At 43.9% G+C, this 131751-nt stretch overlaps 1 protein-coding gene and 1 long non-coding RNA gene across 3 annotated transcripts; one reads left to right on the forward strand and one right to left on the reverse strand.

The window, feature by feature from the left end:
• Window positions 1–40879: 40879 nt before the first annotated feature.
• On the reverse strand, window positions 40880–78444 carry RAD23B (RAD23 homolog B, nucleotide excision repair protein). Of its 2 annotated transcripts, none has more exons than XM_048291232.1 (10): window positions 78258–78444; window positions 64305–64386; window positions 61790–61869; window positions 59324–59571; window positions 56199–56254; window positions 52241–52368; window positions 47700–47823; window positions 46311–46438; window positions 45723–45899; window positions 40880–43889 (listed from the first exon to the last, which is right to left on the reverse strand). In XM_048291232.1, exons 1-10 carry the CDS (start codon window positions 78321–78323, stop codon window positions 43776–43778), a joined length of 1203 nt encoding a protein of 400 aa, XP_048147189.1. In that variant the 5' UTR covers window positions 78324–78444; the 3' UTR covers window positions 40880–43775. The 2 variants fall into 2 exon arrangements, with proteins under 2 accessions (XP_048147189.1, XP_048147190.1); XM_048291233.1 differs by lacking the exon at window positions 78258–78444 and adding an exon at window positions 76469–76495.
• A 512-nt stretch (window positions 78445–78956) lies between these two features.
• Window positions 78957–97815, forward strand: LOC125319382. Its single transcript, XR_007200698.1, has 3 exons — window positions 78957–79055; window positions 79424–79596; window positions 96917–97815. It is a non-coding gene; the product is annotated as an uncharacterized LOC125319382 (long non-coding RNA).
• Window positions 97816–131751: the final 33936 nt, after the last annotated feature.

The following is a 131751-nucleotide window of genomic DNA, read 5'->3' on the forward strand; positions in this document are numbered from 1 at the left end:
TCTTAAGGAGGTCTCCAGGGGAAATGCTGACACGACCAGTGCTCTGGTAAGTAGAGCTGGAAATGGCACATTGTGTTTGCCACCTGTTTCGTTGTGTCTGGCATCCTGGAGTTGCACTTAGGTGCAGGATTGCCCATGGATGCAGTGAAACAACACATGTATCAAAAAGCGTATCTCGTAAAAACATATGTAAAACACTGAGCAGTCTTGTAAGTATGTCTTGAAAAACAACATTTGTTTGGCGTTGCTAAAGCTGTACTCATGCACCACTTTGCTGGGGCATCTAAAGTCAGGGTTTGAGGTTATTAGGGCTGGCCTCTCTGACGTGGGGTGAGCACCTCCAGAGCTGCCCCAGAGCACTATTTCAGCTACTGAAAGCAAAAGCTCTTGCAGCACAGAGTTACCTCTGCAGTCAAACTGCAGCCGTCCTTAATCCTGCTCACCCCTAGCCCAAATCGCTCTGGAGCGCGCTTAGCACGTATAGATGGAGCTGTTTAAAACAAGATGGCACATGCCTGCCTGCCTGCCGAGTGCCAAGTATTCAAAAGTGGCATCAGAGTAAAAATCTTCTCAGAGCCGCAACTGCTGTGCACTTGTCTGCTGCACACCGCGGCTTGGGAGCCTGGGTTTGACTGTGACCCAGCACAAGTGGCTCCAGCCACCCCCTGTCACATGGAGGGGGCCTTGCAAGAGAGTCTTCTTTTCCCCCACAGTGGTTACCAGATCCTGCCACAGCTGAACTCGACTGCGAATCTCACAAGGATTTATATTAAGCTGATATGAATCAGTGAATTTCATTCTCCTTCTGTTTAATAAGGGAAGATCAGAGACTGCTGTGGTTAATCACCCCGAGTGCTAACGGTTCAACAGAATTAGTTTACACAGGTTTCCTATGAGAGTGTGCTGGATCTTGGAGCTAGCCTGCTTTCACTGGAGTCCCTGGCAAGCACTTTTAACGGCATTTGAGTGCAAGAATTTCCAAATTAACCTGTGTCTGTCCCAGGCTTTCCTCCCCTGAGTGTGATTGAGTTGCGTGCTCTAAGGCAGCAGGAGAATAGGAATGGTTTGCAAGTTGGGGACAGACAGACCAGTGATTACGCCGCAGGACTCTGGCAGGGATCTGGATGTGGCAGAGGAGCTGGTAGGAGGAAGTAAACCCAAGGTATGGTGAGCAAAACTGATATGGAGAGAAAGAGGAACACCACCACCGGGGCCACCACGGGTTGACTCAGGCCTGCCAGGAGAGCTCCCCAGATTAAATAGCTGTGTTTAGGCTCAGTGGATGTATCTCTGGAGACCGAGGAGAAGAGTGTGTGCTTAAAAGAGGGGAAGGCCCATCATTCACCGAAATTTAATTGAGGTCACACTGGCTTGGAGCCACAGGGTAACACACCCACATTCCCCTGTCTGCCGTACACCTGGATGACTCACGTTCCGTCTGCCCTTCGCTCTTGCCATGACTGTACCGGGGGAACATTTTCACTGCTGCTGAAGGCATTGCCACCGAGTGCAGAAATTGTCTCTGCAGCGTGGAAGTGGGCGGTGGTGGTGTTTCTGCAGCCTTGTTCTCCACCCTGGATGCATATAGGTGTCTGTCAGTCTCTTCTTCACCTTTGGATGCATACCTGTGAGCCCTCAAGGCTAGAACCTTAATGGTGTGAAAGACGGGAGGGGAAAAAGTGGTTTGTGCTTTATTAATGTTTATTCTATATTTAGAGCATGCGTTCCCAGAGTTTTACAGGAGACAGGAGGCCCTAATAGCTACTCACAAGAGGCATTAGGCAGCTGCACCTTTTCCCTTCAGTAATGTTTTCCGTACTCTTGGAGCTGTGACTTCTTTTGTAACAGAGATGGTGATTTTCACACAGACCTGGCTAGCTTGGGGTCAACCTCATGACTTGCTAATTAAGAAGAAGTTTTAGGGAACACGGAACATGCCGAGCTGCTTTCACTGTGAAACCTGGGTGAGCAGAAGGGTAATCATGTGCTGCTATCACTGCAGCCATCTTGCTTCAACCCTGAAAAGTTTTGCATGGTTTTGCTTTGGGTACAGCGTGCTTGTTTATCAAGCACAAGCTAAGGCTTGCTTAAATCTTGCCGTTCAAGTTCTCCACTGTTAAACTTTCAGGCTTTATTCAACAAAATAGTTCAGCTTCCCTATACTACTTGGTTGAAGGTCTTTAATTTTAAAAACAGATATCCTGCAGTTAACCAGAATTATTTACCCCACTACTGCCACAGCAGTTAGGAATGATCTGACAGGAAATGCCACACCACCAGCACACAGGGGTTCATTTTATGGGAGCCTCCTTGATGGTGATCAGACTCTGTTTGTGCATATCCCAGTATCACAGAATCACAGATTTAATCACAGAATAAGCTGAGTTGGAAGGGACCCTCAAGGATCATCGAGTCCAACTCCTGGCCCTGCATAGCACCATCCCTGAGTCCTACCATGTGCCCAAAAGCATTGTCCAAATGCTTCTTGAACTCTGTCAGGCTTGACAGAGCGGGCTGTGACCACTTCCCTGGGGAGCCTGTTCCAGTGTCCAACCACCCTCTGGCAGAAGAACCTTTTCCTGATATCCAACCTAAACCTCCCCTGACACAACTTCAGGCCATTCCCTGGGTCCTGTCCCTGGTCACCACAGAGCAGAGATCAGAGCTGCCCCTCCTCTTCCCCTCACGAGGAAGCTGCAGAGCTGCTGTGAGCTCTGCCCTCAGTCTCCTCCAGCTGAACAGACCAAGTGCCCTCAGCTGCTTCTCACATGGCTTCCCCTCAAGGCCCTTCACCATCTTCACAACCTTCTTTGGACACTCTCTAACAGTTTAATGTCTTTTTTACACTGGGATGTCCAGAGCTGCACACAATATTCCAGGTGAGGCCGCCCCAGCCCAGGGCAGAGCAGGACAATCCCTCCCTGACCCAGCTGGCCATGCTGGGCCTGGTGCCCCCAGGACAGGGATGTCCCTCCTGGCTCCAGAGCACTGCTGGCTCATGTCCAGCTGGCCATCAACCAGGGCCCCCAGGACCATCCCAGGTTCAGAATCCAGCACCTTCCCTTGTTAAACTCCATACGGTTGGTGATCTCCCATCTCTCATTTGTCCAGGCCTCTCTGCAAGGCCTCCCTGCCTTCGAGGGACTCAACAGCTCCTCTCAATTTTGTATCATCTGTGAACTTGCTCAGTGTCCCTTCCAGTCCTGTGTCCAGGTCATTTATGAAGATGTTAAAGAGCACAGGGCCAAGGATGGAGCCCCGTGGAATTCCTCATGGATGCCAGGAGCAGAGTTTTGGGTGTGCTTTGCCCTTCCACCCCTGGAAAGGCATGGGAAGGCTCTCTAATTTTGCTGGCCTGAGGAACCAGGCTTGCGCTTGCCATGTGGGAAAACCTCACTCCCTGGGCTTTTGCCACTGAGTCCACCCTGCGCTTCCTGCCGTGTAGCAATTCTGCAGAGAGGGCTTTTCTCATGTGTGGAAAGCTGCTTCTCGAGGTTTCTGCATGAGTTTGATTCACACACCAGGCCTTTGGGAAAGTGCCATGGTGTCAGCACCTTTTGTTGTCCAAATCTCATATAGGGTCTTCCAGTTTGGCGGATCTCCTGGGGGCTTAGCATCAGTCATCCATTCCTCTTTTCTGATAAAAATTAACATTGTGAGTTAGTACGTTGATAAAGTACTAGGGGCAACACCGATGGCAATTACTGAAGCATGTTGGGATTTACTTTCCAAGCTCTGGACAGGGTTTTATCCTGAGTTTAGACTCAAAACATACTGATTCAATAATGCTGTTGGCAACCTAAGGAGGCTACCCAAAGGGATGCATTTGTCTTTGCGCTGCGATGTACAAGGCTTGGCCGTCCGTTCTCAGTTCCCACATCACACTGTTTCAGCAACAGACTCCCCTGCCTGACGAGGGATGGCTGAATTTGTTGGCTGTGCAGCAGATTATTAATTGTGTTTCAAAATATCCAAATGCTTTCCAGTGGGAAGCAAAACAACTTCTCCGCTTTCAGCCTTCCTGCCTCCCCAGTAACTGTTCGTGCTCTCTGCAGCTTTAGAGAATATTGCAATGCTGCTGTCACCTGTACAAGATGTTTGACTACCTTCCTTCTGCAAACACCTTCTAACCAGCATTTGCTTTGACAAGGTTCCCATGTTCACAATGTAAAACTCACTGCCAAGGCCTCTTGTGCAAAGAGAACAACTTGTAATTGTGGTGCAGAGGAGGAGCAGAGCAGCGCAGGGCAGGGCAGTGGCCGCTTCTGTCCGGCCACGGGTGTTCTGCTGCAGCCACTGGCCAGAAATGGGGCTGAAAGGCACAAGTAGCCCTGTGATGGGTGTCTCTGGGGTGATCCCACCTCGCTCTCCCTGGAAAACTCCCTTCCAGGGAGCCCTGATGATTACAGGTTTGTTCAAGCTCAGGAGCCTGAGAAGCACAGATGCTTTTCCAACCTGTGTTTATTTTATGCTGTAGCTCTGCAGATTCCACTTAATAAATATTTGATCCTCTTCGGTGCCTTCCTGAGCTTCTGGCTTCTGAGGGACCTTGTGGCAAGGAGTTCCGTGATTAATTATGGACTAGCCTAAAAATATGGGTGGGGAGGAGAAGAAAAAAAAGTATTTATTTTCTATAGTCTCTGAGGCTGCTGCCTTCCAGATTCCTGCTGCTTCCCCTTTCCTACATACTACAGAGAAGGAAAGGATCTAACCTCCAGCTCTGAATCAGCCTTGATTTCGTTGTGTACTACCAAAGGCTGGAAGGATTTGACGCTGGTTGATTTTTTTAATGAATTCATGAAGAGAAAGTAAATATGAGATTTTTACATATGGATGAGTTAATCCGGTCTACTGTAGACTGGAAGAATTCCAGGATATATAGCATAATATGATATTTCAGTCAATATTTATGATGTTTTGGCTTACTGGTTATTTTGGTTTTTTTGATTTCCAGGACATCTGAGAAGCCCCTACCTATCAATCCCTTTTTTTTTTTGTTTAAGGACGGGTGTTTTGTCACATTTTATTCAAAACAGAAAAAAAAACTTTTCAGGATTTTCTTTGTTACATCTTGCAAAGATTCATGAGTACACTGTTTGTCAAAGAGTTTTCCAGCTCATGTACCTAAACATGTACACAGGCTGGAATAACTCATTATTTATTTGTACATCTTTATTACTGAGGCATTATTAATAATTGTGGGGTTTGTGTATTTGCTACTGTTATGTTTACTGTTACGTGGAGAGGGAAACTGACCACAGCAATGTTTATTGGCCCAAATCTAGCTCCAGGTTTTTCTCTTTGATTACACTTTCAAAACCCTGTTTCTGCACGTCTTTCCCTCCTGTTGTGTCCTAGGTCTTGAACAGCGAGTGTCAAAAACTCAGTGTCCTTTTGTACTGAGTACTGAAATTCGTTCCAGGTGAGAGAAATCTCTTTCTAAGAAGTGATCAAGGTGTATCAGGGCTGTCTGGGAATCCGACTACTTCATTAACAAACCAAATTCGTTTGGTTGCAGGTAAATCCCCTCGGTAAGATGAGGTTAGGGTTTATGCTGATTTGGGGCTATGCAAATGAACTGCATAAGCAAATCCAAAGCATTATATATAAATAGGTAGCACTTTGAAAAAGTTTAAGATCCAAATCTTCAGGGTCCAGCATTGGAAGCTGTGTGTGAACGAGGCAAAGGAGGGGGGGAGGGAGGCAGGGGGAAGGGAGGTATGGGAGAATACAGAGCAAAGGAATGATTTAAACATTGGCCAAACCACTGTGTTAAGTCAGAGGTTTTCTCTGACTGGCTTCTCCCAGCATTTTATTTCGTGCTAAACATAAGGTGCCACAGTTTACATTGAATAACTCTGCTCAAGTTAGTAATTGAAATAAATACTGACTGTCCATGAACACATCCCACTAGGCAGCACAGGAGCACAAGTCAGAAATCTCTTCCTCTGCAGATGTATATTATATATAAAACTTGGTGCATGAATTTCCCCAGGGAAGGAAGCACAGGGAAGTCACTCAGCAGACTTTTTCAGTATTTCTCTGCCTGTTGCTTTGCACTGCCTGGCTACTGGGAGCAAGGTGACGGCAGAAAGACCTCCCAGCATAAATGCTGTGACTCTTTTTTTCCCAGGCAGGACTGACAGCCAGCACTTGGAGGCACACAGGGTCCACCCTGCCACTGCCTGCATGGCTCCCAAGACAGGGATGTGAAAACAGGAGAGAGCTTGGTAGGAGGAAAATTTACAGGCAGCCAAAATGGCTCAGCAGTGCTCGATGGAGTAACAGCTGCTCTGATTTCCTCCCCCTTCATATACAAATGTCTCAAACCCAGAGCTGTTCTGGGCTACAGCAGATGATACTTCTCTGAAGTATGGTAGGTCTGCTGTTGTTTTCTTTCTTTCTTTTTTCTTTCTTTCTTTCTTTCTTTCTTTCTTTCTTTCTTTCTTTCTTTCTTTCTTTCTTTCTTTTTTCTTTCTTTCTTTCTTTCTCTTTCTTTTTCTCTTTCTCTTTCTTTCCTTTTTTCCTTCTTTTCCTTCTTTTCCTTCTTTTCCTTCTTTTCCTCCTTTCCTTCCTTCTTTCCCTCCTTTCCCTTCCTTCCTTCCTTCCTTCCTTCCTTCCTTCCTTCCTTCCTTCCTTCCTTCCTTCCTTCCGAATTCCTTCCGAATTCCTTCCTTCCAAATTCCTTCCTTCCAAATTCCTTCCTTTCTTTTTCTTTCCCTCTTTCACAGAATCACAGAATCAGTAAGGTTGGAAAACACCTGAGATCCCTGAGTCCAACCTTGCCTTCCCTTTCCTCTCCTCCTCCCTCTCTCCCCCACACTGTGATTACAATGACAGCATTTAACATTACCAGTTTAGTGCAAGGGAATTTGCAATTTTGCTGTGGAGCCAAGCAGATAATTTTGTTTGGGAGATGGGGCTCTCACTTTTCATCTGGGTGCTGCTCATAAAGATCCAGTCCTTGGAGCCCTGTGGTGGGAGCGAAATGATAAAACTCTTTGACGAACAGAGAAATTGAGATGAAAGACTCAAAAACATGACAAAAGGAATCAGAAATCAAGAGACAACGGGGCCTCGCTCAGCAGCTTGGCAAGTGCTCTTCACGTCTATGGGATGCAATGAAAAAGCAAACCACACATCCCCATTCAGGCCCCTGTAGGGCCTCATCTTGTTTCCTTTATTACAATGAAGAAAATGTATAACATGGTCAGGGTTTTCAACCTGGGAAGTGTGTGAAAGCTCAATTTTATTTTTTTTTCCTCCCAATTCAAATGACATAAAAATTCATGAGATTCCCAGCGATGCTCATTATTTAGTATACACAGATATGTTCTCAGGTGATGAGCAGGCGATGAGAAGCAGCAGGAAGGAGACACTGGGGAATGCAAATAAAGATGTGCCCACCATGTGACTTTTGACTTGAGTGAGCCCAAATGAGCACTGGGGCCTGTGTCAAAAAGAGGTGGTGGTGCTGGTGGTGATGGTGATCTCTTCTTTCCTTAAAATGAGGGAGTGAGTAGAAAATGCCAGACGGGGCTTTTTTGATTCTTTGGCTTTGTTTGTTTGGGTTTTTGGGTTTTTGGTTTTTTTTTGGGGGGAGGAGGGGATTTCCCCCTCAAACTCTGTTGAAGATGTCTGGGTTTGCTCTGTTTTTATTTATTTATAGGCATTTCTATGGCACTCATCACCATAGTATCTGGGCAAATCTTTCCTTTCCTGTATCATGTAATTAAATCTATACAAAACACATACGCTTTTGGCAGAGAAAGTTGAACTCTGCTTTTGGAAGGGATTTGTGCCTTGCCATTAAACACTGCTTTGCAATGCTGTCTGTCTCCATGTCCATGTGAGTGGGAAAATAGAGTCCTGTTGAGGCTGTACCCTCACACACCTGCTGCCCTGGAGTGTGGGGTCATTGCAGCCCAGCAGCTCTTTTGGGATCTTTGGATTTGGCACCTTTCTGGGGTCTCTGAGGCATTCCTCACTATTCCAGGCACCACCTGGGCTGAAAGGGCACTCACACACACTGACCCTAAATGGAGAAGTACTGATTCCTCTTGAGACCCTTTTTGAGCCTCTTTTTGAGCCTCTTTTTGAGCTTGCTATTTTTATTACCTCTGTGTGGAAAGGGCTCCTGGAAAGGCTAGGAGCCAAACCTTCAGCCTGAGGTTTGCAGGAGGAGAAGCAGTGAGTGCTGGGGAGATGCTGGATCTGTCTAATGAGCCAGCAGCAGCATGAGCTGGTACTGGTCAGCTCTCCTCTGTGTCTGCCTCGTGCCCCATCCTCTAAAGGAATGTGACTTCAACCTTCAGTCATGTGGACTATTTCACGGTGAGATGTCCTTCTGGGGTCTGGTGCAACAGGCATGTGTGTCCTGCAGGGCTGATCTTCAGGGCTGTGAGGACAAGCTGACAGTGCCTTGAGGATAGTTTTGCACTGGAGGTTGGAGCAAAGGTCTGCCTGAGAACAGTCGGTTCTGTCTGAATTCAGCAGGTGCCGGGCCAGCATAGATCGCCTTCCACAGCACCCAGTGAGGGAAAACTCTGCTTTCCTGTAAAAACACAAGCAGATCTGAGTTGGCTGTGCACCAGCCATGGTGATGGTCCTGCAGATGTTCCCTGGCTCAGGTGGGTGACCAGCCAGTGGTGCCTGGCATGACAGTACTTGGTGGACCATATCCACACCCAGATGAGTAGGGGATAATGTTTAAAAATAAGAGTTGACTCTCAGAAACTGCCTGCCTCCAGCAGAGGAGTCAACTGCCCATCCAGGACTGACTGACTGCCACTGATATGCCTCTTAGGTAGGAATTTTTAAGAAGTCTGGTGGTCTGAGTCCCATGGCAGTGCCAACATGAACACATTGGAGGAAATTAATCTCTCCCTTCCCTCTTTGACAGCAGCTTGTTTTGCCCATTTCAGAAAAAAAAAAAAAAAAGAAAAAAAAGAAAAAGTGATAGCTACACTAATTTATTGCTTGAGGATCATCTTGTAAAGAACCTGGGTTCTCAGAAGCAGAGTAACCAGCTGCCCTCATGCCTGCACATACCTTGTTTCATCCTCAGTCACTTGTGAAAACCTCTGTCTGTGTTTGTGTTCCTCCCCGCATTCTGCTTTTGGCAGGCACACACGTAACAGAGGTTTGTTCATCACCTCTCAGGCAGTACTCACATGTTTTATGTCCTGGCTGAACCAGACCTTACAGAGACACAGTTGTCCCTGGTTTATCAAGGCCACATAAGCAGAATTTGGCTCGTCTGAATCTCCAGCAATAAATAAGGGTTATTGCCTTTTTTCCTAGGTGGGAAAACCCATATGCTGATTTTCAGGAGCAAAGAACCACAACACTAATTGAATGCAGAGAATAATCATGTTTCCAGATGTTTGAGTCGTTGGGCTGTGCCTTGTTAGGTTTTTCTTTTTTTTTCCTTTTATTTCTAGCGTTTTATATAAGTCAAACAAGGCAAGGTATTGCTGCTGGAATCTGGAAGGAGGTACCTCTCGCTGGCGCTTGCAGGCTGGATGAAAAGTCTTTTGCCAAGCATTAGCAGATCAGGCAAGGTTCATTTCTGTCCAGATAACAAATGCTGAGGGTATTCCAGAAGCGCTAAGTGGGTTTTGGAGTAGGTACAGGCTTCACCCTTTAGGTCTCCTGCCGCGAACCGAGGAAGGCGGCGCGACCTGAGCGCACATGAGGAGCTCTCCGGGCTGCACCATCGGCAGCAGATGGTCCTGTCGAGCCGTGATTAATTGTTTTCTAGTGCCACCGTGAGGTGTGCCGGTCCCAGGTTTTGCTGGTGAGACGAGAGCTCCCGTCCAGCCCGAGCGCCAGCGGCCCCCCGGAGGGAGCTGCCGTAGCCGTGCCAAAATGTTCAGCTAATATCGACACCTATGCCAGGGCAGCCGGCCCCGCTGACCACCGCCTGTTTGTGTAGGGGGAGGTTTGCCAGGAGTTTAGGCTGGCAGCATCGGTTTAACTCAGGATCAACCAGAGTAAATAAATGAATCGATGCACGGAGCTGGCTGCATGGAGCCGCTGGTGCTGAAGGAAATTTCTGAGCCATCCCAGCAGAGCCATGCCTTCTTCCAGCTTTGGAAACCGAGGAAAGAGTCTCAGTACAGCATCAGACTGCCTGCATAAATCAGGGTCTTGTCTTTTAGCTATGTGTTTCACTGACACATGAGCACAGTGGCTCTGCAGTGGTGTACCTCACACACTGCAGTCGGGCACCCGGGTCGGCTTGTTTGTTTGTTTGTTTCTTTGTTTGTGTCATATTCAAACATCACTCAGAAGATGAAATGAAAGCTGTGTATTTCATCTCACCCTCCAGAGCTGGCCAAAACAAGAGACGGGCTTACAGTCATGCTGGGATATCTGGTGTATCTAAGAATGCCCAATGATGTTTTGGGAGGACGCGTGCAGTAAGTTAAAAACAGGTTAAGGCACTAGTTTGGGACTCCAGAGATCTGGCGTCAATTCCCAGCTCTGCCACAGACTCCCAGTGTGACCTGAGGCAAGCTATTTCCCTCCCAAAACACTTTCATATTCAGAGAAGGCAAAATCCCACTTCATGTGAGTTTTGCCTTTGACTTGGTGGAGCCAGCTCCCACTCACGCATTTCAGAGCTTAAAAATTAAATGCAGGCTTAAGCACCTTGCTGAAATAGTGCCAGAACTTACCTGCATTTCAGCTTCCTACACCTAGAAGAGGAACAAAGATCACTTCCCTATTCCCACTCACTTTGCATGCCCTGGCTGAAGTCTGTTTGTTGTAGGACTGAGTATAATTATGGGGCCATGCTGACCTGTTCCCCTGATAAACTGCAGCTCAAGCAAGAACCAGACTTGTTGGAGGCCTTGTGTTTGTCTGCCTTTGCTTGTACTCAGATGCTTTCATACCTTACCAGCCTCTTTTCACTGAGTGGGCTTTTCTCCACTGTTAAATAAGAATAAACCTTTCACAGCCCATGCCATTGAAGAAAAATCAGTGTTTCTGCCCAGGCTAATGGTGAAGTTTCTAGTGAGGGTCTCCTGCCTCTCCATTTTTTTCGTGGAATGGCCTGCTGTGGCAGCACACAGCTAAGTTTATATAACTGGCTCCCCCGAACAGGATATTCCTGTTGGCGAAGGGCTGTGCATTTGCTTAAACCAACAGTTGTAAGTCTCAGCAGCCCTCGGCAGGCACAAACAAGGAACCGCACTGAGGGCTGAGGGCAGGAAGGATTACTGTGCTGAGCAAGAAATAGGCTCTGGCATTTACATGCATATCGCGGATGCGCTCTACAAGGTAAACAAATGTGGCATAAAAGCATATTTGGCTATTCAAATGGCCCCGATTGTTCCTATTATGATGATGTCTCCCAGCAGGTATTTAGTAACACGCTAATTGGCTTTGCATGCATCAGGAAGAAAACTTTTCACTATCTGTTTCAGGATGGTTTCTGATGGCGTTTTCTTTTAAAGTTTTATTTATTTATTTCTGGGGACTGTTTGAAATTAAAATAGATCCTGGCTCCTGCTGGCATGCCAGGCTGCCTGTGCCAGGGCTGGTGTTGGCCTGCTCTGAGCAGGGATGGATGGAAAGGCTCCTGCACATCCAGCTCCAGGTCCTCCTCTTGCCCGGACAGTGGATGTGCCAGTGGTGGTTTGGCTCGACCACACACACACCTGTGACTCCTGAGCTGCCTCCACTTACAGCCTGAATATGCAAAGCAGTAACCAAAGACAGCCTGGGTGAGATCTGGGTTATTTAAGCCTCAGGTACATTTGCGTGGCTCCAGCCTGACGGTCACAGACAGCAAGCACCACCGAGGCCCTCCAGGACATTTATCAAACTACTCACCCTCCACACTGTGTTTTTGATTTCAGTGTTGAATGCATCAAGTAGTTTGTTTAGCTCTTCTGAAAGGGAAGTTGAAAAGCCCATGGGGGAAGCAGAAAGCAAACAGGCCTTTCAGTTCAGCAGCCATCCACACTGGGGATGTGCATTAGAACAGCAAACATGACTTTTAGACATCTGACTGATAAAGTGGTGCTTAATGGTTCTCTAGCTGTAAGGATAAATTTGTTCTGGTCATGCAGCAACAGTTGGCAAGCTGAATCATAACCATGAAGACAAACACTTATGGCAAAGTGACCTTTGCCCCCACATTCGAGTGGATAAAGAGAATCTAATCAGTCGTTTTATTTTAATCTTGTTGCATCTACAAAATTTCTGGGATCTGGCACAAAATTTCCCTTTCCCTGTGCTAGTTGTTTAATGTGGTTTGAGGGTTATCTTCATGGGGAGAGTCAGACAGGTAGGTGATGTGTGAGGGTTGAAAAAGCCCAGGGTTTGTTGGCTGTGGGGTGACAGAGATGCCAGGGCCAGGCTCCTGCTCCGGCAGCTGCCGTTCCCTGCCAGCTGTGGCAGGGGAGGGAAAACAGCAAACAGCCTTCCCTGCTCCACAGATCTCCACTGAACTGCCTCACAGGGAGCACACCTTGGAATTCCATCAGCTGGTGCTGCTTCCCCCGCAGTTGACAACTTTTGTGTAGGTGATCATGCCAGCAAAACCTGGCTGTTCACAAGCACCTCACAACCAGCACATGTCAGAGCCATGTGAACTGAAAACTTGGACAGTACTTGGTGACAAACTCCTGTTTCAGGCCCAGCATACTCTGAAAAAATTCAGGCCTGCTTTGCAGGAGCTGGGGATGTGGCGATACCCTGCATTTTGTACAGAGACCAGAGGCCTTGCAACCTCTGGAGGTACAACCCATCTTTATCCAACCAACCTCTGGAGGTACAACCCAGGGGTGCTCCAGAGAACCCAGACTGTCCTCTGGGTTAAAGCAGTGCCACAGCTACAGCAGTACAAAACCCCAAAAACAGGGGCCCAACACTGCTCCTCTCCTGCTGCTCCACCACAGGCCTGGAAGGGTGTTCAGGGAAAATGCATTTAAAAAGAAATTGTTGGGGGGGAAAAAAAGAAAAAAGGTATGGAGGACGGAGTCTGTCAGTGTCTCAGAGTGGTCCTCTGAAGTCCTCTCATGTCACTGCAGCCAGCAGCCCAGCTTTAAAACGTGCACTAAGCTGGCATTTTTTTGGAAGCACAGCCCTGACTGTTTCAGCGGCAAGAGCTGTGCATGGTCAGTGGGGCCTCGATTTTTGTCTAGGCTTGAAGGCATGGCCATCATATAAATAACCACCAAACATTTCAAAGCCTTTGAAAACATTTCATTTAATTTAGCATTTTAATGTTCGGAATGGGCCAGGGCTTAGGTGTGGTGGTTTCACATATTTTTGGAACCTGTTTATCCGTCTTTTATTAAGACTTTAAGAAGGCAGCTCAAAATACCTCAGTGACTCCAGTGATGCTGTAATTTCTGCTTCTTTGTTTTCTGCATGTGATTAAGCTAAATTCGTGTCTCCATCTCAAGCTGCTTCCTGGAGAGACACTTAGAGGCCAGCATCACAAGGCTTTGCTTGGTTTCGATTGCTTTCAGATCGATGGCTGAGCTGGTGAGCAAAGACATGAAAACCTGTTTTGTGCCTGGCATTGTCTTAGACTTACCCTAGCAACCAACCTACAAATTTCTTTTTTTTTCTTCTTTTAATAAAGAGGACAAGTGAGTAATTGCTAATAAAGTGTATCCTGTCCTTGCAGTGTTTGCTGTACTTTCACAAACTGACAGCCTTCAGCAGTGGAAAATTAGGAGTGGAAATATCACTCCAGCCAGAAAACTCTCAGCCCACATCTCATCACAAGGACAGGGCTTTCCCAAGTATCTCTGGCCACTTTTGCCCCATCTGCAGCAGCGTGAAGCACTTAAGCCTTGAGATACTTGGGGTTTTTTCCTGCCCTGTTGCTTTGTCACAACAAAATGTGAGTGACCTCAGCCCAGCGTTCTTTGCCATGTCAGCACCCACGGAACTGTGTGATTGGAGGGATGGTGCTGTCACACCACATCTCTGACCAGCTACTGGTAATGTGGACCAGTGTGCACAGTGAGAGGCTTGTTCCTGAAGCCTCAGAGTGACTTCAGGTGCTGCACAACAGAAAAGAAAATTCTGCTCACGTGAAGAACATGAGTCTGGAAAAAGTCTCCCCCTACTAAGCAGTTTTTCTGCAAGTATTAGCATAGAACATGAGTATCCAGACATTCCCCAACCACAGAGGCTTCTGCACACAACACAGGCCTGGTCCTGTTTGTCCGGGACACAAACCACCACACAGGAATTTAAGAGTTCCAGCTGTCCTGTGCCTCATTGTTTTACAGGAAGTTATCCCAGATCACCATGGATGTGGTGCCTCCTGCCATACATACCTTAGACTGGTTGCCTTCAAGTGTCACTGAGGATGTTTTTCAACAAGATACTGAGCACTGGCTATCACCAACCCCCAGAGACGTTTCCTCCTGTCTGAGGAGGGATATGCACAAAACTGAGGTGCTCAGAAGCCAAGTGTAAGTACTGCCCTGCTAAGTACTTGGACCTTTGATTCCATAAATCCTTTGATTCCCTAATTCCTTTGATTCCTTGCCGATGTAAAGGTTTGCCAGTAGAGTCTTTCTTTTTTTTTTTTTTTTTTTTCCCTTTTTTAAGCGGTTTACATCCATTATGCTAAGTGGACAAGGCGGCTTGCAGAACCCATAACTGCAGGTTTATGCATCTCAGCTGGTGGGATACTACAGGATCCAGCAGAGATGATTCTGAACAAGCCCTGTCATTTACAGCTGTTGAATGAAGGAGAATGCATTTCCATTTCCCTTCACAAAATGCAGTGTTTTGTTCCCTACAAGCATCACCATAATGAGAATTAGTGCAGATGGTCTAAACACCTTTGTACTGCATCTTTGTTTTTCAGTTCCCCCTCCCTGGGACATGGGATCCTCTGTTCTGCACCACTCCTTGGAGCAACACAACTGTGCCCCTTTGTGTCTCTCCCTCACTTTGATCCAGAAAGTGACAGTCGAGTGGATACCCTGGGAGAAGGAGCCCTCTGCTCTGCACAGTGGAGATCCTTTTCCACTGGGATGAAGAGGACATGGTTCAGCTCACCAGCACAGCACAAATTGACTTCTGCAAGGGCTGTTGATTTTCTGTTGATTTTCTCCTGCCCTCTGTTGGTTTTCTTTCCTCCCACCTGCTCATCTCTTCCCGGTCCCTAGAGCAAGAAGGCATTTAAACTTTCTCATTTGGAGCTGCAAGTGTGGAGAAGGGAACACTACCACCTTCAGAGGGCTGGTGGAAGAGCAGCTGGAAGTGCATATGGGCTGTCTCCAAGACTGACTACAAGAGCTGGGAATGAAACACTCACATTTGCTGCTCCTTCTACTGCTCATGGGTGACTTTATCTGCTCCCCACACAAATTTGCACCAGATCTCTATGTCTAGGGATTTTTAAAAAAATATCCTGTTGGTTTGTTGTTGTTTGGGGTTTTTTTGTTGTTGTTGTTTTTTGGTTTTTTTTAACTTGCTGACCTGTAAATGCACAAATTCAGTTTGAAGAGTCTGGCCTTTCCACAGAATATTAGAACAAGCCATGAAAAAAGCCTAAGATAAATCAGTCCAGCAGCAGCCTCATGAAAATCAAATTCCTCTTTGCAGAACTCAGTTTTCAAGGTGAAATTTCATGTTCAGCCCAGCCACTTGTTCGCTCTTGCCTGCACGGCAGTGTCTCTGCACCAGGAGGTGCTGATCCATCACATTTCCTCTGAGCAGGGCACTCCGACTGTCGGGTGTTGTTTCATGCGGTTTTTATTTGAGCTAAGGCTGTAAAGAAAGAGAGAGGACTGCAGATAATGTTGCACCCCTTCAGACAGTCCTGGGGTGTGCAGCACCCAGTGATCCACCCCGAGTGAACCAGGGGTTATCCCATGTTGGTCCAGACACCATAGGAGCTTCTCACAAGCTATCAACCCTACTCATCACACCCACTGTCAAACAGAGGTGATGTTCCAATGAGAGCTTCTTGCAGCGCCTTTAGATAAAGGCAGGGCCATGAGGGGGTTGAATTTTGGCACAGAATGGGAGTTCCTTGCCCATCACAGGAAGCTGCCCCACAGCTGAGGGATGCCTGTACAGCCTGAAGGAGAGGTGCCACTAAAATCTCCTTCTGCACTGAGGTTGCTCAGAAGCCTTAGCCTCAGCCACTGCCTGTCACAATTACACAGGAGGATTAATGAGGAGAAAGCATTCAAATTTGGTTTTCTCTTGCTGGCTCAGCTAAAAATCAGACTCGATAGCAAGAGGGCTGCTAACTCTGCTCTGGAGGCAGCCAGGGTTGTGGGTGGGTTACCTCACGCCCTGCTTGGGGAACCCCTCCCTGGCTTGGAAGCAAAGTGCACCTTATCAGCAGAGTGTGATAACCTGTGGACAAAGTGGCAAAAAGGCAAGGATGGTGTGGTCAGCCCACAGCTGGCCTCGAAGCAGCAGCCCACCTGGAAACTTGGCTGTTCCAGGGCACACCATGCTATTTCAGGGATATGGACCTCCCTGCCAAGAAGAGATGAGCTTATTTACGTAAGCACTGTCCAGTGATCCAAAAGCACTTCTAGAAAAAAGCAGTTAGGCTAATGCACAATATGCCCTGGAGCAGAGGTCTTGCACCAAATTACTGCCTCATGCCTGCTGCAGCAGGGATTTCTGTAGGAAAACCGCAGGAGGGCTGTTAACCAAGGAAAATCAGTGCCAGTCTGGCTGCATTGGAACGGTCCCAGTGTGGTGTCAGTGCCCCAGAGCCTCCTGCCAGGAGGGGTGGCCTGTTTTGGATGCTGCTGTGTGTGCATAATTGGGACACATCTGATCCAGGCGGGCTCGGCAAGACCATGGTGGAGTCTGCAAATACATTTGGCAATATGTGTGCCAGGAGGAGCTGCTGAGCCTAAATGCCCTGGAAGTTTCACCTCTTCTGGGAAATCCTTCTCTGGTGTGTGAAACAGCCCCCTGAGCAGCCAGAGTCAGAGGGCAGTGGGTGGCAAAGGTCAGCAAATTTTATGTTTGCTTTTTAAGAGGTGCTTCTGGAAGTTCAAGCAAACAAAATTCCTGAATCCAGTGCCATTTGAATCAACAGCTTTTATATGTCAGTGCAAGGAATAAATCAGCATCAACCTAGAGATAATTTTGGGTGCAGAAAGATGGCTTCAGTTTCTCAGCTCCTGGACAAGAGAGCCTGGTATGTCTCAAGACAATCATGACTAGCTGATAACCAGACACCCAGGAGAGAGACATCTAAGAATGCATTGCCTCCCAGCTTCTGATTGCTGCTTTTCCTGGAAAGGCAAAAAACAGCTGTGCAGCAGTGACTCACCCTGGTCATTTCTCCCTCAAGGGTCAGCTGGTTGCTCTTATCACTTTGCTTCAAACGCTGAGAAGGAGATTTATGCTTTCTAAGAATTAAAAATGTCGTTACAGGTTCCTGTTGTCAACAGCAGTCTCTGCTTTTATGCAGCTCTCTTTGTTTATACCAGCCAGGGCAGACCCCAAGCACTAACATTCCTGTCTCCTCTTTGAACAACCAAAACACTTTATACTCTTCCCTTGGAAGTGTGCAAGCCACCCCAGAGGTGAAAGAGAAACTTCTCTCTCCAGCCCACAGCCAAATCAAACCCAAAAGTTGTCAGTGAGGAAGCCCTGCTTAGAAAATTTGAATGCCCCCATTTGCTAGGAGGTTTGTGTTTCGCTGTGTGCGTGGCAGGTTTTTAATGCATGCAGTAAACCTTTTTTTACACACAAACCTTCCCTCCCCTTAATGACGAGTCTCGAGGCTGAAGTCACATCACCAAGTGGCCTCAGGGACGCCTTTCCCCCGTGTGAAGCACCGCAGGGACACTCTGCCCCTGAGCCGAGGATCTGATGACAGAGCATCCCACAAAGGGTGGGAGGCGGAGCAGCTCTCATGGGATGATTTTCAAATTATCAGCGCTGTTGGGAGCAGATCCCGAGCTTTTTGCCAGCCAGGGTGCAGCAGAGATACACCTCAGACACCGATCCCGAGCTCATCTTTTTGCAGGATGCTCAAGCTGCCACCGCAGCACCTCCTGTTTCGAGTGCGCTGCGGCGACGCCTGGCAAGGACAGGAATTTGCTGCTCGAGGTCGAGCTGGCTTTTCTCATCTCTACCAAAAAAATCCCCGTGGGTTTTAAAGGATGGCTGTCTGATGGTTGTAGTGAATGGTTTCAGCTGCTTGCTTTCCATGTACCTTGCAAAGGTCCAGAATTCAGCTTTTGGTTCTAGATCTGATCCTGAAGGTTCTCTATCCTGGAATTCAGTTCAACCAAGGTCCACATTGGGCTGAGAAAGGGAAAACCTCCCAGATGGCTCCTTTTTGCTTAGTGTTTGAGCATGTTTCAGCATGTTGTTTAGCATATGGGGAAGGCACAACAAAACAAAACAGACTCACTGTTTCATCAGACTTATCTGAAATCTGTATCCAGGATCTATAAACAAAAATACAGCTGAGTGTTTCACAGCAAAATATGGCAGGAGACCCCGTGAGCTTGGGCTGCTGGTGCTGCCCTCATGGAAGAGCTGGCATATGGGTGTTAGACCAGCAGGAGCAGCAGAGCTGATGCACTCTGAGGCTCAGCACTGCACACATAAACACACAAATAAAAATCTAGCGGTGAGCAAAGAGCCCTGCTGGCCTGCTGGTCTTTGTCACTGTGCTGTTGTTATGCATATGCTGGTTCAATCCTCACACATATCAGTCTCTGCTCAAGGAAGCCCATGTAGAAATGAATCAAAATGATGTTCACTGCCTTTGGTCTTCATAGTGGTGGCACGCTGCGCTCTGCTTCTGCTCTGCCTTCTCTAAGATGTGTGGAAGGGGAGAAGGACCTGTTTCTTATTCGCTTTTTGAAGCAACCATTTCTATTTATTTAGGATCAACTCTTGAGTTTCCAAGGCTTACAGCACTTACCCCTCCAGCCTGTGGGGTGTGGTGGCAGCTTAGAGCAAGATGTGCACCAGGCTTATCCCCTCCATCCTCCCTGGGTGTCAGGATCGTGCTGCCACACACCCTGAGGAAGGATGCTCAGCCACCAGGGCTGATTCACTTCCTATTCCTCTCCTGGCACAGCAGAGATTCAGCACAGGGCCTGTATCTTGTTTTTCTTCAAACTCACCTCTCCCAGGGCATTTGGAGAACAGTTGTGGCCTAATGCAGAGCTCCTGTAAAGCCATCAGCCCTTGCCATGGCCAGAGGTGACACAGAGGTGATGCCTACATCTTCTCTGGGGTGCAGGGATGAGCGTGTTCGTGACACCCCACTGTAGAACAAAATGGCCCAAGCTGGTTTTCCCAAGCCTCAGCCCACCAGGAGAAGTTTGCATGTCTGTTTGTCGGCAGATCATCAGAAGACACAATTTTCACACAGATTTCCATGAGCTCCCTACAAAAACTGAACCCTTCCAATGACTGGAAGGGGTGGGAAGCCTTCAAGAGAAAACAACCACCAAAATACTCAGTATGGATTGGACAGGAGACCACAAAGAGACTGCAGAGCACAGACCAACAGAGATGCAGCAGCCAGACAAGCCTAAGCTTTCTTAGGAGAGGTCCAGGCTGGTTTATGTTACAGTTTTGGAAATATGGAGCAAAAGGGATGAAGGATGTCTCTGAAGGTCAGGACATCCTTACCTGATGCTCAAAGATGTCACTGAAAAGTCACAGCATTCCTGTGTCTTGAGATAAAATTGCTGAATCCAGTTCCACAGCCAAGACACTAAGACAGAGAAAAGTACTAATTAATTGGATTGCAAGGCAGTGATTGGGAAAAAACCAGCCCAGCACACAAGAATAAATCAGCCCAAAAGCGCATGTCATTCCCCATGTGCTTTCTTCCACTGTGACCAACACCATCTGCTTCAAAAAAAAAGGCATATGCTGTTATATTGAGACTTCTCTGAAACCCAAATTTGCTCATTTAGAGTCTTTGGGTATCTGCACTAGAGCAGAAATCCTTTCTTGCAGAAAGAATCCATTTTAAAGAGAAGGTCTTGCTGCAGTGTCTAACACCTAGCAGAGAAAGCCTCAGGAGGAGCTAACAGGAGCTGAAAGCTGGAAGAGGACACTTTCAAACTAGGACTGAGGGCTGCTCTTTTAAAGGGATGGGCAGTGACTCTGTAACCAACAGCAGTGGGAAGCACGGAGTCACCATCTCTGGACACGGTGCCCGGCAAGGAAGAAGAGCACATTTTAAATTGCCTATTGATCCCAAGACAGCAGCAGCTGCGAAATAGCTCGTGATGAAGATCAGGGCCAGGAGACCTGTTGGTCCTCAGTTCTAAATTCAGTGGAAAGGTGATCTGTATTCAAAGCACATTCTCTCTCTTGCCTTAATTTTAAGTTTACCTTCCAGCTAGATGTCTGCTCCAGGTAATGTCTTTTTTGTTCTCTAATTTTGTGCCTCACCACTGCCTTTAATGTCATGGCTGAGCAAAGCACCACAGAGCCATGCAGAGTGGAAAAGGCCTTGGAGATTACTGAGTCCACAACCTGTGACTGTCACCACCTTGTCACCAGCCCAGAGCACTGAGTGCCACATCCAGTCAGTCCTTGGGCACCTCCAGGGATGGACACTCCACCACCTCCCTGGGCAGCCCCTGCCAGTGTTTAATCACCTTTTCCATGAAGAAATGCCTCCTGATGTCCACCCTGAAACTCCCCAGGCCCAGCCTGAGGCCGTTCCCTCTCCTTCTGTCCCTGTTCCCTGGGAGCAGAGCCCAACCCCCCCGGCTGCCCCCTCCTGTCAGGGAGTTGTGCAGAGCCACAAGGTCCCCCCTGAGCCTCCTTTGCTCCAGTCCCTGTACAATCTCCACACCGTCTACAATCAGATGTGGCATTTCATTTTCATTTATTCATGTCCCACTCAGGGTATTGTGGATACAATATTGCTGCTAGCAAGAATTTTCTTGCTTCTTTCCAGTGCTGTGAGATATTTTTCTCTCTCATAGAAGATACTAGCAGATAAACCATGAACACCTGCGACCTTGCAGAGCTTTGTTTATGGTACAGTAGGAAAATATTTTGACAATGGACATTTAGGATTTTAGCCAATCACCCCCAAGGGATGGCTGATCCTTCCACCAATTAGACTATGAAGAAAAAAAAGTCTATAAAAGAGTTGTAAAATAATTAAAGAAATCAATCTTGCTGCACAATGCCTGCCTATTGGATCTCTCTTCTCCTCCCTACCATTGCAGGACACCGTGATAGTGTATTAGTCCTTTGGACGAGGAGACCACTTTCAACCTTTAGGATCTCATCAAGGACGCCAAGAAAGGCAACCTTCCTGTTACCACTGATCACACATTCCACAACTAGGAAAAAACGTCAGTGACATGACCCAAGCTGGCATGGGTGTAGAGGGACAGAATCTGTGAGAGCAAGTAGAAATATAAGGCCAAGAAATGCTTTTATATGGCAAAACCTGAAGAACAATGTTATTTTACTGTATTTATTATCTCCTTGGGGATTAGCAGACACCTTATCAGCAAATACATCAAAAGCCACATGAGTACCACATGTGGTACCAGAACCCAGATCTCTTCTTCAGCTTCGTCTTTTAGCTATTCCAAGGGGGGGAAAAAAAATTAATTTTTATTTTTACAGCTTTGGCCAAATTCTCCCTTTCTGTAATGAAGATAAGAGATCAAGTATATCCAACTAAAAATGTGTGCCCTAACCACACATGTGCTCGGTGAAACTTGAGAACAGGAATTCACTGAAGGGAGCAGGACTTGGGAGAAATTTGAGCCATGCCATACAGTCTCTCCCAGTGTTGCTCCCAGTGCAGACCATGCTCCAGTGTCACAGCACGAGTGTCCACATCTGTTTTTATAGGAGCAGATGTAAAGGTCCCACAGACATTTATCCTTTTGGGCTGCTCTCTCTAGGATCTCCTCACCCCTGAGGGTGTTAAAGCCCCCATCAGTCTTGGACCACAGACCAGGCGTGTGGGCTGAGCTGACCTCAGTGATTCCTTCCCTGCCTCCTGCTCCCTTTTGCTGGGACACCACCTCCTTCTTCACACTCCTTCACCCCTTGGGTTGAGCAAACTGGAGCTGATTCACACCAGGGGTGTTGATTCACTCGCCAGTGGTGAAGGGACTGTTTCACCAGCCCTTCCACCTCCCTGTGTGAAAAGCCAGTTACCATGGAGAGTTCACATGCTCCGGGGCTGTTTGATACTGGGTCACCTGTGGGTAGCAAATGGATTCAGAAGTTATCCAGGAGCGAGCCCTCAAGGACCGAGACAATCAGAGAGGGACTGCCTGATCCCTAATTTCCTTCGGAAACTAGTTTCAAAGCAACTTTGCATCTAAATCAGTGCTTTGGTCTTCCAAAGAGCTGAGGTCCTGGGAGAATCTGGCCCAAGGTGCTGCCAAACGCTGATCTCTGCAAGCAGTGGGAAAGGAGATACTGGAAGTCCTTGGGTATCACCACCTAAGTTTGGCCTTAATTATGTGGTTGACATCACCTTGTTCTTGATGCAGGGCCATTACGAGTTAAAGGAAGTCTACAGAAAGTGCTCATTTACGTTATGCAGACTTCTTTCTCTGTAGTTTGGCTAATTGATGTGTGTCATGTGTAGATATCTCACAGGACTGCAGAAGAGGCTCACCAAGCATTAGCTTTGAATCACATTTCAGCTTTTTTTCCCCCTACAGTAGAGCTGGCAAGAGGAAATTACAGTCGGAGGGAACTGGAAAACAAAGCAGCACAAAAAGCAGCACAAGACATGCAGCAGAGGAGCGGAGTTAAGCAGGGTTTAACACCTCCTGTGACCCTGCACCCACACACACACAGAGGCAGACACAGCCAGCCCCTGCAGCCAGACACGCTGGGGAACGCCTCCAGGAGCCTGCCACCCATAATCCTACACATTCCATAGGAGGAATTTAGGATTGCCAAGGCCCTTCTCTCGAGGGGGGCAGTGCTGGCGTGAGTGACTGCCAGCCTAGGAGGGTGCTGGAGGGCGCTGGACAATGGGATGTCCTCCCCCTGTCATCTGTAGCTGATCCAGGCGCATTTGCAGCAAAACTGAGTGCCTGGTGTGGGGATATTTGTGCCTGAAAGGAGTTACAAGCATGGTCTAACTCTGCAAGGATCCGCAAAACTCCTTCCTGGAACACTTCGGAGCAGGGCCTCCTTCAGGGAGCGAACCAACAGCGGTGTGTGGGACACACTGGCAGGGCCTAAACCGATAGAATTAAAACCAGTTAGCACACCTTATGGAACAAACCCTTTATTTCAATAAGGCTGCTGCGTTGCCTCGATAGGCTCGGATTTTCCAAGGTGTTTCACCCCGCAGCCTGCTGCAAGATCTCGCTTTATGTAAGTTTCACAGAGGGAGGACGTGATATGAATAAACACTCTCCCCCTGGAGCAGGCAGGTCTTCCAGGTTCTGTGGCTGCTGATGAGATCATGAGAAACGTGTGGGTCTGTTCTACCAACGCCCCCAGACAGGATCCTTGCTGCAATGTTGTTTTGTTTGACTGCCCGCTATCTGCACGACAACATCAGGGCTCCACAGGAAAACTCAGGGCATGACTCATGGGCTGTAGGGTAGGAAAACCTGAGGAGGATGGGTCATCTCTAGGGGATGAGTTGAAGAAACCGGTTAATGGCCACAGGACAACACAAAACATGTCTTTGTGGGGTTAAAAAAATGGGTACAATCCCTGGGCACAGAGTGTAAGCCAGCATGGGGTGCTGCCTGGTGCCTCCTTACAGCTAATCCTCACCCCAAGGAGCTCAAGAGACAAAGGAAGATGAGCAAAGAAGGCTTGGGAGTTATAGGAAAGCTGTGGGAAAAAGGTGCAGAGGGAGAATGGGAGCCATTGTGGCTCAGACAGATCAGCCCAGACACTGGCACACGTAAGAGGCATCAGATACCATAAAACATCTCGTGCCTGCCAGCAGGGACAGCTGCTGGAGTGGCTAGCAGGCAAAACTGGGCAATTTGTATGATTTGCATGCTGTCAGCTAAAGATACCGGCCTATTTCACCCCAGAACTCTGAATAAACAACACAAACCTATTTTTTTCCCTACACACCTTCCAATTCTTTAACAAGCATTTAGTGCTTGAGTTCAGGTAAGCACAGACGAAATTAACACCAGCCAGGACTTGGTGCTGAGAAGAAATAAGCTCTCATCATACTTTGAGAAGTCAAAAAACTCCACAGACTACTTATTCATGTGAAGAGGAAGAAATTACCTCCCTACAGCAGGTCAGGTTGGCATGGACACAGTAAATGGGATGTTTGACTCCTGCAATAAATTACATGGATTGCCACCAAGGATCCCATGTCTAAATCTCAGAAATCAAGCACCTGTGTCTTCACCTTCTTGTATGTGCCATAATTTATCTTCTTGAGAAGGGTAATACCTTTAATCAGCCTAAAACTCTTGGCAGGAGAGCAGGAAGTCTTTTATTGTGGTGCCGATCAGTTTCTCTAGTTCCCAGTTCTGTGTGGCAGGACTGCTGGGTGGGCCTCGGGATTCTGACCAGCCCACAAGCCCTAACCCTACATTTTTAAAAGTGGTATATGGTTTTCAGGAAGCTGAATACACATGGGTTAAGATTTTCCAGAAGTGTGTCTGGCATCTCCTGGAAAAGTCCATCCAAACATCTTTCTAAATTTCTGCTCCATAGTGGAAATATGGCCCACTAAAATCTTACAGATTTCACCCTTTCACGCAAAATGCTGTCCACTTTCCCGTCACGTGTTTTAAACTGCTACCCCCAACTACAAACTTAAAATTAATGCATTTAGGATATCTCTTTTCTGGGGGAAAAAAAAAAGATTTCAGACTAGGAAGCTCAGTTTTCTCAAAAACCTCTCCCCAGCAAACAGGTCACAGGAGTCTGGGAGTCTGTGGTCAGAGTAATTTCACGGTGCCATTCACTCCAACCCCCTACACTGCACAGGGAGTGCATAGGAGAAAAATCTCTCCAGGCTGCCTGGAAATGTTTCACTGGCTCAGCTCTGGTAACACCTCACAGATTTCATTTTTTATTCAGTACCACCTGGCTTTGTAATTATTTGGAGACCTTAATGGCCATTGGGCAGTAAGGACAGGACTGTTCATTCTTTTGAGGATTTTATCTCACCCACACAACAAAATTAAAATAGCACAGCTTCCCACTTGAAAGGATTTCACCCCAGCCTCAGAAACACAACATCAGTCCTTGTTCTAGAAAGGCAAAGGACTTAGCCCAAAATACCCAGGAAATGAGTGGTGAAGGTAAGCATTGATATCATCCAAATTCTGCACCTGAAGTATGTGTGAATCATGGAATGGTTTGGGTTGGAAGAGACCTTAAAGATCATCCCATTCCACCCCTGCTGTGGGCAGGGACACCTTCCACTATCCCAGGTTACTCCAAGCCCTGTCCAGCCTGGGCTGCGATGCTTCCAGGGATGGGGCAGCCACAGCTGCTCTGGGCACCCTGTGCCAGGGCCTGCCCACCCTCACAGTAAAGAATTATCCCCTAATATCTGATCTAAACCTGCGCTCTGTCATTTTAAAGCCAGCCCCCCTTGTCCTGTCCCTTCAGGCCCTTGTAAAAAAATTCCTCTCCTGCTCTCTCGGAGCCTGTTTAGATGCTGGAAAGTGCTCTAAGGTCTCCCTGGAGACTTCTTTTCTCCAGCTGGACAGTCCCATCTCTCTCAGCCTGTGTCCATAGCAGAGGAGCTGCAGCCTGGAGCATCTGTGTGGTGCTGCACAAGCCACAGGAGAGAGCAGTCAAGACCATATTCACATGCATGCTTTGTTCCCTCTGCTTCTGAGCTCTTGCAGGGAAACATTCAAAAAGAACCTTTCTGGATCAAAACCCTTTTCTTCTCTTTTTTCTCCTGAAAAGAATGGGTTATCTAGCATTAAGACCCCATTCTCCTTTCCCACTCCTCTGCTCCCCTGTCCATCAAAGTCAACAAACGAGGAGCACGAGGAAAGGGGATCACACCACAGCTGCTTGCCACAGGTCACTAAGCATAATTTTGGTCCCAGCTCTGTATAAGAACCTTATTGTCCCCACCCCGGAGGGCTGTTAAAGCAGTAAATTTGCCAGCTAGCAGAACTTGTAGGTGTCTGATTGTTTTCTTCCAAGTGTTTCTTTTGGGAAGGCTGGAAACTTTGCCTTTTCTTCTTTTCTTGTGTCAGTGCCACATCAGTATCATTTGACAAAGGGCACAACACCTGCAGATGGCTTTGTTAAAGCTCAGGAATAATTAATTGTCTACTGCCAGCTGGAAAAGATCTTCAGAACGGCAGTGTTCCTCCTTACACCCTGTTGGCTCAAAATGTCCTTTGCTTTATGGGCCACAAACTCTCTTTGAACATTGGCAGCTCCTACTTTTTTTCTTTAATTTCAGTCTCTTCCCTAACACAGCAGTTTCTGGAGCCAAGCTTGGTTGTTGCCATACTGCAGAGATTATTTTAATGATCTCTTCCTACCTGTCAGCCAAGGTGGCAAGGATTTAATTTCACATGCTTTTCAAGCAACCATTCAGCAACGCTTTAATACAAAGGGTGTCATTAAATGACCAGTCACATGGCCACCCCAGGGAACACCAGCTCTGCTCTGTAGTCTGAGTGACTCAGTCACTCTACCAAGTGCACCAGAGTAACTGGGGAAAAAAAAAATTGGTCAAAGGGACATATTTTCCATTAAAATAATGATGTTTGTTACGAAGATGTGCAGTGAGAATCTTCAAACTTTTGTCCTGCTGCTTCTTGCACTCTCACCAACAAGCTTCAGTCCGCCCTTCATGTGGTTTTGACATCCTAGGGAAGCATTTACATATTTACACGTTGTTACTGCTAGACCTTCAGCACTCAAAGACTTCAAAGATTCCAGGCGAACTGCTGGGTTTTGACGTCTCAGGCCAGGTCTTAATGAAGGACTCCATTTTCTGGAGGCACAAATAACTGCTGGCATAACTAACTGCTGTGGAGTGCATATCTGAGCACCTCAGAGCAGCCAGAAAAGAAGACAATTTTCTGGCTTGAAATTGAGCTGTGTTGTGTCAACAAGGCAGTGGTTTGCAGATGTGTTGTGGTTCGGTTTTGTTTGCCTCTGTCACATCCCTGTAAGAAAGGAACAAGTCCCTGGGTTGCTCTTTGCCTCTGAAACCTTAAGTCAGAGTCAGACAATGGCCATCCCCTGATGTTTTGGGCCTTGCAAGTATTATTACTGTTTAGATTTCCTTAAATAATGGACCCTTAAATCATGAAAAATGGTAACTAAGGGAAGGCAGGGAAGCCTTTGAAGGCTGAAATCAGCCCACACCCACTGTCAGGTACTGCAGGAGAGTGGCTTTTCAGGGTAGGATCCTTCTCTGGTGACATTCTGCCTGTAGTAGAGCCACTGTGTGGTGAAGCCCAAGGCTGGGAGGTGTCCAGGTTTTAGAAGAGGGAACATGCAGAGGCAGATGAGGAACCGATGTTTCTCCAGCTCCCTCTGCGACAGACCTCCCTGGTGACCTTTTCTGACCTATTTAGTGCTGGGTCTTTTCAGGACAGTTAAGGGGCTTAAAGGAAAGGAACAAAGTGATGGTTTCTGAAGCTTCTAAACATCTTTGAAAAACCACAGCAGACTCTCATTCACATCTTGAAAATCTGTCCTTTCATCTTTGCCACTTAGCCCCAGTTAAAGATGGGGACATGCAGAACACTCTAGACACCATTATTCCCCAAAAGAGACTAAGAGTACCAGAACAAGACAGAGCAATCTACTGTTGACTGAAGTGCTCAGGGATGATGGGGACAAAGGCCAGCACAAGAAGAACAAAAAGTGACCTTGACCAACCAGTTTCTGGGAAGGAAAGATGAAAGACTCGCTCCAGCTGCCATTGAAGTGAGTGGAAAGATTCTCATTAACCTAAATGGGAGTCAGATGAAGGACTTGTTTTCTGTGTACCTTTGTGAATCAGGATGCAAACCTGCAGGGAGGCCTGGGAAGTGTCAGAACCAGACAGAAAGAGGGGCCCACTGCAGATGGAAAGGGGCAAGAACAGGATTTCTAATCTGGTTTGGAAAGAAAACTCTGCACCCCCAGCATGGCACACAAAGCCACACACAAACCTTCAGTGGGAAGCAATGGAAGCAACTCCCCTCTCCCCTCCAACTTTGCTGGAAATCTGGTGCTTTCGACATTCAGGACTAATTGGGCTGGATCAGCCAAGCTGTAATGTGCCTTGGCTGGGTCACACGAACCTACCCTCAGAGCCGTGTTGGTCTTCTGAATACAAAACACAGCCGTAACTAAAGCTGTACAAACAACCCCGGCTCAGACAGGTTTGGTCAGCTGCCAGGCCAGGGCACAACTCCACTGACCCCTCCTCCCTCCACTCCCCCAGCCCAGCCCCACGGAGCAGGGATGGAGCATCAGTGAGAGGAAACCAGGGGAGAGAGGGGGGTCCCTGTCACATCCAGCTGCAGGGGGACACGCTGCCCCTTGCAGCCTTTGATGTGCCAGCCTGGCCTTCTCCAGAGGCCTGCCAGGAATGTCCCCTGCACCTGTTCCGGATTGATACAGCTTCCCTAATTAATTTTTCCAAGTAATGTTTTTAATTAATTTTTAATTAATTGTTGTGCTTCATCATAAGCCGTGTATTTTATCCACAAGCAGTGTAATTTTCCACTTTAGCCAGAACACAGCTTTTTTCACAGATTGTTATTTTTAGAGCGTGATTATTAGATCACCGAAACTTTTTAAGTTTTGCTAAACTAACCCTGATAAGCTTCAATGAAGAAAGCCTGGGGGAGCTAAACCCTGGACACCTGCAATCCAGAATTTATAGCCCTGCAAGGACAGGCTGGAGTGACCAGAAGATAAAGAAAAGAGTATCAAAGGCAATTCAACATGTGCTGGAAACTCCCTGCCTGTGGGAAAAAAAAAAAGATAATGAAAAGACACGGAAAAATGTGGACTGGTTAGCATGCGAAACGAGAAAACAATAACCAACAGAAGACAGAACACTAATTAATGAAGAGAATATGTACTTTAGAACCAGCAAACCAAATTCGTTTGCCTGAAGTGCATAAATAAGCAGAAAATTTGGAAAGCCGGGCGCACCTAGGTGGAGCTATTCCCTCATGCTGCCCAGCCTGGGATAAAGGAATGCCTGCTCCCAAAAAAAAAAAAAAAATAAATAAATAAAAAGCGTTAGGGAGTTTCACTTACCCCCACGTTTTCGGTGACACACCTACCAGGAGATGAGCAACACGTCTGTCACATCTGTGACTTGCCTGACCAGGCTGCCTGTCACCCAGCCAGAAGTTAATTTCAGCCTTTCACAAACCCTCGGGGGGGGGGGGGGAAAAAAAAAAAAAAAAAGGCACAGAAAAGAAATGTACCTCGTGGAGGGAAGGACGGAGGGAAATGGGAAGGTGAGGAGGGAAAAGGGATTAAAGGAAAAAAGAAAAAAAAGCTGTTTATTAGCAGGTAATTAGATTACCCTAGGAATTTCCAGATGTCCTTGGTCTGGTTTTCAAAACAAAGAACCCCAAGTTGCACCAAGAGAAAACAACTCAGGAGAAAAGAGAATTGTAACACATAAATTCTGCATTTCACATTGCTCATGTAAGGACCTTACACCCCTTTGAAGTCTAAGGTCCCACTCATAAGAACGCATGAGCATTTGCAGGAGCAGGGCACTAGTTTGTGCTATTTTTAACTTTACTTCATCTGTAAAGCCAGTAATTACAAACAAAAAGCCTCAGATTTAAAAAGGCCACCTGACCATACAATCACACTACTAAAAACCCATTTCCAAACTAGCAACAAACTAAAAGCGTCTTCTGATTTTATTTTTATTTTAATGTAGGTCTTTAATGCCCTATATATCAATTTAAGAGTATTGCTTTTTTAATGTTGCTTTTTCATCTGCCTCAATGTTGATGGTGCAAATCATCAAACTATCTCCCAGGGACACATTCCCAGCTGGGATAATGGGATATTAATCCCCTGACCAGTAAAACTCTGGAAATTTATATCCGCAGATGCTCTGGCCCTTGCAATATCCTTTGTTTTTCTACTGCAAAAGGGAAATCAGTGGCTTCTTTTGTCAACCCTCAGCACTCTGAAGAGTGATTAAATCTTGTTTACTCTCATCCTTCCTTACCAGGCTCTGGGTATGGAAAGAGGTCTCCAAGAGAAGTGGAATTTCCAAGGCTCACTGTCTCTGTTTCAGTTCCTCCTGAACCTGCCCTCCTTCAGCTTAAAGCCATTCCTTCTTCTCCTGTCCCTCCATGCCCTTGAGGAAAGTCCCTTTCCAGCCTTTCCTTTAAACCCCCTTCAGGGAAACTTGGAAAACTCATTTAAAAAAATTTAACAATTAAAAATTTTAAAATTCTGACATGTAATTATTCAGGACAAATTATTCCCTGCTTTGGCATGGAGGTCACTGTGTCCTTAAAACTTTAAAAATAATAAAGGCCTCTTAGGAAGGGCCAACTTGGAAAGGCACTTGGGAAAACTACAGCGGCTGAGATATCCATCAGCAAATAAAAGAACAGTTCAGTAATGGCTATTAATCTAAATTTTGGATGGGCTCAGGCATTCAGTGTGGAGGAAGGTGTCCAAAATAACACACAGGGAACAGATGCCACTGAGGATTTAGAGCTTAGTTCCAGGGTTTTAGTTTTTGTCAAGTTTTTTGAAGAGAACCTCGTTTCCTAAGAAGTTGTATCAATGGCTTTGATATATTGAGGTATGTGGTGGTCACATATATCTCTTTATCCACCTCCACTCCCTCCACAAACCTGTTCAACAGATTTAACTGGGACAGAGGTTTAGCACCCCTAGGAGGTTAAGCGGCCAAAGACAGATTCATCATGCTGAAGAGAAGCAGACTGTCCTGCAAACTCATCCGTATGCAGTTAGAAACCAAAAAAATTCACATGACGGAAAAATAAAGAAGAGTTTTATAAACATCTCAACATAGGGAAAAGTTCTGTGAGGGCTCAGTGTACACTAAGAGCCAATAACCCACATGTAAACCATGCTTTTATTATTCCTGGCCCTCAAGGGACTTCCTGGCAGGAGTTGTCACTCAAAACACCCATAAAGCCAATTCCTACCTACATTTTTTCCTAAATTTTGTCATGCCATAAGTGACTAAGGCCCCAGTGCTGAGGCAATGACAAATCACCCAGCTGCCAAAAATTCACTCTGAGCGCCCCGCCATCAAAAAGTTTTCCAGAGAACCGAAAACTTTCTGAAGAAACCAAACTCTCACCAAAATCCCCACAAAGGCTCTGCTGTTGTTTGGGCACGGAAAGCCCTCCAGCTTTGTGTGAAACACAGTGGTCAAACTTACATTTGAACTGAGGTGCTTCAAGTGCCTCACAAAAAGCCCCACTTGGCTGGTGCCACACAGGTAATGCTTCCTCCTTCAGGTGGAAGAACAGACTGTTCATCATGTGAACAACATTTCCATTATGATCACAGGAGACGTGCAGGGACAAGAGGAGGCCTAACATAATGTCCTTTACACTGTCCTGCACCAGCTGATGTGAATCATACTCCCATTTTCACGTAGGCACTGCTTTCTTTTTCACAATGCAACGGAGAGGTGATTTGGGGGGCGCCTGGGTTATTTCGAGCAGGGAGTTTGAGAAAAACATCCTTCTTGCCTCATTATGTCACTTACACCTGCAAGTCACCATGGAGACTCCATTTATTATAAGAGTGACTGCTTCAAAGGTGATCTTCAAGGCTGGGTCCAGGATGGAAGAACAGAAAGCAGATACAAAGTTTTTAATTTGTTAATACAATCAGAGAGCCCTGCAGAAAACAGGCACCATGGAAACAAGCCACTGCGTTGTAGTGTACAAAAGTCTAAAAAAGCAGGCAAGTTAATTTTCAGTCTCTCAGGTTATTTTCAGGCATCAGAAGGCTTGTTTTCAGCCTGCTCTGGCTCAAATTTGGACAGAGAGCAGGCAAGCAGGCACTCGAAATGCAGGATTTCATTCAGGAGTAGAGCAAAGTGCTCTCTCGGCCCGAATATTTTTTTCCACATCCACTGCAGTAAGCCCCATTCACTGTTTTGTCAAGACCCTTTTAGCACTCTGAAATGACTTCAAGGCTGTGCAGGCTTGAGACAGCTCAGCCTGTGCCATTAGAAGGGAGACAGGATTGAGGACCACATGCTCCCTTCTACCCCTCGGTCTTCTCTCAGCTAAAAATGTGTGTTGGTAATTTCAGGGATGATGGTTAGGGCATCCTTGGAAGTGAAACAGAGTTATGGGCACCTCATTTGGTGCTGTGGCATTTCCCTGTCACTCCAGAATGGGAATTCCTCCTCCCACCCCCAACCTGCTCTTAATCGTTCAGAGACCACCAGGTGACAAACCCTCAGAGAAGATTCCACGCGGACGTTCCTTTTCAGGTTGTCACTTTTCAGTGAAAGAAGTGCTTCAATGGCACGGAGACCAGAGCGGCTCAACCTGGAAGCATCAGGGGGACACTTTAGCAAGCATCTCCCAAGAAGCCAAGTGCGTTATTTTCATGGATGAAAGGCAGCTTTGACCTCCTGGCTCCTAAAAGTCTTGATAAACACGACTGCTTTACACCTTGTGGAGTGACAGAGTGGTCCAGGATAATGAGAGCCTTATTTTTCATTTCAGACAGCTGGAAGGTGTGAGTTCTAAAGCATGAAGTGCCAAGAAGATGCGACAGAAGTAGTCACTGCACATTTGTTAGTAGTGAAAGACTAATTTTTTTGCTAAATTTTCAGTATCAGATGTTAAAAGTAGTAGACTTCCACCTCTTGCTAAATTCCGCCCACAGATAAAACTTCATAACAAAGAAAACTGTTTAGAAATCCCAGCGTGCTACTTTCCCCTTAATCACCAGTGTTAATAGCTGAACTTAGGTACCCCAACCAATTTATTCTGACAAAGCAAATGAACCCATCCTACTGATCCATCACAGCTGTCCCAGAACAAAAGGAAACAGCACATAGCAGGAAACCAACCCAGAGCAGAAGACAAGAGGGGAAAGCACTGGCTTGTGCATCTGCTTGGTTTCACACCCACCAGAATAGCTGGAAAACCCAACACATTCTGAAAAAAAAAAAAAGAGATTTCCCTGCTTCTCCCAGCAGGACAATTTTGGCACGCGATTTTCAGGCGCTCCCTGTCACAGCCTGCAGGATTTTCACTGTGAAATTTCCTCCACTTTCTAACAACTCACCCAAGGGACTCAGCTGGTTTTCTCTTCAAGGCAAGCCTGGGAGTCCAGGCTTGGAAACAGACTGAAACCTGTCTGGTATCTATGATTTATTCTACTCACTTCTTCCCAACCCTGGAGGAGTGGACAAGATCCCTGAGCTGTATGGTTGAAACAAATAAGGGCTTTCCAGCCACATTTTCTATTCAGTCTACACTTTTAAAAAAACCGTGTTCTTATTCATCTGGATAATGTTTTAAAAAAAAAAAAAAGCCCTGCAATTAAGGGGTTTTTTTGGGGAAGACTTTTGCCCCTTGAAAACCTCTCACAAACACTAATAGATGCTTTAGCTGAAGGAGGAGAGGGGGGAAAGTAAGCCCACTGTGGAAATAATGTTTTTGAAATAAACAAATGGGCAGCTGCCTCCATAACAATAAAGGATGTCAGAAAATCTCACAGTAAATAATCCAGGGCATCTATTTTATATGCCAGATCAGAAAATCCTTCTTTCCAATTTATCATTGGATAAGTCAGCTAACTCTTCCTGATTCTGCAAGTTCTTTTTTTTGCCTATCAGAACCTAAGAAAGAAATAAATTTAGGCCTAATTTAATTTGTGATGACACCACTGGTGGATTTTTAAAGAGCTAGCAATGTCAGACAAGCTTGTTTTGTTAATTTCTATAAGTCTGCTTAAAATATGAGGAGACGGTGGCAGAATTCAGTATTCAAATGTTGCTTAGGCAGCTTCCACACTTAAAAAAAAAGAAAGAAAAAACAAAAGAAAGGGCAGGGTATGGAAATTGAGGCTAAACCTTCATAGAAAATAAATCCCCACCGGAATGGTAAGGCTGCATGACACAAATAATTAACTTTGAGGACATGGATCAGCCGGCAGATCTTCAGTCATCGTGGGCAAGCCACAGGATTATACCAGAACACTCAGGGCTTCAACCAGGCTGGACTCAGAAACCTCCAAAGGTGGGGACAGCACAACCTGCTCCAGGATGTGACTCGAATCTTATTTCATTATATCTATAATGATGTCCTCCATTACTCAAAAAAGTTCAGAGACCACTGAAACCTGAAAAAAATTCTGTGTGAACAGTGCCTCCCCCTGCCAAGCTCACCCTGCAGTCACGGCTGCCCGTATGAAAAACTTAACCAGATTCCACCCCTTTGTGGTTCACAAATGATGGCCAAAGCCACACAGCCTTTCCACTCCGTCTAAAGCAGCAGCTAACAACTCTAACAGGATTTTATTTTTCAAGTAGAACAGGGATAAGATGACACAAACTCTGCTAGGAGCCTTGACAGGCACTTGCTGACAGCAGAGGACACAATGCTCCAGACCCTCAGGACCTGTTCCCAGGGTTCAGTGTGCCTCAGCTTGGTGATTCATACCCTGTGAGCTGCACAGGACCTGCAGGCAGGACCACAGGCTGCTGCCAAACAGAAATGGGACATCTCAAAAAAAAAATTAAAATACAGCAGCAAAAAGTGAGGGGAAAATGAAATTAGTCACAATGGCACCAATGCAGAGCTCGCTCAAGAGGTACAAACTTTTAAATGAAAGTTATTGAAGCAGCACAATAAAGGCTTATCTGCCTTTGGTTTAGTTCCAAGTGGCTGAAAAACTGCCTTTTTAACCAAAATCTGATTCACTGTGCTCTCTTCCTTTCCAGTGGTCCAAACTCCAAGCCTACAGATCCGTCTAAACTGTCACAGCAGTCCAGAACCACCAGCTTTCCTTCCTTGCCTACAATAAACAGGTGTCCTGTGCACAAACAGCAAAGTCAGGACATTCAGAACACATCAGATAAATGTTTATGCACAAAAGCAGAAGCATTAACTTGCTACCTTCAAGCTTTCAGATTTGTTGGCATGGGCACAAGGGTTACAGCCAAGACTTGCAGACTTTTTTCTCAGAAAGAAAAAAAAAAAAAAAACAACCCTCATAATTCTCCGTCTTCCTGGCCCCAAGCACATATGTGGGGAAAAAAAAAAAGAAACCACATCCAATAACAACTAGATACCTAGTGCCTCTGCTCAGTGAAAGGAATTTGAAATTTGAAAAAGTAATGTATTTTCCTTGCCCCCGATTCTGTTTTCCAAAACAGTAAAATTGGTTATTATCTGAAATATTAACAACAAAAAGAAACAACCACAAAACCAAAACCAACCAACCAACCACAAAAAAACCCCCCACACACAAAAAAATCCCAAACAAAAAAAAAAAAGGAAAAGCCAAAAATCCCCATATCAAACCAAAACAAAATCACAGGCAGACACCTAGCATGGAAAGTTTCCTTCCAGCTCATTTAAAGCTGCAAACTTAGAAAGAACAGATCAGAGAATCTTAGAATAGAGGACATAAATAAGAATTTAGTTCTCCAAAATACCAGAATGGAAAATCTTTCCAAAACTTTCATCCTACCACCTTCATAATCATGACTTTTTCTGAGTGAAATTACCAGTCCTTAACGCTGCTTAAACTGCTCGTATCTGACGAGCAGACTGCTGTGATCAAGCATGGGACCAAAACCCAGCCAGACTCACACGACTGCCTTTCCCACCCCTACACCCAGGTCTCTGGGGTGCTGTTTGCCCTCAGATTTGCATGTTCAGATTTGGGATAGCAGTCTCCATAAAGATTCACTCAAAGTCTGCACAACAGAGACACTGCTTTGAGTTGAAATAACTTAAGCCCAACCCTAATATTGCAAGCTACATATACTTTCATACATCTATAAACCCCTCAGGGTTTCTTCAGGTATCTCCCTTCTCCAGACAACCCCCTGGTGTGTTGCTAAGACTCTCAACTTTGGGATTTCAATGCTACAGCCCCCACAGGACTCCCCAGGCTGGCAAGAATTTCCTCTTCTCTTTCCCCAAATGCAGAATGAATCTCTTTGCCCCCTTTTCCCCCCCTCTTTCTCCCAGTTACCCTCTCAGCCAAGCATGCAAGATGCCTGGTCAGCTCCCTGTGACCTCTGCCGACACTTCCCTAAATGCTAATTTAATTGGACAACTGAGCTGCTCATTCTCCATCTCTTGAGCGTAGCTCAATTCCCGGTTACAAAATCTGAGTGTTGACCAGGAGGACAACCAACACTGGGGCTGCGGCCAGAGGTGAAGGGAGAGCAGGATTACAGCTAAGCAACCTGTATTTCCACCTGATTAAGGCCAGTGTGTAACGATGACCCTGCTACAGAAAAAATCGCAGTCCTTTCCAGAGCATAGGGGTGCCCACAAACACACAGGACTGGGTATTAGAAGCATCCAGGAAAAGGTAAGTGTATAGAAAACTTAAATTTGTCTCAGTGTGCTAAATGGTTTGTCTTCTCCTCACTTCCACAGTTCAACTCCAGTCAGCAGCTTATTCCCACACAGCAACTCGCTCACTCCCTCCGCAGCGGGATGAGGGACAGAATCAGAAGGGTTAAAAGCTACAAAATTCATGGGTTGAGATGAAGGCAAAGTAATAGGGAAAGCAAAACCACGCACACGAGCAAAGCAAATCAAGGGATTAATTCATCCACCACCTACCATGGGCAGGCAGGTGCTCAGCCATGCCCAGGAAAGCCAGGGCTCCATCATCTGATGGACACACCTTGAATGTGAGTGTCCCTTGCCCTTCCTTCTTCTCCCCATCACTTCCTATGCTGACCATGGTATCATAGGGTCTGGAATACCCCTTGGTGCAGCTGGGATCAGCTGTCCTGGCCTGTGTCCCCTCCCAAATCCTTGATTACCCTCAACCCCCTCGCTGGCAGGGCATTGTAGGAGGAGAAAAAAGCCTTGTTGTGCAAACACTGCTCAGCAATAACTAAAACATCCCTGTGTTATCAATGCTATTTACAGCATAAATCCTAAATACACCCTCCTACTGTAATTTTCTTACCATGAGGAAAATTATCCCAGACAAAGCCAGCACAGTCACCATAAACCATAAAACTCCCAGGGAGAAGAAAAGGGACAAAAATACACTCCCTTGCAAAACAACACTAATTGTTCCATGCAAGGTATGATGATGATGTGACAGCCACCCAGAGAGCTTTTTTTCAGCTGGAACGAGTAATCTGATGACAGGCTTGCAGCTCCTCCACCTACAAACCACAATCATGCAAATAACCTCTTACCACTGAGACACCTATTTATGTAAGCACAGGCCTAATCACTTACATCTGAGGCATTCACAAGGTATTATTACGGGATGATAAGGCTTATTAAGGAGTAACACAGCATTCTGAAGACACCACAAGCTTCAGCAGTGCAGCAAGGAAACAAAACCGTAGCATCAGTAGCTTCAGTTTCAAAATCTAAACATAAAAATGGCTGAATTCTGCACTAGAAGCAGCCCCATTAAGGCAAACCTATTTTTCTTGCCATCCCACCTTCCAAAAGGGTGTTCCTCTCCTCTAAAAACACCAGTTTACATCTGCTGCCTGACAGCGTGAACACCGCGTGAATCAAATGCACAGCTTCAACTCCCAGCCTCATTTTGCATCAGAATGCTTAAATTATATCACTCTTCCCAAAAAACTGGCTATGGTCTTACCACTTAATCAGTGATCCTGTCTGTTCTCCTCACCTGCACTTTGATAAATCTGGAAAGCAACTGGTCCTTTCCAACCACCCTGGAGTAAAGGGAATTCTGAGCTGGGATCACAAGGCTGCCTCTTGGCCAGGAGCAGTGGATGAATTTACAAGCCTCTCCCACAGGTGGCCACAGAAAAGAGTTAATTTTGGAAGTAACAGCTCTCCATCCTGCTGCCCCTGCCGGTGAAAAAAAATCACCCTTCTTCATGGCAAACTGAGGTCCAGTGCTTCAGGAATGACCATTTGCCAGAGATTTTGAAGGCAACGTAGGTGCAGTTCAACTAGATTTAGAAAATGGCTTTTAGTGTATTCTGTCTCCTTTTTGTTGGTGTACCAGAGAGCCACTTACTGCAAATTCTGTGAAATGTGAAAAATAAGGCTATGAATGCATTTAGCAACAATTTCTTACTGCAGCTGAAAAAAAAATACAGTTTTATTGAGTTATAGTCACATTTAATATGTTCCAGTAGCTTCTCATCTTAACCCTGCTGCTCTTCCAAGATTGAGTGTTCCCAGGTTTTTCCAGCTTTCCACAGGTCACAGTTCAGATTTTAGGACACTCATGGATCACAAATTACATTCATGCTCAAAAGGCACAAACCCATCAGGAACAGTTGTCCAAACGGACTCTGCAGCATTGCTCCAAGAGTGTCCTGCACAATCCTGCCCTTTGCCAAAGGGAAATTTGATACTTCAACATGGAGACAGGGGAAGCAAGCAGCACATTTATTAATATGAAATGCATGCTTTAGGCAGATCACTCATTTCTCTCACTTAAAGCAACACAGAGACTCATAGAAGTAAAAATCAAGTTATTTTTTCTTCTCTCCACTTTTCAGCAGGAGGACCTCTGTGCAGAGAGACTACCCAAGAGTGGTGTGTGGTGTCTCTGAGGAATATGCCAAGGAACAAACTGGTTTGTTTCTTTTTACTGCCCTCGTTGTTTTGTAACCTCTTAGTCATCTCCCTCAGAACTGGTTTTAGAACCAAAGCACTACACAAAAAGCTATTGGATAAAAAGAAACACATAATTTGTCTTTGAAGTCTCCTTATAGATGAATGTTAGTTCTGTTCCCAAATACTCCATCCATCTCTCATTTATACATCCAGAGTCACACCAAAGGTTTGCTCATTCTGACTTCCCATTTGGCCCTGTCACACCGCTCCACTCTTCCCTCATCGCACTTGTAACTCTCCCAGGCATTTCCTTTCACACACATTGCCAATTCCAGGTCCAGACTCCTCACCTCAACCTTCCTACAGAGATCTCTATCCCAGGTGTTCAGCACTTTCATTGTCCTGTTTCATATCCCACCCTGAAGACTGTTTCCTGCCCCTTTTCCTATTCTGAAATCCTGTTCCTCCATCCTCAAACAGAAGCTGGGAGTGCTCCCTTTGCAGCTGGCATGATTTCTTCAATAATGAAAAGAAAGGAGGGAAAAAAAAAAAAGGAGATTTAGAGTAAAGACATGAGAGTGGGGGTGGGAATAAACATGCTTAATTCAAAGATATAATTAAAAATATGTGTCTGACTTTGACAAGACTCTGAACAATTCTACAGATACAGCCACACAGACATGTGGGAGACATTGCCTTATTTTTTCACCTTTGGCTGCTGCACATTTGAAGTCAAATGCTTCGCATTACAAGGACAGCAACCAACCCTTCCCCTGGGATGGCAAACAGCTGCCTGCTGGTGTTATCTGGTTACTCCTCGTCTATCACAGCTAAAATCTCTTATCTCAGGCAACAAGAATCTCAAGGATGTTGCTCCTTGCCCTCAGCACCGCAGAGAATTCGTATTAATGTGTGGAGCCATATATAAAAATAGAAGGATACCTATTTTGAAAGACACTTTGCACTCCAGGTCTCTAAGGCACAACTGCATGAGCCACGCACAACACAAAACCATAAGGACTGTCTTTATTACCACACTTTCAGCAAATGGAAGCAGACAGCAGATGCTGCTTTGTAAGAGCTCACAAAGGAAAATGCCAAAGCAAAGGCATGAAGTGGAGGGAAGGATCTTCAGACTCTACCACTATTAGTTATTCCAGACTGCTACCATTATTGAAGAGCACATACTTATTAGTTTCACTGCAGTTTGGATAGAAAATGCCAGAGATGCTGGTGTCTTCATGAAAATGTGCTTTAATTAGAACTGGAGTTAAATTGTGTGTGTTTATTTCTTTTGCCTAGGAGGAAAGAAGTTGAGTTCTGACAAGAACCACGAAGTTTCACAACTCTTTCCCCCCAAGCCCCCCTCCTCACAGGTCATTTATTCTGTGGAGAAATATATAAATACAGCAATGGCACTGGACAGTTAGAAGTCAGGAACATCAGCTACAGTCTGTAGATACAGGCACCAGCAGCGTTGATCAGTCATGCATTTTGTGGTGATCAAATAATTAAACTTTTCCCATACATCATTTAATCACAGGTGGAATAAGCCTACTTCTTTGGATGGTTTACTGAAGCCACAAAATTTTATAAATTGTGACTTCATAACCATAGTTGCGCATAGAATCATGTCAAAATAATGTTTTCAAAGGACAGTGTGCTGAATAATGTTGGCATCCCAAAACAGGCAAGGAAGAACTAAAGATATTACTGACAAAGATGTTTTCCCCACTCCCACCTTACTGTTTCCATTGAACTAGAGAGTATTTTCAAGTGCAGAAATTTTAGGTTAGTTTTGTGCACAGAACTGGACTTAAGAGAAATCAGGAAAAAAAAAAAAATGTGGCTGCCTCCAAAACTCTCTAAAAACTAAATGAAATACTTAATGAAACCATGGGTGACAGATCTGCATACATTACTTGAGGACTTGGCTTTGTGTCTCTCTCATTCATTCATGCACGTTCTTGAAGTGAAGCTCAACCCAGCACTCCAAAATCAGAGTGCCACAGTTTGATTTCAGGAGTGATTAATCTCACATTCCTACAAAGTTCTGTTAGTGTGGGGTAAGAACAGGGCATTTAATCAGTCAAATTGCTTGGGTTTTAGCTGGACTCATCAGGCAACTCTGGGTGAGGTAAATGAACCACAGCATTAAAATGCAGCTGGTACAGAGGACTGAAGAACAGACAACTACAGAATTAATATGACTTCAGAGTAACTTTTTAATCCCAATTAAAAGTGCATCATAAATAGCTTTTGTCTAAGCAGATATTCAGAAGTTTTACAACAAAGGTAAGGACTACAGTACCAAAACTTAGGAAGAAATACTTTATTTTCTTAGCTACTGTTCAGAAAGCCCTGAGGAAACTGATCCCCAAATCCCTAAGAGATCTGCAGCAGAGAAGCTGAGGAGCACTCTGTGCAGACAACTCCCGGTAGTACTTGGTAGAAAACGAGGCACAACATACCTAGGCAGCTTGCTCAGGTCACACCTCCTCAACACCACATGAATTCCATGTATTCTTCCCTTTTGGCAGCTACTACAAAGAGAGACACGATTCTCCCTGGCAAGTATCCCGCTATTGGACAGGTAACAGTTTTTGCTAGCATGTAAGGTCAGACACCTGTTGTTCATCAGAAGTCACAAAAACACTGTTTCACTGCTGGAAAAACGGGAACAGCATGACTAGTAAGGCTTCAAACACAGCAGCCATAAATCCCTCAGTCACTCAGCATACAAAGTTACAAATGAACAAAGCTACTAGCTTTTTTTTTTTTTTGTACAAAGAACAAGCTCAACAGACTTTAATTCAAATACATTTATAATAAGTAAACATTTCAAAATCAAAATTGGAGGGAGTGGACTGAAACACCCAGACATTCTTGCTTTACTCTCCACCCTCGCAAAGAAGGAATGGTTATTTCTCATAGCAGTTTGATCAGTACAGAAGACTCCCACAAACTAAAAGCTTTTGTCTTAGTTAGGTATTAGCTATGTAGTAAAAGTACATTCAAGAAGTCCTTGTATCAATTTGGTGTTTTTCAAGTACCTGACAGCTGATCCTTTTACAGATAACAAACAGCCCCTTTTGGTGTGCAGTGTTAGATCAAAATCCATCTCTCAGTTCATAGATAAACTGAGAATCCTGTTTAGATGAAGTCTGCTAGCTGACTCAGGTATTATTAATGTTAACTTCTCTAAAATGAAAACATTATGAAAGACTTATTTCCTATTTAGCAGTATCACATCTCCTACTGATAGATTTGGGTTGTGCTACTGATCACTTAGATGACATACACCTAAGAAATTTTAAAAGAATAAAATCTGAATAATTAAAATACACACTATCTGGAAAAATATCACAGATGTATAAGAATAGAAAAAAAAAAAGTAAAAGGCTTTAATTCATTACATTGTTTTGTGCAGATAATATTTTTACAGACTATGGCCAATCAATGAAGAAACAAAATGCAAATGTTTCAGTCTTTATAGCTCTTTTTTCAAGACACTTGACTTGTACTTTGAGCTTAAATAGTAGTTAATCCACTGATAAACAAACTCAGCAGAAAACAATTTTTTAGTTGTACCACTAAATCATTAAAATCATTAATATCATTATGTTGTACAGGAGTTCAGTGCTGTACCACTAATAAGATTTTTCCTGGTTACTGTAGAGGTAAACTTGTAATCCAGGTAAATTGGACTACAACAGTAGAAAAATCAAACTATCCCCATGTTGTGTTCAGGTAACGTTGCACAGAACAGCTTTAGATTAAATTTGCATTTGTTTTTATTCCTAGTATTGCAATGATGGGCAAAATTACCTCTAAAAGCAAACGTGTATTACAAAAAACAAACAAACAAACAAAAAAATTGTTAACATTTTATGATGACTAAACAAAATAAATGGTAAGTAGGTATGAAGAAGTAAGATTCAAAACTCTGTAACCAGAGCTTACTTTCAATAGAAAGGTTCGAGTGTCAATTTTTTTTATGTTGGAATAAATTGATAGTTTGCTTGATATCTCAAGTTTTGAACTTCTCTTCCTTATAAAGTGAATAAATCCCCAAAAGTCCTTACTTAACAGAAATAGCTTGAACACTACAATCTACTCAAGAGCAACAGAACACTTAATAGCTATACTATAAAAGCTGGTTCAACGAAGTTGGGAAGGTGAAATTTGACTTGATAAAGTCTCATTGCAGCAGACAAAAATGAAGCTTGCATTTTGTTTGCTGGCAGAAAAAGAATATTCAATTCACTAGAGTGCATATAACAAAACCAAACATGCAATCTATTGCTTTTAAAACTTTTACTGCAAGATAACATTAAGAGAACAGTAATTAGATATCTATAATTTTTTTTTTCCCAAAGAGAAAATATGTAAACAGGATAATAATTTTTTTCTGTATGTATATAGCTTCTCGGATCATTTCAGGGGGACAAAGGAGGGAGTGGTGTTTCTCAATAATCAGAACACTTTTAAATGTAATGGGTTTTCATTTGATAAAAAGAAGAAAGCCAACACTGTTCTAATTCAGCATTAGACAAAAATACTGTGTTTCTTGCACTACTTTAACACAGCTGAAGAAAAAAACCCGAATACCCCTATTTTGGCATTCAGGATTACATTTGCTCAGATCTTTTAGATTTCACAAAGCTGCTATCCAGTGTTGCCATGAAATACAGACTGTAAAATCTACGTAGCACAGGCTACTTCCAATGTCAATACTAAGTGGAAAGGAACATGAAGCAGTGCATTACACTACATTTCTGGAACTAGTACAGTAAGAGTTAAAACCTAGAAAAAGTTAACCTACAGTTTATAGAAGGAACTAATTATCTGCAGAAGCTGATTTTTTGGTTGTATATTTTTTTTTTTTACACTGTGCGATTTTCTGCATCTGCTAACTTAAAACAGACATTTAAAACTTGTTGCTTTCTTTGCTTTGTTTCCTATGTTCTCCCTTCCACCCACCCCCTATTATGCCATACACCAAGCATTATGAATGTAAGCCCAAATATCCTAGACAATCCAGTGAACAAAGTTAGTGTAATGCACTGGTGTGAGGTGTGAAATAGAAAAAAAAAAATTCTCTCAGTCTTCATCGAAGTTCTGCTGTAGAAGAAAGTTGGCAGCCAGGTTTTCATTCTTCTCACAGGCAAAATACGCCTGTATCACAAGTCCTTCAGGAAATCCTAATGCCTTTAACTGAAGAAAAGAAACATATTTAGGAAGTGCATTTTGTATGTTAGGCTTCTTTCTATGTCTAGTGTCTCAAGATGTCCCTTAAGCAATTACTGCCTTCTTGGAAATAACATTGCTGCCCAGTTCAATGCAGACTTTACTGAGTGAAAAATAAGGTGCTTTAGTAAAAGAGGATCCTCACTTGAAAAGGTGATTTGATTAAGTCTAATGAAGCACCATAAAAAATTGTCACTTCTTTAGTGACCCAGTATGTCTAAAACAGAGCTGGGTCACAGTATTGTCAAGAAGTAACAGCACATTGCACTGCTGCAGAAAAAAAACCCCGACTTCAAAACAATGCTCATTTTAAACAATTATACAAAGTTCCAAAGCACTTTTAACAAAAACTGCCTGGAACAAAAGCTCCCAGCCTGTGATCTTTAGTAGCTTGTCCAGCATGTCACATTAAGCCATATTTTCAATTGTTTATCTTAAAAAAATTAACTACGCACTGCAGCCAAGACAAGTAAACTCAGAGCAATCTGGTTTTCAGAAGTCAAGGAATTAATTAAAGTCTGGAACACAGTGACAACAGGGTATGAGAACACCAGAGAAGAACTTATTACTGTGCCAAGGGCTTAGCCAGCACTTAGGGGCACTCAGAAATTGAATCCTTGTTTTAGCCAAAGGCAAGTACACTCCACTATTTCAAGATTTTCTTAAAATCCTCACAGCACCTGCAAGGCATTTCATGTATGGGGCAGATCAAATAACTGTGAGAAACTGTGTCCTATTATCCCTCACCAGTCAGTCTTGGATTTTATTTCAGGCTCACAAACAGCATGAAGGCATCAGCTGCAATACTAAGACACTTAAATTTTGAGGTTTGTCTTTCACAGGAAGAGAAAGAAGCGTATGGATCTCTGCTTGGTTTTAGAAGAGACCGCAGAGCTAATAAAGCTCTGCGGCATAAAATGGCTTTAAAAGGAAATGCAGCAGACTAGAGAAGATGGCCTGTGAAGAAGTACATGGACAAATAATTTTATTAGACTAATTTTACTAATTGCCAATTTCCTCAAGTTCTAGAGGACTGAATACCGATATTCAAATAGGTATCCTGATGATCCTTACATGAACTTTTGTTTTGCCAGCTGAAAAAACACTGTCTTTGGGGTACAAAACCACTACCACAGTATGACAAAAGTCTTGCAGTTTGTCCTGAGAAAAATCTCAGGGGCATTGCCATCCAGGCAAATTTAGTCAGTTACACAGTAGTGTTTATGAATGCAATATATCACCCCAGAGTATATTTTCATGCTTACCAGTACTTTTAGAAAACTGTAACTAACTAATTCTCATGGACAGACAAACAGCTGGGTAAAGTTTTGACTCCAACTAATCTACTCAACTATGACTGTTCTTACTTTCCAACACTTTGCAAAGAGTGCTCATGCAGCCAGACCTTTGTATCTGGAAACCTGTCATGGCATGATCTAGAACAGTGCTGGCTGAGGCTTTTGCAAGAGGAATTACTTCCCGAGTAATTCCCGAGGGAAATCCATTCTGTCATCAATTATCACAGGATGGTCTCTGATCACTTAAAACGCTCTGCCTCTTCTCGGTAAGACAGATTTAAGGTATTTTAGACTCAATTGCTATAAAGCAAGAAGAGGTATGATTTGAAACAAGGCTACAAGAGCTACGAAATGCCAAGTAGGAAAACATCAAATATTATGCAGAACTACTGAGCTAAACAAAGCTTAAGTTAAGTGTGTCTTAAGCATGCACTGGAGTCAACACCCTACAGCAACAAGAATTTCAAAGAAGAAAGGAAAATTTCAAAGAAGAAAGGCTCACCCTTTCTATAGCTTCTTTTTCCTGAGGTGTTACTTGAATGTAGTTCATATGAGCATTCCCAGCATCTCCTATTCCTCCAGTGCTGGCACCATCATCACTGCCACTTAAACCTTGGCGAGACTCTAGAACTGGCTCGTTCAACATATGAATAAAATGTTCCTGGTGCTGGCTTATTTGCTGTGAAGCACAGGACAGAAAAAGAAACACATAGATTTAAATAACTCATCTTTAAGCCTGCCAACAGACAAGTAAAAATATTTATTTTCAGAGAATTAAGAAGTCAAAGGAATGTGCAAAAAGTGCACAGAGAAAAAAATTATTCCGTCTAACCATAAGAAACACAATTTTTATGTTTCAATTCAACTGCAGTGATCCTTTCCTCTTCCTCACCCCCTCTGCACCTTTTATGAAGTCTCAAATTTGTATCTAATATCATAGAAAATACATTCTGTACAGCAACAACTGCTGAAAAGCCAGCAATAGAATGTTGTAACTGCTAGTAACATATCCCAGACAACATCAACATGTGACTCTCTTGTAAAGGTAAATCACAATTATCAAGCATTATTTTCTTCTTTTAAGATCCACCTGCAGTAGTTGGGGGTTTTCCCGTCCAATCTGCTGTAGCAATGCCGGCAACAGAGAAGGATTTTGCTGGATAATTTGTCTCATCTGCTGGAACTGAGGCTGATTTCGCAAAAACTCAAGTGGATGCCCTGAGAAAAAAAAAAAAATCAGTGAAGTAACACTTTTTTTTTAAAAGTTACTAAGAATCTTAATAAAATACATAATAATGTATATATACATTATAAAATGTATATATATATATATTACATATAAAAATATGTATATGTAATATATATATATATATATTACATATAAAAATAAAATACACTGTAACTGTAGATAGAAACAGGACATGCAAGTGAATAGCACACCCCTCACTGAAGCATAGAAGAATTTGCTTCCTCACAGTAACTCTAGCTTTAAGCAAAACTTCTTTATTCTAAGGTTAAACAAGGCGTTCCCATTTCACCCAGTCTTCTCTTAAGATCCAACAGCCTGGTCCTTATCTCCAACACTTTCCTCTGTATGTCTCATCTCTGGTTAATCTCAGACACATCTACCCAACCCACGGTCTCATCTCTGCATCTACACCAGAGCTCTCCACCTCCTACCACAGGTCAGTTCTCCAGGGAGTCTTGTCTTCCCAAACATCCCACACTGTTAGTTACTGAAGTGAACACAGCAGTGTCTGAACTGCTCCGAAATATCCCTCCCCCCATTCTCTCTTCATGGATCATGTCATGTGTGCCTGCAACTACTAAATGTATGTTTAACACTCTGGCCTCTTATCAGAATTTGTATCTTGAGCACCATTTCTGCCACAGCCTAAGACAGACCTTTCCTACTCCTTCATTAGGCTCCTTTCATGTATTTATCTATCTCCCTTTAAGAGGGAGATAAATACATGATAAATACCCCTCTCTTCAGCAGGCACCAACCACTGTCAAAGTGCTGCACTGCTGAGCGAAGAGTCCTAGGTCATTTATAGGTCTCTCCAGTGCTACACTTCATGGCCTAATTTCAGGTTTCTCCCTTAATATTCGAACTTCTGTGTGGTAAATATATTAATATAGCCACAGTGGACAGTGCCCAATCAGTCACAGAGTAGAAAGCCAGAGGTTAAGTGAGAGAAAACACCCAACCATATCTGTGCTCTTGCACTTAAGTTCAGAACACTGAATTAAAGAAATTGTGCAAGTTCACTGCATTTTTGGAAAACTCATGCTTCATTGCACATGACATACAACAAGCCACTTGTTCCAAGAAAGTACCACACCTGGAATTTCCATGTTAACAGCTCTTATCCAATTCCCTTTGAGCAGCCTACAAGCACCTGGAACTTAAAACTGACTGGAAAAGAGATTAAGTGCACATTGTTTATCATACCTTCTCAAACACAGCCTTTCTTACCTCCTAGTGAGCTAGCAGTCGTGGGTATAGTTGCTACTGCTGCTGCCACTGCTGAAGACTGAGATGCACCAGTGCTTGGTGGTTGAGGGGGTTCAGCCACAGCCTGATTATCTCCAGGTATACCCTAAAGCCACAGATCACATCATTACCCACAGAAATGTTTCAACTACATGCAGTATTCGTGTTTCAGAATGAAGGGAAAAAAAAAAAAAACAAACAACCTTAATGCTTTCACTGCAAATACAAGGCAAGATCCTGTGAGTTATGCATTTACAACTGACAGAGAACACCGTGAAAAGATTAATTTTATCTTTTGGCAGGAAAAACCTGTGGTTTTTATAGAAAGACAGTAAAGCATGCACTGCATCACTTTAAAACACACTTCGCCTGACAAAAAATACTTCCTTTGAATCCTGTTTGAAGATATTTGATATGAGCGAAAAAGTTAAATATACTGTTACAATATGTTATACTGTTATGCAAAAGAAGTGACACTACAGCAACAAATTGCAGTACAAAATACTAACTAAGATTAACAATGCCATACAACTGGCAAGAAACTGAGAAGAGATACAAGAACACAGCTCTTGGGACCTCCTTCCTCAATGAAAAGCTGTCATTTACTGTATGTTAAAAGTGAAAAGGTCTGTATGTCACCCAGCTTTAGCAGTTTAAAAAAAAAAGTTAACTTGCCTTTTGTTTATTTTCTATCTGCAAGCAACTTTGTATAGGAACTGATTGCTATGGAGGCAGGAATGGACAAAGCTAAACCACAGTATTATAATAAACTAGAATGTAGGTTACACAACCATGATACCTCACTGTACTACTTTTCACCTGCATGGAAATCCTTCAAGCTTCCTACCCTAACCCTGCCTTCCTCACTGTCACTGAACTCCTGCACCAAGTTTGTCCTTTCAATCTATCTCTCTTGTCATGGTTTAGCATAGTTTGGGTTTTAGTTAAAGAGTTAAGTAAGTAATGGGTATTTTGAACCAAACCACTACATCCCTGAAGCCTGGAAACTTACTCATGGGAGAGACACCACAAATAGTACAACAGGCCCTCTTGGAACAGCCCAGAGAAGTTATCCAAACGAAAGTCACCCTTCTGTTTGGGAACCACAAAACAGAAGGAACTGGGTGGGTGGAAATAGTACAGAACTACAGGGTAACCAGACAATGAAGAGGTTTGTCAAGCCTACCATAAAAATCACTGGTAGGTAATGTAGATTAAAAGTCCTGCTGTAACATGATCTTCACACGGTATGTTCATCATTACACCTGAACAAAAAGGACAAATATGCAGCTAATATAGAGCACACATCTAGAAAGGGAGAACTGGACAGTGCTCCAAGCAATGCTTTGCCTTACCTGTTTATTAAGAATCACATCAAGATATAAATCACCTAATCATCAACTGCATGTTTAAGCCACTCAGGGGAATAAATGCAGGATTTCCCTGTCACACACTTCATTACCTTCACATGGCTCAGTAAGCTTGCTACACATCCCTCCCTCCACTGAGGGGGAGAAGAATTCCATTCATGGTATAATTCTGAGGCAACACTCCCTTATCAGTGGCTTACAGAGCACTGATTAAATAGCTTTCCCATAAAAAAATAATTTCTGGCAAAGCAAGTATAATGTAACAACTTGGGTTACTCTTATGAAATTACTAGTTGATTTCACCTATTCACAGGCATATGTCATCACTGCAATCTGTGTCCAGATCAAACAACATGTGCTTGTTTAAACTTTTAAGTTTGCTCTTAAATGGAAGGACTATGTAAACTCGTTCAAACAAATTTACTTAGAAATTATTTGTCATCTTGAACATCATCTTAACTCTTGCATGCAAGCTTGAAGTATCACCCTCCAGATAATAGAGACTGTGTACAGTTGTAATCAGACAATGCCAGTGAGGCATGTGGACCTTGTTCACACAGCTACACAACAAAATAAAGCATGGTATTAAACCACACACAAGTCATTCTGAATGCAAACACTGCTTGGACAGCAAAAAAAGGCCACTGTTGCCTTATGGTGGATGAAACAATTGTTTACTGTTTAACGGAGCAGTACAGTGGTTTTTAGCTGACATTGCTCTCCGCAGGGCAATAATCACATCAGGTCCAGCTTCTGCACAGAATAGAGAACAAAATAGTTCCAGCTGGGAGGTACTTACAGTGATCATCTAGTCCCACTGACCAACCAATTCATGGCTGACCAAAAGTTAAAGCCTGCAAAGGGCATTGTCCAAATGCCTCTGAAATACTGACAGGCACAGGACATTGACCACCTCTCTAGGAATTATGTTCAGTGTCTGACTATACTCACACTAAGGAAACGTTTCCTAAAAATATCCAAACTAAGAGGCTGGTTATTGAAGAGATGACAGAACTCCTTCCTAGTTAGGAGTTAGGAAATCCTTGGCTCAAAGGAAGATCTGAATGTAAATGCCTCCAAAGTCTGGGGCTTAGAAAAATAAAGAGCATCTTTTGCAACTGAGACCTCCTTCCATGACCACAGTTCATGGACACAGGATTACACCTACATCTTGAATGATGAAGCCATGAAAACTGAAGAACTTGCCATCTGAACCATGGACAACAAGTAAAATCTTCAGGGCTCATCTGAGGAACAGCTGTGCTTTAATTACAGTTTAACTCCTTTCCAACACCTTACAGGTACCTTTGGTGTACTGGTTCTTCAAACACTTACAGATCTCAACATCCTAATCCTAATCTGCAGATTATATAAAAGATAGTGCTGATGATAGTTTGGAGGCAGGTAATGTAGAGAGAAGGTCAAAGAACACTGTCACCAACAGATCAGATCAACAGTAACTAAAAATAACCTTTTTTGATGCAGCAGGAGAGTAAGGAACATCTTCAGACCACGGCAAACCCAGAATAGTTAGAAAGACCATTTACAGAACAAGGATTGTTCTAGAAGGACAACAAAAAGTCTGACATCTAGTATGGTCTCCAAGAGCAAGACCATTCCTCCCTACTCCCTCTTCCAGAAGGAAGAAGAAGAAGAAAAGGTATTTCCAGTGAAGGGTAACACGAAACATAAAGGGACATCTTATATAACAGGACCCCGTTTTATATACAGGGTCTTCTGAAGGACTGGAAATGAACTCCTCATACCAATCAATGTATTTGGCCGATGTGACATGTAACTCCATCACAGGGATACTCTATGTCTATTCTGGAGTTCCTGAAGAGAAATAAGCTAGAGGAGGGAAATGCCAGACTGAGTGCACAAGAATTGCATGCTGTGTAGGACTGCCACACACACAGCAGGCCCAACACTCACGGGAGGCACTGAATTCATGGTGTATTTACAGACTAGATGAACAGTAAAACCAACATTTTGACAGCATGAAAAACAAATGTTTGAGCCTGCAGACTTATGACAGGCTTGGGAGTTACTGCATTCACCCTTGCTTCGCCTAATGGTAGCTGGGAATTGAACTTTTTACATTCTTGTACTCAAAATATGTGTTGTCAGTTTAAAATCTGAAGATTACAAAGTCTTGGGAACACTAATGTAAGTGGGAAGCATGCCAGCAACTTGTAGTTGTAACTACTGAAGGAAAACTTCATTAACAAAATTGAAGTTTTATAACTGGAGGGTAAAGATGCCAGATTTCTTATCAATCAATCAGAAGTTCAACCCACATGTATTTTGCAAGGATTAGGTCAAGATATCTGGTTGCCAGATTTTAATAAAGTTCAGATCTCCTAAAAGGAAAAACCTCATCCGGGAAAAAGTGGTGTGCCAGAGTGAAAATTAAATGCACTGGAAATACTGACTAAGCAACAAAATCATAGACAAATTCTATGGTGGTTACAATTCAACTGTCAGATTAAGGTATACAATGAGAAACAATCCACAAAGCCCCAGAAAAACTCACAGGGTTTTCATTAAAGTGACATTACTCTTCTATTTCGTCTCATGCCAATGAGGTTTGTTTAACCCTTCAAGCTTTATTTATCAAATGAAAATTGCTTCTTCTCTAAAACACTGCTGAAATGAAAACACCAGTTAAATTAAGCACAGTTCAAAAAAAAAAAAAAAAACAACCTCTCAAACCTTTTTGTTTGGAAAGTGTATCAAGAACACGGTGCATTATTACAGTGAACTGGAACTTAAAGAATGGTGATGTTATGTTATAGATACTAGTGCAAAAGGACAAATAATCAACTAATGCTGTCACTAAGAGGTGACACAAAATCACTGAGCCAGCCATTGGCAGTTAAAGCTATCACTGTAACTGGACATACTTTACATACAAATCCATATGAGTCAACAAAAAATGAAAGCAAAGAAGTGGTAGAGGTGGTTAGGGATTACTTCAGTGTTTTCTGTAACACATCACATCTGTCAAAATTTCAATCTCACCTTTCCAGATGGCAAATGTCACTCTCAGGGACTGAGTAATGTTCAAAAATAACACCAAAATCAAAGTGAAAGGTATTACGTGGGAAACAAAAACTGAAAGACCAAGGTGTAGGCAAGGTAAGTGCTCACCATCAGAAGGTACTCCACTGCTCTGTCAGGATTGTTGAAGCTGGCCCTCAGCGCTGCTATCACCTGCTCTCGCTCGTAGCCCATGGACATGATCTCAGTCACCATGTTCTCATAGGACTGACCTGTCACTAGAAGTCACAGGACCACCATTTTAAGGGAAGAAGATGAAAATAATCACACACACACAAAAAAAAGTTTCAATGGATACGTAATTTCTACCCAAATTTCAGTCGTTCATCGAAAAGAGTACTTCCTATTAAACATGCCATGGTTCTGTAGCTTTAATTCCAAATACATTCAGTGGTTTCATTATGAATTTGATTGGAAATAGTGGAGGGTAATGAAGAAAATGTAAACTTCTACTGACAAAAGCAGTACTTGGTGATACTTCTGTACTTGTAATTGAAATTATGTTCTCTCTTCAAGTTTTCATTTAAGGTCAAGGGCATCCTCACAGCTAAAATTAAATTCCTGATGTAATCAAGAGAAGTCTCCTGCAGCTTACATTTGGAAATCAAAACTTTCAAGGCAGAAATCTGCCTGCCAAATTGTTAGCCATTGCGGATTTTCCAAATAAAGACTTTGTGCTATGCCGCTGTTAGATGACAATTAGTGATGACCATTATATTGCGATATATTGCTACGTGCTGCTGCTGCTGATGATCCAAGTAATTTAATCAACTTAATGTGGACCAACTCAAATCAGACAGAAGACTTAAAAGTTGGATCTAGGAAAGTCACTCAAGACTTCAATGAGGGTCCAGGAGACCAAGTTATCTCATTTAATTCTTATCTCACTCAATTTAACATTTGACTAGACATTCATCACATCAAATCCCCCACTTCTTACAGCAAAAATGGATGAAAACTGTCCCACAACTGCAGCAACCAAGACAAAAGGTACACATATGATATACGGAGCAATTTAAGGGCAACTGATCACTACACTAATTTCATTGTACAGAAAATTATTATCTCTTTTCATAATCCATTTAATTTTGCTGCCTTAAAAGCAGACAGCAGGTATAACAATTAAAAAGAAAGGTAACTATTCTATTATACACTGTACCTGGTCAAATCTTAAAGTTTATCTTGCTGGGGAAAAAAAGAATACAAACAAACCCAGGCATTAAAATACCATCTCCTTCCTTGGATAAAGGTATTCCTGATCTCAGTGAAATCCTTCTACTGACTGACTCTGCAACTAGGAAGTTAGTGGCAGGAGAGTTAAATAATTAACAGTAGTCATAAAAAACAACTGATTAATAATTAAAAAAAAAAAAAACCCAGAGGAAACAAATACAAGAGCTACTCTGTTAAGACAAGTAAGTCATAATTTAAAAAAACAAAGAAAACATCAAGTTTTATTCCCTTAGGGAGAAGGTGTTTAACTCAAGCCAACATTAATACAACCTCATTGCCTGTTTCTTAACGTGTGCTTCTAAATAATCAGTGGGTGTATGACTTAGGGCTGTATACTCAAGAACAAACAATAAAACAGCCCTAGCCCAAGGGTACTTGTGCATTACCCATAAATAAAGGATTTAAAAACCTTGACTAATTTGACTATTTATTATTTGGGCTTCAAAGTAATAGTGCCAACCTGATTGTAGGGAATGGTAAATTTTTCATGTCTTCATACAGAACTACAAAATCATTCATTTTACATCTACCTGCATTTTTTCATTCATTAAAAAAAAAAAAAATCACCTAAACATTGCTCTAAAGATATATACTTCTATATATCTTCAAAGAAGCAAAAAAGCCAAGCCAACAATTGTCCCAACACAATGATTTTGCTAAACTTCTGCTCACATTCTTCCTGACACGGCACTAGTTTACCCTTACTACTCCTAAGAAACTAGCCAAGCAGACAGAACACCGGTTGATATAATTAGTTATTACTTGAACACTTCTGTATTGCTTTTTTGATATAAGCAAGGCAGAGACTAGAACACTATGAGAGATTTGATAGAGGAAAAAGATGCAAAAAGGCTGGCTTGCTCTGCACTGGCTGCTACCTAAGGCATAATTAAAAGCCAAAGGAGGAAAACAGAATTACTGAAAATGTAGGTGCATGTACTCCATACAGACTAGTTAACAAGTTGAGCAAAGTGAGATCAAGAATGATAATTCAGAAGTTGCACACTAGCAATGTCATGATACAGAGTCAGGCCTATCTGTACCTAGTGCTTAGTGGAAATGTTTGAGGTCAGGGCTGAATTGATTCTGCCCTTTGCTTTTGTCTTTCAAATAACATTTTAAAGCTGGATTAACTCTCAAATCCAGTTCATCACACTCCCCACAATATATCTTGTCCTATGCCCTAAAGAAATTTTAGGTTGCTCCTGTGAAAGATGTGGTTGCACAAGAACTGCAAGACATGCAGATCTTCACACAGCACACGAAGCCACATCACTCATCACTTTTCAGCATTTAACTGAAAACAGCAGCAAATCATAGAAAACAACCCGTTTTTAAAGCAAAATCAATCAATTTCAGACAATGTAACTGAGAAGCCCAAGTTAGAGTATGTGTAGGATCCAACTTAGTAAGATCACAACTTATGTCTATGAAGACATACTCCATCAATTTGTGCAAGCAAATTCCCTCCAGGACAGTTTCTCAAAAAAAGAACCACAGAGTTCATGCCTATTGCCCTTGAACATTTTTTAGCTGACAACACTTACAATACGCTTACCCAGAAAATCACACTCAATACCTGTTATTTCCAAACCCGTTAGGGACACATGGGTTTTACTCCATCAGACACCAACCAAATAACTCCCATATAAAATGGATAGTGAGGTGACGGTCTTGAAATGGGATTTCTTTTTTTTTCCATTTTTGAAAAGATTTGAATCAAGACCACCAGCTTCATTCAACTTGCTGATCAACACTGTTAACACGGATGCTTGTGATGACCTCATCTTGGTCACTGAGATATTCAGAATGGTTAAGGAAGCACCTTTGGTAGCAGCAATCAGTTCAGCCCCTTCAGTCCTGTTACATTTTTGTCTCCTGCAGTATCCATCAGCTATTTCAGATCATACACTCTAAAACAGTATGTCACACCTAAGACCTAAACAAATCTAGTAGCTACCACTAATTCATGTAAAACATTACTGCTGCTTCTAAATCACCCTAGGCTGCTTAATCACAGCACCTGCCTCCAACATAACCACACAAAAATGTAGACTGAAACTCTTCACTTAGTTCAACTCTTTGTACCGAATTGCAGCTTCATATTTAAAGACAAAAGACAGAATAAAAACCCCACCTCCTTCTTATTTCTATGCCTGAATTTGTTATGATCCAAAACAACCCAAAAATTTCAGGAGGAGTAAGGAGTTGTGGGTTTGTCTAATAATTTCCTAGGTACACAAATCAGCATGAATATGGGGCAGACCTTCTCATTGTCTTTATTGTTTATTCCACTGAGAAACAAACATTACTTAAACTGTCAGAATAAAAGTAAGTTGACTGTAAATACAGGGAGGCATTCATTTCTCAGCCCAGATAGCAGCAGATCTGGTGAATTTATCTAATCTAAATGTGTCAAAAAGCAAAGTACTTTCAAAGCTGGAACAAGGGAATAATAAAGGCAGCCATTTTATCAGACCTGCACTCTGTGGAAAGCACACACATGTTTACATCTAGTCTTCTATTCAAGCTACTTCAAAGTGAATAGTTAGAAGAGAAATTAAGGCAAATGGGGAAAAAAAGCTGGGATGACAAGGAACTTCCTTTTACACCATAAAAATATACAAAGGGAAATATTCTTCAGTAAAGTAGTTCTCAATGCTGGTTCCAAGATATCAACTTCAGGTCTTAGAGAAGAGCACTTTGATTATAACTTTAACAATGACAGATACAGAAGGAAATGTCAACATCTGCTAATCCATCATGTTTCTGCTGCACCAAAATAATGTCTACATTAAAAAAACTCTCCACTTACCAAGTGCACTTATAGCATCCTCAAAAAGATTTGATCGAGATGTATCACCTGTTGTACTGTAAGACGAAGACAAGTGCAATGGTAATTACAAAACTTTGGAAAACTTCCTGTTTTTCAAAAAAAAAAAAAAAAAAAAAAAGCAGCAGCAGCTGTAACTCTAATAGCCCCTTTTGTTTCTAAAAAACCAACAAAGCTTTCCAAAGAGCTCTCTTTTGGTCCTATAGTGAGAACAGATTTTACAAACTTACAATGCTAGCATTTTTAACACAAGGACAACCTTCCCCCGCTACCCCCCAGAAGTTTGGCTCTTGCCCATCTGCTCAGGGATTAGCCATCTGCTTGCTTGAATGCTTTAAAGGGTGGGAGAACAAGGTGGATTTTCAAAAGCACACAGCAGTCTTGCTAACTGCTTCCCCACAGTCACCAGCTTGATCTCAATGAGGACCCAAGGAGGTCGGTGGCAGGCACTTATTAAAATCTCAGTATACTACTTTCCCAGGAATATAAACTGCTAACATTTGCAATTACTCCATCTCAAGTTATCAAAGTTGTTAAATTACAGGATTAAAGGCTCACCTCCATGAACAGCAAGGAACACAGAGGCGCAACAGTGGGCAGAGGAATACCAGTTTTAATCAGCCACAGCCAAGGGTGCCCCATTCCCAGGGCTGCAAATTAAAGCATCAGCCCCTTGTTTTCAGGGTGCCATCCAGGGTGGGTCAACAGGACTCCTTCAAGAGCATTACAGCCTACAGGGCGGTACAACTCACCACAGGGTGCCAGGAAAAAGTTCTGGGGGAAATCTAGAGCAAGAATCAAAGGCAGGGAAAGGAAAAGCACCAAAGCACCATGCAGATGAAAAGCACGGGTTAAGAGAGCAAAAAGAGGAGAAAAAGGGCCAGTCATAGGTAAGAAACACTTGCCTGGCCACGCTCTGCACCTCACTGCCAGTCCATCCCGTCTTTTTATTAAATTCTACTTCTAAAATTTCTCATGATGCATGGAGGGGGTGTGTGTGTGTGTGTCTCTCTCTCTCTATTCTACATGCACATGTGTATATGGAATTCCAAGGGTCCACAGGGACAGGGAACTCTGAGTTAGGGGGATCCAGACACCTGTGGAGCCAGCAACTGCTGAGACCAGACACTGTGGAAGTCTGAAGGCCAAGGACCGCAGCCAGTTCCTGGGTGAGCCCTGTGTGTGTGTGCATGTGCAGGCAAAGGGAATCTGAGTATCAGGGTTGCAGGGCTCAGGCAGTCCCCAGGCCAGGTACCAAAACCTTGCCAAATACTAAGGGCCAGCTATCAAAACAGAAATTTGTATTTTTCGTTTGTATTTTGTACATATTCATTTTGCAGCAGTGGGCTTTGCCCTAAACAGCCAGAGGGGAACAGGATGTGGCTAATATATCTTGCATGAGTGATAGGCTTTTCCCTGCCTGAGCTGACCTAAGCAGCCAGACACACAGGTTTATACATATTGTGTGCATATTTTGGGAATACATGTTCAGTCTTGATAACGTGATAGACTTGAGGACATGGAGCTGCAGGAGCCTCACATTTATCAGGCTACCAGAGTTGGCAACTCCTACCAGCAAGTGAAAGATCATCAGATTGATCTGAATGTTTCCAGAAGACGCCACTAAAAATCCAACAAGGCACTTACAGAGATCTCTGTAAGATCTATGCAAGAAATAATTTGTTCCAACAAGAATGCTTCACTAGTATCTGTCAGTAGTAAGATTTACAATCAAAAAAAGATCAAAGGCAAAGCAGGACGCCAGCTGGCCTGGCCTTGGGTCAATAAATCTTGCCTTAGTAATTTAAATTCTAAAGCAAATCAGAAGGAAACAGTACTCACTGAAATCAAAGCAGGTGATAACTTTAATGTATATGCTAAATTATTTTGTTCCTTCCTGTTAAATACGTACACTGAGGCTCCCTTACTGCAGTTTTTTTTAGTAAGACTGCAATCTGTACATTAAAAATACAGAAAACACTATGTCATTACGAAAGACTGATCTTTGAACCTAATGGACAAACTGAGCATTAAAAAAAAAGGAAAAAACCCCACCCATTAATATTTTCACAAACTAAGTTACTTTGACTTATAAACGAATATCCATTTGCATTCCATTTCTAAGAGATACTAATTTCTCAGAAATGCAAATTAAATCATCAATTTGTATATTTAGTGCAAGAAATTTGTGATGAGTTTTTCAAGACATTAGGCAATTCCAAGTTTCGCTTCATTATCATCAAATCAGTATTCGATGGTGTTTAAATACAATCACTTAAAAATACTGTCTTGTGCACCAGTATTCCCAGAAATGACACACAAATTAAAAACCAGATTATGAAAAATGAAGATTTGATGCTATGCAGCACTTCAAGGGCCATTAAATTCCAGTTAACAACGTTTTAATCCCATGCAATACTTAAGCAACTTAAAGCAAGCAAAAAAAAGGCAACAGCATACAACAGGGATGAAACCTCCAACTTCCATTTGATTTTCTCAATTGTAGAGAATTGACTTGAAAAGTTTTTCCAGGTCCCACCATTACCTGCATATGGGCCAAGGAACATTCAGAAAAAATAAACTGGTAGCTTTAAGGCATTACATGATTAAGAGCAATACCACATCCTCCATTTTCGAAGAAAAAGCTCTTTCCAGAAATTAAGAGACTCATACAGCAATAAAGAACTTAGGGTACAAATCTGACCAATATGATCTAAAACACAATCAGAGGTTTATGAGCAAGACAGGACACACTCCTCTTAAGACTTCAAGAGCTTTGTGAGCAGTAGAGCCCCATTGCAGGTGAATATCCTCAGTCTGAAAAGAAATTTGCATGACAGCAACTCTGAAATGCCTAATAGGAACAAAAGTCTTGTGTCATTTAACTCTCCACTCCACAGGTTTATTCCCAAGACCATATTTTTGCCACAGGAAAAGGCATAAGCAATGAGGGGTGCTTCTTACAAGCAGTAATATTATACTTGAGTTAGAGACTGAAATTACACTTAAGAAAGAAGAAAAATTATATAGAATGGAGAGAATGACTGGAACTAGAAGCAACAGAAATGGACAGAAATAGGAACCCATTTTTGGAGGCTTATTCATACCTGTCAATTGATGATGGACTGACAGCAGCTGGTGCCTCAGGTGGTTTTTCTTCTGGCTTCTCCTCTTTTGGAGCACTCACAGGTGCAGGTTCACAAGCCACTGCATCTGGTGCTGGTGGTGGAGGGACAGGAGCTGGCACAGGGGCAGCAACAGGGATTGGTGCAGCAACTGCTGTGGGAGCTGCAGTTGTTGAGCCAACAGTGGAAGTGGCATTTGACGGCTGAGTCGCTCCAGCTGCTGCTTTGGGCTACGGGAGGACAACAGAGCTCAGGCACAGCACAAAGCTCATAAATCCAAGCTCTCTACAGGAAACACACTAAGTTCTGTTAAGACCATTTGTGTTTGATATTGCTGTCTCAACATCAAGCACAACATTAAAACATTGCAAGACATTAAATCTCTAATGCTTTTCTCTGTGTTTAAACGAGCAACTGAGACCGTCACTGAAGTACTTACACACCTGAGCATTCACACTCTAAGGAGAAAGTGAAATGCAAAGATCTAAATATTTACAGACCACAATATTCTAAATATGAAAACAACCCTGTGTTTTATAAAAGCACATTTTCCAAAAGAAACCAAGCAAGCTGCCTAAAAGCATCTGCAGAACAAGCATAAGCTTTTCTCATCACTCAGATCTGGAAAAAAGTGATTAAGACAGAAATCACATTTCATTATGAATGCTGTTTGCTGGAAAACAAGATGCGAAGAAAAATTAAACTTCACCTGCAACATGTTTTAGTTATGCAATCTTTGCATTCAAAGCACTGCAACAACATCTCAAATACTTCAGTTCTAAAGTGAGCACTAAGGATAGAGAAGAATGAAGGACTACCAAACTTACAGCAGAAAATTTAGAGTGGATAATACTTGTATGCAATTGTGAAATAATCTTCATATCTCTTAACATGAATTTTTCTTGGACGCAGTATTAATCCCATTGTACAGAAACAGCCCCAAGGGCTGACAAAGCTGACCCCAATCTTTGCCTTTCCAAGAGAAATAGCTGAACTTTAACAGAACTACTTATTCAAGGTTCACCACTTTCAGACAATGTTTGCTTGAAGTAGGAAACATCTACTTCCTCCCTTTTGTCTGCAAGGAGAGGTAAGGGTAAGAATGAATAGCTACCAATGTGATGGGCACAGCAAATAACATTTTAATAAGCACTCAAAGAAAAACACTGACACAGTTGGAATGCAAGGGGAGCTATTTTCGGCTGGATTCCAAAACCCTTAATGCAACAATGTCTGAGCATCAGACAAAGTTAGCAGTCTGTGCCTACGTGACTGGGCATGTCTACCTACAACAGAATCAGGAAAGGACAACTGAGCTTCAAGACTAGCAAAAATATTGTAAGACTGAAGAAATACCAAAACTACAGGTCCTTTAATATCAGAATATACTGAATTTAGCAGATCTTCATGGAGATCTGTGTGATCATAGAATTGTTGAGGAGAGGTCTCAAATGATTGAATCTAACCCAGCACTGCCACACCCACCACTAAACCGGGTCCCTAAATGCCACAGCCACACATCTGTTGAAAACTTCCAGGAGGGGCAATTGCACAACTTCTCTGGAGTCTTCTGCCATCAACAAAATGAAAAACTGGACTCTTGACATCTCATCTGCACCTGTTTTCTTGCACTGATAAATGCCTCTGTGGCAAACCACAGATGAGAAAGCTGTTCAGTCAGGAAGACAGCAAACAACAGTTATCTTTAACAAGCCCAGACGTTTAATTATGTTTAGTAATACCAGATAGAAGTAACAGAATATATGTTTTCTTTGTCAGGAGGAGGAACTCTAGCTTCAAAATTAATTTCCTATTCCAAAACAGAGACGAAGCCAATTTCATTCACATTGCAGTGGTCTGGAATGCCTGGAAAATCAGTGGCATGATTCCTGGAAGCAGCCTGACAAGTGGTTCAGAGAAGAAATACTTCAAACACGTGTGTCACAGTCATTCCCTGTAAATTGCACTTGCAGTCTCTCAAAACCCACAGGTTTGTTTACTGACAGATGTATCCTGTCTCTACTGGTTTATGCTGTTGAGCTTGACAGAAGAAAAAGCCATTAACTATGAAAAGCAACATGGCAAGGCTGGAAGAGTTCCATACAGAGGACTTAACAACAAACTACCTAGGTTGCCTTCTTCCTTTTAATAACAAAAGGAGAAAAATAACAGGGAGACAAGAAAGAATAAACAGTAAAATCAGCCATTAGCAATTTTTTTTGTTTGATACAAACATTCAGCACAGAACAGCAGCAAAAATCAGCCTAGGCAAACCAGGACTGTGAGGCAGTATTTTTTATCTATTCACACAAGCATTTTGCTGTTGACCAAAACTTGCATATGATGAAATTCCACTGGTTTTAAGGATGGGCATATACAATCACTCATCATAAGAAAAAACAGAATTAAATTAATGAAGCTTCCTATTCAAAAGTAACAATTACTCACCTTTGTCACCATAACCACCACAAAGTTCTTCTCATCTATCTTGTATTCTTTAAGAGCAGTTTCATCATTAAGGATTTTACCTGGGAAATTAAACAGGTAGAAATTAAGAAGTTGTTTAGCAAATCAATAGATGATCTTAGGATTTCCATAGCTTGAGGGCTGCTGCCCTAAGTGCTGAAGATGCTTCAAACCATTTAAAATAAAAGCATTAAATCTGGAAAGATTCACTGGACCCATAACAAAGATACACGTAACACAGGGGAAAGGCTTTAACATACCAAAAGCTTAACCAAGTAACTTAAGTCTGCTTACACAGTAAGGGAAATTCCTTTCTACTTATCTTCCATTTGGTCTTCAGGTAAGAGCATTACCTGCAGTAAGAAGTTTGTGACCTTGCAACTTTAACAACTTGCTATTAAAAGAAGGCTAAAACATTAGAAAAAGCTAGAACCATTCCATAACTTGCCACCTTGACAGAAGGATGAAAAAGCCATCAGACAAACCCAGAAACATTTCTTATACTACCACTTTTGATGTTTCATAAGCAGAGGTGGTACTGTGACAAAATAGATTTGCATCACATCTACAAGAACCTAGGAACACAGTAAGCCACATACTTCTTTGCTTTTCTCAAAATAAGCTGACTTAGAGGTAGCAGCATAAATCAGAAAATTAAGTCTGTATTTCAGAGAGTTTTACAGGACCGATTTCCACTACAGAATTTTCAGGGAGTATTTTACAATTTAAACTGATTAAGTTTCTGAAGATGTGCCACACGCTGATTCTATTTCACAACGTCTCTCCGTGCTAGTGGGCTGCAACTAGAAGGATACATCCTTATCCTGATGACTGCAAGGAAATCAAGCAACACACACTTTATGGCACTCAGAACACAAAAGACTGGTTCCACCAGTCTTGCAGGTCAAGCATTCGAGAAAGTATTACATGTACTGCAGTAATAGAAGTACCTGTAGCATCTGACTCAGAACCTACATGGGTCTACTTATGATTTTTTATAGGCACTTTGGGAAAGGCTTTAATGAATGTGTATGTAATATAATATATATACTTTCATAAAGTATACATACAGACATCCTGTCTTCTCGGGACACACCACTCTCAGGGTTTCTAGACCTTACCTTAATACAGATATCAACACAATGGACCTGCCTCTAATCAGAGTCAGCTGGGGCTACCACTTTGTTTACCAAATGCTACAGCTCGTTTTAATAAAAGTAAAAATGTCATCAGTATCATCTTGTATCTCTTGTCCAAGAAAAAGGAAAAAAAAGAGAATCAATCTTTGGATAGTATTATATTCTCAATCTTATTTCCTATATTTCACACTGCTTGTGAGGCTTATACAATACTGCAGATACATTCTGGCTTCAGAAAACACTCACGTAATGTCACAGAATCTTGTGCAATCCTTGGTTTTTGCAATCACAGAAACAAAATATTAAGAGTGCCATGCAGTTACAGACATTGCACAAAGCCTTCTGCCTTGTTAACATTTCTTGGTTATACATAAGACTTCCACCTTTGATAGAGGCCTGCAGTCAGATAGGAGTATTTTCTGGAACAATCAATGGAGGTTTCAGAGCACCTTCATGTTCTTGACATGCACTCCCTTCACTGAAGTACTAGGGACATAAAACTTGCTATGAGACATAGTCCTGAGGAGCTGTACAAAGACAGAGACTCACAACACTCCCATTAGCATCTCTCCACTGTCACCCATGGCTTTAGCTTACTACAAGTGAAAAGACAATACCTATTACAAAGCAGTACATGACAGAAGCAAAAATTCCACCAAAGTTTCTTTCAAACTCAGTTTTAGAGGAAAAAAAAAAAAACACTAGAGGGAGTACTGGAATAGCACCAAAGTATTGACATGAAGTGAGAACAAAAAAATGGATTTATGTATTAGTGCCAGAACGAACAAGGCAAGTAAGATAAAGCTCAAATAAAGTTAATTTCATGTTTTAAACTGACATTAGCCTGGTTTTTGCTAGTACATAATACACATTTCTAGTGACAGAGCTTGAAAATATTGGAAGTACCTTTGTACAGCAAGCATTTGGTGGTGGGTTTCTTTTGTTAATCCAAAAGAAATAATCTGGTTTTTAATTCCCTGAGGTATATACAGCAATGCTTCAGCTATACACGGCATAAATGCAACAAGAAAAGAATTAAGCCGGAACAGCAGCTTTGACCTGCTTAAATCCTGAATTCCTGTAACAAAAGCTATTTCTTCTTCACCCAGCATATCCCCAAGACATCAGGTTGTAAGAGCAAAGATGACAGACCCACATGCACTAAAACCTATTAAAAAATTCTAATTCAAAATTAAGAGCTCCCTTTGACGCCAAGTTTGGTTTTGTGTTTGTGGGGGTTTTTAACCTGTCTGTACTTCAGTTCTTCGAATTCTTAGAAGACTTAGCATTCACATCCAAGTCAAACAACAACATAAAAAAGGCAGGTTCAGATAAGGTACCTTCAGAATATCCATTACCTGCATAAATTAGTTTTTGGCCAGCTACTGGAAAGGCATCTTTTCCCCTTTCTGATTCAATCTTCTCTTTCAGTGCCTTCACCTGAAGCACAAAAACAGTTTTAATGAAAACAAAGTTCACAGTACAAAGTTTTAAATACTGAAGAGTAGTTTCAATCATGTCTTGATTATGCCAAGTTTATCAGTCTTCTGAATATGTCACTGTAACCACTTGCAGAGCAACATGTCCCCCTCACAAATAGTCTCCTGCGCTGAATCAAATTAGGTAATTATTTCTCCAAGAGAAGTTATTAGTATGAGTGTACAACACAGTGAAAATATAAATTGATAAATCTGGGGAACAACCATGTTTTCATCTCTTGACCCATTTGCCCTGTTCTTTCTCTGAATGCAGCGGGTACACCTGCTACAAACAGAGCTGAAGGTCTTCATCATCATAACCACTCTTCAGGGAATGCCTGGTTTTTTTTGGTAAGATCACTATGACATTCAGCCTTGAAGTCCCCATACGCAAAGACTTGTGCAAACTGTTCAGATGCTTATCTTACATAAGCTGTTTTCAACTCTTCCCCCTCCATCTCAATTTCTGGAGCTGCACACAGCAATTCTAAGCCTACACATTTACTTGCTTGCATGGACCATTGATGCATCATTGTATTGGGTTGACCCTGAGTTGATGGACAGTCTTTAAGACCAATGACGCTTCTCACAATTTACATATTTAAACCGCACGGAAAGGCGGGACTTCCCCTTTTGGTCGGAGCTCGCCTGCTGGAAGGTGGGGGGGCTCGGAGCCTCCCGGCCCCGCTGGGCCGGGCCGGGGCCACTGCCCCTTTCCCCCTTTCCCATCGCCGCGGCACGGACCCTGGGTCGCTGGGGGGAACTGTCCCAGAGCCGCAGGCAGCTAAAACCAGCCATGGACTGCTCACAGCTAAACCCATCCAGCGCGGCTTCTGGGGACAGGCGGGTCCCTCTCCTCTCCATGCGGAGCCGGCGGAGTCAACGGGAGCCGGCAGAGCCTCCTGTCTGCAGCCAGCACACTCCGTGCTGAACTGAAGAGGACACCACGCAGCCAGCAGCACAGAGGGAGCGAGGCTTTCCCCACCGTAAAGCCCGAACAAGAACACCCTTCAACATGGCGGCTTCAGAGTCAGAGAGAAAGAGAAGTGAGTCCCGTGGGACGGAGCTGAGCATGGCGACGGGAGAAAAGAGGGCGGTGCCGCGATTCTGGCGCGCAGCTTAAAAGAAACCTTCTTGCATGCCGTGGTAAGAAACTGTAATACCACAAACTGTTTGTCTCTTTAATCCATTTGAAGAACATGGGGGGGGTGGAGAATCAACGTGTGCCTATGAAGTTTGTGAAGAGTGCCTATGCCAGGCTATATAGAAGTAGTAAGAGGCTGTTAGAGACTTGTGGCGAAGAAAAGCCTTTGTGTGCAGGCCAAAATAACTTATCCTTAAAAAGATGAATAACCCCATGTGATGGCCCATGTTCTGTAGTGTGAAGGAACTGTGAGATTTTTCATGGGAGAGATGTTCTACACACAGCAGATTGTTTCCGGGCGGATCTGCTGTTAGTGGCAGTTTGGGAACCACGTGCAACTGAAGGAAAACCCTTTTTTCCTTAAGCATAAGAGAGAGACTTTTCACGAACTGGAACACTGACTAACATCCCATGTTCTGTTATCCCTTGTGTGAGCTGGGTAAAAGGAGAGAAGTGCTGGGGGGGGGGGGTGGGATTTGCTTTAATTTTTTTTTGTTATTTTCTCTTTACTTTTAATTCTATTAGTAATAAAACTCTTTCATTGTACTGCAACTGTTTAAGGTTTGTGCCTGCTTTGCTTTTCTCCTAATTCTTATCTCACTGAAGGAAAATAAGTAAGTAATGAATATTTTGAACCAAAACCACTACATTTAATTGGTGTTTCCGCCCGGTTTCGAACTCAACCCGCTACAATCATCCACACTTTCACAGCACCACATGCAGTAGCTCAAGTAGCACTGTTAGCTGTCGTGTGTAAGAATGCTCTCAGTTCTCCAGAAAGACTCCAAAATGCCACCATGAGGAGGTAAAGCAAGCTCCTGTAGAAGCATTCCTGTACTGACACATCTGAAGTCATGTTTTGAGACAAACTGCCTGCACACACAGTCGTTCTTCTTGCTTTCTTACAGACACTCTCAGTATACATAAAACAAAGACAACCAATCTGTTATGAGCTTGTTACTACAAGCCAACACCACCTTCTAAACTTTTTTTTCCCTGAATATTCTAAAAACCTTTTTCATAAAACTCTGCAAGGATACAGAACACAACATATTGCTTCCGTCTATGGAACTAAACCAAAATAGGAAGCCAGCTCTTTTTCCCCAGCAGATGAAGAAAGGATGCTTTTGGTATTTTGTATCATATATGCCATCCCAGCACCTTCCAAATGCTTTGGAATTAGTCTCCAACCAGGCAGTTGCTTTCCCACAGCAAAACTAAGAGCAGCTCACTGCCACACCTAAGTCCGGAGGACAGTCAAACCATTACTTGTTTTAATAATTTGCTGAAAGCATCATTCTCATGCCATTACTTTACAACAGTCTGTCCTACCCTTGGATTTACACTTATTTTTAAAGCTTATTTTCTTGAAAATTCAAACTATAATTTGTTAATTCCCCTCCAGTTATTAAGGATGGAAGTCACTCACCTTGCTACTGAACAGTCTCCCTCACCACAGATAAGCCACCAAGGAGTTTTTTCCTAAACTTTAATTAATAATACTGTCTAATACTTCACACAACTTCAATTAAAGTCCTGCATGCACTAGGGCAAATTAATCCCCTGAATCATGTTAAAAGTTATGTTTCTAAATGTCTACTTTTTAACACTGGTTATATATACTTACGCACTTGTACCAATCACTCAAAGATAATGACTCGACACTACTCCTTTTGTACCCTGTTACCACGTTTGTCATAGATTCGTAACAAATACTGCAATGCGACTTATGTCTATAATCCATTTTGTGGGAGAAAATTAAAGTTTGTTTCATGTCCACTGCATCAATCAAGGTACTGGCTTCAAATGTCTACTTTGTCCTCTTCATTTTCTATTGCTTTATTCCAGAAAACTGTCTTTTTCCCACAAGGAACAAAACCAAGATGTGTTCTCTCAAACATAAATGTTTGAACAGCTAAAAGTCTAGGTCAGGGCACGCTGAACACACAAGTGGATTTACTACACAATAATTGGATCCATGAAAAGGAGTTAAGATATTTACTGTAGGAGGATCCAACGATTCATTTGCCTTTGCTGACCACCTGCGTGCAGCATTTCCCCTTATTAATTACTGTGATGTGACTGATGTACTGCAAGTGACCTGGGGCACTGCCTTCTTCCAAAAACCTCCCAAAATGTTCTCCCTGCCATAAGTCTGCAACAAGCAGGACTATGCTTTCATCCCTTTGGCAGATGGCATTCATCTTCAGACATAGGCAAACTTCCATTTTTACACCATGGGGCCAAGGGAAATGAAAAAAATATTTTCTAGGAATCTGTTCCAGTGTTTCACCATCCTCACTGTAAAAAATCCCTTCCTTATATCTACTCTAGACATACCCTTTCTTAGTTTAAAACTATTATCCCTTGTCCCATTGTAACAGGCCTGCTAAAAAGTCTGTCCCCATCTTTCTTCTAAGTCCCTGTTTGGCACTGGAAGGTTCTCCAAGGTCTCTCCAGAGCCTTCTCTTCTCCAGCCTGAACACAGCTCAGTCTTGTATCCAAGCTCTCTCAGCTTGACTCCATAGAAGAGGTGTTCCACCCCTCTGAACATCTTCGTCACCTCCTCTGGACCAGCTCACACAGGTCCACATCTTTGATGTGCTGAGGACCACCAAGAGCATGAAGCCCCAAGTTCAACAGGACTGCACCTAGGAAAAGTAACTCGGCAGCCACAGGCAGTTTCAGCCTTGTTGGATACACAGGAGACTGTACTTCAGCTGTACAATCCCTTTCCACAATCCTAAAATCATCTCTGAATACTAATACTGACATAATCTTTATTATTGTGGTGGCCTAGGTCAGCACAGACTAAGGAATACACTAATTACTATGCAGTAATTGGATCCACGTGAAGGTATTTATTGCCTCAGTGAAGTAGTTATCAATGCAAATAACACCATGAAGTTACAGAACCATGGTGGTCTGAACATAAGAACAAACTACAGGTTTGCTTCTAAAGAACAGAGACAATCTTTGACTATAGCTTACCATTAACTTCTTAATTCTTGAAAAGACTGGAAATCCTGAAGAGAAAAGGCTGTTACAGTTTTCAATGCTGGTCTTTATTCTCTGCCATGTACATCAATGAGTTTAAGAACAGATTATATCCTAAACTGGAACACAAATTACTTCAATTCTCTGGCTGACAGCTTACAAAAACCTGAAACAAATTTAAGCTTAACATAACTGAGCCAATTTACAGTATTTTGCTATCTATGTCCAGAGACACTCTGCCATTTGCAAAAGGAAAGATCATTTACATAGGTCTCTCATTTAAATGGACATTCACTCTACTGTGAACTTTCGCCATCCGAAGATACCTGATACGTTAGGTTGACTGACAGCAGCACACCATGAGCTCCGAATTACAAATTAAAAATTCTATAATGTCATTCCACTTGCTCCTTTAAAACTGAAAATACACAAAATAGTCGAGTAATTTCCAGATTACATTTGAGAACATTTCAGAGCATTGCTTAACTGCTTTATAAAGAATAGTGATTTAGATAAGGGAATGTGTCATATCTCAAATGAATACAATGAACTGATTGCATCACACCTATTCAAAAGAACAAACAAAAGGACTTAAACAACTCTTAACTACTACAGCTTGAATCTGCAAGAAAATGCAGTCAGCTGCAGACTTCATCATTCTCCTGTTAGAGACAGGAGTTCAAGAAATACTCAGGCTAAAACAAAAAGTGCTTGCCTGTTCTGGCTTTCATCACTGCCTAGCCTAGGAGGCCAGAAACACATCATTTGCAGAGGATACAATACAATTCTCAGAATAAAAAAAGGAATAGATAAGATCAGATACATCAATTCTAGCAGTAACATTCCAGTGGCACAGAACTTCCTGTTGTAGTTCTAACTAGAGTGACTGAAGACTTAGTGAGAAATAACTGTGCCATTAATTCTGCTAAGAGAAGAAAATGCATGAGGGTGCAACAATCTGTATGTCAGACAGTAGTCTGATCCACCTTTATTTAGATTTAAACCATAGATGTTCCATTTTCAAGGAGGAATTAAAAAAAAAAAGGCAAAAAAAGAGAGAGAGAGAGGGAGAAGCCCTCTCAATGCTTTTCAGAAAGACAGCTGCATCTTCCACCTGCTGGTGCAGTGAACTGCTGAAAAAAGCAACATCCCAAACTTTGCCTCTAGCAAATTAGGTTGCTGAGAACCCAGACTTCAGCACCACCACTGGTTCATGGTCATTAAGTGAAAATTAATTTTGGGGAAGCACACCCAGCACATTGATCTGTCAAACTGAGAAATCATCCATAGATTATGATGCATTTTTCTCATAAATACAGATCCATAAACCTAACCTTCAGGCTTCCTAGCTTTATTCAACCTGATTAGAGTTCAAAATGTATTTCAGTCCTCACCAAATCCCATTTTTTCTCTGCCCTTATAAAATTTCACAGCACAATAAAGGGAGCCTGTACTTTATGGCAATAAGTTTAAGAATGAGCATCAATTCATCTACAAACACTTTACCCTGAAGATTCAGAAACAGTACACGTACAGGTCAGGATGATTTTCTTCTGTCCCCTATGAATTTAGACATGAAACTCTCCCTACTATTCAGAAACTGAACAGAACACAGTGTCCTTGAGAATATATGCCATGCAATCTGTTTAATAAAGAGCTAGAGCTGATCAACTGCTAACTGAAAAACCGAGGTCTTCCAAAGAAATACCAGTCATCAACTGCATCCCAGACAGGCATCCTAAAAATGGGATTTCATTAAATCACCGGTGCTGAGTTTCCCAGTTGTTCCTTGCAGTCACTTTCTGCCAGCTAAGCAACCAGGGCATGCTGGGTTCCATCCAGGCAAGCAGCTCCCATTGATCAAACACCCTCCCCCTTCCCTCTCTCACAGCAATTTTTATTTCTCCTACCTCATATAAATGTTAACACAGAAGAGGCAAAAATCCTCAGTTTATTCAGAGACTCATTTCATAAATCCTAATGTAAAAGCGAACAGGGTACTTTCATTGGTTTTAATGTATAATTACACAGGCGAGACAAATTTCTGAACTTCTTGAGATGTTGAGAGAAACTGAATACAAAACTGGAAAGAATCTCTTGTGACATCAAGCCACAAACCCACCTTCCACACCACAATATTCATCAGGAATTTGATGCACCTAAGGACAAGTAAGGTTGTTTGCTACTTATACCAGGAGGCTGCTACAAAGTTTATTCTGATGTTGGAAGTCTCTTTCTAATTTCCAGCCCAAGTTAATTCACAGACTATTAATACCGATTTGTTCTCATGCTGATGTTCTAATTCAAGCATGAGTAGCCTTCCCACATCCCATGATGCTAGCCAGTGTAAAACATTTACACAACTTTACCAAAACTTGTGAGTTAATAAGTAGATCTCTTCAGTTTCCTTTCATGTCAAGAGTCACAGTTCTCCACAGGCTCCAGGCACCTCTTTCCTAAGGTAGAAATTCATTCCCCGTGGGAACAGGCGGCCAGCACACTCGAAGCAGAATAGCATCACTACTCTCCCTTTCAGGATCTGTGATCTTCAGGGCTTCACCTTTTCATGAATCCAACTCCAAATAATCTATGCTGCTCATCTGAGAGCCATGTACCAGAGTCTGACCCTCAATTAGGCAGCCTAATACTAATGTTAAACTTTGTGTTTGTCAATGCCATCATGCTTCTATTGATTTGTACTCAAATACTTATCAAATGAATAAAAGGACTATGAAGAGATGGATCCCAAGACCAACTCTGAAAGACCTTCACTACCAACCTGCCTACTGCTGAACTGCTTCTCTTTGAGAAGAAATGCTGCACAGAAGTATTTTTCTTTTAATCTACCTTATAATTCTCTACCACTCCATGTTTTTTTCTGTAGTAGGCTAACAGGTTTCTCCCAGACTTTGGGAAAAGCCACAGTTAGACAAGGACAAAAGCTTTTACTCCAAAGGGCTTTACTCTTTTCCTCCTCCCTGAGAGAGGGCATCATAGTCCAGAAACTTGTTTAGAATATAGGCTTAATATTCCTGAGTTTTCTCCTCCCACTGCCCTTGCAAAAATATTCACCACACGTTACACTGCTATACAGACACTGCTCAAAGTCAGGTGAGGACAATGCAGCTGTGTCAGACAATAAACCTGCTAATGAAGCAACAAACTGACCAGTGCAACAGGTTTTACTACCCTTAATCAAATTCCATGATCAGCAACTGATTAATGACAAATATTGTGCCTGCTACTGAAAACACACAGAGGATAAGAAACTAGTTAACTCCTAAGTCAATGCTTTACAGTACTTTTGCTCTAAGAATGCATTTGATTCCAGCTACTTCTTTCTACACACTATGAAAGCAGCTTTTTCTGGCACAAAACTCCATTTACAGTGTTCTCTTATATTGTCTTTCTAAACAGGGCACTCGCATTTAGTCAGGAGGCAATCATGGTGGTTACACGAACAGATCGCTGCCCTACTTCAGGCCTCAAAGGCACAACAGATACAGTAACTGGGAAGAATCACAGGAGAAGAAGAGCCTCGTGAATCCAGTCAGGTTTATAAGCTTAGTAAGTGCATGGAAAAAAACCCAGTTGTACTCAAATAAACAAGGCATCTAGAATTACTCCAACATTTAAAAACAAACAGCATAAAGCATTCATAAACTCCTGTATTTACTTGTATATACTGTGCTGAAGTTTGCATATAAAGAAAGAAGCATTCTCTGAAGAAAAATAGTCTGGAATTGGCAAGGTAAAAACCCAAATTTAGCCCTGACATTTACTTTCTATGCAATTACCTCTGCCTTTCTAATTTCCTCTACAAAATTGAGCTCATCTAAACGCAGGGGAAATTTATAAGTCTAGCAGTTGTTGTTATGCACTGCCCAGAGATCAACAGAAATAATTTCTGATCTCAAAGCTGGCCTCCAGGCCTCCACATGCTTCTGCCCTGCATTTCAAAAATGATCTAAGCCCTGCCTGAAAGAGGAGACACCAGGGCCAGTTTTCTGATGCAAAAAAGGTGACTAGAAGAGCTACATTCATGCAGCTTTGTACTAACACAGGAACACAAATTTCAACCTAGAGTTTTCTGTTTTCTGCAGCTTGAAGAAAAGCAGAAAGATGGACAGTCCTGCCTTTGAAGCCACAAAGGCTTGTTTTAGGGAGAAAGCTTACATTCTTAGTGGTGACCCTTGCATGGTCTTGTTGATTAGCACAAAAAACCCTCCAGTAGCTTTAGGCAGGCAATTTTTACAACAGGCAAATTCCCCACAAACCGATTTACAAGTATAAAAGTGACACAGTCACCTGAGTATGAAGAAAACTGACAAGTCATTTCAATTAATTCTAAGAAGACACTTAAAAACCCCTTTTCCAATACTGCAGGCTGACCAGCCAGTTGGAGGGGTGCCTCTGACACAAAAACATAGGGAAAGACAAAGAGAGGGAGAACCAGAGTCAGTGTGTAGACAACACTCTGTGTGCTCACAGCCAAGGCAAGCCAGCCCTTCCCTCTCCTTTTCCCGTTCCTTTGGTGCTCCCTGCAGGGCAGCACACAGAGGACAGCCATCCTTACAGGCACTGGGTAAGACATGCTGCACATCACCGTGTCCTGTGAAATAAAGAGTGATTTGTTTCATTGAGTCCACTCCACCCAAGGGAACCGTGACCAAAGAGGCAAACCTCGGTGGGAGAAGACATTGCCAACCATACCTTTTAGTGCTGTAAGTTTGCACCACCCAATCTCACACCTACAGATATCCTTTCCTGTGCTTCAGGAATTCAAATAAAGTACTTTTTGACAGGTTTGTCGGTAAACACAGCCATTTACGCACAAGGGCAGCAATGGGGCTCTAGACAGTAGCAGGATCATCTGCTCATATTAACTCTTTTTAATTAAAATGTACTCTCCACTTTCACCAAGTTTCAAAGGGAACACCTTCCGGCCTGTTGTTATCCATATCAAGGACAGATACCCTTGCTTTCCAATCATATCTGCAAAATAGACCTTAAACATATGTACAGAGCTATCCTTAAGTGTGCACAGGCTCTATATTTAACTTCTCAGTGTACTGGTCACCTTGTGAATGGTGGCCCAAGAAAGTTTAGATTTTGAGAAATACAGCGCACAATACTGCCAAATTAGTAAAAGTATAAAGCTAACTTTGCTGACAGCTAAACTGGATAAAACATTCTCAATAAAATAGCTGAAAAACTATGGGCAGAGCCATGGCATTTGAAAAACGGGTAACATGTAAAAACACATTCCAATATGAATAAAATAATTTAGTTGTATTAAGTAATTTATGCTATCTTACCCTTTCCTTTATTAAATTAAAAAAAAAAAAAAAAAAAAAAGAAAGTGTCACCCTGCCCAAAGGTCTTTGGAAATTATATTAAAACACTCACTAGAACTTCAGGAAAATATTCCTGAACATGTGAAAGCCTAGCCTTCTTCAGCCAAGAATCAAAACTGCCTTGCTTGAAAATCCTAACTCTAGCCAGGAAACAGAAAAGGACTATCCACCAAAGAAAAGCAGTAGCAAAAAACCCCCAGAGAGTTAACTACCCAAACATGAACTGTAACAGACCATAACTCGAAAATGCTACAGTCTGAGAAGAAAGTATGAAAATAATGAAAAAAAACCCGCATATACTCTTATTCTAGTGATCTCTGAAGTTAAAATTTTGCAGAGTCATGTATCAAACCACAAGCAGCAAGTACAAGCCCTTCCAATTCACACCTCCTCTGCCCATGCAAGCACACACTCAGTAATATAATCCTATGGAGAGGCAAGAACAACAAAACAATCCCCTAGAAAAGCTGAAAGATACCTACTGTACAACCCAAGGAGCAATTAGAGAAAAATACCAAGACTTCAAACAGAAAAACACCTTTAACCTAGAAGGGTACTTTTGGATTTTGAATTGAGCACTCTTCCTCTAACCACAAAAATGATAAACTCCCAGGGAAATACAAAAACAATCCTCTTACCCACAACTTCTGTAGGATTAACCTGCACTGAAACACATGTAGGAAGGAGGCTGTCAAGAGTACATTCACAGGTTACAAGCCCTGGAGTCAGCTTTCACCATTTCACCCAGCAGTAGTCTCTGATTCTTGCAGAACTGTTGCAAAGTTAATTCTTCTGACACAGTAACATTAGCATCCAAAAATCCCCATAAACACATTTAACAATAAACCATACACATACTAAGGACACACCAGAACACAGCAGAAGCTCAAACTTCCACAACTAAGTGTTCTGCTGACATGGTGTTAAACAAGCTGGCTTTTCCTGGGTGTTCAAGTGCTGTGGTGGAACAGTGAAATCCGAAAGCCCGTATTATGTGACACAGGCTGTGGCCGAAAGACTGCTGACATCCTGAATATTCCTTGCACTTCTCTGCATTTTGACAACCAGGTTTTTAGGTTAACAGCACAGGAGCAGCTGAAAACAAAACAGGACAGACTTACTTTTGCCTGGTGTTTCACTTCAAAAGTTAAGAATGTTTGCTGAAGATTTTTAAAACCCTGCTTCACGTCTACATAGTGATAACTACAACAGAAATGCCACATTCAGAAGCCTACAGAGTCAGCACTGTCACCTCAGACAAGAGATGTGGCTACACAGGTCTGCATCAGTGTCAGGCAGTGCTTATGATTTGCTCCTAACACAATGTTTAACATATTTACTTTCTCACAGCCAGGCAACAAAAAGAAGCAGCAGCTTGTGCAGATGGATACATGCTTCCATTTCCCCTGGTTAAGGGTGAATGCTCAAACCCTGAGTGGCCCCAGTCAGAACACCAGAATCATCACAACGGGTAAATCCACCCCTGTGTGGAGCTTCATGGGTGCAACACAAAACTTAACAAAAAATAGCCAGGCCTGCAAAAATTTCTCCACTTGATAACAGGCCTTCTCCAGTAACAGGGCGTGAGGCTAAATCTTTTCATCTTCTTTAGTCAGTCAGGAATATCTGACAGTCTTTACCTAGTGCTTTGGCAAGCAAGGATAGCTTTAAGTGTACTTTTTACTCACTAAAAATACTCAGCTGGCCAATGTTTTAAAACATAACTAAACCAAAACTAGAGTCACACTATTGAAGGCAAGTTTAAAATTCAACTGTGTGATTCAACAGGAAAAAAAAAATAAGACCAGTTGGCTAATTAGTTATTAGGAAGCGTGTTGCTTCAAATTCTTACTGGAGGTTGGTTTAAATATTCCTTACTATGGATGACAGCTCTCAGTTACAAGCATTAAGTCTTGTCAGAATGCTACCTTGCACAGTAACATCAAAGTCTCTCCAGATTAATTTGGTAATGAGAGTAAGGGGAGGAACTGCTAGAAACAGAAAATCAGTTTTACAGAACCAGAACCCAACTTAAGAGCAACAGGTTTCCCGTGTCTATCACTACTACATGATTTTTGGCCTTGTCACAGCACAGGGCAGAAATCCAAGCAAACAAGCTTACCTCTATCTGAGAAACACACACATGGTCCAAAGACTAAAAGTAATGTTTCCCAAACTCCACGAAACACGTTTCAAGGTGTTAGGAAATTAATCTAAGAAACCAGCACACTTAGACAAAATCTCTATATTTCAAAAAATCTGACTGAGAACTTCCAAGCACATACTTGTGACACTTCCTCAACACAGTACATTTCAAAGCATTTGCTGATTTTAAGACTCAGTTTGCAACTGAAGGCTCAAAGTGTTCTTCTCTTTACTAAGTTATAGGATTTTTAACACTTCCAACAGCAATTTCTTTGTAATTTTCTAATGTGACAAGGAAATTTAAACATTTTTTCCCCTCTACAGCTAATAATAAGATCAAGTCTTTACCCTGCTCTTTTTAAAACAAAGTTCTCCTCAAAGTCTACCCAAATTTTCCCTACCTTACCACCCATTTCTGGCCAAACTCTGAAGTATTATGCTCATGAGGAGCATCTTTATTTTGAGCTACTGTAGCAGCCACATTTATAAACAGAGGGTGCAGTCTCATTTCCCACAATCCAACTTGTAGTCATTGCATTCTGCTGTCTCATAAACTGGTGAGGGCTTTGACTGGCAACATTCCTTCAGTCCTCTCCTTGAATTTACTTCCCAGGACCTTACTGAATGCAGAAAACAAGAGAAAAAGAAAAGAGAGTTTTCTCAGTAACAGCAAAGACTTCTGCTTTAAATATTTGAAGGTTTCTGACCCATGCTTCTCCTAGGCATTTGCCACGTCCCTCAGTCATAATGGTAACCCAAATGAGGTCTTGATCCAACTTTTAACTGTCATCCTTTATTTTTCCTAAGATAGAAGAGAGCAAACCCACAGACTTTATAAAACCAGATACAATGTTCCATAGTTTCTAGAGCTTCACTGCCCACCAGTCACAGGAAAGCTTGCTGCAGACAATACTTCAGCTGCCAGCCTCCCCAGATCTTTCAAACCAAGGCCACAAGTGTGTCTGGACTTTGCTATCAGAGTGACCATCCCTGCTCAGACAAGTGACAAGGCAACTTCCAACCCTGCCAACTCACTTAAGGCCCTTCCTCTCATCTCAGAACACTGCATTTCCCCGAGGATTTTCCAGCAGACGCCGTGTGCCAGAGGAGAACATTCACCTGGAAACAAAACATGTCTCCTCCTCACTCGCAGCATCATCAGACACACACAAAGGCACCAGTGAGGGGGAATAAGGCTGCGGTGAACCCCACCGCATACCCCAACACCGGCTCCACCAGGGTCAGCAGAGTCTCTCCCGCACTCCCTCCCATCCTAAGCACAGACTGATTAATCACTGCAGCTCGCCCCGTGAGGCCAAACAATAAACCCTGCCCGCGCTCTCCCACCTCCACAGCACACACCTGCCCGGGCACACGGCGATGCACCTGGGAGCAAACACCAGCCCCTCTCCAGCCCACGCTCCTGCCCCAGCAGAAAAGCCCCACAACTCTCCCAGCACTTCCCTTCTGGCGGGAATCCATGGGAGGATGGGAAGGACCACCACGTTTTCCTTCTGCTGCACCCCCAGCCCCACCCGGGAGAGAGATGCTCTGGCAATATCCCCTCTCCCAGTGCTCCCATTATAAATCAGCAGCGATCTGTGCCCCACTGACTGCTAACCCTCGGCCCGAAAGGGAAAACTTTCGCTTCCTATAGCGCTCCTCTCCTCCCCAGGACTACGTGAGCTATTTATTCCCCCTCCCATCTCCCGGGCTATTTCCCCTTTCCACCTCCTGGGCTATTTCCCCGGGCTATTCCCCTTTCCACCTCAGAGCTATTCCCCCTCTCCATCTCCCGAGCTATTCCCCCTCCCACCTCCGGGGCGTTCTCCTCAAAAACAAGGGGGGAAAAGTCCTTCCGCCGGAGGTTTGGCCACGGAAACCCCTTTCCTTTGGCGATGGGAAGGCACTCTTACCGAGAAGCATCCTAAGGAAAAGGGGTCCCTCATCACCCCCGGCTAAGCTCACCCCCTCCCCCCGGCCCCGAATCCCCCAAAATCATCCCGGGCGGGCACCGCATCACCCCCGCGGCCCCAACCCCTCATTGAAGCTCCGACCACCTTCACCGGAGGGGTCCGTGCCTCCCTTTCCCCGGGGGCGAGGGGACAAATCCCCGCATCCCCCTCCACGGCCGCGTCCCGGGGGTGGGGTGGGGTGCGGGGGGGGAAGGGATCCCGGGAATGGGCGCACCGTCTCCTCGGGGTCGATGTCGATGCGGAAGGTTTGCTGCTGCAGGGTCTTCAGCGTGATCTGCATGGCGGCGGGTGCGTGCCGCGCTCCGGCCACCCTCGTCCCTTCCCCGGGAAGAGGTGGTGGGGAAGAGGCCGGGAAAGGGAGGAGGAGGAGGGAGGCGGTGTCGGGCTCGGCGGGTGGGGGGGACGCGCGTGCGCCCTCTGAGGCGGCCGGCACGGCGCAGGCGCGGGCGCGCCTGAGGGCGGGGAGAGCGGGAGGAGGGGTGGGGGCAGGGACTGAGAAATATAAACACGCAGGGGGAGCGGGAGGGAGCGGGTCGATATGGGGGGGAAAGAGCTGTGAGGTCATCGAGTCCGGCCTGTGACCGGCCAGCACTGTGTCAGCGAGGCCGTGGCACTGGGTGCCACGTCCAGTCGTTTCTTGAATGTCTTCAGGGGCAGTGACTCCACCGCCTCCCTGGGCATCCCGTTCCAATGTCCGGTCACCCCTTCTGTGGAGAAATTCTTCCTGATATCCAACTAAATCTCCCCTGGCCCAGCCTGAGGCCGTTCCCTCTCCTCCTGTCCCTGTTCCCTGGGAGCAGAGCCCGACCCCCCCGGCTGCCCCCTCCTGTCAGGGACTTGTGCAGAGCCACAAGGTCCCCCCTGAGCCTCCTTTGCTCCAGCCTGAGCCCCTTTCCCAGCTCCCTCAGCCGCTCCTGCTGCTTCAGACCCTTCCCCAGCTCTGTTTTCTTCTCTGGATTCACTCCAGCACCTCAATGTCCTTCTTGAAATGAGTGGCGCAGACACCGTACTTGTAAGTTGTTCCACAAGTTTATTAATACACACTCGCGGGTTTATAGCACGTAAGTTCCGCCAGTGCAGTTTCCATAGAATCATAGAATATAAAGGGCCATCTAGTCCCAACCCCTTTGTCATGGGCAGGGACGCCTCCCGCTAAACCAGGTTGCTCAAGGTTTCTTTATCCAGCCTGTCCTTGAACACCACCAGGGTTGGGGCATCCACAACCTCCCTGGGCAATCTGTTCCAGTGTCTCACCATCCTCACAGTAAAGAGTTTTTTCCCGATATCCAACCTAAATCTCCCCTCTTTCAGTTTTTACCCATCGCTCCTTGTCCTATCACTACAGTTCCCGATGAAGTGTCCCTCTCTGGCTTCCTGCAGGCTCCTTCAGATACCAGAACCTTCTCTCCTCCAAGCTGAACAGCCCCAACTTTCTCAACCTGACTTCACAGAGAAGGCGTTCCTGATGAAATTGGTGGCCTCCTCTGGACTTGCTCCAGCAGTTCCATGTCCTTCTCCTGTTGGGCACCCCAGAGCTGGATGCAGCACTGCAGGTGAGGGTCTCACAAGAGAAGAGAGGCAGAATCACCTCCTTTGACCTACTGCCCATGCTGCTTTGGATGTAGCCCAGGATTTGCTTGGCTTTCTGGGCTGTGAGTGCATGCTGCTGGCTCACAGTGAGTTTAGTACTTTGTAGTTTAGTGTTTGAGCAGTTGATGCATACATTTGATGGGTTATTAACCTGTGCTTGCCCTGGTGCTCCTTAGGTAATAAAGGAGGAATGCTGCTACAAATAAACTTTAAAGTTGAGCCAGCTGTGTTGGTGAAAGAGACCCTTTCCCCTGCACCTCATAACCCCTTTCATCATCAGGTGTGGAATCTCCTTGTAGCCTCTTCCATCTGCAGGCGTAGGATCTCCTAGGGCATTTTCTTTGTAACCCAGGCTGTCTTTCCGCAAAAAGGGGACGCTGATGTCAGGCTGACTTAACACTGTATTGCAATTAAACTCCAAATTTCCTAGTATTGTGTAATGGCCAGAGAATTTCTAGTCTGCCACATTGCCAGCTTGATGTTTGTAATAAGAACCATCTTCTAACTCATTTTTACAATACGTTGGCTTCCTCACCATTTCCTCCCAGCAGCACAGCAGAGCAGGGGCCAGCAGACTGCAGTGCCAGGCAGAGGGAAAGCGGGAGACCCCTTTCCCTGCAGGAGTGAGGGAGTGGGGACGTGTTACACGTACACACAGGGCTGGAGGTGCTGCCTCTGCCAGCGTCCTGCTCATGCTCTGACACACAGCTGCCAGACAGCCAGAGCCTCCTGCAGCTTTCACAACTAAAAAGAAACCGCTGACTGTTGCTAGTAGGAATCTGGCATTCTTGACACCACAGAATAACTTGCTTGCTCTGCGTGGAGAGCCATTAAGGGGAAAAAAAAAAGAGAGAAAATATCACTTGCTATTTTTTGCTTGGATGGTTACAACTTAAAATATGCTGCTTGTTCACTTCCATTATTGCCTGATACCAAATCTAACTCCATACTTTGAAGATAAAAGGGATTTTTTTTTCAACTTTTCATTCAGCAGTCCAGATACGTAGGTGCTGAGCTTCACATGCAAACTAAAGTACCTCATGCTGAGGGTTTGTGTCAGTTTCACTACTCTTTTCTGCTCAGAATGTGTTAAACTACTCATTCTGACTTCTGTGTGGTTAGTGTGAAGCAGTTCTGCCTAGTTCAGGGTTAATTTGCACAGTGGCTGTGTAGCTCTGCTTGCAAAAAGCCCCTGAATAACTGGGAATCAACTCCAGAGGCTGTGAATGGCTTCGCATGAAGTTTTTTTCTGACCATTTATTTGAATTTTGAAATAGAATGAGAAAAAAAAAAGAAGCTGTGATTTTTTTTTTTCCCCCCTCTGAGTGGTTCAGGAATTTATGACAATTCATTGTATGGGGAATAGGATAAATAAATTCTTGGCATTTCCTCTAGCTCAGCCCATTCAGCTCCATAAAATCTGGCAGTGCTTGACTCTCCAGTTCTTTCTTGCAGTTGCAGAATTGAGGGCCAGAGTTTTTCCCCCAGAGTACTCTCATAATTTAGTTTCATAATGCTTCTCCTTGACAGCCAGTGCTTGGTGGTTTTTTTCATTCTGTGTCTGAAGTATTTTGGGTAATCGCCCTGTGTTCAGACTGGAGCACCACAGTTAGCTAACTTTATTTACGACAGTTTATATGCTGACTCAGTGAGCATACAAACTTCTCCTATGCAAAGAGAAAAAACTTGGATTGATTTGAGAGAGATGTGAAATGAAGCCCAGGACTTAGAAAGATACTTTGGTGGCAAATGCATACACTGATTACTTTTGGATTCCCACTTCCAAGTAACTTGATCTCCCTGGTGCTCTTCATCCAGCTTTGTGCTGCCGTGGCTTTGCCCTCCTCAGCTCTTTTTGGTTGTCCATGATTCCCCAGAAACTGCTCTGTACCTATACCTGTTCAGAGCTGTGAGCACACCCCTGGGTTCAAGGACCCTCATTGTTACAGAACCTGTTGTAACAATATCAATGTGCACGTCTGCATGTTGTCACCTCAGGCGATGTGTGTGTCACCTCTCCAGCCCCAGAAGTCCCTGTTGCATGATACTGCAGTTTGTCTACTTATCTTGGGAAAAGTTTCCATGGTTTTCAACGGCAAACACTGAGGCAAATACTCAAGTCAGTGCCCTCGGTAAGACAATTCAACCTCTGCACTAACATGCAGTGAGTACACACACCCTCTTTGTTACCTGGGTCATCCCACTGTCTTAGATACCTGTATGTAATTAAGGCTTCCTGTCATTATCATCATTGCCATAATTTTTACAGGTCCTACCCAGATTCTAGGACTGACAGCAGATAAAGAATATGAAGGTGACTCTCACCCCAAAGAACCGTTTAGGGAAGCAAGGGCTGAAATGTGCTGTACCAGTTTGGCCAAATTTAGAAATATATCCTCTGAGAGAAGGCACAGCCACCCCTCCCCCACCAGGTTCGGGAAAAATAAATTTTCCTCAAAGGAAAGTGAAAGACATAAAAACTATTTATTTAACAAACACATGGGAAAAGGAAAATAATGCTAAATAATAAAATCTCTCTCTGTGGAGAAAAAACCTGGGAAAGTGTCAGAGTCCTCCCTTTGGTCTCCTCGGAGCTGGGGCTTGGCCCAGGGCCAGGCCCTCTGTGCCCGGTGGAAAGTCCTCCTGATGTGCTCTGATATTGAAGCAGTCCAGCAGAAAAGGGAGAAAATCCAAAATTCGCGGGAAGAAAAAAAAAAGAATTCAACTCTCAGTCTCTCTCCGGAGAAAAGAAACTGAACAACTGGCCAAAAGCTGACCCGGGAGCAGCAAGCCAGGTGCTGCCTCCCTCCCCTGCTGCAGCTGGGGAAAAAAAAGTCGCTATCTCTGTGTGACCTTGAACAAGCTGCAAACTGCTTTGAAAAAGTTTTGCTCAGTTTTTCCTTCTCCCTCTCAGACTCAGTTTAGAGGCACAGAAAGGCACAAAGTTAATTTCTGGGCGTAGGGCAGCGATATGAGATACACATCATAAAGTCACGCCAAGACAGTGCTTACAAGAAAACAGCACATTCTGTTTCAGACCTTTCGAGGTAGGTGCAAGCTTTTCAAAACCAAGAGAGCAGCAGCAGAAATGGCCTGAGCAAGGCCCTTAAGGTGTAGAAAGGAACCTGTTTTGGCTGTGTTGAACTGGGAGGAGGCATGCAGAGGGCAGTACTCCAGGCGGATGCTTATCAGTCTGGATAATAGCAGTAATGGAAGGAAGAGGCAAGCTTTTGAGCTCGTTGTGGTGGTTAGGAAGAATTGTTACACAAGTAGATGTGTAGAAGAGTTCCAGAAGGGCAGCGCAGCCTGGAAGGGTTTGGGGTCAAATGGAGCACATGCTGGTAATGGAGAGGTGAGAGAAGATAGCACCATCACTGACAGGCAGTAAAATGACCTTACCCTTAGTGAAAGGCAGCATTTTGCACTTAGTTCACAATAAGTGACCTATCCCTGAAAAATGCTTCAAAAGCAGGCTTTTCCCACTGGCTGCTGACATGAAATAGGCATGAGTATTAGGGTGAGATTTTCCATTGAGTTGACTGGTCTCTGCTGTTCCACATGTCTCTGTGCAGATCTCCCACTGGCTTTCTCTGTATCACAAATTAGTTGAGAGCGCCAGTGGACCTTTTGTGAAGGATGAGCCAACTGCAAGCACATCTCTGGAGCAGGTGAACCTCTACTTAGATTCCAGCTTGCAGTAACTCATACAGTGTAAATTAATTCACCCTTAATCTTATTCTGCATGCACTCAGGAGCTTTATCTGCCTCCTGTTGGTAGCATTGTCTCTTTCAGTACAGAAATAATTTGGGGGCTTACTTGCCCCCAAACTGCTACCACACTTCCTCAGTCATCCTCATTTTTTGTGCAGGACTAGCAATGAAGCAGCTTCACACTGTTTGTCACGATAGTAAAGAGCAGCTGTGCAGGTTAATCAGCTAATTAGACAGTGAGGTATTAGGCAGAGACCATGGAGGCAGTGGTTGCATGCAGCAAGGTGGTTGTAACCACTTCGACCACTACCAGCTGCAGGAAGAAGGGGGTCTGTATCTTACTTGTCTTTGGATTTATCAGTGATCTTTCATGTCTGCATGCTATGTGGTCTGAAAATAAAAGCTCATCAAAAGGGGCTGGATCCTTTGGACTTGGAGAAATCTCACTCTGAAGCAGTGGTACTGCCTTGGATGAGGGAAATCATTGGGTGCGTTTTCAGCAGCACGCTCAGAAGCATGGAAATTCCCTTCGGAGTTCCCATCAGCCCTTGGACACCATGGATGTTAGCACTGGAGTCTGAACCTACAGTTCAGTTTTGTTGCACACACTGACAAAAAGTTAGTATGAGATCAAAATGAAACCCAATCTCTATTGATAAAAGTGACTAAAATTTCTTTTATGCAGGGTTCACACTTTAGGTCTTTTATTTTGAGAGTGATTGCTTTTCTGTTGTTAATTTTTTTAGCCTGATTGACACTCAAACAGCTGCCAAGAATACTTGGAATTCACTATAAAATAACAGCGTGGCAAGTGCATTAGACTATCATCTTGACAGGCTTATATATTTATAATGCTAATTATGTGGGTGTAGTAATTGTATTAGGAATATCTAGATATTTTCCATCAGTAAAATCAGTACCGAGTATGGGGAAACCCACAAAAGATTTCTCAGCTGACTCTAATCTGCAAATTTTCCTTAAACATATAATAAATGTTCTCATTCAGTTGCAAAACCTTTTACTGCTATTTATTTCCTCTATACAGAGATTTAGGAGCAGCAACTATAGTAAGTACATGAACTTCCTAATTTGAGATCCCTCTTAATTTATTTCATACCATTTATTAAGGAAGTAAGGGTCAAGGGGTGGGGAGGGGAATCTCAGTCCAGGGAGTGTCTGCAAGGCATGCTGCCTCCAGGAGCTATTCCTGGAGCATTGCTGCTGACAGTTCAGCTTCACAACAGCACTGGGCTTGCACTTGGAATCTAACCCCTTCATGTATCATTTCGTTTGTTTGTTTATAGGCTCCCTTGCCATCATATCAGTGTCATTTTGCAACTGTAGGAAATGGGGTTTGCCGAGTAAGGCTAAATGGGACTTGAAGTTAAATACCAGGCTGGTAGTGCTTCTTGCCCCAAGTATTTCAGAGGAGAGGTCATCTTCCAGGCTTGTAACAGCCATGGCTAGTGACTCTGGAAGGTTATCCCAACAGTGTCAATGCCCTTAACATACTATTGATTGGAATCAAACTCTTCAAATCTTTGTGTGCAGAAACTACTTGTCAGCTAGGAGAGGGAGGTATTGAATTCTGTGTGCTTCAAGAGAGTTTATCTAGAAATGAAAAAATCTTTTTGCCCATGAAAAGTTTCCTTATTCAATCACTGGTTTCTTTGGAGTGCCAGACAGCTGGAAGGGAAGGGAATAAAAATGATTGGGGTTGGACAAACACCTCTGAAGACAGTTATCTGATGCCTGTGTCTGCAAGCAGGAAGGGCTGCTCTGGCTCTAGGAGGGTTTTACAGTGTTTCAGAGTGCAGACTCTTTGCCAGCTATTCTAATATTTAGGCTTTGTTTGAGCTTCTGTCCTGTCTGTGTCCCTGCCTGTCCTGTAATAACAAGGACAAACGGGAGCCGGAAGCTGTACATTGTCCTCCTGTGGTTCTGCAGAGCTGCTGTGGAAAGGCCAGGCATCTGAATATTCCAGAGCAAGGCCAATAATTGCATGAACCATTAGAATGGTGAACAGTGCAGCCAGCCAGGGCAGCCCATTGCTATTGACAGTTGTCACAGGGTAAGTCTTCCCAACTTCAGGAACAGTTGCAGAACGGATTGCTGAGTGCTCTATAAAAAGCTTCTAGGAAAATGACGTCAGGAATCGTCAGCAATTAATCTAGAACATCGATTCCAAGAATAATATTCATCTGAAAAATAGCGAATCAAATCCTACAGGTCTAACTAGGCCTACTATGAATAAATTAGATCAGTTTATTTTTGTATGAGTCATTAATCATATTCCAGTCATCACTGTGGTTATCTGAAAGTATTTTAATTTAATCAAAATGCAGTTAAAACTCATATAAACAAATTTGTTCTAAGTTGTACAGCCACACACACAGACCAGTCTTTTCCAGTGTGGTGTGAGGAATTAAACACCAAAACAGATAAAGATCAAACAGAGACCCAACTATGGATTTTTGCATTACTTGATTTTGAGCATGCACTTTCCAACACTTTGCTTTCTTTAGTGAATGCCAGATAAAAGAGAACAATACGCTGTTCTCTGAAGCTTTTGTCACGGTGTTCATAGCTTGTACAGGCCATCTGCTGTGGAGTAATGTAGCTGCTACAGTACATTGCTCTCCTAGCATATGTGTAACCTAACAGCTGGGGAGTGTGAGCCCTCTGGATTCAACAGGAATTCACTTGGATGTGTAGTTACTCTGTCTACATCAAGCCTTGTGTAAAACAATACCAACTCCTAGGTCACAGAGCACAAAAGTAGTTGGCACAGATATGAGTAGCTTCTACCCTAAACTTTTACTTGGGGGAAAAGAATGAATTCTGGAATGAATTCAGACCCTGATGCTCAGAGCTGTGTCCAGCCAGACTTTGAAAGCCTCTAAAGATCCCACAGCCTCCTCTGGCTCCTGCTATAGTGCATAATTATTCTCATTTTTCCCCCTTCTAATCATATGCTGAACCTCTCTACTTTCTGTTGATGTCACTGTCTCTTGCCCTCCTGCCAGGGAGTGTGCTTCACTGGGAAGACATTGGCCCCATCTGCTTGATCTCATCCCCAGAGGCACAAGGTGCCCTAAACCATTGACCCAGCCCCAACCCCAGACCCTCTTCTCAGATTATTTCAGTCACACAGTTCCAGTGGCCTCCCCTGAGCCCTTCTGGTTTGTCAGTTCTGCCTGGGACCCCAAACAGGACACAGTGCCCGAATGAAGCCTGATGGGTGCTGAGCAGAGGGGATCACCCTTGCCCACCTCCCTGCACCCTGGATAGGAGAGAAAATAGGCACAAGACTGTGGAGCCCAATGAGATAAATCCCAGAGTCCTGAGGGAGTTGGCTGATGTTGCCAAGCCACCCTCCATCACACCTGAAAAGTCATGGCAGTCAAGGGAATTCCCTGGTGCTTGGAAAAAAAGGAAGCATCACTCCTATTTTTAAAACAAGGAGAGAGACACAGGGAGCTACAGACCAGTGAGCCTCACCTCTGTGCCTGGGAAGATCATGGAGCAGATCCTTATAGAAGCAACATGGAAGACAGGGAGGTATTCCCAGATATCCAGCATGGCTTCACTAAGGGAAAATTGTCCCTGCCCATCTGGTGGCCTTCTGTGATGGAATGACTGCAATGGTCAGCAAGGGAAGATCGACTGATGTCATCTACCTGGAGTCCTGAAAGGGCTTTGGAGAGACATGGATTTGAAGGGTGGAGGGTTCAGTGGATGAGGAGTTGGCTGGATGGACATAGCCAGAGAGTTGTGGTCAATGGCTCCATGTCCAGCTGCAGGCTGGTGATGAGTGGTGTCCCTCAGGGCTGTGTCCTGGCACTGGCCTCTTCAGTACCTGCACAGTGACAGGGGCAGGGAGAGCAGGGCCACCCTCAGCAGGTTTGCAGCTGACACAGAGCTGAGGGTGCAGTGGCACACCTGAGGGATGGGACCATCCAGGGGCACCTGGACAAGCTCTAGAAGGGGACCCAGAGAACCCAAAGAGTTTCAACAAGTCCAAGTGCAAGGTGCCTCACCTGGGGCAATCCCAGACATAGCACAGACTGGGAGAAGAATTCACTGAGAGCAGCCCTTGGGGGTTCTTCTGGTGGATATAAAGGTGGACATGAGCCAGTGGTGTGGGCTGGCAGCCCACAAGGCCAACTACACCCTGGGCTGCACCAAAAGCAGTGGGGGCAACATGTCAAGAGAAGTGATTCTTCCCCTATACCCTGTCCTCATGAGACCCCACCTGGAGAGCTGCATCCAGGTCTGGATTGAGCAGCACAGGAAAGATGTGGACCTGTTAGAGCTGGTCCAGAGGAGGCCACAAAGATGCTCAGAGGGCTAGAGCACCTCTGCTAAGGAGAGACAGGCTGAGAGAATTGAGGTTGTTCCGTCTGGAGAAGTGAAGGGAAACCTCAGAACACCTTCAAGTAGATAAGGGGCTCCAAGAGACCTGGAGAGAGATTTTTTACAAGGGCATGTAGTGATAAAAGAAGGTGAAATAGCTTTAAGATGAAAAAGGGCAGGTGTCAGGAGGAAAATCTTAACTCAGAGGATAGTGAGGCCCTGACCAGAGAAGCTGTGAGTGCCCCGTACCTGGAAGAGTTCAAGGCCAGGCTGTATGGGGCCCAGAGCAACCTGATCTAGTGGATGACATGCCTGCTTTTGGGGATGGAGGGGAGGGATGGAACAAGATTATCTTAGGTCTCTTCCAACCCAAACCTTTCCAAGATTCTATGAAAATCTCTGTAACCACTGGTGGGAGGAATCATGGGAACCTGGAGGGCTGGCTAGAAGGGCTGAGATGTGGGGAAGGCCTGTGGGACTTTGTGCTGAAGCCTCCCAATGAACCCTCTTTGCCTCATGTGCCTGGAGTTGTCTGCCCAAGCCAGAGTGACCTGATGGAGCACTAGGAATCATAGAATCATTAGGTGCCTTCTAGGTGCATGTAAAATTGTCAGGGACCTCCCTCAGGCTCCACAGGCTTTTCAAAGATGGCAGAAAGTGGCCTCACAACTGTCATCACCCACCTCACTCAACCCCCTTCAGACAAACCCCTCTCAGGTCAGTGGAATTGGATAAAACAAGATTTTCTAGGAGACCCCTGAGCTGAATGTCCTCTGCTCCTGGAATTCCCCCACTTCTTCATCCCTGCCTTTGGGCTACAACACCTGGGAACAGTGTCAGTGGAAACTGAGAGGAAGAAGACACAAAGTACCATGTTTGCCTGCATTTGCTGTCAGCGTACCACTCAACCCATTTGTCATAATTTCCTTACCTGATTTACTTCTTACATAGCAGCAGAAGCACTTCTTGAACCCCGGTTTAGCTTTGATTTCCCTGATCACACCTCTGCAGAAATAATAATATAATCTCTGTCATAACCTCTCCTAACTCCCACCATGCTTATACATCTTTTGGTTTTTTCGCATTTTTCTACCATGAGTTTTCTTTTTAGCCAAGCCAGCCCCCTAAAATATCTGTTGTGTTTTATCCTTGAGCATCAGCATGGACTTTTCTTTTGAGCTCCTTTGCCCTTCAAACCCCACAAGAGCTGCCTCCCATAAGAGCTGCCTCACACCTACCTCTTTCCTGAGTAAGCCGCAGCTTTTTGTCGTGAGGTTTAGGGCTATTGGCCTTCCTACTCCCCAGCCTGGCCCAGGATCTGGACCTTCCCTGTGTCTGGATCATTACAGTTATACCTTGACCAGTTCTTCCTTATTTTTAGGTAGCACATCCAGACCAGCGTCATCCAAGCTGGTACATCTAACACCTGTGTTATCCCTGACATCCTCCAGAAATCGCCCTAGTGGCCTTTCCCTTGCAACAGGTGCCAGGGAGGATGAATTCCACCAGGAGAACCAATTCTGGGAAGCAGAAACTCAACCGTGGCAGGAACGCTGTAGTTCTGTGCCCACACACTGTGATCTAGCTCAAGTGTAGAATGCAGGAATATAAGACAGGCCCAGCAGGTCAAATATGAATCCCTATTTCCTAGAAATATCTTAAAACATAATAAAACCAAGCATTTTGTTGGTTTTGTGTTGTTGTTTGGTTCAGGGTATTTTACTCTATGACTCTTGCAATTAATTATCATGAGTCAGAAACTGCCTCTCCTGAACCTGAATGTCTTCCTGTCTCCTATATAATGTGTTTGGGATCAGTTTAAACCTGTTTGGTCTTGGACCAGCATGGCCACTCATGTTTTTCAGCATTTATTTGTATTCATGTACAGAAATTGTGCTACTCTTGGCTTGTATTTTTTGAGACTAAATATGCCAAACTTCTCTAATTTTGCCTCCTTTTCCCCGAATATTTTAGCTGTCATTCTCTGCAATTGTTTTGAATTGGTTTAGTCTTTCTTGGACTTGAGCTGGAGCCTACGCAGCATCTCACTCGTATGGTTTGTGCTTCTGGATCTTGCTTTGCACCTGCCCTGTGGAAGCACTTGGCTTTCTCACAGCTCTGTCTTCTTGGTGACATGTAGATACATTTAGGACACAGTTACACACACTTGCCTGTCTCTTTCAGCAGTTTTCAACTGCTGATCTCACAGAAATTCTTTCTGTTGTGCCAGAGGGTTTGGAGTCTATGCTGCATATATTTTTATACTTTCTTCCAGTTTCCAGAGGCACATCTTTTTACATGTGGACAGAGCCTGCAGACTTTGAGCTAATACACTTGAGTTTCTGCAAGGTGTTTTCACATTTTGCAACACTGTCATTAAAGGAAACTCACAGTCAGTTCCCAGAGAATTCCTCAAAGATCTTACTCCTGAACTAAGATCCTCTCTCTCCATGTGTTCTTCCTACTCTTCCTGAAGTCAGCTCCTTACCTGCTGTACCTTGATGGCACTGATCCCTGTTCATGCCAGCGTTGCTAATTTTTCTAAGATGACCTTAAGTTAAGTGGATAATATTTCTTCAGTGCAAAGGGCATCAGCAGCACACCCAGTATTTTTTGATGGCTTTTGGTACTCAAGACTATTTTTATGTTTTGGATTGCTTCAGATGACTTGGGCTGAATGATGCTGTTGTGCCTAGACACTCCCAAACACCCAAGCAGATACACACACACACATCCCTGTTCTGTACTTCCCTTGTGCATTGTCAATGTCATCTTTTACGAAGGCATCCACAGATATTTGCGCACAACTGCCACAGCAAGTGCTTGAATGCTGATGGGGCAGCAGGCTCACTAGGAAGCACTGCCTTGATTCATTGGGTGTCTGAGAAGTGTGGTGGGTGCTATCTTTAAGAGAGATCTGCACAGATTCTTAGTTGGCTGCAGTACACATTCCAGTTGAGCACTAATTACCAGACAAATTTCAAGGTTCAGCAAACAATTGAGCTAGTGCAGATGGAATAATTACAGAGTTGTGAAAGGCTGAAATGTAAAACAGACTAACAGATTGTTCCCTCTACCTGTCAACTTTGGTGAGGGAAAAAGTTCAGCTTCTGGGTAGTGGCAGTGTCATAGCTCAAAGGGGCCTTCCCTCTCTCCCAAAGGCCAGAGCCATGCTCCAGATTGCATGTACACTGCAGTGTCACATCTTCAGTTAGTAGATTGTGTGTTTCTGATACCCAGCTTATCACCTGGACTTGTGGGCTCAGGCTGCACACACCAGGTCCCTGCAAAATACCGTGTCCAAGGATGCTGTTACCAAACAGTACTGCTGAGTGTCTCAAGTCCAACTGGTCAGTTCATAATTAGAGTTGGATCCCTCCTGAATCTCTCAGGGAAAGCCTTTTCTAGTGCTAACTGAGCCAGGGATATGTTACCTTTAATTGATACGCCCTTTTCCATTTCAGCTCTTCTGTCTCTGTCTGCACTGTAGTGAGGGATTGCAGTACACAAGAGGGTACCAGGTTTGGCTCTGGTTTCCCATGGTTACCAGTGAAATCAAATATGAATAAAAGAGAGGGCTGATTTCCTTGGGATTTAGTAGCATGTTTTTTCCTTTTTACTCCCAACTAACTGAAAGCTTTTCTTCTTTTCTTCTCCTGCAGTTTCCAACTGCAAGTTTAGGAAGTGGTTCAGAGGAGTGGGTAGGATGCCTGACTGGGGGTAAAGAGGTCTGCCTGCTAATCCTGCCCAAAGTAAACGATCAGCTAATGGTTTGATTTTAGCTGTATGTGGCTCAATCCTCTCCCATTGGGAGGACTCTGCAAAGTGCAATGACTTGAAAATTAGCTTCACAATATTTTTTTTTTAAATTAAATGAAAGAGGAAATTAAATTACTGCCAGTGAGAACAAGAAGTAGCAGTCATTCACTAATTGTTTGTCAGAAAACAGGTTCAGTGAAGGGGAAAATCAAATTTGATCGGTATTGCTGGGTTTGTCTTCATACTTTCTTGGCTAAATGCTGTTTTCTGAGATCAAGGAGAGGACCAAACAACAGCAATTCTGTTTCAGGATTTATGCAGAGTTCACTTGCATGTCAGGTTACAAATATTGGTAGTTACAGTGACACTTCATTTCTACTACAATTGTCACATACAAATAAGATTATTAGAAGTGCAAGAGGCCTGAAAGGGATAATTTGCTTGAGGTAAGAACTTCAAAAGCTAAGCATAAAGTCATTCAACTCGAGCATAAAGGGCAAACATCAGATCAGGCAAAGCAGGCAGACTTTAACCAACCTTTGGTGAGACCCAATGGAGAGGTCATGCTGTCCAAGTTAATTGGCACTGAGGAGAGAAATTATAGAGTTATCAGGATTACTCATTCTCCTGATCACTGCTGTTGCATGGCTGCTGTAAGAGAAAAGACTGAAAGGACCCTGCTCCCATCGATGTGCACACTTAGAAAAAGGAGCAGAAGAGAAGTAATGGGGAAAACAGAAAGAAGCTAGCTGTGGAGCAATACTAATACATGTTCAGCAGCACTTCACACTGAGAGGCAGCAGACTCAAATATCCACAACCCTCAGCAGGGTGCTGCTTTTTATAAAAGATGAGGCTTTCCTGTTTCCAGCTGAAGCACCAGAGACAGGCAGCTCATGTGAATGTTTTTCCATGTACACATGCCACCCAATGCAATCAAGATGCATTAAACCTCTTCTACCTGCTGGGAACAGGACAGAGCATGTGTCCTGTGCATGGAAACCCAAGTGATTTTAACCCCAACTGTTCAGCACAGCAGCTATGCACAATTGCTGCAGCTGGTTGCCATGGTTCAAGCAATTCTGGGATCTCATCAGGGATTTCCAGTGTTGCAGAAGACACTCTTAATACCCTGCTGGAGAAAAAAGACAGGGCAAAGGACCCTCCAAAACAGCAGAAAGCTCCACAGATAAGACTGCAGTGGAGATTAATTGGCTTAGCCGGAAGATTCATGTCTGCGTTCCCCAAGGAAAACAATTATAAAAGCCAATGTTGTTCACCCCTACAACAGGCATTTAATTGTAATATGATAAGTGCTGGTTTTTCCAATATACACATATTGACTGTATTGGGTTGGGAAAAACAGTTAGCTCATGCCTTAGCATGTATTTCTCAAATATCTGCTGCTTCAGGTGGTAGATTCCCAAATCTTACTGCTTGCTTACTGTACTGCCTCATTTTTCTCTGCCAAGCGACATTGCCATTTGCTCTCTGAAGTGGAAGTGTCTCAGAAGCCTTACTGTTTTGTGAATGTCACAGAATTTGTCAGTGTGAAAGTCCAAACTTGCACATCTGGAGTCCAGCAAAATAGACTAGAAATCTCACTTTTGTGGGCCTTCAAAGGACAAAAAGTCTTTTGAATCTTTTATCCCTGGAGTTTTATTTGTCAGTCATCTGTGGTTTACAACTAAGATGTAAATCTTAGACCATCTGTACTCACAGGTTTTTTGTAGCTTTTTTCTCACGTCTCTCATCTTTGAAGTGTAAGTGCTCTTGTTTAAAGATAGACTCCTGTCCTAACTTTAGGACCCAAGCAGAAAAGTTACTGTCTTGAAAGGAATCTTGCTGGGGAAACTTTTTTAAAAGCTGCGAAGTTGGTGCCCACTTCCCTCTTTCTTGAAATAGTTATTCCCTCTTTGCACAGAGTTGAGCTGTCAGTTTACTGTTTTACATCCTTCTTTTATCCTTCTTTTTTTTCCATTCCTTGGAGAGCTGCCCAGTCCCAAGAAATTTTTGTTGGGTTTTGTTTTTTTTTTTCTAATTCTGCTGTCACTTTGTGAGGAACCGGCGGTTGCGCGGACAGCTCATGCTGAGTTTTCCATGTGGGAATGGAAAAGCGCTGCGTGGATGTGTCGGGATCACTGCACTCTTTTTACCCAGCCAGCAGATGGCATCGAAGCTCCAGAAACGTCTGCCCGTCACCGCTCCCTCCGACCCTGCTCGGGTTCCTTTTGGCTTCGACGACGGGATTATTTTAGCAGGCTTCCACTTAGCCTGCAGTTAACTTTAAAAAACCTCATTACAGTGGTAGATGTACACATTTTTTAAGGTTGGTGATCCTTCTTCTGAAGCTTAACATCCTGGGAATTTAACTTTTCTCCTTCAGGATACTTATAGGAAACTTAAGAATTTCTCTTATAATGTTTGAGGATTCATTTTATTTCTTATTTTAAGTCTGATTTCTCAAGTTCATTTTTTAGACTAGTATCTGTACTCCAGATATATGCAGAAGTTTGGCTTTTATGAATGCTGACATGGGTAAAACAGCAGATGTTAATCGAATTTGTTGAAGTTATATTATTTCTAAATCATATTGCTTCCTGATGTTAGATTTCAGAGTTTATGTGTAGCATTCAATAACTTATGAATATTCAGTGAAAAACTACTGCTTACATGTCTTAAAAAAACTAACACAAAAACCTGTTGTGACTATATAATAAGTTCAGTTGCAAAGTTGACTCTGATTTCTATACTTTGTTAGGAGAAAGAAATTTGTAATTATCACTTCACCTCTTATGAAAAGTAAAGTATAACCCATTTGCTCTTTCATTTCCAGCATGGCAAAAGACAGCTGACTGTCTGTGTCTAATCCCACACACACTAGTCTTCATTGAAAGCATCTTGTGCCAGTTTCTTTCCTAGGAAATACTTTTTATAGGTGCAAAGAGAACAAGAAAAAATATTAAATTAGTAGGTTTTTTCCTGGTTGTTTTTTTTTCTTTTTAACAAAACCATTTTAACACTGTCAATAACATATTAAATTACACATGATGGCGGAGTCCAAATAATTCTTTCAGTTCAAGGGAAATTATGTATGATAGAATATTTTTCTTCAGAAATCCAGAAAATAGTCCTTTAGAGGAAAAAAAGAAAGTATTGAGCCATTTATCTGATTAAAGTATTTATGGATTATTGTTTCTCATCCCTCATCTATGCTACTTGTGGTACTCGAGTATCTTTTGTGTCTCCCTGATATGAACAATAAAATAGATAAGTTTAAAAAGTGAAGTCCATTTGGCCTTAAATAAGGTAGGAAGCTAACCTTTTTTGAACATGGGATTCCTCCTGACTTTCATAATCATGGATTGCTCGAGAGGTACCTAGACACTGGACAAGTAATTTTTGCCTGTTGCCAGTTTATCCATTATAAATTCAGTTATATTTATATTGGGAAAACATCAACATCAGGATCAACAACTTTTTATGTCCCTCAGTGCCATGGATTCTGTGATAAATGTATTTGTTAAGGATTTCTTGAAGTGTTACTCAGATTTTAGGTGGTGGTTATACACAACATTCAGGTGTCTTCCTCTGTGATTGTTTTCCATATCATTAAAAATTACATCTCGTATTAATTCTAGTTCTATTATTATTGATTTTACTCTTACAAACTATTCTAATTCTCTATTCTTAGTTCTGTTTCACTGAGGTTATCCATGCTGGTTAACAATAGTTTTTTCAGATATGTAATATGACAGAATTTATCACATTCTTAATAAATAAATAATATGTTGGTTGCCAGGAATACTCATTTAATGCATATCTGCATGGTGGCACACTTGCATAACATTCCCAAGAAGACAAATAATACTCCTTCTTGAACGATGCTCCAAAATATTTAATTTTATTTAACTATTCAGTTAATGGACATAATAATTTAATTGATACCACACCGTTGAGGTAAAAAAAAAAAGACATTACTTCTGTAGAAAACATAATGTGAAATGCTGCTTGTTAAATACTGAATAAGTAGTGAGAACTGCCAGGTTAAGTGATCATGTGGCTGACTCAGTAGTCTGCTACCAGAAGCCAAAGTTTGTTCTCAGAAAAGAAGCAGATGTGAAAAAGGAGGAACGGCAGGTGGGGGGAATCTGTCTGAACCAGGTTTTGGTTCAGGCTGCTGGGCAAGGTCTCACTACTTGCATTCACTGCCAGTGGCCTGTGATCTGTATGAAACCTTAGAGCTCCAAGTGCTGTGTGACCCTGGCTGGGCAGCTCCTCACCCTCCCACACACTGCTTTTCCAGGACATGGTTTTCACCAGCTGAGAATGGTCAGAGAGCTCCATCTGAGCCCCCAGTGCTGCTGCAGTACAAATAACAAAGAGTTGTCTGTTGTTCCAGCAGAATTCCTGCTCAGATGAATCTCCCCAGAAGTTGGATGTTTTAGGAAATGGAGGGTGGTAATACTCAGATTGCAAGTTCTGCTGGCAGGAGAAAAAATTGAGTTTGTGAGTACATTTTATCTGCAGGCTCTTTCTCTGCTATTATCAAAGTCAGTGAAATGGTAGGGAGGGTCAAACAGAGGTGAGGATCACTTGTACTGGTGTCCTCAGCTTCTTTCTTTGTCGTGGAGGCAGTGCAGTAGGACTGGAGCTGTGCTTAGGATGCAAGGTTCATTCAGCTTTCATTGTCCCTCTGCCCACTGCACAGAGTAAATGACAATTACAAGGACTTCTCTCTTCCTTCAGCCAGTACCTTTGGTTCATAATTCTGTTCCTCCCTAATTGTCTGTGAAAAGGATCTTTTTCTCATGTTTTGAAGCCTCAGGTACTCACCCACAGCCATAAATTTGTCTTAGGCCTGTCTTAAGTATGAATGATCAGCTCTCAGAAGCACCCTTCTGATTCTTCATTTCTCAACCTCAGCTTATTAGAGAAATGGTGTACAGACTCACAGCAAATCCTGCATGGGCAGGACAGGCTCTCTTCTCATGCCTTTTTGCAAGAAAACCACCCCCAGTGGTTTCATCTGCTTATCAGCAGCTCACTCAAGTGGCACATGCCAGCTGCTGTCCATCCTCCAGCAAATCCAGTATTTGCTGGGAAAAACAGCACAGTGCTGCACCATCCACCCACCTTTCTGTGCCACTTGGAAGGCAAAGGAGCTCAGGAGTAGTGGAATATTTTCAGTTTCAAGGCATAAAATTGGCCTACACCATCAGGAAAAGGAACAGTCATAACAAGAAAACATCCTGGTTAAACAGTGACTTACTGAAGGAGCCCCAACACAAAAGAAGGATATGAGAGAGATGGAAAACGTAAGAATACCACAAAGAAATACAGAAATTGTGCTCCTGCATGCAGAGAGGTAGTTAGGAAAGGAAAAATTCAGCCAGAGCTCAAATTGGCAAATGATGTGAAACATAGCAAATAAAAGCCTGTTATTGCTCTGTTACAGAGTGGAAGCACGAAGAAGCTGCAGGTGTGATGCTGAATGGGGATGGAAGGTTAATTAAAAATGTCCACAGAAAAGCCAGGAGTACTCATTGGCCTCTTCACATCAGTCATCATGGGTGCGATCAGATCCCAGGTCTCTACACTGAAATGTGGAAGTTCATTTAAGGACCATCTCCACAAACTGGACAGCTATAGATACCTTCCTCAGTTTCAAGGGGAAAAAAAGAATCACCATGAGAGTAGTTAGCCATGGGAGCCAGGAAAGAGGTGGACTTTTCTTGATGAAAGTATTCAAGACACAGTTTGACAGAAAATGGAGATCTAATCTAGGGCACTGCTTTCCATGGAAGTTTGAAGTCCCCTTTGAATCTGGACCTTTATGTAATTTTTATGGTCATGTCTGGTTTCTGCAGAAGAAATACAGGGAAAAATAAGTAGTCTGATTATAAACATGTTGTACATTTCATGTGGTGACTTTAATAAACGCTTGTACTTTGCTCATCTCTTCAGCTTAAACTTTATTTCACTTTTTCTTGCATCTCTGCCTGTGCAGTCCCCTCTGAACTAAAGATCACAGAAGTTGCTGTGGAGAGAGAGGTTTGATTCCCCAAAACACTGAAATTTTTATTCTGAATTATTTGCTCATAATGTTCAAGCTTTGGCTTCTGTCATTAGCTCTTAACCTCTGTTTAAGGGTCAGTGGAAAAACACTTTTCCTTAATGATAAAACTTTGTTGTAATTTCTGGTATTTGCAGTTACTCACCAGGTTGTGCCTTACAGAGTGAGATATGATAACTTCTTCACAGCTCCCACTTGAATAATTTCCACTTTGTTGCTCTGTTGTTTTGGTACACCCGTCTCTGCTTTTTGGAAAGCTTTTGTGCTGCCTCACAGAAAGGAGACATGCTTTTGTACCTCCATTCCAGGAAATTCTGTCCTCAAAACTATCCCTCAAACATTTTGGCAGGTCTCCTGATTTTTGAGGTAAGTCTTAGTGAGGAACATCTGAATTTCCACCCTGCACCAGAATGGTATCCAACTAAGTTTTTCCAGGAGTGAATAATGTTTACTTCTTTAAGGTGTCCTGGAGCCTCTTAGGGCTTCACCAGACAGCAGTGCTGTGATTACCTCCCGAAGAGAAAGAGGCTGTGCTGTCACTAACCTGAAAATACTCACCCAAATATTGTCTTTTGAGTTCCAATGGGCTGAGTCAACACTACTATGATTTCATGCTCTGTCTCTTGGGCACTCCACAGCCTTTGTGGCTGGGATTTCACAGGTCAGCCTCCAGCACTGGTGCTGATAACCCAACGTGCTCCAGCTAATTCCTCCCCCAAGCTGCAAGTCCAAGAGTTCTCTGAGCTTGCCACATGGTTTTCCCAGGATACGTATGATTTCCAGCAAGCCTAATTACTTTCTGGCTGATGCAAGGCATACAGAGGGGAGAAAAATATCATCAAAAAAAGTGCAAACTGTACACATTAGCCTGCCTCTGTGCCCCTGTGGCCAAGCAACCTTAGGGTTTAGATTAGAGGCTTTTAAAGAGCCCACTCTTCTTTCTCTCCCTTTTTCCTCATGAAAGTGGTCTTTTCCTCTCTTTCCAGCAGCTGTTTTTCTGCTCCCAGTCTTCCCTCATTTTTTGACATGACTGAAGAGAGAACACTTCCTGGGTTGTCATTAGTCTCCTTGTCAGGAGCCTCACAGATCAAGCCTGTCAGATGTGCAAAATCTATCACCACCTCATCCACAGCTTACTTGTTACCCTGCCGAGTTTCAGATTGGAATAATTAGTTTGCCTTGAGCCATTGCCAATTATTTTGCTGCCATATGATTAAATGGACTAAACTAACTGAATAGCTGGTCACCAAGATTTAATGACCTTCCACTGTTATATCTAGCCAAGTTACAGATTTTTTTTTTCCTTTCTGTTGCCTCCTAGAGGACTTCAGCTGAATCTGAAGGCAAAAGGTCACAGGCATGCACAACAATGAGAACAGAATTTGCAATGTGGTATAGAATAACATAAGAGAGTCCCTAATATCAAACAGAGTTTATAAGCAGGGTGGTTAACAGGTTATTTTGCATGCACGCAGAGGCAGACACAAATAAGAAAAGTGCTAAATTGACTTACTTATAAGAACTATATGTTCTTTCCTAATTAAGAAAAATCTCATATTTAGTATGCAACCCAGCTGGATTGAAGCATACTTTCAAATAGAAAGTTATGTGCTCAAGAAATGGATTCTTCATCTATGACTAAGATTCTTGTAATAAATTAATGCTTATTTCCCCAAATCCATCTCTCAGCACTTAGACATTTGTTCTCTAGTTGTAAGTTGCCACCTCACTAAAAAACAAGTATAGTCTGTTTTTAATGTGTCTATGCCAAGTTTTGATTAATATTACGTAACTCAGCTGGTGAAACTGCAAAAGTATTAAAAGAAGTTTGTTTGAGTCTTGGACTGAAACATTGTGGGAAATTAATCTACAGTCTGGACCAGCACATTTAAGCACATCAGCAAAGAGATGTTGATAGTTCTGTGTCTTGCTCAGAAAAGAAATCACAATGTCCCTGCAGCACAATATGTCAAGTAAAGCTTTCAGCAAATATGGGTTTATGGGTGATCAGCAGCACTGATTTTTGTGGTTGGATGTAGATGTGTAGATCTGATCTTTTAATTCGATCACGTACATGCAAAGCAGTGCCTCCTAAATCCTTTGATGTTGCAAACAGCCAAGCAATGATTCATCAGACCAACGTCCTCTTGATGAGAAAACTGAATCATTGAAGGCCTTCTGTGTTCAGATCAGTGAAGAAAAAGACACTGCCATTCATTCACGTTCTCCTGGCCACTGCAATATGTAGGTAGTGCCCCAAATGCAGTAACATTTTCCTTGTCCTGGAACATTCCTGCTGCTCAGCACCACCACCACCATCACAGGCAGCAAGCTGGCAGCTGTGCATCCCCAGGAGACCTTTGGCTGCCTTTCCCCCTGAGCCCCTCTTCTTCAGCTCCTCTTTTCCAGCTAGGACAAGATGCTGAGTGCATCTCTGACCTGGACAAGGCCAGCTGGCACAGCCTGGTGGCACACATTGGTTCCGTGAGGGAAGAGGCCACTTCTTCCTCTCTAGCCACCCATGCTTCCAGCCCTGGGGGAGAAGCTGGGACCTCTGCCAGGGGCATCTTCCTGGGCTGTATCACATCTAACCACAGGGAAATAGTTCTTGAGCATAAGGAGCAGTGGGCGAGCCTTTGAGTGCAAGGCATGGGCTGGCAGCAGGGTGCATTCCTGGCCAGCAGCAGGCAGGGATCCTTAGGACTGCAGGGGGGTAGTTTAGCCACAGAAATGTTAGGTCTTTGAATTCAGAACAATATTCTGGCTGTCTGGAGGCTTGGGACAAGTTGGAAGAAGAGGCAGGGACAGGCAGGATATGCAGGAGGAGCTGCCTGTCCCAGCAACCATCTGAGTTGGCCATGCCAAAAGCTGGGGCTGCAGCAAATCCCAGCCCCAGGAACCCACCAGGGACAGATTTCTCAGTGCATATTCATAATTATTACACTGTGGAAGTCCTGGACCAGCAAAGTAAGCCTCAGACATACATTTTCAGATCATTACTGATTTTTGTTGGTTTGTAAGTAACTTTGACAGGAGTGTTTCTGGACTTCAGGCTTTTATCAAAGCTTCAGGATAAGATGCTAAGAAGAAAAAGAATATTAAAAATAACTCCTCACAGTCAAAGCATAGATACTAAAAAAACCACAAATCTGATTTAACCCATGTTCAATCCTACTGCTGTTAAAGACAAGAAATGTACATAAGGGAGCGTTAAATAAGATACAATAAGTGCATTTACAAACAACTTGTGCAAGGAACAAAAGAAACCCCAATTACCTAGTGTGTTTGTCTGCATGGAAGCTCCAATATCCAGTGGGATAAGGCTGTGCAGCTGGAGAGATACTATCATTGATTCTGTCTTCACTATCATCCCACAGATTTTCACAGATTTTCACAGTTCTTATGGGGAAACTAATTGCCAAGTTTGGATGAAATTCACAAACGATTTTGGAGGTCATACAAACTGTTTTCTCAGAAGCTATATCCTAACTAGACCTTAACTAACCTTAAGCAAGTCCACTACACCTGCGGGTACTGCTGTGTACGAGCACTAATTACGTTTTGCTGATTAAAATTATTCAGATGCATGTACAGCTATCTCTGGCTTTAATGCAATCACTAGGTGAGCCTGGGTGGAAATCAGAAACCCGTGTTTTGCATCTTCAGAAGCTGATTGTGTGCGCATCCATCTGTGCAAAAGAAATATGATTCTCTCCTGCAGACAGCAGATAAATATCATGTCAGCTCTCCTCTGCTGCTGAATCCCTGGATGATCCTGTTACCTTTCTTTCATTGTTATTCTCACTGGCAGCAGGAGCCCTTCAGCAGTGCTTGCTCTGGGCCCGAAGTGGGAGGTGGGGTTTGAGGCACTCAGCTACAGCACCCCCAGGCACATCCTCATCTCCGTTTCACCAGGGACCAGCACTGGGAACCTGAGCACAACACTTCATTTGTGGTCTGCTGGCTTCTTCTCCACATTTTTTGTTTCTCTTGTCTATTCAGCCTGTAATCTTTTCAAAGGCTGGGACTGTCTCTGACTGTCTAGACACACAGGACCTATTACAATGGGACATTGATTTCTGGTGGGGTCTCCATCTGCTTACTGTATTGCAAATGATTGCTGCTAACTTTAAAAGAACTATGTTTCAGCATCAGGGTTCAGCAGTAATAAGGACATTTGGACTTTATTGCAAAGATAAATAATATCTCTAGTAATGTACTAATGAACAGAGAAATAATCTATTTCAAAATCACAGAAGTTTGTAAGTTAAAGGTGGATTATGTGGTTTTCATGCTTGGCCAATGATGTATGCTCTTGCTTTCTTTCTCTGCTATCTGCTGAAGCCAACTGAAATGTCTGACAAGTTGCTTAGTTTTTCTGCACAGTATCTGTAATATATACTGCTATTTCTTAGCACTTTTTGTTGTTGTTCTTATCACCACAGCCTCTGAATGTCTCAAAACAGCTCAGGAATTTATTCGTAATACATAAATATTGTTGTACCCACTTTACAGAGTGAAATATAAAGGCATGAAGTGATACATAGACATGTAAAAATTATCTTCCAAGGAAGAAAAATCCAGATGCCCTGTCTAATGCTTTAATCATGGGTCTAGCCTTTCTACAGTACAGTATTTTATTGGAAAGCCTCAAGGAAATCTCTCCTTGACACTTGAAAAATAAGAAGTGTGATTCCTGCCAAGATTTTTTTTTTTTTTTTTGAGTTGACAAAACCGTTGCCATGTCAAAACAGTTCTCAGAATTGCATCTTTTGTCTGATTTTCACATCCTTTTCCTCTGCTTATATAGGCAAGCAAGAAGATTCTGGGAAGCTGCAGCTTCCTTTAGAAATATTCCTTTCTTCCGCAACGGTGTGACCACCTAACAGAGCAGAGGGGAGGCAAAGGACAGCGAGGATGTTTGGCACGGGGTGGATGAGTAGCAAGAGGCATCCCTCAGTCCCTTTATAGGATAACAGCTGCAACACCATCACAGGCCCCGAGAAGACAGAAATAATGTGTTTGTGGCCGATTGTTCAGCCTTGGCAAGTGACCCTGGAGAGTCACTTTAAGCAGCTATTGATACCAAGAGCAACGGTCTCTTCCTGCTTTTGTAAGAGCACACTTTGGATTACCCAGGGTGCTCTGCAATCCTGCTTTTGAAACATGCCCAGCTCACCAGGCATCCCAACCTAATGGAGAAAAAAAAAACAACCCCAAGCAAAAGAAAAAAACCAAACCAAAATCAAAAACAAAAACAGCAAAGGCTTCTATGCAGAGCAGCATTTGAATAGACAGCAGCCAATTTGCCAGTACAACAATTCTGCATTGAGCTGATTCCTAGATAAGAATATCCCTTTCAGGGAGAGCTTCCCAAATGAGGGAAATCCAGAAGCTGGCTTTTGAGAGCGAAATTCCCTGGGAATTCAGCATACGGCTTTGCCTGGCAGTGTTCCCACCAAAGAACCAACAAAAAGCAACTGGCTCTAATCCTTCTCCTTATGTATTTTGGCAGCTTTCTCCCATTTAAAAGGAAAATAAAAATAAAAGTCCATCTTGCTCCCACACTGGACGAAGTCCAAGATACACACATTGGGAGTACAGGAACTGGCATTTAAGGTCCTCCTGACACTTTTTATGCTGGGTCTTTGATCGCACAGAAGAAGGCAGTTTATTTTTGCCTTTTATGGTCTTAAAACAAAAAGTTGCTCTTGGAAGCTGTCTGCAATACAATTTGGTGTTCAGCCTTCCTGATAAAACTGTTCTAAGTAGTGCCATAAAACAACAAACACCCCAATAATCCTGGTTAGGCCTCCCCTATGTCTCTTCTGAACTGTGAATTTTGTGAAGATTAAAATAAATGTGAGATCAAAACTGGGCCTTTCTGTCATTTGTATGACCTTTTTTTAAAAAAAAAAAAAAGGCAGCAAATGCTTGGGAGTTCAAAACTGCACTAAGACACAAACACACAAGCTTTTAGAGTCATAAGCCTTCATGCCTTTTAGATAAGATGAGGTCTGAGATAAAGTTGTGGGGAAGATACAGTGTGAGACGATGGCAAAAAGCCATTTGTGTCACTTCTGCTGCCCTTCAGGCATGCTGTCCTCAGACAGGCATATCAGAAAGCCTGATCCAGGATTTTTATAAACTCTGCTGCCCTGTCCAGGTCTGCTCTAAGTGATGTGTTTTTTCTGTCAAGCATTTAGTCATGCAGAGTATTAGCTCCTAGTATTTGTAGAGGACTTCTGTTCACTACGACACTTTGACCTTTATACGGGAACAAAAACAAGACATTGCAGTTGTCCAAGTGATTTATAGTAAAGATGTTATGAATTGGCATTTAAAATAGGCATTGTTCTCATGTAGCAAGCATCAGGCCTTGTATTTCATCAGATAACACATCTTAATTAGGCTGTTAGGGAAAAGTCATATCTTACCCATATGAAATACTCTTGTTTATCCCAGGAGTGGTTTCAGAAACAGTTTGAAGAGGGCAGAATTCCCAAAGTGGAAAGAAAAAACTATCTGCTTTTACTCAGACAGACCTAGAAGGGCAAATATGGTCAGCTTAAAAGGTTAGATCCCCAGACGTTGTGATGTCCTAGAATTAGTGGAAGTCTGATTTACACCTACAGAGTGCCTAGCAAGTGTTGAATTTGAAAACTCTACAATTTAACAAATTCTAGCTAAAAGCACTGAAGAGAAAGGTGTGCGCCACTAGATATACTAGGCAAGAATCAGCAGAACAAAATTCAGTGCTCCTTTTAAATGGAAACTGATAGCATATGAGGCCTGAGATCTTATCTAGCAGATTTTACTGCTCAGATAGGAAAGGTTAACTGGATAGATAAACCATGGTCGTTTCTGCCAGCATCTCTGACTGGGTGGTGATGGTTTTCCATGCTGGTGCATCCTCACCAATGGAGCTGGAATTCATCAAGAAGTTCATAAGACAGAAGAGGCTCACATTTTGACATGTTGCTATGTTGTTGTTAGGGATGTAATTTTTGTTCAGATGAAGGACATTTGGCAGGTGTGTTAAAGAAAAAAGCTGTAACAGGTAGAGGTAACTGATGTAAATTACAACATGGCAGTAAAGGCTGTCTGTAGGCTACAGCAGAGGCCTCCACATGCCTCCACATACCTTGGCTGACAGCAGCACTTCTCACCTGTCATGGAGATCTCACCATGGGATAACTCTGCTGTTTCATTTCCTGATCAGAGAAGCAGATGTCTGTGTGCTGAGAACTGCAAGCAGTGGGGACTGCTCTGGGGGATGCCTGCATTGCAGAGTACACAGTAGTACTGAGCCTGACCTCAGCTATATCCCACTCTGCTTGAGCAGAGAAGAGCAAGCAAAGCCTGCAGGCTGCACAGAGGTGAGGAATAGGGTGGGACACAGCCCAGCCTTGCAGGTAAGCCCAGTCCTGGATGACAGAGCTGTTGTGGTGTTCCAGTGAGGGGACATTGCTGTGGAAGGGTAGTCTGGGGTGGTGCTTTCAGAGGGCACTGTGCTATCAGTACAGTGAAAACCAGCCAATGTAGAATTGCCCCAGAATTCCCACCTGGAATTTGCTCTGTATGTGCAGGTTTCCTTTGTGGTTTCCTCTTCCCCAGCACAGCAAGGATATCAACCTGTTGGAGCCACTCCAGAGGAGACCACCAAGCTGACCAGAGGGATGGAGCAGCTCCGCTGTGAGAAAAAACTGAGAGAATTGGGTTTGTTGAGCCTTGAGAAGAGGAGGCTTCAAGGTGACCTAATTGCCCCTTCCAGTCCCTGAAGGAGCCAACAAGAAAGACGGAGAGAGACTGTTTACAAGGGCTTGGAGTGACAGGACAAGGGGAATGGCTTCAAACTGAAAGAGAGTAGGTTGTTTTGATGCAATTCTAACCCCAAACTTGCTGGCTTCTCTGACTGCTATGTAGCTTTTTCTACAATAAAATATTTTTAATAAAACAGCATTGGGGAAAAAGCATGTTCTGACATTTGATCCTGTCCTGCCCCAGTTGGATTGTGCTGCCTTTCATACTCTGTAGCACCTGGAAATGCACTGAAAGTTTGGGTTCACCGTACAGCAAGTGCAGGTCTAACTGCACAGCACAGCTCTTTCAGTGACTGGCTCTGACCGAACTCTGGTTTCACTTCTGCAGCTGCAAATCTGGAATTTGCATCTGTCTGGCAAATTGTGGCTGCAGATTAAGCTGGGTAGATTGTGAGGTATTTCTTTCTAACCACACGTCAGTGGTAATGAAATCATGTTTCCCAATATTTGTCAAAGTAACACATTCAGCAGAACTTTTCGGAGGCATCAGAAATTGTCTATTTAGAGCAAAAGAGTTCTTGAGCGGTAGACAGTGGTGAAGATTCAGCTGGTTTTTTACAACAACAAGTACAAAAAAACTCTGAGGGAAGTCAGCTGGGCCTCCAGGGCATCTTGCACTGCTTAATGTGCAGTACCCAGTCAATCCATCCATTTATTCTCTGGTCCTCTGCACTATTCTTGCCTGACACTTGTCTCTTACTGCAGAAACTGTTTGTCTGGATCTGACTGGTGCCCCCCCTCCATCCTTACTGGCCACGTGTCGAGGTGCTGCTCACTTTCATTCTCCTGCTACCAAAGGTTTTCTGCTTCTGTGGAAAGGGGCAGCAGGAGGGGGCACATGCCTTTGTTTCAGCCACCGCCGTTCACTGCCCGGCACATTTGCTGACAGACAAAAATAAATCCCTGACCAGGAACAGAGCAGCAGAGGTGCAGAGACATGCTCTGATCTCCTTCTCCCATAATGTGGGTGGTAACCTCCTGCAGAGGAATCCGATTTTAGCCCTTTCAGTCATGAAGAAATTCTCAGAGGCACAAAAGGGCATGTTAATCAACACAACAATGTCTGCTTCATCTACCAGAACTCCCAAGACAGGGCATCAAGATAAATTTCCATTTACTCAGTGGCGCAGTAGTCCAAAGCTGCCAGTTCCCAAAGGATCTCAAGTTGTCATGCTCTGCGTTCATGGCCTGTTTGGATGCTTTTACCTGGAGTAAATGCAAGCTAGTACAAAATACCCTATGTCAGGAAAAAAAGTGGGCAATTTCACTTGCTGCAGAATGCCACGGAAAAAGCACATTTAAGGACAGCTGGAGTAGAGTGCACCTGTGATACCCAGTGTATGGCAATCTCCTTGTGCTGGTTTCGGCTGGAACACAATTAATTTCCTTCACAGTATCGGTGTGTGGCCGTGTTTTGGATCTGTGCTGTAAACAGCATTGATAACATGGGGATGTTTTCGTTTTTGAAGAGCAGTGTTTGCACAACAAGGCTTTTCTGCCCCTCAAAACGCCCTGCCAGCGAGGGGACACGAGCACCTGGGAGGGGACATGGCCAGGACAGCTGACCCCAGCTGACCCAGGGGATATTGCAGACCGTGTGGCGTTGGGCTCAGCACCGAGAGCTGGGGCAGAAGGAAGAAGGTGACGTTTGGAGTGATGGCATTTGTCTTCCCAAGCCACCAGTGATGGATCCCGGCTTTCCTGGGGATGGCTGAACACCTGCCCGCCCATGGGGAGCAGGGAATGAATTTCTTGTCTTGCTTCTGCTTTCCCTGTTAAACTGCCTTTGTCTCAACACATGAGTTTTTTCACTTTCGCTCTTCCACCTTTTCCCCTCATTGCACTGGAGGGGGAGTGAGCAAGCGGCTGTGTGGTCTCTGTGCAGTCCTTTTTGGCACCCAAAATGGGGCATGAAGGGCTTGAGATAATGACAGATTTGATTGGAATGTGCCTTTTAGAACTGCCACTGGCTTTGGTTCGGTATGCAGTATGGTTGGCTTGCCACAAAGAAAGATGTATCCTATTTTAGACAGCTACAGTTGGAAGTCTGGATAAAGATGGAATACAAGAGAATTGCTCACTATCCAGGTTGGCCCCATGCTGTCACATGTGTGATTCCCGCATGCTTTTCTTCCTGGAAGACAAGGAGAAGTCTGGCACACTCTTTCTCTAGGAAGAGAGTGATGAGAAATGGAAATATAAATGCTGTGCCATACACAGTCCTCTTTCTCTGGTTTAGTAAGAGCTCCACTCTTTCCCCACCTCACTCATGAGAACCTGTGCTTTATACCCTGGTAATTATGAAGTCAAAACTGAAGCCTCCAGGCCTCAGATTTCTGGGCTCTTGACCTCTTAGTCACAGAACTGTGGGTGTTCATGAATCAGCATGGCATCACTTAACTATCCCCTCTGCTTTTCCTACTTGTTTACTTTTTCCACAAAATGCTATTCAGTTCTTTATCTGAAATAAGAACTGATTGTTTACCATGTCTGATAGAGCCACACTCAGCGTGGAAATGCCTGGATGTATCTTTACTCAGCTGCTATAGATTTTGTGGGAACGTTATTATTAGCTAACTCTGCTGCAGAGCAGGAGGAGAGCACCGGGCACTGCTGCTTGATGGGAGATGGCAGCTTCCAGCTCAGGAGTGATACCTTCCATCTGTTCTTACAGCCATTTGAGCCTGGTGGCTCAAAATCTTCTGATGAAGTCCACACCATGGAAAGCAAGTTATTAAAAAGCCACTGCACTTGTTTGGTCTCACCTCCCACGTAAATCAGGCTTCAATTTGCCTTTGCTGCTAACAATCAAGAGAGGTAAAGCAGAGGCCCTCTCTAAGCCATTTACATCTTTGTAGGCACTAGTGGCTGGAAAAATATCCAGGGATACACTTACACCCCTAGGTCCAAGATGTTCTCATGTGCTGGATGTCCTGGGCTTATTTTTGGTAGGAGAGTCATTCATAGGATGTCCTGTGCTCCAAGAGAATTCATTCTCAGCCCTCACCCTGCACCCCCTCCTGAGTCTTAGCCATGATATTTTGGCTGTAAAAAGGAAGCAGCTGAGTGGAGAAATTTTGGGCAAAGGACCCTTTGTGGAGTTCCATGAGACTGTTTAAAGTGAGGCTATCCTAATGATGTCTTCACTGCCTTAATGATACCTTCAGCTTTGTACACTTGTAGATCTGCCTTTTTTTGGGATTGCAGCCCGGGTGGGTAGCAGTGAACTCATCAAATACTCTCTTTGCAGTTCAGCTGGGATGCTTAGAAGCTCAAGGATTCTTTCCTTCCCATGAACCCAACGTGACTAACTGAGAAGGACAGGGCTCTGCACTGGAGCCTTTCTGTGTTGGAGTGGCCACAGAGCCACCACCTGAGACCATGGGTCAGTGGCCACAACAATATCTGCTAAGACACAGCTCTGGATGAAGCAGTTTGCCCAAAGCCATGCAGACAAGGCCACCTCACCACTGCAGGCCCATGCTGCCACTGTCAGGACACCTCCCTGAATTCCAGATGTGAACCCTCCAAACTCCTGTCTGTCATTTTTGCTGCAGTGCAGCTCCGGGGCCTGGCCTCCTGTTTGTTTTTCTTCTCTTTTTTTTTTTTTTTCCCCCCCGTGGAAATTCCTGAAAGTCTTCCAAGAGGTTAGCAAAATGTTGTCTTGCAAAACTGCCAGCATACCAGGTAGGGAAAACCTTAGGAGATCAAACAGAGAGCAGCCTGTAAAATGCAGTGCTGGTGACTGTGAACATGACCCCTGGCCTTGCCTTGGTCTCAGTCCAATGCCAGAGTCACCACCTACTCCTAATCAAGACTCAGCATGGGTTGTGCAAAGCACCCCTCATCTGTACAGGATGATAAGCAGGGTGCATAGAAATTGTTAACATTTTTGAAGGACACCTTCCCCTGCTTTTTCTTCCCCCTTGAAATCAGATTAGTAATTCCCCTCAGGATTTCAGAATGTGGAAAACTTGGATCAGTTCTAACACTCACACATCATAATATATTTTATGTCCTTATTTAGGGCCAAACACTGATCCGTGTGCTCAGTTTTCAGACATACTGCCTATTCCTTGGCACAGCCTCTCCGTTTCACAAGTACTCAGGCACAGCAGCCTGTCAGCCAGAACCTGGCACTCCTGCAGGAAACAGGATGAAGAGGGGAGACAAATGTGGCTTTGGGATCACCAGTGCTGCAGGTTGCTCAGCAGAGCCAGCTTGCAGGGGAAGGAGCAAATGAGAAAGAGCCAGAACAGAGGCAAGAGCTGCTCAATTTTTCATCCTGGGGTAAAGGCAGGGAAAAGCAAAGTAAGCTCACAATGCTGATTAACAATCTGCTCTAGGCAGGGTAACTCAGAGTTGCTTCCTACTACAGGCTCTTATCAACACCTTCCTGCACATGCATGTGATTAACACTGATTGGTCCTGAAGGCCATTAATTTTGGAGTCCTCCTGTCCCGTCTGCAAGACAGCCAAATCCTTACTGGCAGGAATGGTGAGTTCCTCCTGATCCTCCCACTTGATCACTGGAATTGCTGATGCAGATAAGGAAGAGTAGTGCTCATACCACTTCTCCCACTGGGACTTTCACTAGAAAGCTTCCCTCCATATTTGAGGCTGTTCCCATAAAAGATTCCCTTTGTTGTATTTAGCTGCTCCCACATTTTGTCTTTATTCCCTGTGGTGTTAGGAGCTCATAATTACATTTTTAAAATAAAAGGGAAGCTTTCAAGTGATGCTGTCCCCTCATTAGTACAACATCACTGGTTTTGAGGCTTTCTCTTTGCCTGTTTTTCTTGCAGCTCTCAAAGAGAAAGAACGTGGGAGTTACCCTGGCCTCCTGAGCAGCCAGCCTGATGCCCAGAGATACACCAGAAGAACAAGTCCTCTCTGCTGATTTTCCCTTGGCTACTGGCCTTCAACATGAGGAAATCTTATTTCCTCCAGCCTGATGAGCAAATAGAAGAGTCAGAGCACTGGCCTCTTCCTCTGTGCTTCCTACAACAACATTGCTTTCCTTCTGAGGCCCACAGGTCCACCCTTGCCCCCGAGAATTAGCCTTTGTCACATGTTAAACCCTGCAAGTGTCAAGTCTGAGCATTGTTCAAATAATGTCTTTGTTTCCCCTTGCCCTGCTTCCACCCACCCTTTTGCCTCTGTCCTCCTCCACGTTTGCCTCATTTCCTTTTCCTTTTCCTGCACCAGGCACCTGTTAAATTGGAGCAGAGGAGGCAAATTAAATGTCTTGTAAAAGAGGCATGGAGGTGGGTCATAACAATTGAAAAAGCAGTTAAGTAGCACAGCAGCACTCTTATGGGGCTTTTCTCTTCCAAAGACTGGGATTTTTCAGCTGGAGTGCAGTCAGGTTATAAATTTGCTATTTAATCTGCCGTGTTCATGGCAGTGTAAGCAATCAACAAATTAGCACCATTTAATTTCTTTTCATTGCATCTGTTGGGCACTATCCTATTCTCAGAAGAGAGAGCTAGTTTTTTTCTTTTTTTCCCCCTTCTTTTCTTTTTTTTTTTTCTTTTAATAACCTTGAACTGCTCTAAGGACTACAGCAGTGCTGCATCTGGCAGTGTGTCACACAGACCACACAGGGAGGAGAGGTCAGCATGGGGCGAGCACCAAAATTCTTGCACAGCACCAGCTGAGGCTGATTGGGAAATGCACTGGCAGAGCTCACACTATCCCCACCCCCCCCCACCTCCAGCCAAAATCTCAGTCTGAGCCTCCAACTCCTGTGCTTGCAGAGCTCAGGTGACCCTCCCCAGCCCCTCTAGCAAGGAAAGGGCTCCTTGACCTGGCCAGCAGTATGGCTGAGGTGGTGTCCTTCCCCAAACCATGAGGCAGCTCCGTGCTGGAAGAAGCTGTGGGGGTCTGAGCCAGAATGTTGCCTCTGCATGGCCAGATCTGGCAGCTCAAAGGTTCACAGGAGGCCTGTCAAGCACCTCCAGAGGGGAGGACATCAGTCAGCAAGTCCCATGCAACAAAATTATGAGCTCCAGCTGCTGCAGGAGGGTGCCCCAGTGGGTTCTGGCTAGAATTATGCCAGCTTACCCTTTGGTCCTCTGTCTTTGGTGCCTCACTGTGGGAATGGTCTCAACTTTACCAGTGTTTCCTTATTTTAATGGATCAAAGAAATTTCTTTCTGTTTGTAGCAGAATAGTTCTCATTTTCATCTCCGTAACAAAGTTCCTCCAAGGATTTTGGCTTATCTTCTACAGCTGTTGGTCATTTTGTTGGTTTTAGACATGTCCAAGGGTTCCTTCTTCAATTGCTGATTGACACTGGTCAAACCAAGACAAAAAACACAGGCTTTGTCTTTGAACTGTATGGTGGAGTGATCAGGAGTGTGGTAAAAATTAGTTTACTTCACTGGGTTACCTTCTTTATTTGTAATTAAAAGGATCTTTCCCTGGTGGGTCACATTTGGCAGGTCACTTCACCTGCCTTGTGCCCTCTTAAACTGTATAACCCATCCCCTCTATTTTTTTTGCTCTAAGGTCTGCAAAGCAGGTGGTGTTCTTTGGTTTGTGGTTGCCCAAACCTGGTCTCCCAGCTTGCCTTTGAATAGTGAGAATCTAGAAATGAAAATATTCAGGCAGGCCCAGGACATGGCCACAAGGTACAGATCTGTTTCTTTGCCTGTGTAGTTTGTATTTTCACCACCCATTTCACCACCATTGTCCAGCTGATCTGCCAGGGACTTTCTTACTATTCAGTAAGTGGGTACTTTCTTGGGGTCAATGATTGGGTCAGATGGGAAGTTGTTAAAGCATTCAGAAATAAACTATTAAAGGTGCAGAGAAAGAGTTTGATCTTGTTTTGAAGTGGGTTGTATTCTTGGCTTAGTGCAAAGAGCAGTAGAAAATTATTTGTTTTGGGATCCCAGCGTAGATATTTGCCAAAGGGGCTCAGCTGTCACAGCAGTCCTGCAACGTGTACCCAGGAGCAAAGAGCTCTGGGGTCAGGGTGACCTGGTGGGTACTTGGCACATGGCAGAGAGCAAAGGGGTTCAACCAACAAAACAGCTAAACTTCCATGAGGCAGAACTTATGAGATAAGTCATCCTGCTCTGGAGGGGAAAAGAAAAATAACCTTCATGAAAGCACAGATGAAAGGATATAGCATCATTAAAATGTGTCCCATTTAATTGCTGCGTGGGTGGGATGGTCTACCAACAATCTGCTGGAACGATATCTTGCACTTATCTGGAGCAGATAAGCTCTTGCCTCTGCCTTTTTTATTTTTTTTTTTTTTTTTCACTGTAAAACAAGGCACGTTGCTTAGCTAGAGAGTCTTCTAATTACTCAGCGCTGGGACTTGATCAGTGTGCCACTGTCTGACAACCTTTCTTATGACCCTAAAGACCAGAGACTTTTACTTTATTGTGCACCTCGCAAGTCCTGGTGCTGCGGAGCGCTGAGCCGACTGCAGTTTCAGACGTTACTGTTACAAAAGGACTGTCACTGGGTTTTGTTTGTTTTTTCTATGTTTGTGCTTAAATCTTCTGGCCCAGTGCAGGCAGAGGACACTTGCACCCTCTCCTCTCACATCAGGGTAATTCAGCTGTATTAGGGAAAGATGGGTCGCTTTAGCATCAGTTGTCAAAGTGGGAGCTTTGAAGTGGGTTTGGGAAAGGAGTCTCAGCCCAGCATGAAAGAGGGCAGCAAGAGCTTAAAGGGTAGTGGGCTTTTTTTTCAAAGACTAAAATGTGGGGCTTATGCTGTGTTATTTTTTTTTTTCCTACCGGCAGAGGGTCTAGGCTGTAAGCTATCACATTTTCCACGGTGTCTGGCTGCATGTGATAGGAACATACCTTTCTCTCTGCTTCAACCCAAAAAAGGTTGGCAAACTATGAGTGCAGCAAAAACACAGGAGCAATTGCATGTAGATGAAGAAAACACTGCACTGCAATAGGTTGCAGAATCAAAACAGCCCCTTTTGTACCCCAGGAGGAGTAAAGAATCAGCTTTCTTCTCCTTTCTCTCTCTTCTGTGCTCTTTTCTTTGTGATGCATATTCTTATGCCTGTGGTTAAGAAAAACACAACAAAACCAAGTCACTGGACAGGCATGCACCAGCAACCCTCGTTTCTAAATCTCACAATCTCTCTTTAGCAGCTGTTTCTGCTGTAGATATAAAGTTCTGCTGAGTGAGCTGTGAAGGGGAAGCACTCTGTTTCATAGGCAGTGTGTTTTGCAAGTTGGTGAGGAGCTTTCCGAGGCTTTTCTTCTCCTCAGAATGTGGAATTTCTGGTGGTGTGGTGGGAATGCTAAAGGTTTGTCTAGACTGAGAAACAAGGTGTATAATGTTAGTGCACTGAAACCTGTGTGTTCCAAATTGCATCTTTCAATGTACACAACAGCTGGGAGAAATTCCTTCTTGCTAACTTCTTTATATTAAATTGCAAATCGTGGGGTATCAGGGACTCACTTAAAAGTCACTAGATCCAGGAGTTATGTGAATTCATGAGAAATTTCAGGGAATCGTAGAATAATTTAGGTTGGAGAAGACCTTTAAGACCAGTGAGTCCAACCATTAACGCAGCACTGCAAAGCCTAACACTAAACCTTTTCCCCAGGTGCCACATCTACACATCATTTAAATCCCTCCAAGGGTGGTGACTCCATCACTTTGCTGGACAGCCTGTTCCAACACCTCACAGCTCTTTCTGGGAAGATATCTTACATCCAATCTAAATCTCCCCTGCTGCAATTTGAGGCTGTTCCCTCTCCTCCTGTCCCTGTTCCCTGGGAGCAGAGTCCGACCCCCCGGCTGCCCCCTCCAGTCAGGGAGTTGTGCAGAGCCACAAGGTCCCCCCTGAGCCTCCTTTTCTCCAGGCTGAGCCCCTTTCCCAGCTCCCTCAGCCACTCCTGGTGCTCCAGACCCTTCCCCAGCTCTGTTCCCTTCTCTGGACTCACTCCAGCCCCTCAATTTCTTGTCGTGAGGGGCCCAGAACTGGACACAGCACTCGAGGTGTGGCCTCACTGCCCTGGTCCTGCTGCCACACCATGGCTGGGACAGCCCAGGGGCCATTGGCCTTCTTGGCCATCTGAGCACCCCTGGGCTCATGTCCAGCCACTGTTGACAAACCACCCCTCAGCAAGCCCCCCAAAAATGCCAAAACACAGAAGAAAAAGATTCAAGCACCCCAGAATCATTTTATTTTCCAAGCCACCTGTGAGCTCCTTGGAGACCATGAGCTGTTCTCTGGTCACAGCTGCCAGATAAATTGGTGTGGTTAATGCTGGTGGAAGTTATACTAGAGATCAAGAAGCTCCCCCTACGCCAGCTCTGTTTGCTATTAATGGTAGGCCTGAACACAAGCCAGCTCCCAGCTTCCTCACTGGCTAGGCTGAGCAGGATGCATACGTCATTTTTAACCTGGTTTTAAAAAGAAAAATAAAAGTCAGCATTTCAGACCTTTGCCTGCATTGCATGACATGCTGAAGCTGAGACGGAGCTGATTACTTGGTGGAGCTGTGTTTAGACCAACACCAGGCAGGCAGTTTCAACCTGCTAGAACTCACCCATGCCCTGCAGAATGTCAAAACCAGCCCCCTGAAGAATGCTGAAGTTCAGGCAGACCTGGTGGAAACTGTGGAGACAGCTTTCCACCACCTGAAGGGCTCAGGAAACAGGGAGCCACAACTGGTCAGGGTCCAGCAAAACCAGGGAGGAGGTGGCAGTGGTTTGTTGCTGTGGGAAAAGCAAGAAAAAGAAGGTAAGGTTGTAAGGTGTGCAAACAGGGTTACAATGTACAAGACACTCAGGCAATTCCCTTCTCTGCACGGCAGCTGTGTCCCATTTTGGAAATCATTTCCAGCCCACGGTGGGAAGAGTGAGAAGTCTGGAAAGTGCTAGACTGGGAGAAAGATTGTGAAGTGATCCAAGAGGAACATGACAGAAAGTTTCAAACACTTAAGAAGGAGAGGTAGAAAAATAAGAACTCTCCACCACTGGAAGGAAGATGAGCTCAAGCTGTGGCGATGAAGCTTGGACAGCCCTGCAGCAATGAGGCACTGGGAGAGAAGGTGAGACCTCTGTCAGGGGATGTATTTAAGAGCAGGTTAAGCAAACATTCACTGGGAATAACCTAGACACAGCTGAGCCTCTTTTGGACTCAGGTGGACTTGATGATCTCCTTAGGTGTGTTCTGACAGACTTGCCTGCTTTTAGTAGTGGTGATGGCAAGAAATGCAACATCTGGGATAGGACCAGTGGCTCGGATGTGTTTGGAGGTCAGTGTCAAACATCCCCTTCCCTCCCACACCAATCCCTTGTGCTGGACACTGTTAGATGTTTTGCACTCACAGAGGCTGCTTTCTTTTGTTTCCAGGAGATGGATGCTCATCCCTGAATTCATCTATGCATTCATGGTTCACACCACCACAGCTGTGTGCTCTTCCAGGGGACCACATCCTTGGCCCGCCTCCGGCCCTGAGTGGATGACAGTCAAAGTAGGACTTAAATGCATGATGGTCTCCTTGACCCAGATAAACACATTTTTTTCTGCAAACCCAGTGAATGTGCCCTTTCTTCTAAGTGCAGGAGAGCACTGGGCATGGAGCGCTGAAAAGCCATTTTGCACTCACACCATCTGGGATGCAGTGGCCTTTATGCTCTTGGGCTGAGATCTCTTATAAAATGGATCAGTGTCCAGAGTACTGGAAGGACTCAGCAAGCTGGACAAGCTGAAGCTTCTCACTGTGTCATTACAGTGGCATTCACCAGTGACTCACCAGCAGCATGACAGCAGTGGGAGCTGCATTAATGCCTGTGGCTTCCATCACACAGCAGCACAAATATTTTTTACCATTGTTATCTTGAAAATAATGTCTGAAATGCGTGAGCTCTCTCTAGAGAAGCTGCTGTCTTATTGCAGGTCTCTGCTGCAAAAGAAAGCACACTGAGCTTCCCTGCTCTGAAACACTGTGCCCTATCAAATGCGGATATTATTGGTGACCCCCACAACAACTCCTCAGTGCCTGAGGAGCCCCTTCAAGGTTCATTTCCACAAGCTCTGCAAGGAGGCAGGCAGCAGCAGCAGCAGCGATGCTTATCCAGTGCTGCTGGTGCCTTATGGAAAGGCAAACCTGGCTGAAAAGCAGGGGTAACACTTCAGTGCCAAAGTGCAGAAAGTCCTCGACGCTACTGTTCTGTGTTCCCTCTCATGGTCCTCGCCCTTTCCAGCTATTACACCTCATCTAGCCAGTCCTGGAGCATGGAGACTGTGTCTCTCTGGTTTTGCCCTGAAAAGCCATTTCAGAAACTGCTTGCCCAGGCTGAGAACAACAATAAATACCTGTCTCTCCCCAGGGAAGGGAATCACACCGAGCATGTGGCACCCTGGTGGTATCACCTCTCTGAAAAACCCCAGTGGGTTATGAGTTGCTGCTCCTCCACTTGGGCAGAATTTGAGGCCCCAGGTGAAGCTTTCTGAGGCACCACTTCCACCCAAGGAAGTCTGCAGCCACAACCCCTTCCTCCACAGATCCAGCTGGGCTGGGAGCTGGCTCTCAGGTCTCACAGCTCACTGTGCAGGAGTGCCTGAACACCCCATAGTGCCTGAACACCTGGGCATCTTTCCTGAGAGGACGTGATAGTGATGTGGGTTGTATCATCTTCACTGATCTTTTGCAAATTAGGACTTCAGTTCCCTCAACCATTAAACCAGCTTACCCTTTTTTTTTTCCAGCACACAGCCTGGGTACTTTACTTTGCTGTTATTAATTCATTATAGATCACAATGCCACCAAAAAATATCACTTATCCATTCATTACCTGTTCCAGTGAAGAGCCATAACGGAGAGAGAGAAAAGTACAGATAAACAGTTGGAGAGTTGGTTTCCTTATCTGTTGTTTGTTTTCTGGAAAATAACCTAGGCAAAAGAATACCACTTAAAAAAATACTAAGTCTCGCTGGCTCAAATCTGGTTTTGATTCTCAAAATGTCAATTTTAAAGTAAAACATCTTATTTTCTATGTAAAGTCAGACAGTGTTCAGTTCTCCTTCATACCAATGCAGAGTGTGGAGGGCTTATTTTGTTTCCTTTAACTATTACAAAGCAAGTCTAAGTTTTCTTCAACTCTAGGATATCAGGGGGAAAAAACCCTATTTTCATGACATCTATCCAGGCCCACTGTAATTACAGTATCAGCTGACTCTTTTCATTTTCATGTTTACTGCATTAAGAATGTAATGAATAGCAGTCCGAGTCCCCTATGGGAACAGTGAAGTATTATTGCAGTATAAAATAATTAATTTGTTGTTAATTAACGATAAGCTGGATTCAGGTCCACACAGTGCAAAGCCCGGGAAGGAGCCACCAGGGAGTAGGTGGGGGTGTCACTGTCACCTGCAAGGGGTGGCAGCTGCCCCCAAGCCTTTCTTCCCCCACCTCCTCAGGGAAGCCTTGCTCCCTTTTTGAGCCTGGGAGTGGACACCATCCATCCTTGCCACCTGAGCAGAGGTTGGGATATCCCTCCCCTGTAATACAAGGGCTGGAGGAATAGTCCTTCACAACAGCACTGCCAGAAAAAAATAGGTGGGCTGGGGGCAGTGTGTTTGTGTGCAAAAATCAGCCTTGTGCTACTTTGCTCTGCATTTTGCAAGGATAGAAAAACACATTTGATTGCTGATGGAAGTTTCTGTTGGCTTTTGCAAAAGCAACACCACCACACACTGGTGGCTGGCGTTGTACTGAGACAGCACAGCAGCTGTGCACAGTGTTCACTGTGCTGACAAACACAGTGGGGAGCAAATATGCCCAAGGGGCAGCATCTTCCCCACAGATAAGGTGAAGGGATTTTTATTCAGGGATTTTTCTTCAGGAAGCCAGCAAGTCATTTTCAAAGCCAGCCTGAATTGTCACCTTTAAACCAGTTCCCCCTCCTCATCTCATGCTGGTGCAGAGCAAAAGAGACCCTCAGTGCTCATGAGGATTGCATTAACCTTGAAAGAAGAACCCTCCAAAAGAGTTGAGCCACCGTGGTGGGCTGACCTTGGCTGGCTCCCAGCAGCCCACCAATATTCCCTATAGCTCTGTCTCCCCAAGTGAAGGGAGGAAAAGAAATGACAAAAGGGTCATGGGTTGAGTTAAGGACAGGGAGAGATTACTCACAAATTGCCACCACAGTCAAAACAGACTCAGCTTGGAGGAATTAATTCAGTTTATTGCCAATCAAACAGATTAGCATAATGAGAAATAAGGACAAACCTAAAAACACCTTCCTTGTACTCTGCCCTTGCTTCAGCTTCACTCCAGCTTTTCTCTACCTCCTCCACTGCAGGTGGCACAGGGGAATGGGAATGGGGCTTGTGGTCACTTTATCACACTTTGCCTCTGCCACTCCTTTCTCCTCACACTCTTACCCTGCTCCACCTTGGGGTTCACCCCCGTGGGAGACAAACTTCTCCAAGGTGAGTCCTTCTCCTGTGCTCCAGGTCTTCCTGAGCTGCTCCAGAGTGGATCCTTTCCACAGGGAACAAACCACTCCATCATCACTTAAACCAAACACCTCTGCTCATAATATTTCCAGTTTCTGTGAGATTTATCGTAAAGATTTTCCCAAGTATATCCAGTCTACCATTCCTTTGTCAGATGTCTGTTGGTAGGTTCTAGGTCCTCCAAATTCAGCCACCTGTAGACAACACTTCATTTAACCAAAAATTGCCTCCCCCCAAAAAAAGAAACAAAACAAAGATCTAGCCCTGTTAATTGCAGAGGGAAAAGATTGAAAATGAAAGTTGTCATACTAATGAAAAGAAAAAAACAGTGCTACCTATTAAGCTAGACTGGTTAGGTAATGACCTAAAATTTTTGAAGTCCCACTCTGTCCTCATCCTATTTGTTTTCTTCTTGTATTTCCTACATTGCCTGCAAATGATTAAGAAAAGCAGCAAGCTATCAAGAGAAAATGCGCTCAGGATATCAAGAGGCCATAAAGGAAAGGAAAGGGTTTGAGGGTTTAAATTTCTGCTTTAGGCATGTTAATTCAAGATCTTTCACTAAATCAGGACAATTACACCTTTTCCCTCTAAAAAGCAAAACCCCCAACTCAGAGGCTGGTGGAAACTCAGGAACAGACAGATGGTGTTCTCTGCTGTTACAGTTAATAATAGGCTGTCAAGCCTAAAACCAGTACACAGCTCCAGCATTGAGGCCAGCAGGATTTCTTCTAAACCTCTGGATGCAAAGAAAAGTGTGTCAGGACAAGTGCCCTGCTTTCTTTCACTGGGCTGCTCCCCAGCTGCTCCCCATTGGGGTAACCCTCCCCCCCCACCCCCCATGATTCACATGGAGGGAAGATGTGACCCTTTCACCCCCTCACTCCCATCGAGCTTTTTTGGAGCGCGGACGAAAAGAAGCTTATCATTCCAGATCAGGAAAATTGCCTGGTTTTACCTCCACGACTCAGAAAGCCCTTAAGTCACAGATTAGTGGCGTGGCTCAAGGCGGAGCTCTGGGTGTTTTTTTGGTGGCCACACAGACCCACAAAGTCATGCAGACCTCTCATTTTGCACTGGTCTTGGCCAACAGCACAAGGCCTACCCTCGTTTGCATTTGTGGCTTTTTGGTCAGGCGAAGAGCAAAGCCAAAAAGCTTCCAAGAGGTGCCAAACAGGAAAAAAAATGCTGGCGTGGGGTTGCTCCTTCCCACTGAAGAGCCACACTCTAAAGCCTCCATGGAGTCTTTGCCATGTTCAGCTCTTTATGCACTGTGCAATATCCAAAATCATCTTTGAAGAGAGTGAAGATTTAAGGGGAGTGGGATGAATTTTGTATTTTTTTTGCTTGTCTTCTGGAAATTGCAGATACAATCCCCTAATCTTTACCTGCATTACCTTCTCCAGCTCTGTGCTGTATCACAGAGCTCAGTGGAAAGCATCTTTCTGTCCACCCTTGGGGAACTGAGCCATGAGGAAACCTGTAAAACCAGTAAGTCACTGTAATCTAACCCAGGCTGGGTTAACAGGACTGAGAAACACTGCTCTAGATTAAAAGCTCTTCAGAGCAGCACATTTCTCCTTGATCAAGGGTGTAAAAGGGCTTATCCTGGTGGTACTGTGACATTGGTTTGGACCTTCAGGTAGTGCTGACATAAAAATAATAGGTGGTTTTCATTCTGTGTCTGTCCTTTTCAAACAGTTAGGATATCAGGGGAAAAACCAACCAGCCAAAAAAAAAACCCAAATCAAAAAAACCCCACAAACAAACAAACAAAAAACCACACACCCCAAAAGCTCCCAACCTAAACAGAAAAAATAATCAAACCCCAGACAAACAAAAACCAACCAAACAAACAAAACCAAAAACCAAACCAAACAAAACCCAGAAAAACAAACAAAACAAAATGAAACAAACCCCAAAAACCCCAAACAAAACCAAGAAAACCCTACCAAATAAAAAAACCACACAAAAAAACCCAAACCCCAAATAAAAAACCAAACAAAACTCACAAAGAACAACAAAACAACAAAAACAAAAAACAACAACAATTTAAAAAACCACTGTAAATTCTGTGTATGGAGGTTTCTACCTTTTTGATGCAGATTTAAATGGAAAATATTTCAGATCTATATCAGGGTGGATCCTCTTTTGCCATTCAAGTAACAGAACTTTGTCTCGTGTAGGTCAGGTTGTCTTTTGGGGGTATATCTTTCACAACTGGAGAACAGAACTAGGAGCAGAATCAGTGAATCATTAAAGTTGGAAATTACCTTTGAGGTCATTGAGTCCACCCTGTGACTGAACACCACCTTGCCAACCAGACCACAGCACTGCGTGCCACGCCCAGACACTCCTTGGCCACCTCCCTGGGTAGCCCGTTCCAATGCCTGACCACCCTTTCCATGAAGAAATTCTTCCTGATGTCCAGCCTGAACCTCTCCTGGAGCAGTTAGAGGCTGTTTTCTTGTCCTGTTGATCGTGTCCTTAGAGCAGGGCCCAACCCCAATCTGGCTGCCCCCTCCTGTCAGGGAGTTGTGGAGAACGGGAAAGTCTCCCCTGAGTCTCCTTTTCCCCAGTTCTGATCTGCTGAGTCTGCTGTGGGAGAGAGAGACCAGAAGGTTGGTCCTCCCTAGGCCTGTTTTTAGATTTATACAAGCCACTGGAGGTGCATGTGTCTGTCTGACTCTTGTGACTGTGGGAGGGTTAGAGCTACCCTAGACAAGTATCCCAAACCTCCTGACACAGCAGGAGCACCTCACCTCCCACCAAAGCCGGCCTGCGTCTCAGCAGATGGCTTTGGATGCAGGGGAAAGGAAGCCAACCCTCAGATCCTAGAGGAATGGCTGCATACATCAGTATTTTAGGCCAGAATTATCCTTCCTGTGCACACGTGGCCCAAGGCAGGCCTGTAAAAACCACAGATAGGAACAGTTTTTGAGTGCTGCAGAAGGAAAGTGAGCAGACTCAAACACTAGAAATATCTGTCCACCACAGTGCTGTGAGAAGTCATCTGTCCCACGAACAGATGGCCGGAGGAAACTGTGACTGCACAGCCAGGTACTGGTCCCAGTCCTGAGCTCAGCTCTACAGGCACGTGGGGTGAGGAGCCTCTACCAGACCTCACCCCAAAGACTGATTGTGAGAGCTTTGTGATGGCCAGGAAGGGGAAATGCCTGAGGCTGCACAAATGCTCCAAAAGAGGGAAGGAAAAAGGAAAGGAAAAGGAGGAAAAGGAAAAGGAACAGGAGGAAAAGGAAAGTGGGAGGGTAAGAGAGGGCTGTGCACAGTCACACAGAGGAGGATGTAAGACACCAGCACTTGCCCAGGAACCTTGAGTTACATCTTGGGGATCACCAGTTGCCAGGGATGGTTCATCTCCACCGTTTTCTGTGCCAGCACTGTCCAAGTGCCTGAACAAATGAGAGGTCTCTGTGCAGAGCACCAAGCCTCTCCTAATTTGGACACAAGGTGAATTATGAAAACACTAATCCTGAGGCGACCTCCCTACCAGTGCTCAGCTTCACTGCCAATCTCCCTTGTAAGAGGAAGAAACTTGGAAATTCAATTGTAAAATGCCCACAGGTTGGTTGTTGGCTGATTCATTCAAACTGATTCATTCCAAGTGATGTTTTGTTCAATCAATCCAATTATTAGGAGACTACCTGAGAGGGTACTCAAAGAGTTAAACTTCCTGAGATCCACGGGCTTGGTAGGCAGCTTGAGTAAAAGTGATTTGCCTTTCCAAAGAGTTTTTCCAAGCTTTTATGGTCCACAGGACAAAAAAAAAAGGAGTGAGCAGTGGTGTGGGGGAGGTGATGCAGGCTGCACAGGGTGGAATAAAGAGCTGCAGGCCAGGAGGCTGCTGCTTCTTCCAGCTGCCAAGAGACTCCAGGGGTGAGTGCATGCCTAACCTCCAGTGCTGGAAAGCCAGGAGCTGCCAGCCAGGCAGAATGGGCTGACCTGAGGGGTTTGAGTTTGGAGCTGAGTGGTTCCTTGGTTCTTGAAAAGGGAGCTCGAACACAGGTGTCAGGAGGCCTGAGGACGGTGGTGGCACTTCACATGGACATGGCAACAAAGCAAAGGGAGCAGTGAAGCAAAGGGGACAGGGATTAAAACCAAGCAGGACAGGGATTCACGCGGTCTGAATCACCAGCTTGACATCCAGGTCTGCGCTATTATTTTGTAAATCTCAGGCAGCAAGCTTTGGCCCAGATGGGGCTCCTCCTGCCAGTCCCATTGGTAGCGTGGGAGGCTCAGAGAGCAGGGCTGTCCCTGTTTCCTCCTCTAATCCCTGGATGCTGTTCCTGTGGCCTCTGGACTGTGTGAGGAGGCCAGGTGGTGGATGGAGCCGAGCCAGGCTGACGCCAGGGAAGGCAGAGGCAGAGGCATGGGGACAGTGTAGGGTGGGAAGGCGTGCCAGACAGTGGCTCTGGTGACAAATACAAGAGCCAGCCCTGCACTGTTGACATGTCTTGATTCCAGAGGGAGGCAAGGAAAAGTGCTTCAGGAAAGCCTTTCTTCCATATGAGGTCTCCTCCTACCAGTTCTCCTGAGGTGGGACATGATCCTGTCCTGTGCTAAGAGGGATCATCCGCACAGGTTGATGGACAGGCAGGATAGCTGTTAAACCAACCAGAGAAAAACTGGTGGAGTTCAGTAAGTGCCTTCTAATTTTGGTCCTTCACAAAAACAGATCCAAAGGATGTAAGGGGGAGATTTTTCAAAAGCTGCGAGTTTCAGCCTAGCTTTGGTCTTACTGCAGCCAGCAGGAATTTTACTCCTGATTACCAATGGGAACAGAATAAAGTCAGGAGTGAGCAAACCCCACCTTTACAGAGCAGCATTGTTCCTTCCCTCCAGAGCTGAGCAGAGGCATGTTTCTGATGATCAGCAAAAAGCCTGCATTTAATGTCAGCTGGAGGGGGGAGAGTGCTAGAAACCTCAGAGACACCCTGGGATGTCACACCGAAACAGGAGGCTGCGCTGAGCCGGGGATGAAAAGACAAACCAGGCAAAGGCAGCGTTCACATGGACTCTGACAAAGACAGAAGGAGGCAAAGAGGGAGCAGGAAAGCTCGGGGAACAAAAGAACGGACTGTGCTCTTACCCAGGCTGACACAAACGCTGCTGTAGTTGAACTGAGTGTACCACCCCCAGAGCTAACCTGGGGGAGGACGGGAACACTTTGCCTGTTTTGTTTATCAGAGGTGAATGTACTCACACAACAGGTGCAGAGATCTGGACATCACAGACCTGGGGGCGGTGAATGAGGAACCAGAAAACAAAACCCAAGAAGTCCCTGTTGCCAAAACAAAAGGATGACATAAGTGAGACCAAATTGTTCACACCCTGAAACGACAGTGACAATGTCTGACTTCACCTCTATTTCTATAAGGTGCCTGCAATCATCATCCTTTAGATCGTTACCCCAAGACCAACACCAAACAGGGATTTAAAGAAATAAATTCTGGAGAAGAATATACACTGCTCTCCTCTTTCTTCTATATTTGTAGTGGTGAATGGACCTCTAGTGGCAACAGCAAAAATCTCTGATCGGGTAGAAATAAGTTTTGGTTAAGGAAATGTGGTGCAAGTAGAATCCATCTGAACAAAGCTTAGAATGAAGAACAGGTGCCAATAAGCAGACGCAAGTTTTAACTTGTGAATAGCAAGACCATAATTACCTCTGTGTGCTGTTAACTGTGCAGTGTTCTTCGCTGGTTTTGCCAGAGCAAATAATAGTGTTATCTGTGAAAAACAATAAAAAATTCCTCCTCATAGCTGCAATTTATTTTGAATGATTTTTAAACTAAATCATGCATTAGGTTTGGTTTTTTGGTTTGTTTTTTTTTTTTTGTGCAGTCACATTGAGATTAGCTTTTCTTCTTGAAGCCTCAATTCTTTCCTTTGAAATATGAAAGAGTCTGTAACAGTGCAGAAGATCAGTAAAGACTCAAGTTATATCCACGACAATGGGACAGCACTGCAGAGCTGCCCAGCTGAAAGGTTTTGTGTGCCTTACAAACTCAGATGAATGCAGTGGGGAAAGGTTGAGACTGAAATCTAGATTAAAACACTTTTTCCTCCAGCTAGCTTTCTTGCCTATCATTGCAGTTACCCATGAGTTTCTCATTAGGAATGGGGCTGGCCCATGAATTCATGGCACTTTGAAGATATGCAGTTTATGTGTCCTATCCAAAAGAGAATCAGAAATGTAATATGCTAAATCCTGTTAGTTTTCAATAAGTCATTAGGTTTCCAAGACCTTAAGTTAGATTTGAAAATGACAGCAAGGCAGCTGAGATCTTCTGGTTAAACCTCCAACCACCATTTTACAAGTGCAGGAGAAACGTAAGTGCTAAAAAATACACTGTTACAGCAAGGGCTTGTGGGGACTAGGAAGGGAAGGCAGCATGAGAAGCAAATACAAAGAAAAGATGGAGAAAGACAATGTAATAGAAATGTAAATACAACTGTACATACACATACACGTACTCTAAATAAAAGTATCCATTTGTGCCCATTTGGGCATAGGCTGAGGCACGTTGTCCATCACTAATATGAATCACAGACTTCAGTTGTGCTTAAAAACTGCATTTTATGGTCAGGTTTCAAACTGCCTCACACCTATTACCCATGAAAACCTTGTGCACGGGGCTCTCTGACCCTTAGTGGTGTCTTCACAAGTGGCTTGAACCTGTCCCCCCACCCTGCTTGTTAATGGCACTGGAGCAGGGTGGAACAAGGACTCAGGTCTCCAGGGCTCTGTAGACAACACAACAGAGGGGTTTGAACCACTCTTCCTCCAGATTCCCTTCCTCAAGGCCCCTGTCTGGGTTTCTGGCATCTTCTTCTCTTTAGCTACAAAGTCTTGGATTGTCAGAGGTTTTATTTCTGGTACTGACCTCAAAAAACAGGTCCCCGCCTGAAATAAGGCTCCTTTGTGCTACCAGAGAAGGATAGGCCCAGTTTACTAAATGAGATGTTGTAAGGGGTCCTGCTGCAGCTCAGCTCTGCACAATACTCCTGTGCCCTCACAGCAGGATCTGAGTTCCTCATGCTTTCCTTCTCCTTTCATTTTCATTGGAATGGGGCAAGGGCAATATTCCTTTTCTTTTCAGATGAGGAACTGTTGGACCAAAGAACCAAACAACCTCAGGTGAAACACCCACAGGTGGAGCAAAGAGCTGAGCTGAGATGTTGGGTTTTTCCTGCTTCCCCAGTGCCACCATCCTGTCCAACACTCACCCCAGGAGGAGGCAGACATAGGTCACTCACCTGCAGCATCAGCACCTCCTCTTGCAGCAGGATTTTACAACCACCCACAGTTCCTCTGGAACCATTATTTGCATGCTTGAATTGCAGACACAGTCCTGCAGAGCATCCTTTCACAGGAGTGGAGCTTTGATGGTGGTGCCTCTGTCCGTGCCCGGTGAAGTGCCTGAGCTGGATCTCTCTTGGCATGGGAAGCAGCACTGAAAGTGGGCAAGTGTCCAGCTCTGCAAGTGGTATTGGTTCATTCCATCTGGCTGCAGACACAAGGAGTCAGTCTACACTTTCATTTCAGGTTGTCTCTGCAAATTGTACATAATGTTCTCTCCCAGGGAATATTCTGGAGGCAGAGAGAGAAGTACCAACGAACAGGCGCCCCAGCTCAGCTCCAGCAACATACTGCTCCTCTCTTAGGAATGGCTTTCCCTTTTTTTGGCCCATTTTCACTACTCACACAGCACGAAGGGGTGGGAGTGAAGCATGGCTGCCCTGTTCTTAGACTCAGGGCTTCCTGTGTGTTAAAGTTCCACCTCTTCCTCCTCTCTGTTGAGGGGTGGCTCAGGGAGGAGATGCCTGTGCTCACAGGTTGGCTGGAGGTGGCTGCTCTTCCTCTTTGCCTTGTTTCTAACTGTGTCACTGTTGATTAAACAACACACTGAGGTAGCCCAGGTGGCCCGGGAACAGAAAATGTGGCCCCATCCTGATGGGCCCATCCAAAGCACTCCCCTTCCCTGGAAGAGCTCAAAGCTTAAAGAGGAGGGGGCTGAGTAGACCCACCCTCCCAGCACCCTGGAAAGGCTCTTTCTCAGAGGGGCTGAGAGACACACTGGGGCAGTGCTGGGGCTGCTCACACTCCTGCTGCTCTTGCTTTGCAGAGGGAAGGGTTTTGATGGATGTGGTGCAGGATGAGGGCTCGTTTCTTGATGTCTCAAAGCTGCCATGAGCCAAGGTGCTTGGGCTGGGGGGAGCTCATATCTCCTACCCCATCAATGAAAACACAAAACCAACTCAAACAGAGCAGCTTAAAATGCAACTTACTAGGAAAGAATGTTTTTAGGAGAGAGTGGTCAAGCAACAGGAGCCCAGCTTTTGGTCCACTACAGCCTAAAGATCACACCATCATTTCTCATGTCTCTTATCACAACTCTTCCTGATTTTGTGTGTACTTTTGAAATTGAAGGGTCGTCTGAAGATAAATGTTTGTGTTTAAGCCTGAAGATTTGCTTGTCTCTAAAGGAGTTGTTTTTTCCTGCTACTTTTTTGTTTTATATGGGAACAATAAAACAAAAACATCAACAACAAACACCAAAAAAAAGCTCCACCAAACATAGCTGTAAAAATTGTCACATGTCCGGAACTAAAATAAGTGTAAAGACCTCTTTTTCACAAAGTTCCTGGCTTATTAATCTCTAAGACAGGTAAGACCCTGCGAGTTCCAGCATCTCTTATCCTCTCCCTGTCTTTCACCACACACCTTGTTGGCACATACTAAAACACACAGGGGAGAGATGCAGATTCAACAGCACCGAAGCCATGTAGAAGGACAAGCCCCGTTGAATGTCAGTGCCAGCTCAGAAACCAAAGCCTTCCTCAGTGGTTTTTTTTGAACTCAATTTAAATCTGCAACTATGTGGCTAAATGTTGTTTGTAAAGCTTATGTGGCCCTCCACACTTCAGGAACGCAGCTGTAACGAAATGAGACAATCACCCCTCCTCTTCAGCATGTGCAATTTGTCTGCTACTCAGTGCATGTCAGACATCATTGTGGGGGTGGTGGTGTCAGACACATCACCAGATGCATTCCAATATCCAAACTGGGCTTCTGAGGCCTGCCCATGTGTTCTACCCGTGTTGTTCAGACAAGTTATGAGGAAATGATCAGAGAGGTCACCAAAATCCTGACAGAAAACATCCTGGTTTGTATCTGTTTGCTGATAAAGGTTTGCTAAACCCTCTGGTGTTAATAAGCTATTAAAGACCATGTTTGCACTGTAATAATAATGAAAATATCACCAGTGGGAATCTGATCCTGTGCGCACAAATTCTTGTATGACAATTAATGTAGTAGGGAGATGTGCTCCTAAAAACAATTAAGATATAATTGGATAAGTTGATCCAGAAAACATACGGTTTATTTATAAGGAGACAGAGGTGGAAGAAGCAGCCACTTTCAACATGGCACAAATTAGAGCATGAGAAGAGACTACATTGTGGCACTCTAATTGATTGAACTATTTAATGTCTATATTTAATTCAGTTTTTATCATGGGGAGAAAAGCACCTAATTATATGATTTCACAGCCTCATTTTCACCTTTACAACCCCTTATGTGGTCAGATGATGTCACCCCCAAGCAGATAGCAAAGCAACCCTCCGTTTCTTGTGTGCAAGCATGCCACCACTGCCTCCTTTCTCTTTATGTGGCTCTGTTTGCCTGGGATCGGGTTCCCCTGTATCTGAAATAAGTTAATACAACTCAGATCTCGTCACATGGTGGCAGGGGCATGGTTTGGCAGCACACAAGAGCTGTTGAAGATCACACAAAAGATGCCTGGTGGACAGCCAGCTACTAGATTACACACTAACCCTTCCTCCCCTCTGCCTGGCCAAAAGTTGTCTCCAAAAAGCTGACAGGAAGAATAGGCTGGGGATTAACCTGCTCTTCTGGGGGAGAACCAATTTCATCTCCTTTGCTCTGCTGTAGGCATCCCTCCTGACCAAGGGCTGGATTCAGTGACTGCCTCCTGCACTGCCTGTTGGCTGTAAAGTGAGATGGGCATGAAACCCAAAGCTGGGCTAATAATCTGTTTCATCTAGGTCCGTGATGTGTTTTTTGCCTTATTTGCAAAATAAAAGGCAAAGCATTTCCCTCTTCCCATCAGTTTCTGAGGTTTAAAAAAAAAAAAAATGAAAGAAAGCTCATAATGTGCGCAAGCTCCACCATAAAAACAGAGTAAGAATATGGTAAGTAAGGTCTCCAAGAGGCCTCAGATAATTTGTTGGAGGGTTGAGTATGTCCTGGAAGAATGGGAAGGAGATCCAGTGAAAACACCTGTAGTTACAGTGCTGGGAGGTGACTGACATGGTGCAGAGGCAATACCAAGCATGGCTGTAGACTGAAAAGTACTGGTCTTAAAAACATCCCAGCTGTGTTTGGACCTCTTGGAGTTAAGAACAGTCTTTTCTTTTGGGCCTGGGGGTTATCCAAAATAGGGCAACACCATCAAGACTGTAAGAGCACTCCTACCCTTGCAAGAGAGCCAGCAACCAAACAATGCCCCAAATCCCATGGCAAACAGTGGGCTGGAAAGTAAAGGCAGCAAGGACTGAGAAGTCCAGGATGAGCTCACAACACCTGGAAAAATCATCATGTTCATGATGGGCAGGAAATACATGGGTTCAAATAAACCCCTTCCTCTTTGACATCCTTTCCATAGCAGGAAAATAAACCAGCACCATGAGGTGTTGGGTCCACAGCAGTGTGGTGTTCTCCACCCCAGCTGGTTTGTGTCAACACTGCTCTGTGCTGGAAACCACTGGAAGAGGCAAAAAGTCACTGAGATTGTGCTGATTTTGGCTGCCTGGTGTCTCCTGATGCCTGACTCGGTATCAGGGGAGCAGCCAGCGGTGTGGACAGTGCAGCATTTTCCTGTTGGGCACGTCAGCTTCTCCTCGCTGAATCTCAGCAGCTTCCCTGTCAGCAGCAGCAGCAGCACATCCTGTCTCAATCCTTAGGAAAACTTTGGATTACTGCAAACAAAACGTTAGATAGAGTCTGTTTGCCCTTCCTGTGTCTTTAGCCACTTCTTCCGGCTGCACTGGGTGTGATATAAGGAAGTGATGAAGATTTAGCCATGCTGGCACCAAACAGGTTCCCAAGAAACAGCATCATTTACAGCTGCAGTGCCGTTTTTCCAGCCTGGATTGCTGTAAAGGGCAGAAATCTTCCCTGCATGCTTTCCAAGGGTGGCTATTTACAAGCCCAGCAGAAACAAATTCCGGCATACTCCAAAGCTGGGACTCTTGAAACACACCTGAACACATACAAAATGCACTTAATTAGGTCAGTATCCCGTTGGAAATCACTTAATTGCTTAGGGGGCTTCATTGCTGCTGCATGAGGAAGAAAATTCTAAAAAGAAATGTGAATCAGCCACATAATTTCAGACTGGCAGGGCAAGCTGTATTTACAACTTTTTGCATTCTGTTAAAAAGGTGAGATAAAACACAGGTAGCACAACTAAAAAAGTTCTGAACCTGAGCAAACTTATTTCAAGTGCTGAAAAAGTTGGAGTTTTCTCATATAACAAAGCAGCAGCCAAAAGAATCAGTAATAAATAGGTGTCTTAGCCCATATCTCTGGCTGGTAGAACATGCAGACACATCCATTATCACCTTTTCTCTTTTTATATGAGCCCTTCCACCTCTGGCTGTTGCAGTAAGAATGGATTCAAGAATCAGAGGAATTCACAGGAGCAGCTGGGAACACAGAGCCCTGCATTTTGTGTATGAAATACCCGTGGTAACAGATAGTCTTGGGCAGTCTGTGTAATTGCTGGTGAGTGTTATAGGAAGCTTTGGGCCACTGTCAAGTAGTAAAAGAAAGTGAAGGAATAATACTTTTTTAAAGTTTTGTCCCTTTTCAATGCCGAGGAGTGAGTCACCGTAGTCTGGCAGCCTGTGAAAGTCACATTCCTGGTTATATTGCTTGGTGAAAAAGAGATTCCTGATGTCTTTCCCGAGTTTGGTGAGACCCAAAGCCAGCGTGACACCTCAGCCATAAACCATATCTGCCTCCAAACTCTGCCTGCTTTCCCTACACATATCTCTGATGTCTCAAATTGCATTTTCCTGCATGGAAAAAATGACACTTCTCTGTGTGCTTCCTTTTAGGGAGGCATTATTCAGTGAAGCAGAGATTACCTGGGCATAATAAAAAGTCAATTTGCAACAATATTCAGATAAAGACCGTGTTCAACGTTTTTTATTCAATATGTTTATTGATTTGAGGAACTTGAAAGTCTGTTCATTAGTCTGTAGATTGCAAGTGAGAGGGCCTGTGAGCTTTGAAAAACAGGCTGAGGAACCCAATCTGATCTTGAGAGAGTAGGAAATTAATCGGGGTAAAGGATTAGGAAAGTAAATTAATCCTCTCATAAAAAAAAAATAATAATAAAGACAATCTGGAAGTAATAATCAATTGTACAAATACAGTGTAAAAATATCTGGGGGTCAAAAATTATGTGTAAGCCAAGAGTGATGCAGACAATTTATGACTGGATGCAGGACATCTGAATTCATCCTTCTACTTCTTCACACTGCTACGATTTTCTGTGTATTTACCTACTTGGCCATTTTTGGGGCATCAGATTTCAGGAAAAATGTGGGTGTGTTGCAGTAAATGCAGGGGAGAGCAACAGTGAGATTGAGAGGCTAGAAGTCCTGACCTGCAAAGACAGAAAAACCTTGGTGCTTGTCCAGCTCAGAAGACAGCAGAGGGAGGTGTGGGAGATGTCCTCAGCTGTTCCTCAGCTGTTCCTCAGCTGCTCTGAGGAAGAGTGGAATAACCTGCCTGCCGTTTCCATTGCAGATGGGACACCAAAGTGTGCTGTCAGTTGCAGGGAAAGGTCATCAGCTCCAGCTTCAGGAAACAAAACA

This window comes from Corvus hawaiiensis, chromosome Z (genome assembly GCF_020740725.1).
Source record: "Corvus hawaiiensis isolate bCorHaw1 chromosome Z, bCorHaw1.pri.cur, whole genome shotgun sequence".
Classification (NCBI taxonomy): Eukaryota; Metazoa; Chordata; class Aves; order Passeriformes; family Corvidae; genus Corvus; species Corvus hawaiiensis.

What these genes read in the sequence shown, in the direction of transcription:
- RAD23B (XM_048291232.1), bottom strand. Translation starts at nt 78,323, where the DNA reads ATGCAGATCACGCTGAAGACCCTGCAGCAGCAAACCTTCCGCATCGAC. An exon ending in AGTCCATCATCAATTGACAG is followed by an intron (nt 56,255 to 59,323) that starts GTATGAATAAGC and finishes TTCGTCTTACAG; the next exon opens with TACAACAGGTGATACATCTC. An exon ending in AAAAAGAAGCTATAGAAAGG is followed by an intron (nt 43,890 to 45,722) that starts GTGAGCCTTTCT and finishes TCTTTTCTTCAG; the next exon opens with TTAAAGGCATTAGGATTTCC.